The following is a 144,179-nucleotide window of genomic DNA, read 5'->3' as shown; positions in this document are numbered from 1 at the left end:
TTGAAAATGTGTGTTCTTGAGTATTGGACCCCTTTTTGGACCAGAGAAACTGATTTCAGATCTTTATATAGATTGTTCTTATTCCTAGTATTGATACTATGTATTGAGGTATTGGTTGGAAATAGATATATATTACTTGCAACAAATTTCATTAAGGAATAAATATACTGAGAAGCAGTGGTTAGAATACAAAGATCCTTGGACAGATTTCTATATAATGTTCTTGAATTTACACCACAAATTATTCTTATTATACGCTTTTGCACGCTAAAAACTTTTGCTCGATTTGATGAGTTACCCCAGAATACTATCCTGTATGACATAACAAAAAGCCGGCCGGTGTGGCCGTGCGGTTTTAGGCGCTACAGTCTGGAACCGCGTGACCGCTACGGTTGCAGGTTCGAATCCTGCCTCGGGCATGGATGTGTGTGATGTCCTTAGGTTAGTTAGGTTTAAGTAGTTCTAAGTTCTAGGGGACTGATGACCACAGATGTTAAGTCCCATAGTGCTCAGAGCCATTTGAACCATTTTTGAACACAACAAAATGAAAGTAAGCAAAGTATGCAAGATTTTTATATTTATGTCTCCTACATCTGACATCATTCTCACTGCAAATACAGACCTGTTTAGGTGCTTAAGCAATTCTGTGGTATGCCCTTTCCAACTAAATTTATTATCGACTTGTAATCCCAGAAATTTATCATTGTCAACCTCTTCGAACTGCATGTCTTCATATGTTACACACGTGCTGGAAGGAAATCTCTTACAGGGTCTGAACTGCATATAGTGGGTCTTTTCAAAGTTTAATGACTGTAAATTAGCTTTAAACCATTTGTTAATGTCAGTGAAATTTAATTAGCAGCTATTTCTAAATCTGTACTTGACTTGCTACTTATTGCAGTGTTTCTATCATCTGCAAACAAAAGAAACGTAACATCTGACAATGCAACAGATGAGAGGTCATTAACGTTCACAATAAAAAGCAATGGACCCAAGATGGAACCTTGAGGAACACCACATGTAATTAATTCCCAGTCAGTTGAAGACTGACTGCTTACTGCACGGGTATTTCGCAACGACACCCTTTGTTTGCTGTTAGTTATGTAAGACTCGAACCATTTTGCAGCACTGCCGGTGATGCCAAGGACGCCCGCTATGCTGTGTAATTCGATATGTGGTCAGAAAGTAGTGGGAAACTTTTTTCTTAAAGAATTGTTATTTATTCATCAACATTAACTTTGTCCTCTTCAAAGTAGTCCCCTTCAGATATAGTACACTTGTGACAGCGGTTTATCGAGTCTTGGAAGCACTCCTGGAACTCACTTTCCGTTATAGTGTCCAGCTTCTTTAGAAATTCTGTTTTTATGTCATCAATAGCGGCAAAACGACGTCCTTCCATGATCCTCTTCAGCCTCAAGAATAAAAAGAAGTCGCAGGGGGCCGTGTCTAGCGAATAAGGTGTCTGAGGCAACATAACGGTTTCGTTTTTTGCTAAACAATCACGGACAGTCATTGAGGTGTGAGCGGGAGCATTATCGTGATGCAATTTCCACGAGCGGTTTTGGCACAGTTCTGGTCGTTTTTTCGGGTGCATAACTTCCAGGATCACAAGGCAGGAACTCATGAGGCACTATCTCATTGCAATCAGAGAAAACATTGAGAAGAACCTTCACACGTGATTGAACTAGTCAACTGTTTTCGCTCCTGACTCTTCACGGAGTTTCTGGTGGGACGATTGGGCCTTGGTTTCCACGTCGTACCCGTACACCCAAGTTGTTATAACCTTTAGAAATTCTGCATCGGTGTCGATTTCATTCAGAAACTCCTAACGACGTCGTTCTTGGCTGAAATTCAACAATGTTGGAACAAGCTTTGCTGCTACACGTTCCATACCCAAAACATCCGAAAAAATTGCTTAGCATTAGTCAAATGATATGCCGACATCGTCAGCAACCTCTCTGATGGTGATTCGGCGATTTCCCAGGACCATTTTCTTCAGTTCTTCTACATACATATCGATGTTCCAGGGCGTCCAGGGCGATCTTAGTTTCCAGCGTCTTCTCGATCCTCTTTTGAAACGTTTAGGCCTATACCACTCGTAAGCACTAGTCTGACCCATATTATATTTGTCAAAAGTCACGGTCAACATTTCGAATGCGATGCTGCACTTTACTCCATTTTTCAAGCAAAATATAATGTAAATTCTTTGGTCCATCTTTTTCGGAAGTAAAAATTCGTCGACCACTCGCAAACACTTATAATCTTATGGGCTATCAACAACAAGCTAAATATTCAAAGCTGCTGAAAATGCAAACATACATCAGGAAAATTTAAACGAACAAGACAAAAAATTGTAAATCTGATGAATGAACCCCGAGAACTTAAAAAATTCCCGTTACTTTTTAATCACACCTCATATTGCAGCTAGTTGGAAGACACTGTTAATTCCTCGGCGGACAGAATTTTATGCCGCTTAAAATTCTGTATATTTTTAAAACAAGTCATACAACGTATGTACGATAAAGCCACTTCGTCGGTCGTGCACTGTCTTGTACCACGAAATGAAAGAAGGTCTTACGCCAGGGAATGTGTGGCACTTGGAAATTGGGTGAATTTCTTTAATGTCGTAATAGTTTTAACTGTCTCGAAAATGGAAATCTGTGTTAGTTTCCGCCGGCCGCGGTGGTCTAGCGGTTCTAGGCGCGCAGTCCGGAACCGCGCAACTGCTACGGTCGCAGGTTCGAATCCTGCCTCGGACATGGATGTGTGTGATGTCCTTAGGTTAGTTAGGTTTAAGTAGTTCTAAGTTCTAGGGGACTGTTGACCACAGATGTTAAGTCCCATAATGCTCAGGGCCATTTGAACCATTTGTGTTAGTTTCCAGTAGCTTCTATTTCAAAATGTACTGAACTTGTAACTGTAACTGGATTTCGATAATACTTCTACTTAATTTAACGGGTGGTTATAATTAAACTTTCCCTATTTAACACGTTGCAACACGGAAACTAATTACCGGACGAGTATCAAACTTGGTAGTAGTAATGTCCAGAGTATGGGGTGCATGATTTCGATGCGTAACAGCACCACCGTCCAGTTCCAATCATGGTCACCAGGCGCCGTGATCAATCATAGTGATTCATAGAGTTACACACGTGACCAGTCTCTGGGCACTTGTCGACGTGTCAACATGAGCTTGGACAAAAGGAGCAGGGCATTATTGGTGAAGCTCTGTTATCAAAACAACAGTGGAGCTGCAGCTGCACTTCTAGAATACCGCCGGCTGAAAGGATTACGGAAGGGTCCTCTTTCTCCACCTGCTGTGCGGAGCATGATGAAGAAATTCGAATAAACTGGGGAATTGGGCGTCGTTCCGGGAAGAGGCCGACAACCGGCGCACCACAGGTGGTTGATGAAATCGCTGTTGCAGTGGCAGACAATGCTGCGCGCAGTTCCCGATCGTCAGGCAGTGCGCGTGCTGTGTCACGACAGTTGAACATCGCGTGGTCCACTGTACGGAAGGTGCTTCGTACCGTTCTCAAATGGTATCCTTTCAAGATCCATATCGTACAGCCGCTTGCACCACAGGTCGCACAACGACGTGTTGACTTCGCTCTCCACTTTCTCGCAAGGACTGAAGTTGACGAGGGCTCGCCCTGGACCATCCCATGGAGAGACGAAGGTCATTCTTCTTTCATCGGTGAGGTGAACACACACAATTGTCGAGTGTGGGGATCTTCACCTCCAGTCACTCTATGGTGTGGCTTCACAGCTACGTTCATCATTGGCACATTCTTTATTGAACAGGTTGGGGCTCGAGGACCAAAGACGTTCAGTGTGACTGGCCAGCGTTACTGCGATATGTTTCGCCAGCATGTCATACAGGAGAGAGACGCATTGTACTCAACAGTTTTCATGCAAGATGGGGCCCCACCGCACATCGCTCGTGAAGTTCACCAGCTCCGCAACACATTTGGAAACAATCGAATTGTCAGGCGATCGCATCCAAATACTTGGCCGGCACGATCACCTGTGATTTCTGGTTGTGGCTACCTGAAGGACAGGGTTTACCAGGAAGCATTTACACATGTGCTGATCTGAGCTTATCAGGAGAGGTAGCCAGCATACCTACGGACATGCTTCGTTCTTTTGTGCAGAATGCAATCCTGCGCTTTCAGACTGTTCTGGACTCTGATGGACGCTATTTTGAGCCCCTTTTCTAGCAGTAATGGTACCGGTAACTAATGGTATGACGTACCATAGTAGCACATTAAAAGTGTTTCAACCGAATTGATTCTGCATTATTTCTCTTCCTCAAGTCTTTGACATTAATGCTACCAAGTTTGGTACTCGTACGGTAATTAGTTTCCGCCTTATAACGTGTTAAATAGGGAAAGTTTAGTTATAACCAAGAAGACTGCATCATACAAAAAGTGAATGCAACTATTTAAAACTGGTATAAGAAAATATATTAAAATTCAACTACAGGGCTTTCCGAAGGCGAAAGTCTTCCAAGGACTAACACTCTCCTCTGTACTATCTTCGCCGGCCGCGGTGGCCGTGCGGTTCTGGCGCTGCAGTCCGGAACCGCGGGACTGCTACGGTCGCAGGTTCGAATCCTGCCTCGGGCATGGGTGTGTGTGATGTCCTTAGGTTAGTTAGGTTTAAGTAGTTCTAAGTTCTAGGGGACTTATGACCTAAGATGTTGAGTCCCATAGTGCTCAGAGTCATTTTTTGTACTATCTTCTTAAGTTAAACAATTTAAGAAGAGGGAGTTCAATATTTTGCGTTGTTCGTTTGTAAATCTGGAGAAAGACGTTAACTATAGGCTAGATTCTCTCTATTTTTAATGTTTCAGTTCCAAAGGAAATGTCCTGATCCACTTGCATTCTGCTACAAAGTCATGCAGAGAAAACGAGAATAATAAAATTTCATTTGTAACAGGAGGTGTCCACACTTGATCACTTATTGCTACTAATTCGGCAAACTGTAATCAAATTATTGTTAACTAGGCATGGCTCACCTCCCCACGGTGATAACAGTTTTGCTTTTGTTCTTGTCAAAATCTCACAACAAATACGAACAGCCTCGAAACAGTGGTTAGAAACGGAGAGGGAATTTTCATTTTGTGGGTTACTTTACAGTGCTCGCCCCTCTTGCGAACCGACCAGGCAAAAACTGGGTGAGCGTTTGCCTATTTATAGCCGAATTGTGGTCAGGGCCACCCATCGTCTTCAGCGCCGCTTAGTACACATCTACACGTTCCTTGCACGGACGTCCGCAAAGGCGAGGGGGAGGAGCGAGAGGGGCACCTGTCCCCCGTGGAATCTGGAGTACAGAGCTTTTATTTATTAGGCTACGGAATTCTCATACATTTCTAGGTACGATTTCCCGTGATATCGCAAAACCTCTCGTTTAGCCAACTGTAGCATTATGTGGCTGATCACACTGAGATATAGCGATAGCAATTGGCATCTTCTCTTTGGAATGTGTATCATCAGCCGTAGAGCGTGGGCTACATTCATTGATGAGTCATCCCAAACGACCGCAGAGGAAAAGACCGCTCTCTCGTGTCGTGGCGACTTCCTTTGTTGCTATGAGGCGTATCCCAACGGTGCGGAATCATGTTTCCCGTCGTAGTCTTCATAACATAAAAAACAATAGCTAAATGCAGCGCTTCCTGGAGGATTGTTGGGTTTCACAAAACGCCATTTGCGGCACCTTGTCCACTGCGCTATTTCTTAAACTATCGATTTCACTGCAGTCTTGTTGTCTTCATTAAGAGCTCGTTATTTCTGTGCCGAAGACATCCCAGAGCACGCTACGCCATTTCATTGTGCTGGAAGGAATTGTAACCTGCGTGTGGAAGCTAGGTGAGCTAGTTTAGTCTACTAAGTTCATTTAACAATAATTGAACGCTTCTGACAGGACTGGACTGTCTGACTCGAAATGAGGCTAATCCTGTGGACTTCTGTCAGCTAAAACCGGAAACAACCATCATTCATATTTTTCAAGTCTGGCATGGAACGGTGGAATCAAAGACTGATGTATGAAATAGTAAACAATTCGTCGCAAGCCGTCAGCAGACCCCATTTCTAAGGCTGCGGTGGATTAGGCCGACGACCGACATCGGCCGGAGACGAGATGGCCGATGTGTCCAAATCAGTACGCCACTACATGCGCAGTCGCACTATAGCCGATCTTATCTCCCGAACGTACAGACTTCGGACGAAAATCGGTGAAACTCAAACCAATTTGTTTTCTTCGGTCAAATCGACCGACGTTCTCGCACACGAAATATGGAGCATGAGAAACTGGTAAGTTTAGTCTAAGAAACATTTGGTTTGTGGCATCCTGAGGATGAAAAATCACAATTGGGATGTTGTTGTTGTGATGTCCAGTCCAGAGACTGGTTTGATGCAGCTCTCCATTCTACTCCATGCTACTCTATCCTGTGCAACCTACGTCCTTCTGAATCTGTTTAGTGTATTCATCTCTTGGTCTCTCTCTACGATTTTTACCCTCCACGCTGCCCTTCAATACTAAATTGGTGATCCCTTGATGCCTCAGAATATGCCCTACCAACCGATCCCTTCTTCGAGTCAAGTTGTGCCACAACTTTCTACTCTCTCCAATTCTATTCAGTACCTCCTCATTAGTTGTGTGATCTACCCATCTAATCTTCAGCTTTCTTCTGTAGCACCACATTTCGAAAGCTTCATTCTCTTCTTGTCTAAACTATTTACCGTGAACGTTTCACTTCCATACATGGCTACACTCCATACAAATACTTTCAGAAACAACTTCCAGACACTTAAATCTATACTCGATGTTAACAAATTTCTCTTCTCCAGAAACGTTTCCTTGCAATTGCCAGTCTACATGGTATATCCTCTCTACTTCGACTATCATCAGTTATTTTGCAGCCGGCCGGGGTGGCCGAGCGGTTCTAGGCGCTACAGTCTGAAACCGCGTGACCGCTACGGTCGCAGGTTTGAATCCTGCCTCGGGCATGGATGTGTGTGATGTCCTTAGGTTAGTTAGGTTTAAGTAGTTCTAAGTTCTAGGCAGGGGACTGATGACCTCAGAAGTTAAGTCCCATAGTGCTCAGAGCCATTTGAGTTATTTTGTTCCCCAAATAGCAAAACTCATTTACTATTTTAAGCGGCTCATTTCCTAATCTAATTCGCGCAGCATTACCCGATTTAATACGACTACATTCCATTATCCTCATTTTGCTTTTGTTGATGTCCATCTTACATCCTCCTTTCAAGACACTATCCATTCCGTTCAGCTTCTCTTCCAGGTCCTTTGCTGTCTCTGACAGAATTACAATGTCATCGGCGAACCTCAAAGTTCATAATCTATGGACTGAAATCGCAGGTTTATTCGAATCCTTAAATAGGTAAAATCTTTAATGGAAATTTTATGCATAGATTACAACCTCAAAAAATAATTTGTTTAAGTGAAAACGGTGGCGTACCTTATATGCTTATAACTACTGTACTGGTTCTTTTTGTGGTAGGTTGTCATAAGTTGTCTACAAATTATTATTACTGCTTGCTGGCGTTTTATGGCAGTAGGGTAGTCATTCTGTTAATATGAAGTGGTTCGCAGATGTGGACGGTGTGTATTTCCACTTGTAAGTGCTGTAGGTTAGCAGAGTATCTCATGCTACACTTTATGCTTGTCTTTCACAAGTGTGCTAAATGACAGTCATTGAAGGTTAATTGACGTACGCCTACACAGCTTTAAACAAACACAGCGGAAGTATTTATAACCTGCTTTTCAAGTGTTCTGACGTAACCACAAACGCCAGAACGAAGAGGCGGCACGCAAGAGCAAAGAAGGCTGTGAAGAAACAGCGGCCAATGGTGCTCGGAATAGGACCGCGCTGTACCAGGCACACCCCCTGCATCAAGTGAATGTATACACAGCTCCTGCTAGCCTTGGCCGCTTAGGTCGGCCCGAGTCTGCAACGTGTTTAGTGCTTCGCTATCAGACTGCATTGCAAAATGGCTCTGAGCACTATGCGACTTAACTTCTGAGGTCATGAGTCGCCTAGAACTTAGAACTAATTAAACCTAACTAACCTAAGGACATCACACACATCCATGCCCGAGGCAGGATTCGAACCTGCGACCGTAGCGGTCACGCGGTTCCAGACTGAAGCGCCTTTAACCGCACGGCCACACCGGCCGGCTCAGACTGTATTGTTTTCATGTCGCCTCTCGCTAGCAACATTTGCTATAGTCAAGTTTTGTCACTTTGCTTTCTGGAAATAAAACCACTAATATTATTTGATTGAATTGTTGTATAGCATTCCGAGAACACTTCATCCCGTAGGCACCCTATTAGCAACGAGTGGGGCAAGAAACTACAACTGGCGACGAGTCTTATCACGGGTTCAGCCGGCACGGTAGCTCAGCGTGTTCTGTCAGAGGGTTAGCAGCCCTCTGTAATAAAAAAAACTGAGCTAATCGATCACCAACGAACTTTAAACGGATGTCTTACGACGTCCGCCCCGAGCAGACGCAACGAAAAAAAGCGAACAAAATGAGATTAAAAAAAAATGGTCAGCGTGACGGACTGTCAATCCTCTGGGCCCGGGTTTGGTTCTCGGCTGGCTCGCGGAATTTTCTCCACTCAGGGACTGGGTATTGTGCTGTCCTCCTCATCATCCTCTGATCCTCATCGACTGCAGGTCGCCGAAGTGGCGTCAAATTGAAAGACCGGCACCGGGCGAACGGTCTGCCCGACGGGGGAGCCCTAGCCATACGATTAAATAAAATTTTTACCTTGTATATTTTTTGCATTTGTGTTTTCCAATGTGGCCACCCCACCTGTCCCGCCCCTTGCTCAGGCGCCGAGAGCGCAAGCGTTGAATGCCACTCAGCTAATGCAGCTTCAGACAAACCAGATTTCGACTCTTTTTCAAGAGGGTGCAGCACCTACTCGCCAACGATGCGCGCCCAGCACCGCCGAGTACAGTTGCTATACCACCTTTTCGAAAGTTTAGTGAACACAGTGAAGAATGGCTCGAGTGGTTGTCCTAGTTTGAGACACATTTACTCTCCCACAATGTTCCAGGTACTGTGACACTTCCCTATCTACACACATCAAAAAAGGTTTGCATCACCCCAGTTCCCAGAACTCCTGAAGATAGGCATTGACTGTGGGTATTGTATCACAGACACAGTCTCTTTGACTGTTCGGAGATGTCACTAAACCCTCCCAAAGATGTAAATAAACATGCATGAACAGCGTCTATTAGACGGAAGGGGGCAAGACAACACATCAAGGTCACCACGAATTATCTCGAGCATGTAACGAAACTTTTCCCCTGTCATCTCATATATTCGTAAAACTTGTCTGGTTATTCCGATAACTGAGAACAAAATGTATAGTACTCCCTTTGTTCTTTACGAGACAGGGAAGCTCGTCCACATTAATTCGGCGTGTCTTTAACAGCAGAAGCCACTATGCAGCACTCGTATCCAAGCACAGAGCCGTTGTGGTATCCACCCCATCCTAAAAGGTTAAAATCTGTCCTACTCCATATGCAGAATAGATTCTAACCTAACCTATCATGATCTCCTTTGCCCTTGCCAAAAACTGACGAAGGAGATCGGACGCACTATGACCACGCTATCGGCCGATGCTATCGGGCGACCTCTGGCGATGGTGTCTGACGACCGCTGTCGGTGCCACTGTGAACGTGGCCTAAGTAACTCGGACTTCGAGAGAGAAGGACGTGAGGCAACGCAGTCATATTTACATTCTCTGGGAGGTTCTACAATAACTCTTTCTGTCTTATAAAAACATCCGCTTCCGACGCACATTTTCTGATATTATCGGTCTGGTTTTGGGAGACGAAAGCTGTGTAAATGGCTACCAAGATTGTAAGTTATGTTTTACGGATCACTCTGGAATTTTCTACACATACCAGTTTTAAACATCAATATAGCACTAGGAACAAGAACAATTTCGTGCTTCCCACTCATACATTAAAGTTATCAGCAGAAATCATAGGTTACATGGGCGTGAAAATTTACAACATTCTAAAGCTAGAACTGAAACAAACGCAACGAAAGCTGTTAGTGTAGAAATGCTCTATTCCTTAGAAGCGTCTCTGAGTGATAATGTGAAAATCTGAACAAGAAAGCAAATGGTTGACACATTTTGTTAATTAAGCTTAGCAGTTTCAGGTCAAATAAACGACTGAAAAATTTATAAACGATTTATTGCAGCAAAATAGCCATTATTAGAAGTTTGTGGCACAACTTGACCAGAAGAAGGGATCGGTTGGTAGGGCATGTTCTGAGGCATCAGGGGATCACCAATTTAGTATTGGAGAGCAGCGTGGAGGATAAAAATCGTAGGGGGAGACCAAGAGATGAATACACTAAGCAGATTCAGAAGGATGTAGGTTGCAGTAGGTACTGGGAGATGAAGAAACTTGCACAGGATAGAGTAGCATGGAGAGCTGCATCAAACCAGTCTCAGGACTGAAGACTACAACAACAACAGTTATACATTAGATTACAATTATTTGAGAGTGAATTACAAGGATGTATTGAGTGTCTGCATAATTCTTAGCAGATTACATTGAGTGCAGGTATTATAACAGATTATCATTTGAACCACTTATTGCATAGTCTCTAATTGATCTGGTCCTCTTGTTGCATATTTCTATATGGTATCTCTCACAAGACTGTCCACATAGTGTACACTTGCAAAGGTTTGACGGTTCGTGGTATGTTGTATTTGCACAAATTTCATGGTGGAATCCGTGTACTGCGAGTCTTGTAAGTACGTGTCTCATGTCAAAATTTGTTGCTGTCCAAGTGCGCTCGATCATGACCCCGGATCCATAGAATTCCGTTGGTACTTCCTCTCTTTTCTTGAGTAGTGATCTTAGTAGGTTCTCCAATGCTGATGTGTTGGGAAGTAAGAACATTGTCCTTAGATCGTCGATGAGGAAAGATTCTCGGGCGAGAAGGTAGACTAATCTTGATCTTGTGGTTTCTGCTACCCCTAACGCTCTTTTGATGTAGGTTTCTATTACTCTTTCCAATGTTTCTAAGTTCTTTTCATTTAGGTGTATCCATATGATTTCTATCCTACAAGCCAGTATCGGTATTATTTTTGATTTGAAGAGTGCCATAGCTGTATCTAGATTTAGTGTTCTGATGGAACTTATTTCGTTTATCACTCTGATGGCCTGTGTGGCTTTCTCTGTTGTGTGTTCAGTGAAGCACTTTGCGGACGGCTGGAGTGTTATCCCTAGATATTTGTAACCTTTTGTGATAGATATTTGCTTTCCTTGTAGTGCAATTCTTGTCGTTTTTGGGATTTGCACGCCTGGTCTGAATACCATCATTTCCGTCTTGTCGGTGTTGATTACAAACTTGTGTTTTGTGCACCATTTTTCCACGTCTTCTATAGTCTCCTGTAGTTTGTTTAAGACTGAAAAATTTACGTTTTTATATTAATGCTATTGTTATGTATTGTTTCTGTAATTCAAACGGACTGTAATTTCAGTTTTGACAAGTCCCCTGTACATTAAATCTTTGATTTAACTTTTTATTTCATGGGTCAATAAAAGTTCTGATTCTGATTCGGAATTTGCATTGATTAGCCTATCGAAACTGCTCATAAGAAATTTAGTGTTCTGTGACATGTAGGCTACTTAGCTTTGTTGAGCTAAGTATTCCCTGAGCCAAAGCGGCTCAAAAACACTGTAATACTGATGACATCTTATCTTAAACAACCCTGTGGGATGATTTTTCGTCAACAAGAGCACAAATACCTATATATATATATATATCCATCACTTATATTATTGATAAACATACAGAGCTTTTCCCCTGTTATAAAAGGGCTCTATTAATCGCTCCTGCTTTGTCTGCAACTACACAATTGAATGATGCTTCAGCACTCTACGATGAGTAAAAATGTGGCTTCATTCTAGAATAAGTGAAAACCTGGAAATATTTCTGCGGACGTCCATAGCTCCATGTGGTAAATACCTAATAAACTGTGCATATGTAATAGGCCTATACAATTTCTGTTAAGAGTTGACAATCTGCCTCAAACAGAACACATTGTTAACAACCTACTACTCAACGGGGTATTATAAGATTGTGCAGAGTTAAAACCTTTTATCTTCTACCACTTTGGAACAAACACATCTTTTTCAATACTACATTTCTGTAAAGTAAGAGGATACATTTGCATTAAAAATGACAATAATGCTATCAAAATTTTATATGTCTATTGCAACTGGAGAAATAGACACCTCATGCTGTGCATGAAATTAAGATAAAGCGTAATAAAACGAAACAAAACAAAAATAATTAAAACACACGAATTTCCAATTAACTCAGAATGTTTTACTCTGGAGCTTAACGACCGAACATTGACCTTCAACTGTAACAGTTTGACATGAAATAATTCGACATGCTTGAGTGGTATATGTTGGATGTGTAACATGAACATGTGCAGTACATCGTATGCTTTGGACGCGACCTACAGTTACATATGCCTGTTATTGACAATGTGCAACAGTCGTATTGCACGTTATAGTTGCGACGTCTGAAGTCAACATACAGCTGCGATCACACAGCTTGTTCTTAAGTGAGGAACAAGGAAGGAGGTTACGGTTTTGCGCCCTGTTCATGACGAAGCCATTAAGGATGGAGTACAAGTTCAGATGTGGAAGGAAATCAGTTGTGCCTCTTTCAAAGGAACCATTACATTATTTGCCTTAAGCAATTTAGGGAAACCTCGGAAAACCCCTAAATCTGAACATTCGTCCTCCTGAACGCGAGTCCAGTACCTTACCACTGCGTCTCCTTGCTCAGTCACTAAAATGGGATACCACATTCCGCACTGGCGTCATCAACCTGTAATATCTAATGTACTGCTTTATTTTGCGTTACATGAAGACATCTGTAGCTGTGAGCTTAATCTGTGAACGAGTGGTGTGGTTCTTCATAATAAACAACACTCAGTGAAGCAGTTAGCTACTTTTCATGTTTTGATATCGTACTCTGTAACCATTAAGACCGACATAAATAAGCTTAACGTTCCTTAAAGAAAGCATAGATGGCCAAAGTCGTTTTTAAACCACCAGTCAATCAAAACGTCTCCAAAACCCTGTCAAAACAGTCATTGTCGACAAATACGTCAAACAAAGCAGCACATTGCCAAATAATTCGACAAACACGCGAAGTTTGACAAATTGTTTGATCGTCTATGGGTGCCACTAGACGTCTAGGTCATTATAGTCGAATTATGGCTTTGGACAGGGGAAGAATGGGAATAAAATCAGCTGTGTGCTTTGGAAAGGAATTGTCCCAATATTTACCTTGAATGATTCACGTAAACCAAGGCAAACATTTGCAGTAGCTAGTGTTCAGTAGTGTGTGTGGATATTTACTGATCTTCATCGGGCATAAGAAATTTTTCTTTTACAGTATCTGTGTGGATATAAAAATGACGTTTCATCCCACTCTACATAACTTCTAAACTATGAACTATGTATTCAGTCCTGTCGTTCGTCTTGTCACTGAAATTATGTAGAAACTGTTACTGAAAATTTTCTTGCGCCAGACGGAAATCAGTGACAATCAAAATTGGCAGCAGCGATAACATATTTCGTAACTGCTAATGGTGGTAGAGCTCACACAGAATAAGGTGGTGTCCGTGCAGAAATGCATTTTCATCGTGAGCGCTGGATGAGTGCATTCTGTTGTTCCGAAGGGGGAGCCACCACAGTAGACTGTTGCCTGCCAACCTGTGCACTTGAGCATTTTTGTTCAAATGGTTCAAATGGCTCTGAGCCATATGGGACTTAAATTCTGAGGTCATCAGTCCGCTAGAACTTAGAACTACTTAAACCTAACTAACCTACGGACATCACACACATCCATTCCCGAGGCAGGATTCGAACCTGCGATCGTAGCGGTTGCGTGGTTCCAGACTGTAGCGCCTAGAACCGCTCGGCCACTCCGGCCGACAGCATTTTTGTTACCACGTCTTTGTTACACAGTATGGTACCACAGTCTCAACGCATCATTGGTAAAGCGAAAGTTCTTTGTAAGCAAAAATGTGTGATTATATGCAATGATATTAATTATATATCAGAAGATACAACTAAGAAAGAAAAATCTTTGTGACACTGTGATTGAGAGGGATAGAGGAATTGCTAGCTATTCCAGTTGCACAATAGCCGGCCAGAGTGGCCGAGCGGTTATAGGCGTTTCAGTCTGGCGGCGCGCGACCGCTACGGCCGCAGGCTCGAATCCTGCCTGGGACATGGATGTGTGTGATGTCCTTAGGTTAGTTAGGTTTAAGTAGTTCTAAGTTCTAGTGAACTGATGACCTCAGAATTTAAGTCCCATAGTGCTCAGAGCCATTTGAACCATTTTGAACCAGTTGCACAATAAAGAAAGAAAGGAGTGGAAAAACATAGCTGCATGTTGGGTGCCTCCCAAGGGTTCATTGCTTCCGAAAGATATGGAAGAAGGAGAAGAAAATTTTGTTTTAGGTAGTATTACCCAACAGGTTGTCAGGGGACTGATCTACAGTTTCCGCATGACATATGGTTTTTATTTTACGTTTTCAGTACAGTAGTAAACAACATTGTCTCCAATGCTACATTTTTTACGGTGCCCCTTATTTATGAGACTTCCTTCTGGCAGTGAATGCCCGGACTTGTTTTGTTTTTGTTGATCTTTTGTTGAAGTAACTATTTCTTTTCGGTACTCCAGTGAGAAGCCAAGGACTTTGAATGCCTATTTTCCGTCGAATTATTAACTGTACTAACATAGTCTGTTAACACTGTCGTTTTCAGACTCACTAGCTGTAGCTTATAAATTACGCGAGATAAACGGGCGGTGTATGAATTACCATGCCTAATACAGTGTGGGAAATGGGAAACATGTTGGCTTTCAAAACAGCTACCAGTTGTGGATAAATATGGCTCTTGCACGGTTTTCAAGGGAATCTTATACCATTCTTCCTGGAAAACAACGTCAAGTCCAGGTAATTATGGATGAGGTGGATACCGATCACACACACTTCTCTTCAAAGTAGACCACAAAGGCTCAATAATATTGAGATAAGGTGACTGTGGTAGCCATGGGAAGTGCGAAAGTTCATCCTCATGCCCACAAAACCAGTCCAGGATGATGCGAGCTGTGTGAAAAAATGCCCTGTCGTCTTAGGACACGGGATCACCATTGGGGAACAAACATTGTACCATGGGATGACCCTGATCTGCCAAAATGGTCACATAATCCTTAACAGTAATGCGATCTTGCAGGGTAATCATGGGGCCCATGGAATATCATGATATGGTTACATAGATCATCACTGAACACCTGCCATGTTTCGGGGACGTAAACTCAGTTGGAAGTTGAATGAAGGGCAACAGGCTGATTCCATATTCCTAGATGTCCGGAAAGCATTTGACACGGTGCCCCATTGCAGGTTGAAACTTCTTGGCAGATTAAAACTGTGTACCGGATCGAGACGAACTCGGGACCTTTGCCCTTTGCGGGCAAGTGCTCTACCACTAAGCTACACAAGCACGACTCACTACCCGTTGTAACGATACATATTAAAGGCTTTACTTTAATGAAGTATGCGATCCCTTCCAAATTCAACCAGTTTAATGAGTATTTATAATTATAGAAAAATTATTGTGTATGTTAACAATGATTGCACAACATGTCTCCATAAACAGTCAACCCATTAAATTATACTGAATAACTGACCCACACAAAAGTTAATATCACTTGATCACTGATACAGCAAATGTCATCATGTAAAAACACTAAGTTCATCTTAAATAATTAATATGAAGTACGAGAAATAGTGGCCAACTTACGTATTTTGGATCTCCTTAAATAAAAATCGCCCAGTGAAACCTATTTGTTCACTAGGAGCGTTTTCACTCAGTATTCACGTAATCAATCCTATTTTAGACGAAAACCTATGTAATTCTTCATAATTCATGTTACTTACTTATTTATGCAAATTAGAGAAGTCAATTGACAAACTTCTAAAAAACGACCTTTTTGTAACAAAGAATTATTCTGTCAAGTCAACAAATCTGTCTGTCATTTTAATAACATGTTAAATTATGTCACTCGATGCAAATTAATAACTTTTCTGCACAAATTATGATAACAGATGTACATGTGACTCATAAACTGTATCTCTTTTTAGTAGTTCTTTGACAATGTTATAAATACAAGCAGCTAGAAGGGTCGAAAGAACAGTCGGAGGCAGTCAGGGCAGTCGGAATGTCACTTTGGTGAAGTGTGTTTCTGTGTTATTGTTTGGCAAAACAAGTCAAAGAACATGTAAAGGAAGTACTATTTTGTGTTGTGTTATGGTCTTTGGTGGACAGTGGAATTAATATGGCCACTAAAGGAATAAATGTTTGATGTTTACATATGTGTTGGTTTTGCTCGTTCTTTATCATCAAAAGCACATGAAAAACACGGAACCTCATGTGTTTACCCTAGACAACACAAATTTAGAGCCAGCATCAGCAACGAGACACCGCAGCGATCCAGCAAGCAGCAGCGATTACTACAATACAATATTTTGTAATGGCGCCAACCTAACATCAAGTGCTAACAAGCTCCGTAAATTGGAGTGAAATAGTGCGATTACAGCAATTAGCAAAATATCCAACTACGACGATTTGGCGGTCCATTTACAAAAGTGGGGGCTCGTCCGGGATCTTTAAGTGCATCGATGATAATAGTGTAGCAATAAATTTCGTAAGTGCTTAGCATTCCAAAAAAAAAAAAAAAAAAAAAAAAAAAAAAAAAAAAAGTTTATTTGTGCAGTGTGGCAACAGTGAAAATATGTCAAAAATAAATAAATAAAGTGTGTTTGTGCGACTACGAAGAACTATCATCACACCGCTCAGAAGATTAACGTCTGGATTATGTCAATGGATTTCATCAATCAAGACTACAGCTTCGATAAAACTGAATAGAAGTGAAGAAAGCCAACAAGAACACCGATCACGACATCATAGCATAAAGCAAGGTATTTTGTTGTTGTCATTTAAAATAATTATTAGTGAAAATGTCTCTATCTGAGAGGGATGAGAGCGTAGGAAATGTAAAAATTGAACCAGGGGATGGTGAACAATTAAACTTAACAGAGTGGCTAGCAGGGTTTGCAACTCAAATAAGCTCGCAACTTAAACAATCAAGTGAAAAAGTAAGTTTGGATTTTCAACAATTAAGTGAACAAGTAAGTTTGAAACTTGAAGAAAACACAGATAGACTGAATAAGTTAAGTTTGGATTCTAAACAATTAAGTGAACAAGTAAGTTTGAAACATGAAGAAAACACAGATAGACTGGATAAGTTAAGCTTGGATTTTGATCTCTTAAGTACTCATCTCAATGAGAAGTGTGAGGAAATTAAAACTACCCTCAGCAAGAACACTAGCGAACAGTTGATACACTTCAGAAAAGAATTTCAAGTTAAAGTTGAAAGTTTAAATGAAAACATACAAGCGAACACAGACAGCATTGCTGTCATCTACAACAGAGTAGATACTGAAACTAAAAGATTAGATCAGAGAATAGACAAAACATCAGAAAACCTTAAACAGGAATACAACCTGTACACCACTAATGTAGATACAAAAGTAGAAAATATGCACACTAAATATTCACAATTGGAAGATGCAGTGATGTCCAAACAAACGTTTTACAATCAAAATACAATGTATGGGCACATCCAAGTGAAATGCTTTCCTGGTGAAAATCTCCACCCTATTGACTTTATTCACCAATGTAAGGATATGTTTGTTGTAGGAATGTCTGATAACATAAAAATTAAATTAGTAAAACGGTTTCTAGAAGGGGAGGCCCTATCCTGGGCAAATGAGAATAATGATTCTTGGAATACGTTTGAAGAGTTTGAAGCCAAATTTATTTGTAAATTTTGGTCACAGTCCATACAAGCCAGATTAAAGTCAGAATTTCTAAATGGACCAGTGTATAGAGGGAAAGTAGGGGGAATGCAAAAATTTTGCAGAGATCAATTGAAAAAACTTGCTCACTTAAATAACTCTTTTGATATTATGACACAAATTGATGTTTTAAAAAGAAGATTACCAGAGAGACTGCAGTGGGAATTGGTCCATGAACCAGACGATTCAATGGAAGAGTTCCTGAAATTTGTAGATAGATTAGATAGGGCCTTGGAAAGAGAAAATAACCAAAGTTTTGGCTCTGGCAACAACCAGTATGGGGGGTGGAACAGGAATGTAAATAGAGATTATTATGGGAGGAGAGACTTTGAAAATTCTGGAAATAATGCTCCAAATAGGGGAGATAGGAGATATGAAAATAATTTCAGAAACAATACACAGGAGGGAGGATGGAGGAGAGATAACAGGAATGATAGAAATAGGTATTGGGGAAGAGAACAAGATAGAAGGGGGTTTGTTGAAACTAGTGAACAAAACGACAGCTACAAACGGACAGACCGAGGAAACCAGCCGGGAAACGGTGGACAGTCCCACTAGATGTCCGTAGTTTTGGGGCTAGACAATATTATGACAGGACAACACATAACCGAAACTGGAAAAGGAGAGGATACAATGTAAAGAGTAAATACCATGAAAATACTGAAGTTGTTAGAATGAATAAATTAGAATTTAATAAAAGGTTTTGGGATACTATGAGTAAAAGTGATACAGTTAATAAAAACTGTGTTCAAGCACAGGTAGTTAGTGAAAGTGCAGAAGTTGAAGGTATTGCAGAGTTCCATAGTTGGGCTGAAAAAGATACTGGTGTGAATAACAAGTCAGACACACCACAAGTAGAATCTATTTTGGGGGGTTTATTTGATATGAAGGGGGATGACGAAGTGTTTAATGGAGCCAAAGACTCAGTTGCTGAGATTCAGATACATAGGGGGGAAACTGAAGATGAGGTTGTTGTGGAGGAGGAGGAAGAAGTAATAGAGGGACATTTAAATAATGATCCTAAATCAAGTGATGTTATTGATGAGAGTGTGGAAGAAGAAATAAAAGTATTTGTAGAATTGAAAAGTGATGTGGTAAAGGTAAGTGATGTGACAAACATGGGTAATAATGAGGTTAATTTAAGTGAAATGCAGACTAGGGAATGTGTATCTGAGGACAAGCTATTGCCTATTGGGAACTATGAAACGCTAATCTATGAGAATGGTAATAATAATAATATTAAAGAAAATATAAAGGGATGGAATGTAAATGTGTGTTTTCAAGAAAAAGGGGAAAAGTTTTTAGAAGTTTTGTGGAACAACTATGGAAACTGTATAAACAAAGATGCCTTTTGGAAAGAATTAGCAAAGGTAAGTGCAACCTTGTATCCTATATGGTGGATAAAAATCCGTAGTGGACTTTATAAAAAAGGGGGTGAAAACAGTAGGTTGTTAAGTGACAACACAGTGTTAAAAGGAACAGATGAAAACAAAGGTTTATGTTTAAATGTCAATGCTTTGCAAACAGAGAGGGATGTGTCTAAGTGTAGGAAAGAGACATTAGACTTAGGAACTAAAGAAATTGAAAATGATGTATTATATGTTAAAGTAAACATTGACATTTGTCCATTTGAAATAAAAGAAAGCCCACATCCTAATGCGTATAGACTTATCTTCCCCAGATCAAGAAGGTTATTTGGATTAAGAAACATCACTGAATTGAAACCATATAAACATGATTAAGCACATTTCCCTGTTTGAATACAGTTACTTACCCATTTTCCGTAAAGTGTTTTACCAGCAAAGATTTTTACTGGGTGTGTCAAATAGCAACTACCACTACAGACCCTGGAGAAGTTCCAGATATCTGAGACAATGTTTTTATATTTTCATTGTCACTATTGAATATTAAATATTGTGATATCTTCTTTACTTGCAATGGGCAAGAAGGTGACAAACATTTATTACTTTCGTTTTGTATTGTTGAATATGGGACATGATTGCACCAAATAAAAGACAATGTAAAAATTGTGGTGCAAGACCCATCATTGTGTTACTATTGTTTTCTTAGACATAAGATTTGTGGACAATTTTCTACAGCCAATCAGATGTTTACCAAATTTGATGTTTGTTATGTTGTGACCAATTTAAGTGTCCAATTTTAGTATTCATATGTTCTTGTACTATCTTGACTATGTGTCTCAATGGGAGACAAGTTTTTTTTTTATATTTCATTTTCTTTTTTTTTAAATGCATATTATATTCATACATGTGACTTCTCTAGTGTTTATGTTTATATATCATGTCCATACTTATAATTATGTTCTTGGTTTTCATTTCTTTTATGTGGCTCAAAAGAAACAGACAGTGGCAAAATTTTGCTATGGACATCTGACCTGTCCATCTATGTAATATATTTATGTTCCTTCTATTATCTTGACTAATCTGTGACTCAATGAGAGCTGACTTTGAAATAATTTACATATTTATTTTTTATATATCTTAAAATCGCATGTGATATATTTGTGTCTGTTTTTGATCATTTTCCATGTGGCTCACTGGGAGCAAAGCAACAATTTTTTTACTTTCATATATTACTAAATAATTTTATTATGCTGTCATACTGATTGACATAACACAAAGTGCATTTCAAACAACACAACTAAAATATTTGCAGGAAAAAGTCATTTTGAAACGGTGTAACGGTTGTTGTATACATACTCATTATGCACAGTAATTGACACATTTGTCCTAGTCGGCTAATATCATTAACATTCTGTAAATGATATTACCCGAGGGGGGTATTGTAACGATACATATTAAAGGCTTTACTTTAATGAAGTATGCGATCCCTTCCAAATTCAACCAGTTTAATGAGTATTTATAATTATAGAAAAATTATTGTGTATGTTAACAATGATTGCACAACATGTCTCCATAAACAGTCAACCCATTAAATTATACTGAATAACTGACCCACACAAAAGTTAATATCACTTGATCACTGATACAGCAAATGTCATCATGTAAAAACACTAAGTTCATCTTAAATAATTAATATGAAGTACGAGAAATAGTGGCCAACTTACGTATTTTGGATCTCCTTAAATAAAAATCGCCCAGTGAAACCTATTTGTTCACTAGGAGCGTTTTCACTCAGTATTCACGTAATCAATCCTATTTTAGACGAAAACCTATGTAATTCTTCATAATTCATGTTACTTACTTATTTATGCAAATTAGAGAAGTCAATTGACAAACTTCTAAAAAACGACCTTTTTGTAACAAAGAATTATTCTGTCAAGTCAACAAATCTGTCTGTCATTTTAATAACATGTTAAATTATGTCACTCGATGCAAATTAATAACTTTTCTGCACAAATTATGATAACAGATGTACATGTGACTCATAAACTGTATCTCTTTTTAGTAGTTCTTTGACAATGTTATAAATACAAGCAGCTAGAAGGGTCGAAAGAACAGTCGGAGGCAGTCAGGGCAGTCGGAATGTCACTTTGGTGAAGTGTGTTTCTGTGTTATTGTTTGGCAAAACAAGTCAAAGAACATGTAAAGGAAGTACTATTTTGTGTTGTGTTATGGTCTTTGGTGGACAGTGGAATTAATATGGCCACTAAAGGAATAAATGTTTGATGTTTACATATGTGTTGGTTTTGCTCGTTCTTTATCATCAAAAGCACATGAAAAACACGGAACCTCATGTGTTTACCCTAGACAACACAAATTTAGAGCCAGCATCAGCAACGAGACACCGCAGCGATCCAGCAAGCAGCAGCGATTACTACAATACAATATTTTGTAATGGCGCCAACCTAACATCAAGTGCTAACAAGCTCCGTAAATTGGAGTGAAATAGTGCGATTACAGCAATTAGCAAAATATCCAACTACGACGATTTGGCGGTCCATTTACACCGTCCTCACAGCTTCAATTCTGCCAGTACCGTCTCCTACCTTCCAAACTTCCAGGAGCACTAGTTCAGCAAGTTTCGCAGATGAGCTTCTGTGAAGTTTGGAAGATAGGAGACGAGGTATTGGTAGAACTGAAACTGTAAGGACGGGTCGTGAATCGTGCTTGGGTAGCTCAGTCGCTTAGAGCACTTGCCTGTTAAAGGCAAAGGTCCCGAGTTCGAATCTTGGTCAGGCACACAGTTTTAATCTGCCAGGAAGTTTCATATCAGTGCACACTTCGCTGCAGAGTGAAGATCTCACTCTGGGAGCTGGATTGTCTCACTGCTTCTGTGAAGTTTGGAATGTAGGAGACGGGGTACTGGCGGAAGTAAGGCTGTGAGGAGAGTTTGAGAGTCGTGGTTGGGTAGTTCAGTCGGTAGAGCACTTGCTCATGAAAGGCAAAGGTCCCGAGTTCAAGTAACGGTCTGGCACATAGTTTTAATCTGCCAGGAAGTTTCAAATTGTTTACTGATTTGCGTGTGTTTTATAAACCGCATTAAAAGGAAGTGGATGTGGCAACTGCAGTGACTATAGTAAATGCACAAATTTACGTGGACTTGGGCTCCTCTTTCCTCATACAGTTTTCACGGAAGTTAGTTAGCTACAATAAACAGAAGATTCCAATCATGTGTCAGTTCTCTGGTCCTGTCTCTTACAAATTGTTGTTCGCCCTCTCACCTTCTCAGTTAGGGATCATTAGGTGCATTTAACCCTTTTGGTTTCTCCATTGCCGGTGGGGTAAATTTAGTGTCAGATCAAGTTCCGTATCAGCATCTGGATTCCTTCTGCTTTGAGTTCTCGTCTGTGTTTTCTCCTGGGCTCTGTTGTGCTACCGGTTCTCAGGCCCACATTACCATGAAAAAGTTTTTTTTTTTTGTATGCGGCAGGAGCCTGTCACATTGCATGACTCTATCAAGTCCGAATTAGACCATTTGATGTCGCTCCATGTCATTCATCTTATTTCTTCTAGCGAATGGGCTACACCACTGATCAACGGGTAAGCTTCGCCTCTGTGGCGACTCAGTGTCACGATTAATGCACGGTCTATGATAGATACATACCCTTTGCCCTGTCCTGATGAGTTGATCACAATTATCAGGCTGCCACTAGTTTCCCAAATTGATTTTTCGGAAGTGTACCTCCACTGCTCTTAGATGAGGCCACTAGGTGGCCTCTCGTTGTCAACACACCTTTCACCCAATACCAGTATCAAAGCTTACCTTTTGGCGTTGCTAGTATGCCCAAAATTTTTCAGCATTTTCTAGAGCAGCTGAGAACGTCTGTGCCCGGCTACATGAATTACCTCAATGATATTGTTGTTTCGGGTTCTTACACCCTAGACCAACTTAGCAAGCTCCGATCATTGTTTTGCAACTTGTCAGTCTCAAGGGCAATCTTGCCAAATCTCAGTTTTTTCAGCCGTCAATCAGGTATCTAGATTTTGAGGTTCTTTGCACAGGGGTCAAGCTATTGTGTCACTTTGCCGCGGCCGACCTCCAAAGCTGCATACTACCATAAGATTTGCTGGATACATCCACTGTTGCTCAGCCCCTGCACGTGCTTTGAGTAAAAATGTACCTTTTTTCTGGTTCCCAGTTTTGCGACCCAGCATTCGTTTCGCTTAAGTCTAAGTTTCGTTCTGCTTCATGTCTGGCCGCTTTTCAGCCAGGCCAGCATCTCTTGTTGGCTACAGATGCCTCTCAGCATGGTCTTGGAGATTTGTTGGCGCACAAATACGTACACAGACGCGTCTGAACAATCCATTGCTTGTGCTTCTAAAGCTCAACTCCTACTCACAAGCGGTATTCTCGGATTGAAAATGAAGCTTTAGCGATTGCGTTCAACCTCAGCAAATTTCATGTCTTCTTGTATGATTCCCAAGTTCCATTTAATCACGGATTTGGGTGTATTTTCTAACCCTTCGGCTTCCATGCTGGACAAGGCACCACATCGTTTGCTGTGAGGGGCCCTCTTCCTCTCTCGTTATCATCTTCAGATTCATTACCACCAATGATCCAACATGCCAGTGCCAATGCCTTATCTCTCCTTCCAATCGGGTTGGGCTCAGCATTCTATCAGGAGGAGTTGCCTTGTATTTATTTAGATACTAATAACAAGAACGCGGTTGACTGTTTTCCTATCACTAGTGCCATGACAGCATTGGCTGTCGCCATGGATCCTGTACTTAGCCAGGTTATCTTTTTTGTGCGGTACATTTGGTCAGAAAAACCCCTGGGCTGTGCCTAAGATCCCTTGCATAATTGCTTCTCCCTCCAGCACAGCCTTTCTGTGTTTGCAAGAACTCTTTTGTTAGCTATGGAGGGCACTGGTCTGTGGGTTGTCATTTCCGCTTCCTTACACCGTTATGTACTATGGCTTCTGCATGTTGATTATTGGGGCACCTCTCATACCAAAGCTTTCGACCGCCAGCTTGTGTATTGGCTGGGCATAGATGGGGACATTACGTAGCTTATCACTTGCACCCACTGTGTTCAGCAACAGGCAGCCCGTGGGCATCTTTTTCCTCCTGACCAACGCTGCAGCGTCGATGGGAGTATCTACATGTCAATTTTGCTGGACCCTTCCTGAATCAGTATTGGCTCATCATAGTGGGCACCTATTCCAAGTTTCCCTAAGTGGTATGTTGTCCATCAACGTCTGCAGTGGCCATTATTCCAGCCCTCTAAGATTTTTGCAATTGAGGGACACTCATATATCGTGGTTACCAATAATGGCCCCCCAGTTTGTTTCTCGACATTTTGCATCTTTTTCTCAGGCTAGTGGTGATCATCATCTCAAAGTTCCCCCATTTCATCCTCGATGTGATGGCAAGGCTGAATGCATGGTTCAGATGTTTAAAACTCAGATGCGGAAGTATGTATCTGGCAGATCCCATGAAGCTGCTTTTTTGAGTTCATACTGTTTCCTTCTGATGGGGGACAAGATCCCAGTGGAACTGATACTTGGATGCCAACAATGAACCCACTGTCACCTGTTGCATTTGATGCTACACTTGCCAGCATTGTCGGCTCTGCAATGGTTCCAGTCGGGTGTGTCAGTCTGGGCTCGTGGTTTCAGCTGCTAGCCAAAGTGGGTTCCTGCCATCATTGAGCATTGTCAGGGCCGAAAAATGTGCGCCATCCACACTACTGATGGGTGGACATCCCATTACTTTGACCAGCTGCGGCCGCACACTGAGAGATCTGTTCCAAATGGCCCACATCTCTCCTGCCCCCACCACCACTGATGCCTGTTCCTGTATTGTGGACAGTCTGGTTCATCCCACAACTGGAGTTGCTGACTGGCAGATTGCTGTTTGGGGTTCCTGCCTCAGCCCCACTCATCCACTGTCATTGCTGGCTTCTTACGATGGGTGGGACAACATGGCAAACTGCCCCCTCATCACTTCCACCCCTACTTGTTGGTGCCTGCCTGGCACTTGCTGCAGTAGCCACCGTTGTTGGGCAATGAAACTGATGTCATTGCTGTCACTAGTGATTTCCATGACATTTCCTTGGTACTAGTGCATTTTTGGTACCAGAGCTTTTTTTGGTACCAGTGCTTTTTTGGTGCCAGTGCTTTTTTCCTGACCATGTATTTTTCTGTGACTAGTGTTTTTATGTATGTATGCAACTTTTCCACCTCATAGAAGGGAGGAATGACGTACCTTCACTCATGAAGTACACGATTTCAGAGACTGCACATCCATACACTCCACAGGCCCGCTTACAGAGGTCATGGAAGTGCCCCCTGCACACTCTGGTGAGCAGGCAAAAAAACAGTATTATTTAAGTGATTGCAAACGAGTGCTTGGCCTATTCTGTAACTATATTTGTGTTGTCCAGTCAATGTGTTCAGTGCTACACACAACTTGTACTTCATTGTATCTTACATGTTGCTCTGTAGAGTACTACATCCATAAACCATGTTTGTTCTTGCTACAGCATGGACCATCTGAGTTTTAACCAGATGGAGATTTGAGCTGCTGTTCTGCTGAATAGGAGTTCAGTGTTTTAACTGCTGCTCCATCTCGAAGAACAAGCAAGGACAATTACGTTTGATGTGCTGTCGACAACATTGAACTGAGTTTATGTGACACTTTGCACTCACATTTGGAAGGAAGGGGTTTAAACCTCCAGCCATTCAGTTAAGTCTAGGATTCCCCAAAACCATTTAACTTGAGTGCCAAGATGATTGTTCTGAACAGAGCTCAACAATATTCTTCCATCTCTTTATCCAGTTTAAGATTGTGCATCATCTCTAACAATCTTGTCATAGACAGACATTAAATTCCAGTTTTCCCTCCTTCCTCTGTCTGACAACAAGACAACCATTTAAACCAGTACTTCATTTTGCCTATGGCATTCCATTACCGACAAGTGAGAGATTTGGAGAGTGATTTGTGTATTGCCAGCGGCATTATCCATGTAATGGAGTGCAGACTACATCCACTGGAGCAGCGGAGCCATTGAGCAACTGTAGCTGTAGGTTCTTTCAAATTTTTAATAGTGTTTATTGCCACGAGCAAGTCACTGATACCTTATCAGGTAAAAAACTATGCACATAGATAACTGCAAAACCTGGTGAAACTTTTGTAGAACCAAACACAGCTGAGGCAAATGCATTCACCAGTCTATAAAACCCTGGTAACTAAAATCATTACAGTAGTACCTTAGTGTTCAGCCTGTTGGTAGTTGTTTCATATCCTGGTGATGTAAGAAATTTTAATGACATCAATATGTGGCTAGTAGATGAGAACTGTTGTGGGTTGGCAGAAGAGCCAACACCGTGTTATTAGAGGAAGCCGAAAGGCACGCGTTTTAGCTCACGCAGGCTGGCGTGAGGTCTGGAACAGGTCAAGGAAACTAGAATTTAGAAAAACGGACGTAGCTGGTGGAATACTTAACTTTAATCCATAAATGGTGAATGTCGCTCTTGACTGTACATTAGTCACAATATCAATAGTAACTGAACATGGCGCCTTGCTAGGTCGTAGCAAATGACGTAGCTGAAGGCTATGCTAACTATCGTCTTGGCAAATGAGAGCGTATTTTGTCAGTGAACCATCACTAGCAAAGTTGGTTGTACAACTGGGGCGAGTGCTAGGAAGTCTCTCTAGACCTGCCGTGTGGCGGCACTCGGTCTGCAATCACTAATAGTGGCGACACGCAGGTCCGACGTATACTAACGGACCATGGCCGATTTAAAGGCTACCACCTCACAAGTGTGGTGTCTGGCGGTAACACCACAAGAACAATATACCCCACGGCCCCTTTGATGCTCTCCAAGAGAAACAGAAATCAAAACTTCTTGATGGACTGAAATCTTCAGATGTAATTGCAAGGGAATGTTGTAGGTCTGGTGCTGTTCACAATTCATGTAAATGATCTAGTCATCTAGTGGATAATGATAGATGGTTTGTGAAGCTTTCTGTGGATAATGAGAATATAAAGGAAAGGTGCAACACCAGAAAATTGCAGTAGCGAAATGTGGGAAGACCTGAAGAGGAAGCACAAGCGGCAGGAGTTGCCAGTTGACCTTCAACACAAATAAATGTAGCTTTTTGTACAAAAATACACTCCTGGAAATTGAAATAAGAACACCGTGAATTCATTGTCCCAGGAAGGGGAAACTTTATTGACACATTCCTGGGGTCAGATACATCACATGATCACACTGACAGAACCACAGGCACATAGACACAGGCAACAGAGCATGCACAATGTCGGCACTAGTACAGTGTATATCCACCTTTCGCAGCAATGCAGGCTGCTATTCTCCCATGGAGATGATCGTAGAGATGCTGGATGTAGTCCTGTGGAACGGCTTGCCATGCCATTTCCACCTGGCGCCTCAGTTGGACCAGCGTTCGTGCTGGACGTGCAGACCGCGTGAGACGACGCTTCATCCAGTCCCAAACATGCTCAATGGGGGACAGATCCGGAGATCTTGCAGGCCAGGGTAGTTGACTTACACCTTCTAGAGCACGTTGGGTGGCACGGGATACATGCGGACGTGCATTGTCCTGTTGGAACAGCAAGTTCCCTTGTCGGTCTAGGAATGGTAGAACGATGGGTTCGATGACGGTTTGGATGTACCATGCACTATTCAGTGTCCCCTCGATGATCACCAGTGGTGTACGGCCAGTGTAGGAGATCGCTCCCCACACCATAATGCCGGGTGTTGGCCCTGTGTGCCTCGGTCGTATGCAGTCCTGATTGTGGCGCTCACCTGCACGGCGCCAAACACGCATACGACCATCATTGGCACCAAGGCAGAAGCGACTCTCATCGCTGAAGACGACACGTCTCCATTCGTCCCTCCATTCACGCCTGTCGCGACACCACTGGAGGCGGGCTGCACGATGTTGGGGCGTGAGCGGAAGACGGCCTAACGGTGTGCGGGACCGTAGCCCAGCTTCATGGAGATGGTTGCGAATGGTCCTCGCCGATACCCCAGGAGCAACAGTGTCCCTAATTTGCTGGGAAGTGGCGGTGCGGTCCCCTACGACACTGCGTAGGATCCTACGGTCTTGGCGTGCATCCGTGCGTCGCTGCGGTCCGGTCCCAGGTCGACGGGCACGTGCACCTTCCGCCGACCACTGGCGACAACATCGATGTACTGTGGAGACCTCACGCCCCACGTGTTGAGCAATTCGGCGGTACGTCCACCCGGCCTCCCGCATGCCCACTATACGCCCTCGCTCAAAGTCCGTCAACTGCACATACGGTTCACGTCCACGCTGTCGCGGCATGCTACCAGTGTTAAAGACTGCGATGGAGCTCCGTATGCCACGGCAAACTGGCTGACACTGACGGCGGCGGTGCACAAATGCTGCGCAGCTAGCGCCATTCGACGGCCAACACCGCGGTTCCTGGTGTGTCCGCTGTGCCGTGCGTGTGATCATTGCTTGTACAGCCCTCTCGCAGTGTCCGGAGCAAGTATGGTGGGTCTGACACACCAGTGTCAATGTGTTCTTTTTTCCATTTCCAGGAGTGTAGATGAAATACCTATTGTTATATGATTACACGGCACTTATCAAACTCCGTTGGCAAACATTACAAGAAAGACACTGTTCATCACAGAAAGATTTACTCTCACAAAAGTGTGTCTCAAGGAGAGTCAGGCAACATATTACTTCCTCCCATAAATATCTCAAGAAATGGCCGTGATGAGAAAATCAGGTAAATGCAGTGATTTGTCAACAATAGTTCTTCCTGTGCTCAAACACAAATGGAAGAGGACAGGGGGAACCATAGTAGCTTTCATGTACCCTCTGCCCCACACTGTAATGTGCAGTGAAACTGCCGGCAATTTCATGCGTGTGTGATCAAATTGATCTTATCTGCAAACCATTATCATGTGCATTGTTGATTAAGGTGGGGGTCTAACACAGACTCAGTGTACATTTTGCATAAGCCTTTAACTGACATTGAAACACAAATGGTATCAGTGCTTTGGTTTGTTCCATAAGACACCTTTGCTGATAGTTTGAAATCTATAAATGTTGCTAAATGTGTAGGTGGCCAGAGGAGACTAATTTGAAGTTGAATAAATATGTTTTGTTTATAATATGTATTACTGTTTTATATTATTTCATTTGTCAAATTTTGCAAATGTACTTGGTATTACTGGAATGAAGTACAGATCACACTTGTCTGCAAGAATGGTAGCAGAAGTGTTCTGTAAAACTAGCATCCAATAGCAATGACAGCTAACTGTTGTAGAATGTTAGCCATTTTCTGAACTCAAACATAATGAGCTATCTTGAATAGAATAACCTCTCCCATGTTAACCAGTCTGGATTTCTAAAGTACCACACCAGCATTTATTAATGAAAGTACAGTCATAAGTACAAAACAAAATTTATGCCTTGATTACCATTTTCATGGTAGGTTGGGCACAGAATGTTATCTTGTATGAAGAATCACTGATCAATTAAAAGTGGCCACAGCCAAGCCCAAGAAATGTGTTTTAGGGTCATTGCTATTAATTTTGTATATTAATGACCTGCCAGACACTTCTTGCAGGTGATAGAGTAATCTATAATGAAGTACTATCTGGGAAAAGCTGCACAAATAGCAAGTCAGTTCTACACAAGACTTAAAAGTGGCAGACATATTGAATTGCTATGAATGTTCATAAGTGTAAAATTGTGCACTTCACTAAATGTGAAAACGTAGTATCCTGTAACTACAATATCAAAGTGACACAACTTGACTCAGTCAACCCATATAAATACATGGGTATAAAAATTTGTTGGGGTATGACATGAAATGATCACATAGGCTCAGTATAGGTAAGCTTCAGATCATTGGTAGGATACTGGGAAAATGCAGTCATTCTACAAAGGAGGTTGTTTACAAACAAGTGACCAATTCTAGAATACTGATCAAATATTTGGGACTCATACTAGGTAATATTGGACATATACACAGAGAGGCAGCATGAATGGTAACAAGCTTGTTTGACTCATGGAATAGCATCATGGAAATGCTAAAGAACCTGAAATGGTAGATGTGTGAAGATACGTGTTAACTACCCCATAAAAGCCAATTTACAAAGTTTCAAGAACTGGTATTAAGTGAGGAATCAGAAAATACAGGGCTATTCAAAATGATGGACCCATTTTCAAAACTTCAGAAAACTTCATATTTATTCAAGTAAAAATCCAAAATGAACAAGCTTTATACCCATGAAAAGAGGAAGTTTGAAAGTTTTTTTCATAATGATTGATATAAATTTAATACTTTGTAATTAAGTAGTTTTAAATAATTATTTAATAATTAGAAATGTAATAAATGTTATAAATGTCCAATGTGGCCACCGTTGGTTGCATGGCAAACATCGATGTGGTAATCAGACGTGTCCCACACACATGAAAGCATATCTTCTGTTACTGAGAGCACAGTAGCAGTGATCTGGTTCCGCAGATCACTCTGAGTGGTTGGTACCGGCTCCTTCACATAACCCCATAAGAAATAGTTGCAGGATGTGAGACCAGGAGATCTAAGTGGCCAGAAGTGCAGAGCCAGGTCCTCAAGTCCCCTGTGACTGATCCACTGCTGAGGAAGGAAGTCATTCAAAAAGCCTCCTGCATCATGGTGCCAATGGGTGCAGCTCCATTCTGTTGGAAAATGAAGTGATGGGAATCTTCCCTAACTTGCGGGTATGCCATCGTTCCATCATTTCCAGGTATGTGTTTCCCAATATAGTTCTTTTCGCAAAGAAAAATGGTCCACAAACTTTGTACAGGATACGGCACAGAACACATTGATCTTTGATGAGTCTCTTTCATGTTGCAGTGGTGAATATGGATTTTCCAAACCCCATTTGCAAACATTGTGTCTGTTGACTTTTCCACTAAGGTGTAACATTGCTTCATCGCTAAAAATTACATGCTGTAGAAATGCATCATCCTCCATTTTTGCGAGCACACAACCACAAAATGTGAGACGCTTCTCTTAGCCATTGGGATTGAGAGCCTGTACAAGTTGTAGGGCTTGTACAGCAAATGCTGTCTCACAACTTTCCATACAGTTGGTTGGAGCATTCCAAGCTCTATTGGTAGACTTACTGGGATTGCACACAAAATGTTCTTGAATCCACTGGACATCATCCTCTGACAAACATGGTCAACCTGTGCTTTTTCCTCTGCACACACTCCCAGTCAGTTTAAACTGCTTAAACAAATGGCCAATGCTTTTGCAAGTTGGTGGTTGAATACTGAATTTGGTACGAAATGCTTGCTGCACTGCAATTTGCGACTCACTTTTCACAAACTCAAGAATGCAGAAAACCCTGTGAAACAGAATGACGAACTCTATTGACCACTTCTGAACCATCACTGCCCACCCACTGCTGCCTGCCCAAAACTTTGAACTTCCTCTTTTCACTGGTATAAAGCTTGTTCATTTTGTATTTGTACTTGAATACATACGAATTTTTGAAAATGGGTCCACCATTTAGAATAACACTATATTCTAGAACCTCTATGTATAATTCTCATAGGTACCAAGAAGATATGTCTAGACTAATTACAGAATTCCCAAAGGTATTTAATGTCATTATTCCCATATTCCAATTCCAAATGGAACAGCAAGAATCCAAATGGACGGTAGAATGAGAAGAACTCTCTGCCATACACTTCATAGTGATTTTCAGAGTAGGGATGTAGACTAGACATAGATCCTCATACAGACAGGATGGATTTGCAACTGAATACTGCGTGTGTCAGTTAGCTTATGTCCATAGCTCCTATCTGTTATTTCTAGACATGACACCCTTTCAGTTTTTACTGCGAATTGTTGGGCTTTTGAGGGAATTCTTCATAAGGGACAGAGTGAACACAATTGCATTGATATTGCGTATGATTTCTGCCACATGGTGACATTACATAGGTATATTTTTAATTATTATTCATTAAATCTCTGGTTGTGGTAGTTCAAGCTTACATAAAACCAGAACACACTTATATTTCACAATTTTCACTTCCTTTCTCTACAAAAATTTTCATTCTGGCTATATCATATATTTACTTAATATGATGAAAGATTTAACTGTTGCATCTGTTGATGATAGTGGGGAATTCAAAGTAGCTGGAAAGCTGTGTGCCAGATAGAATATTTATAAAGAACACATTTACTGATACACGTTATTGAGTGGCCTTATGATTTCAACTCTTTGTCCTAACAAGTGTATTCCAGTTTACCAAATATGTGGAGATATCAGTATCCACTTGAAATGTTATGAGTTTAGAGTATGTAGCCTACCCATTTTTACCTGCACAGCCTTCATAGCAGTGCTTTTGTTGAAACTGGCTGACAAGTAATTTACTACCAATAATGTAGTCCACACCAATATTCACAGTTCCCACATTTTAACTACAAATGACTGCTGAATAAACTATTTTTTTGGCCTGTTTGAGCCTCATCAATTTTAATTACGGTACGGATTAAGGAGAAGTGACATCCGGGACTTCATAGATGTCCTGCATCCTGCACTTCATAGATGCCCTACAATATTATTCAAGTACAGTAATCTAAGACTGACATGATTATTCAAAAAGTCCACATATGGCAAACATATAATTAACACAGCACTGTATGAAATGGTAAAAGCACTGTCCTTCCATTCCAATGGTCGTACCAAAACAAAAATGATGCACACGTTAAGCATTGCTGATTATAAACTGATCCTATTGTCACAGCTTGCACTAGCCATTATTGAACCTTAAACACAGATGATGAAATTAATTATAAGTTTATACTCCAACTAATTATTATAAACAGTCACTGAATTATTGTATAAATTCCTGGATATGAAATTTATATAAAATATGGTAAATAACCAACTTATAATCTGTATTGAATTGTGAGTGGTACATTTTCCCCATATTTTTGGACACAGATCTTACTCATTTCATAACTCTCCAAAGACTGAACTAGAACTCAACTAACATGGCTTCCGACATGTCTCTTTTACAAGTTTACAATAATTAAAACTAATTTGTCTATTGTTGTTTATCAGATTTTAACTAATTACATTTAAAGATTTACATTTCTGAGTATTTCAATAGTGAAGGGAGATTTATTTAAATGCAAACTTTCACATACAGTAATAATTTCTATTTTGTCTAAATGAACTATTTTATTTCAGTAAGAATGTTTTAACCAAAAATCTTAATTATTACAAAATTAAATGAACATTTGTATTACTAACAGAGTTTTGTCATTGATTATCTGAGTATTTCATTTACTTCTACAGTGTTTCTGTCTATTTTATCAGGAAGTCGGTAATCTTGTATATGTTTACATATAAACAATGATACCAAGATTTGAAATTACCGATAGTTTGTAATTAGTATGGTTTCCAGCAAAACAGATTGTACTAACAGTTTCAGCATAACCAAACGAAGGTAATAGATACTGAAGTTAATTTATATCAGTACAGACTCTGAGTCAATAGCTGATATTTTTAAATAATGTGAAAAAGAACACACTTTGGGGAACAAAAACTTAACAGCTGGGAAGACTCCCCTGCTTTGTTACAAATGCAGTAGAAGATCAAACACAGGCTTATGAGGTATGTCTATACAAGGTTCCCAGTAGTTTTAATAGAGTGCAACTGAGCCATGAGTCTATTCCTTGTTGTCTTCTAGCACACAGAACATGGCTATGAAAGTAGGCATTCTACTCTCTTAAAGGAACAGCACCGACCTAAATGGAATGGAGTCAGTTAAGGCAGAAGAGAAACTTATAGTGAAGCTGGGTGCAGCATTCTTGTTCAGAGGATGAAGCTGATGTAATGGAAGAGCATCTGTTCGATGATGATCGATTTGTTTGCAAAATTTGTGGAACTGCCATAACGTGAATTCCCAATGCTACAGGGGTGGTTATTTGTGTTAACTTGTAGTGGCAACTGCAGAACTACCTGTTACTCCAACCTTGAAAACACTGCATGCTTTTTCTCAAAATGAGCAGATATCAAGTCAAAGATCTGTGTAGAAGATAACCTTCTCAGATCAGCAAATGGCTTTTGTTTATGCAACAGCCACATCACTGCCAGGGACTACCATGTCAAATATGAAGAGCATTGCTGTTCAGGTGGTCTTTCATCAAAAGTTGCAAAAGCGAGTGGAATAATCAGCTGGTGCAAGCAGAAGACATTAATGATTTTGTACGGCCACAACCTCCTGCTGCTCTTCCTCAATTACTTGCACTTGTTGCTGATAATTTTACTTCTGTTCTTGTAGCTGCAGCTACAGTTGTTGGAAATGAGTTAGAAATTCATCCATAGGCATGATGCAAGTCTGAAAACTGTCATTTCTGAATATCATTGGCGTTTTAATGCCAAGATATGAAGTACTATATAGGTCCAACTGCATAATAAACAACATTCAATGTTCAGCGATAGAGGAATTCTTATTACTTAGTACTGTGTAAGGAAACTGGAAAGTTCTGATTCAATATTGAAGAGTAATTGCGTGTCATTTTATTTTATGATATTCTGTTAGCAGGGGCAACAAAAGCACATTTTATTTATTCTGTTGTTCCTTAACACTCCGTTGTGTGACTTGAGCTTAACCATCAAGAATTTTGATAACATTATAGCAAATATACTAAAGTTTTGCAGTGGGATACATTAATATTTGGAAAGAAAATTTCTTTCTGAAGATAATTCTTTGATCAAGATGTAGAGATACAGCAACATATCATCACCAAAAAGTCATGAGAAATTTTTCATGTCTAAAAGAAATCTTTTCCATGGTTAATAATTGAGGTTTATTTATGTAATCCTTCAAAATAGTTTTACTGATAAGCACTCACATAAATGCAAAGTGATATTCTCATTGACTGTGTCAAGGTACATAGGGATTACATATTTTTCATTATGTAGCTCTCAGAGATACACTCACATAAATTTAGAAAACAGGGAATAATTTTTTTATTCGTGATTTCTCTTAGTTCTTTGAATAGTGCTAGTCTTTACCCAAACCATTATTTTCTTCCACTTAAAATAATTAATATTACAAACAGCGTATGTTCTCTCAGAGTTACTGAGTTAAGTGGCATCGAACATAGTTCGTGCAAGAACAGTCTCTTGATAATGATTTCATTATAAAATTTTTATTTGCAGAATATTTAGAAGTTATAAAGAAACACTTTCTCTGTCTATCTCTTTTAGGTAACAGTCAATGATCTATCTCTAAATTTAGATTGTGTACTTTTTGTTTGAAATTGTATTAAGACAATTGTAAATTCATTGGTTTCGTGAGAACATGTTAGACAAAATTAGACCAGTCAAATACATTCTAGATCACTGTGCCTTTATTAATGTAATTTCATGAAGGATGTTCTCATGTAGTATATCACATGAATGCCAGAAATGGACAATCAATACCAAGCTCTGTCCTCTCATAATGCCCATCAAGTACATTTACCCTTGTCAGATTTTCTGACTGGCAGGCAGATATATCCAGTGAAGCACTTTCCTAATGAACAGTATGATGTCCAGGCAGTCCACTAGTATGGATGTCTCTTTACTAAATCTTCTTGCTAAGATTTTCCACAAAAAAATGATATCATATGTTATTTTCTTTCTGTGCTGTGAAAATGGTAACATTATGTTTTGACATTTTCAGTCATCACTCTCTTATCTTATCAGTAAAATTATTAATATATGATTATTATTGTTTTAGAAAACTGTAATACAATTCTATACACGAAGAAACTTTCTGAGTATGGTGTATTTTCATCATTACTTAACTGTGAAATTGAGAAAAATTTGTGGGTTACTGATTTGCACAGATATGGAAATAATTCAAAACATGGAGTCATTATTGATCTTACTTGTGAAAAAGGTGAAACATTCCTGAAATCAGTGAGTATGTGTTACAACTGTGTTAAATTCAAATATTTTTTGTGAAGCTAAATAGCATGATTGAAAGTAAGAATAATAGTCATAGATTCCTATTTATTCAAAATCATTCCCATTTTAGTTAACACAAAAACCATCAGAAAAGAAGGATTAATGTAAGTTAAATTTGCTGCTGCTGTGGTCTTCAGTCCTGAGACTGGTTTGATGCTGCTCTCCATGCTACTCTATCCTGTGCAAGCTTCTTCATCTCCAAGTACCTAATGCAACCTACATCCTTCTGAATCTGCTTAGTGTATTCATCTCTTGGTCTCCCTCTACGATTTTTACCCTCCACGCTGCCCTCCAATGCTAAATTTTTGATCCCTTGATGCCTCAAAACATGTCCTACCAACCGATCCCTTCTTCTAGTCAAGTTAAATTTATAATTTCATAATTTTTCATTCTACTACACAACGAATATGAATAAAACATTTAATCTATACTTTAATATAGCTTTGCAAGTGCTGTGCTTCTTTCTTTCTTGAAAGGTGATGCTAGAAACTTCTTATAAAGCAATTATGCAATACATAGTTCATTGTGGATGTGGCATACTGTAATAATGATGTTAGTAAATACATATTCTAATGACAGCCTATTGACTGTTTTTGTTGTTCTAATAATTTTTAACATCCTGTATCATGCCAAGAACTTAAAAGTGTATCCTAGAACTTGGCATTTAAAAAACCTTAACAGTTACATCATTTAGCCACTCAAACAAAGGGTATGATAAAATAAATGTCAAGAGCATAAATTCAATAGATCAGTCAGACAAATATTTTCCAAGGTACTCCAGGATGCAGGTTCTAAGTTGAAATTAAACTTTCTTGTGTTCCTTTCCAGAAACATGTCTGTATGTAGCCCCCATCTGAGGTCAATAAGCCCAGTATAAATTGTTTGTAATTAACACAAGTGAGAAAATTATGTTATGCCTAGAAACCATAAGCAGATTCATTGAGTGAGCAGATAAAATACTGTTACCAATTTAATTAATTATAAAAGAAAAGTAAATAAGTAAACTGAGTTGCCTGTTAACATTTTTTGATAGAAAAATATGTGGTATTGCCATTGATTTTCACCCTTTTTCACATTTTATTTCTACAATTTTTATTCTCTTCCATAACAACAAATACAGTGGAAAATTTTATTTCTCTGTCTCTTTCTCTCTCTTACGTGTGTGTGTTTTGGATGTAGTTTAGCTTCCCTGCATATCCACAAGCTGTAGCTAAGTAGTTGCTGTACTTAATGTTTACATACAATACAACAGCTGCAGCTGGAAAGTAATACATTCTGTGTATCATGACTGAATGAAGTCAGTTCATTGTCAAAGTAAAAGGGAATGATGATGTAGAAATGTTTCTGTTGCTTTGTTTACAGTTGCAAATGATATTGAATCTCTTTGTTGACAGGTTTTGAAAAATGATTCATTTGGCTATTGCGGGGCCCACTGGCTTTGCATGGTAAAAGAACAGTCTAATATAAGTTTCTTCTCCAAAAAAGGCTTCCTCACATCGGCTACTGCTTTAAACATATCTGAAGTCAACTTCCCATGCACTGCAAATATATCACACAGAGAACATAGGTTCACAACAGAAGTAAGAGAAACTGCCTTGTCACACAAGGATGCCTGCAGTTTTCTGGATATGAGACTAAATAAATCACTTGTTGGAAATCTAAGTTACGAAATTCATGTATATGATATTCGAGGGGATAGTAATTACAAATATTCTGCGAGAGGCACAGAGGTCAGAACAGATAGTAATGTAAGTCTACTAAATATGAGTTTACTATATATGAATGTAAAACAATGGAATATTTGAAACTGGCATGCAGCATAACATTACTAGAATTACAAATCATGAGCTACATCTGAAATATTATTTTGGTCAATGGGAACTGTAGTATAACATTTCCAAGGACCTCACAGTATTTTCTTCAAATCTTTAGCTATGAATAAATGAATGAAATGATGTTTGCAAGACTGATTTATCTTTTTTATATTGACATTACTAAACAAGGATGATGACCTGCGTTTCTTTAGGTTATAGTGAAAGTGCTATTTATATTGTGTCACTAGAATTCTGTTTTATTGCATAAATATAAACAGTTGTCTTTTACATGCATTACAGTTTCAAATGGACATGAGTGGGAACCGTGAACTTTTTGACAGATCTATTCTTCATCTGCTGCAGGATATTTTGGAGTTTAGGTAATGGGAAAGACCTTTACACATAACTGTATTTTAAGGATGTGCCTGTTACTATGTGTTGAACTGTAAAGGCAGCAGAAACACTTTTCAGACAGCTTACAGGAATGCAGCTGATGACACCATTCACACCCTGCATCTTTCAAGACTCAAATGCAACAAGAACACCTCCACACAACCAAAGATGACCAACATCAGAATATTGATAGTGAATATTAATAGCCATCATGTGAGTTAACATTAAGTTTGTCTCTCTGCATTTGGACAGGGAAGCAGCAGGATTCCATGGAAAATGTAAGTAAAAACCTCCATCTTTATTTGAAAGGTCACTTGCTAATTTAATCTCAACTGCTTCCTTAATAGCACTATGTGAATAGCTGGCAGTGCATGTCAGAATCTCCATGATGGTATATACAACAGGATGATCGATGCCAAAGTAATGTTCTGCAACAACAGATTTGCCCTGCTGTTGTAAGCATGTGTGATGCTTATATTCAATACAATGGTTCTCCTTGGTCCTGAAGGACTTACCGATATTGACACACCACATTTCAAGGAATTTGACAGACACCCACTTCACACAAGCCTTCACAGATCCTACAAGGACCCTAATCTTTGATTGTAGTCAAAAAACACATTCCACACAATTTTTTCACAGAATTTGATAAATACTTTGGTAAATTCTTCCAGTGTAAAGTAAAAGGCAGTACACTTAGGTGCCACCACATAATTGTCATCACACTCCTGACTTGGGGGTGGTCAATAGCATACCACATATCCGACAAACTTCCTGGGTCTGAGATGATGGGGTAATGTGAACCAAGGTACAGTTCTGTTGGATAAGGAGGGTTACATTAAAAAATTGCATTATTTACTATCTAATTCAGCATATCATAGGGTAAGTGTTGACCTAACAAAAAGTTTTGAACGAAGGACTAACAATCTCCTAAACAAATGTTCTTTGTCACAGAAAACTATCAAGAGTCTTAGTTCTTCTGCTACTCTCCACTGATTATATGGCTTTCTGAAGATCTACAAGAAAGCAATTCCTCTTAGGCCTATTGTCAGTAACATTGGTCTTCTGGCAAACTGTGAAGCAAAACAACTACTCTGTTGAGCCCACTAGTAGGTCAGAGTGTGCTTCACATTATTACATTAAAATCTCAATGTATTTCTTATGTCAATTAAAGGGATTTCATTCGTATGACTCTGATATTTTAGTAAGTTTTGGTGTGGTCCTCTGTTTGATTCATTGCAGTTAACTGATGCTGGGTTTGGTGTTAAATTAAAGAATCTACTTCAACTTGTGTTTATTTCAACTTACTTTTTATTCAGTGACCAGTATTTTGAACAGACTGATGGAACTGTAATGGGGAGCCCGTTGACAACTAGTATTGCATTATTGCCAGTTTCTTTGTGCAAGATTTTGAGGAACGTGCCTTACAGTTGGCAGCATTGAAACCTGCATGTTTTTTCAGGTGCGTGTATGATACTTTTGTTGTTTGGCCTCATGGAATGATAATTTAACTGACTTTTTAGAACATTTGAAGCTGGTCCACCGCAATATTTACTTCATGATGGAGGCAGAAAGGAATGACTGCCTTCTCTTCCTTGATGCATTTGTCAGGAGAATGGTTGGTGGTATGCTGCATCATGCCATTTATAGGAAAACAACTTGCTCTGATTTGTATCTAAAGGCTGATGGTTGTCATCATACAGCTTAGTGTGAAGGAACCAACCTTGATTCATAGGACATCATGTCACACCCAGATAGTTTGTCATCTGAGTTAGTTCATCTCGACATCATCTTTAAGCAGAATGGTTAGTGCAGAAGCCACCAGAAAGATCACGGGAGGCGCACATCGGCATGACGCGTCACGGACGGTAGTTGCAGCAAATAGAGTCCCGTCCATCAGAGGGCACGGGAGAATTCGGCCGTGACCTCTGCCAGCAGAACAACAACAACAACTCAGGCAGCACGGGCTGTGCCGTCAGTTCACATCGGGCATGCCTATGAGACAGTTCTCGGTCCACTCTGAAGTGCGACGGAAAACGTGAACCATGTTACTACACAATTGGCAACGAGTAGAGTCGTTCTTTCGCGTGTTGCGTCGTTGTTCTGGTTTCGCAGCTTATCCGCGGCATGGAGGATTTAGTGCAGGTTTTGGTTGAGCAGCAGACAGAGCTCATGGCCACCATGAAACAAGTGCTTCCGGCATTGCTCTCCATGCCATCTACTCCAGTGCCATTCCCTCCTCCCTTTCCCCCGTATGACGAGACGGCGGAGGGTTGGGACACGTATGAACATCGCCTTCGGCAGCATTTCCAGGCGTTTCATGTTGCCGATGCGGAGGTATGTCGTAGTCTTTTCTTGTCTTGGATATCTCCCTCACTGTATCAAGTTTTGCGGCAGCTAGCGCCGTTGCAGGAACCCTCGTCCTTGTCTTTTGACGTATTGTGTTCTTTGCTGTCTTCATATTATCGCCGCCGCAAGCATGTTGTGGTGGCTAGGGTCGAGTTCTATCAATGCAAGAAACAGCCCCATCAGTTTTACCGGGCGTGGGCCGCTACCCTGCACGGTCTTAGTCACAAGTGTCATTTTGTCATGGTGCAGTCGCGAGAGTCGTATGCCCACGTTATGGTACGCGACGTCATTGTACATTTGGCCCCTGATAGGGAGGTCTGGCAACGGGCCCCGCAGTTAGAAGACCCTTCTCTCGAGGAAGTCCTGTCCATTGCTCAATCGTATGAGGTCTCTCACGCTGCCGGTCAACAGTTGGAAGCGTGGTGCGACGTCGCGGCGGTTCAGGGCAGCGTGGCCGCGTCCACTGTGTCCGGGGTGGACAACGTGTGAGCGGTACAATCCAGCCGTTACGGCTGCTCCTGCACGGCGTGTAAACAGAGTGAGTGCTGGCTGCCGGCCCCTGTTACCATCCTGTGCGTCGTGCTATGTACATCATGATCGGTCGGAGTGCTCCCAGCGTTGGGCCGTTTGTCGCAAATGTAATAAACAAGGACACATTGCTAAAGTTTGCCGCTCAGCCTCGAAAGAATCGAAGGAAGCAGTTACAGAGGACATGGACGTTGACATTCAGGAAGTTTCATCGGGCCAGGCTCCCGACGCATCGGCCCACAAACTCTTTATCAAGGTGTCGGTTCGGTCACGCCGATTACAACTGCAAGTAGATACGGGCGCGGCAGTTTCTTTGTTGAATGCACAAACTTACTCCGACCTTGGGTCGCCCCCATTGGCGCCAGTTTACTAGCGTCTACGCGGTTATGGCAAACAGTTCATTCCCCTACTGGGTCAATTCACTACCGACGTGACTTACAAATCAGTCACTCGGACTATTACTTTTATTTTTGTCAGTGATGCGAGCTCTGCTAACCTTTTTGGCTTGGATGCCTTTCAAGCTTTTGGGTTTTCTACACGTGAGGCAGATCCCCTTGGCTCTCTACCCTCAGGTAAAAGAAGAGCTCGACCGGCTGACAGCCCTAGGGGTCATTCTTCCCATTTCTTCTAGTGAGTGGGCTTCGCCCCTCGTTATTGTCAGGAAACCTTCGGGAAAATTACATCTTTGTGGCGATTTCAAGGCCACCATCAATTCCCAATTGGTGGTGGACACCTATCCTTTGCCTCGTGCTGATGAATTGTTCTCCGCCGTAGCGGGAGGCCAATATTTTTAGAAAATCGATCTTTCGGAGGCTTGTCATCAGATACCTCTTGATGAGGACTCCAAACGGCTGGCGGTTGTCAACACCCCGTTTGGCCTTTACCAATACCAGCGGTTGGCCTTCGGAATATCCAGTGCCCCGACAATATTCCAGCGTTATCTTGAGCACGTCACGTCGACAATCCCTCGTTGTATTAATTACCTAGACGACATAATTGTCACGGGCCGCAGCACGAAGGAACACTTGCACAACCTTTGCACCCTCTTTCTCAAATTCAGGTCTGTGGGCTTGCGTTGCAACCTGCGTGTCAGCCTTCTTCCAACCGTCCATCCAGTATGTGGGCTACACAATCTCTCGGCACGGCGTCCAGCCGCTAGGAAGTTTGGTCCAAGGTATCGTCGACCTTCCGCGGCCTGCTTCACTGAAGGAGTTACAAGCTGTTTTAGGCAAGATTGCCTATTACCACCGATTCATTCCCAGGGCTTCCACAATCGCCCACCCCCTGTACTGCCTTCTGCGCAAGGGTGTTCCTTTTGATTGGTCGCCTGCATGCGAGGAAGCGTTCACCTCGTTGAAAGGCCTCCTCACGTCAGTGCCATGTTTGGCTACTTTTGACCCCCATAAGCCGTTGGTCCTGGCTACAGATGCTTCGCAGTATGGGGTGGGGGCGGTCCTGGCCCATCGCAATGCAGACGGTTCCGAGCAGCCACTGGCGTTTGTGTCTAAAACTCTTAGTCCCGCACAGGCCCATTACTCCCAGGTGGGAAAAAGAGGCTTTGGCCATTGTCTATGCTGTTACCAAGTTTCACCCTTTCTTGTATGGCACAAAGTTTCAGTTACTCACTGACCATAAGCCGTTAATATCGTTATTTTGCCCCGCCTCTGATTCCGGATAGGGCGGCCCACAGACTACAGCGCTGGGCCTTATTCCGCTCTAAGTACCGTTATGACATTCATTTTCGCCCTACCAGACAGCATGCCAATGTAGTCACTCTTTCCCGTCTTCCAGTGGGCCCGGATCCTACGTTCGATCGAGAGGAGCTTATGTGTTTTCATTTGGATGTGGCATCCCGCCAAGCGGTTGATGGCTTCCCGATCACTAGTTCTAGAGTCGCCAGGGAAATGGCAGCTGACCCAGTTCTCTGGCAAGTAGTTCACCTCATTCAGCAGGGGTGGTCATCCCGACCCTCAGGCCGGGCCTCGGAACCTTCTTCGTAATTATTTTGTTCTACGAGACTGCCTCTCCGTCTTGGAAGGAGTTCTCCTTCTGGCTACCGATGATACAGCTACTCGTGTGGTTGTTCCTGCAAGTTTGCGAAGGGAAGTCCTCACGTTATTACATGAGGGGCACTGGGGTGTTTCCCGTACTAAAACCTTGGCTCGCAGAGATGTGTACTGGCCCAGTATTGACAGAGAAATTGAGCACTTGGTGGCCGCCTATTCCCAGTACGTGAGCCCACAGGCATCTCCCAGGTCAGCGTTCTCTTCATGGCCACCTGCAACCCAGGCATGGGAACGTGTTCACATCGATTTTGCAGGCCCATTTCTCAATGGTTTTTGGCTCATTGTCATTGATGCTTATTCCCGATTTCCATATGTGGTTCGCTGCTCCTCAACCGCTTCAGAGGTTGTAATCCAGGCACTAGCAAAAATCTTTTCTGTGGAAGGTCTGCCAGTCACCCTGGTCTCGGACAATGGACCTCAGTTTGTGTCGCAGACCTTCCAGGATTTTTGTGGGCGCTTCGGTATTTGGCACGTTTGCTCTCCCCCCTTTCATCCACAATCGAATGGGGAAGCCGAGCGCATGGTGTGCACATTTAAGACACAGATGAAAAAGTATGTGCACGAGGTTCCTGCGGAGGAGGCGTTGACGTTTTTCCTGACGGCATACCGTACCACACCTATAGGAGAGCGCAGCCCCGCAGAGCTCTTCCACAGTCGCCAACCTAGGACTCTGCTGCACCTCCTTCGGCCCGGTCCTCACCAGTCTTCGCAAAACGGAGTACCCGGCTTTTCACAGGGTATGTCGGTCTGGGCGTGTGGGTTTGGTCACAATCCACGTTGGATACCGGCGGTGGTCCTGCACCGAAATGGCTGCCGGCTCTATACCTTGCAGACGGGGGACCGGGAGGTACGTCGTCACCAAAATCAGCTACGTCCACGTTTGGGCACCCACCCTCCGACCCCTCGGGCACCAGCTTCCCCATTGCCGGCATCTGTGTTGGTTTCTCAGGGAACGCTACCACCCATCCCCCCTGTGATTTCGCCGCACTGCTATGGCTCTCAGCCTTGGCAGACTCCAGTAGCTCCAGCACCGGCATCGCCATCGTTCGCGATGCTCCAGCGAGAGCCGGCACCCCTCACAGGCCCGGTTTTTCAGCAGGCTGGTTCACCTGTGGTCATCCCTTCCCCTTCGTCCCTGCCACTGGGTCTTGTCCCTCCTGGGGTGGACCAGGATCCAGAGTTCGACGGCCTGTCTCCCGTTCTGTCCCGGGTTCCGGTGGTGGGACGACGGGGGCCTCTTCGTGTGGGTCACTTCCAGCCGTATTCGAAGGTTCCGGCTCGAGGGTTGGCAGATCCCCTCGACTCCATCCTCCCAATGGACGTGGAGGTCATCACTCCTGCACGACACTCCACCTTCCGACGCAGTGGATCACAGTGGCTTCGCCCCCTGAAGGAGGAGGAGTGCAGTAGCCACCAGAAAGATCGCGGGAGGCGCACATCGGCACGGCGCGTCACGGACGGTAGTTGCCACAAATAGTCCCGTCCACCAGAGGGCACACGAGAATTCGGCCGCGACCTCTGGCAGCGGAACAACAACAACAACTCAGGCAGCACAGGCTGTGCCCAGTCAGTTCATATCGGGCATGCCTATGAGACAGTTCCCGGTCTACTCTGAAGTACGACGGAGACATGAACCGTGTTACTACAGTTAGAGCTTAAGGCAGATTAGTTTCAACCAACTGTCATTTGGGTGAGTGATGATAATAATGAGGTGGCACCTAGGTTACCGCAATTTTACCTTGTGCTGGAAGAATTACCAACAGTATTGGTCATATTCTATGGAAAAAAAAGTGTGGAATGTGATTTTCTGAATGTCATATTAGATTAGGTCCTTTCAGGATCTGTATAGGATAATCTTAGTTTGTGTAAGATGGGTATCTATTGTATTCCTTGCAGTTGTGGCATAGGTGAGACCATCAGAATCATGGAGGTCATACCATCATACATGCACTTACAACAGGTAAGCAAATATGTTACTTTAGAATTGTCTTATGGAATACAGCATGGAGATCCTAGCATGCATTTCAGCTGCTGCCACGGTTTTATTAGCAAATCAGTTGTGATTAAATTAGGAAATGACCTTATAAATAGAGATGGAGGTTTTTTGTTTAGTTCTGCATGGAGTTCTATTCTGTCTGGTCAAACTGGTCACCTTTGGCAGTGTAATGCTACTAGTGTTTATGGTGTATTTGTTGTCTTTTGGCATATAACCCAGATACTGAGGTTTTAAATTTCTTTTATCAGTCCTTTCTCATTGCATTTGTGTGTTCAGATGACAGGGTCAGCACCTGTCAAAATATCAGTGGGTGTTGAAGACTTCACCTGGCTGCATTCCTCTAAGTTATTTTAAAATTTTATACTTTGGCAGTTTCAAAAAAACACTGCACAGTCAACTAGAAAAATTAACATTTTAAGTTTGTGAAATGTCTTGACTAATAAATACAAATTGCAGTGACTGACTAGAAATCTTTTCAGTTTAGTCCTCTGGCAGTAATTCGAAATTAGAAATGATTGTATTAGATTACAGCATATGCTGTATCACTAATTTATTTTTTCTCAGTATGGTCATGTTTGCAGGTTAAAAGTTTCAAACCACAATGGAAAGAAATATTCACGAGATCTTTCAATTTTGAGGCAACTAGCAACCAATAAAATTGATGTAGGATCAACCACTATTCTACTAACTTATGATCGAATTGGAATGGCAGATTATAGCATTGGTGTGGACACATTTAAGTAAGTGTGTTATTTCATAAAAGTGTCCAAAACAGAGAACCTGGCAATGTAATACATAATCACAATTTAATATTTTTTATAAATGCAGGCAATAATATTAGCAACAGTTTAGGTCGCTGCTCTTTTCAGAAGGGTGGGAATTCATATTTAGGTGTCTTAGAACCATGCTTCCACCTTTAGAAACAAAGAGGTACTGAATATGAGAAATGGGGAAAATAATCTAGAGCCAAATAATGAAAAATCACCCAGATACAAAAATCCATCACTACTGGCATTTGTTTCATGAACATGGATTTATAGTATTAGAAACATGAATCAGTAAAGAATGACAGCTGTTAGATGTACAATCTATAACTCACCTCCAAAGAGAAAGCATTTTACACTATTTGTTCCAGAGGACAAAGATGTATTTCAGAGCCAATAATTAAAGTCAGTAAAATTATTAAATATTTACCGTCATTATTATTATCCACACATGGGCCCAATAGGACCATGCAAAGTATAATCAATCAATGTCACTCTTGATGGTTGGCCTTCCTTTGTGTCCAAATTTGTTTCATCCTTGCAGACGGAGGCCTCTTTCTTTCATGACCATGATGTTACAGCCTGCTTTCTAATTTCCCTCTGACCAGTTTTCCAATCACATATTTTTTGTCTGAATGTTTTTTATCTGTAATGTCTGTCTCAGTTATATCACCTACTTTAAGATCCTCCTTAATTGCAGTGATCCATTTAATTGGCTCAGTTTTGGCCTTACTTCCATTTTTGTAGAATTCTCTATTTGTCTTGTCAACCTAGTGGGTGCCATTGTTTTAATGTGCCCATGAAATTTAAGTCTTCATTCTCTGATGTCACCATGTATGTCTGTGTATTCTTCTATTTCCTTATTACTTCTCAGCCTACAGATTTCTCCATCAGTAATTTTGGAGCCTAATACTTCCCTAATAAGCTTTCTTTCTTTCTTCTGAATTTCTTCAAAGTTCCTCTTTCTATTCTGCTCCATAAAGGCATTCGAGTTTGATTATAGTGCTGTAATGCCTAAGTTTACTAAATTTAGAAACTGATTTTTTATTATAAATATTTTGTGTTGCTGTGAATGCATTTGCCATTTTTTGATTGTGAACTTTGTTTGCAGTTTTTTCCAGACAGTTTTCTTGTATGATTTCCCCCATCTATTTATATTGAGAATTTTTTTTCTGTATTTCGTGCTCAGAAACTTTGGTTCTAGTTTGTTGCATGTCTTATATTCCATTTCTTCGAATAATATTTGTAGTCGTGCTTTGTCCACAACTTCTTTAAGAATTTCAATTTGTTTTTGAACTGTGGTGCCTCGCCAAGTTTTTTGTTTAGAAGGGTTCTTTTTAAAATGTGTTGACATGATTTTAAGGTTAAAATTTTTCTTCACTTCAATAAGTCTTCGGACATTTTAGTTTGTCCATTTCTGCATAGGAAATTCACCCATCATTTTCTTTATATTTTTTTCTCTTTACCTAATTGAGCATTAAAGTCAGCCATTAAAATTTTATCATGGTTCAAGATGATGCTTTCTAACATTTTCCAAGTTTCATTTAACTTCTTCCAGTTTTATGGTTATCCTCATTGACTGGCACATGGACATTAATTAAAGTGTATGTTTTGTTTGCACATTTAAGAGAAATTGTCATTAGTCAATTATTGATGGGTTTTACCTCCATTATTGAATTTAAAATATCTTTGGATACTGCAAAAGCAGCTCCCAGATGTGGTGTATTATTAAGTATTCTTTTATCATTGTACTTTTGAAAAGATAACTGCCAAAATCCATGGTGTTATCGTCCATCATTCATGTTTCTTGAAGTGCCAAAATTTGAATCTTCTGTTCTGTTAATGTATATCCCAAGTTATGAAGTTTACTTGGTTGCAAAAGTGTTTGAATATTAAGTGTTGCAAAATATGTAGTTGTTGAGTCACATTGCATTTTAAACTGGCTGCCCCAGAATCCAAAAGACCAATTGCTCCAGTAATACTGGTGGTGGTTTTACCATCTGGGGTAATATTGTGATTATCAAAATGGTCTATGATGATTGTACCTGGAATCAGGTGGGGTTGAGTAGACTCATTGAGCGAACTCAGAGTGTTAAGATTGGAAGAGTTAGTTCCAGAATATAAATTCCAGCTGCACCACTGGTGAACAGATACTAACCATTCTGCTCTTTGCTACAAGACAGACACAAAGTGGATTTGATTGTGTTTTGCCTTGGTCTGGGACTGCTTAATCTGTATTCACAGCTGTCCACCATATCTGATGGAACATTCACTATCCACGATCTGTGACTTGTCCCATACCCTAGGCAAGGTCAGCTTCTTAGACTATTACTTACAAAGTCTTGAAGCCTGGATAAATGTTTATATTTTAAAAAATTGCTGATTTAAACAGCCAAAATTATGCTAATTATGACAATTTTCAGTAACAGGAAATTGTTGGCATTTGTGAATGGTAGTACAGAAAATCAGATTAGTAGAGATGTGATATTACTTAAGGATGCCAAAAATTAAATGGACTGATAAGATAAGAAATGATGAAATTTTCTGCAGAAGCAGCAAGGAAAGTATGTGTAGCACACACTAACTGCATAAGTGGATTTGAAAAAAAAGAACATTCCTTCATTGCTTTTGAAGACAGTCAGCAATACCACAGCTGCTGTAGGAGGCCTGAGAAATTCACTTGTGAACTAGGCTGCTGGAGTATGAATGAATGAGTGGCTAGTGACTGCAGGCACATGTATCTTAGTTGTGTCAACATCTATATTGTCATTCCTGTGATTCTTATAGCCCCAAGGAACAATGGTGTCAGAAAACTTAAAATGAATCTCTCACGGACATATACATAAAGATGTTGCTTGTGTTAAGTTTTAATTTGTATCAATTAGTTCTAAAACCTCTCATATTTGAGTGTAGGATTATCTCACATGGGATCCAGGTTATCTTAACAAGATCTTTATTCTGTGAAACATAGTATGTTCAACTGCTGTGCATTGCAGTGAACAGAAACAACCCAGAACTTACAGCAACAGAACTCGTCACACTTAACTGCACCCAATTCAGGATAACAAGTTTTGGCAATCTCAACTTACTTAGAGCAAAATGATATATGCTCTCTCTCTCTCTCTCTCTTTCTTCCCCTCTCCCTCACCATCTCTTTTTTTCTCTCTCTCCTTTTGGATCTATAATTTCCTGGAACTATAAGCTGTTTGGCTTATTCTCAGTGTAGTTATACAGTTTCAGCCTCAAGCCATTTCCAGATAAGCTTGTTAATTTTTTTAACAATAAATACATTAGTTTGCCAGATGTCAGTTATTGATCAGAAATAATTTATTACCCTTACCATTTATTATTTATTGCCACAGCTATGATGCTCGCCAGTCAAGAGTAGATAGATTGTGTAGTGCAAGCATTATAATACAAGAACAAAGTAGCATAAGTTTGCATAATACTATTAGAACAAATTTGCATAAATATAGCATAAAACTAAATGAGATGTAAGGTGAAAACTTTTTGAGTACATGTTCATTTGGTTTCACACAGTAGTGCATTGTTTAGATGGTCCAATTTGTTGTTTCACTGTCAAAGAACTCATTTAAATTGTACAGTGGTTTTTAGCATAGATTTTGTGACATCGTTCCTGAAACTTTCACCAATTCCAAGGACTGCATTTTAATATTTAGGTGGTTAAACATTTTAATAGCTATTGTTGGAAAACTATCTGATGTCATGGAGAGTCAACAGCTTAGGATGTCTATGTTTTGCTTATTGTACTTGTTGTAATTGTGGATGTCACTCCTGTTCATGGTTGGCAGTGATCCAATTTTCTACTTACTGTTACAATCCTCACCTATTTTTATTAAAAATTTTTTTTTTTTTATAGTAGTAGTAGTAGTAGCAGTAGTAGCAGTATTTTCTTGCAACCTGGCTGATGTAGCTGTGGAACAGTGAAAAATATACCATCAGCAGATACTGATCAATTATAACATGCTTCAGTTTCCTCAGGAGGTATGCAACTTATGACAGTTTGTCACACACATGTGCAGTTTGTTCTTGACAAGTGAGTTTACTATCTGCCATAAACCCCAGAAGATTCACAGTTCCTGCACAATTTAGGTATCCTTTGTCATTGAGCTTCGTCATTGAGCTTCCCCCATGAACCATGGACCTTGCCGTTGGTGGGGAGGCTTGCGTGCCTCAGCGATACAGATGGCCGTACTGTAGGTGCAACCACAACGGAGGGGTATCTGTTGAGAGGCCAGACAAACATGTGGTTCCTGCAGAGGGGCAGCAGCCTTTTCAGTAGTTGCAGGGGCAACAGTCTGGATGATTGACTGATCTGGCCTTGTAACATTAACCAAAACGGCCTTGCTGTGCTGGTACTGCGAACGGCTGAAAGCAAGGGGAAACTACAGCCGTAATTTTTCCCGAGGACATGCAGCTTTACTGTATGATTAAATGATGATGGTGTCCTCTTGGGTAAAATATTCTGGAGGTAAAATAGTCCCCCATTCGGATCTCCGGGCGGGGACTACTCAAGAGGACGTCGTTATCAGGAGACAGAAAACTGGCATTCTACGGATCGGAGCGTGGAATGTCAGATCCCTTAATCGGGCAGGTAGGTTAGAAAATTTAAAAAGGGAAATGGATAGGTTAAAGTTAGATATAGTGGGAATTAGTGAAGTTCGGTGGCAGGAGGAACAAGACTTTTGGTCAGGTGATTACAGGGTTATAAATACAAAATCAAACAGGGGTAATGCAGGAGTAGGTTTAATAATGAATAAAAAAATAGGAGTGCGGGTTAGCTACTACAAACAGCATAGTGAACGCATTATTGTGGCCAAGATAGACACAAAGCCCATGCCTACTACAGTAGTACAAGTTTATATGCCAACTAGCTCTGCAGATGATGAATAAATTGATGAAATGTATGACGAGATAAAAGAAATTATTCAGGTAGTGAAGGGAGACGAAAATTTAATAGTCATGGGTGACTGGAATTCGTCAGTAGGAAAAGGGAGAGAAGGAAACATAGTAGGTGAATATGGATTGGGGGGAAGAAATGAAAGAGGAAGCCGCCTTGTAGAATTTTGCACAGAGCATAACTTAATCATAGCTAACACTTGGTTCAAGAATCATAAAAGAAGGTTGTATACCTGGAAGAATCCTGGAGATACTAATAGGTATCAGATAGATTATATAATGGTAAGACAGAGATTTAGGAACCAGGTTTTAAATTGTAAGACATTCCCAGGGGCAGATGTGGATTCTGACCACAATCTATTGGTTATGAACTGCAGATTGAAACTGAAGAAACTGCAAAAAGGTGGGAATTTAAGGAGATGGGACCTGGATAAACTGAAAGAACCAGAGGTTGTAGAGAGTTTCAGGAGAGCATAAGGGAACAATTGACAGGAATGGGGGAAAGAAATACAGTAGAAGAAGAATGGGTAGCTCTGAGGGATGAAGTAGTGAAGGCAGCAGAGGATCAAGTAGGTAAAAAGACGAGGGCTAATAGAAATCCTTGGGTAACAGAAGAAATATTGAATTTAATTGATGAAAGGAGAAAATATAAAAATGCAGTGAATGAAGCAGGCAAAAAGGAATACAAACGTCTGAAAAATGAGATCGACAGGAAGTGCAAAATGGCTAAGCAGGGATGGCTAGAGGACAAATGTAAGGATGTAGAGGCTTGTCTCACTAGGGGTAAGATAGATACTGCCTACAGGAAAATTAAAGAGACCTTTGGAGAGAAGAGAACCACTTGTATGAATATCAAGAACTCAGATGGCAACCCAGTTCTAAGCAAAGAAGGGAAGGCAGAAAGGTGGAAGGAGTATATAGAGGGTTTATACAAGGGCGATGTACTTGAGGACAGTATTATGGAAATGGAAGAGGATGTAGATGAAGATGAAATGGGAGATAAGATACTCCGTGAAGAGTTTGACAGAGCACTGAAAGACCTGAGTCGAAACAAGGCCCCGGGAGTAGACAACATTCCATTAGAACTACTGATGGCCTTGGGAGAGCCAGTCATGACAAAACTCTACCATCTGGTGAGCAAGATGTATGAGACAGGCGAAATACCCACAGACTTCAAGAAGAATATAATAATTCCAATACCAAAGAAAGCAGGTGTTGACAGATGTGAAAATTACCGAACTATCAGTTTAATAAGTCACAGCTGCAAAATACTAACGCGAATTCTTTACAGACGAATGGAAAAACTGGTAGAAGCGGACCTCGGGGAAGATCAGTTTGGATTCCGTAGAAATGTTGGAACACGTGAGGCAATACTAACCTTACGACTTATCTTAGAAGAAAGATTAAGAAAAGGCAAACCTACGTTTCTAGCATTTGTAGACTTAGAGAATGCTTTTGACAACGTTAACTGGAATACTCTCTTTCAAATTCTGAAGGTGGAAGGGGTAAAATACAGGGAGCAACAGGCTATTTACAATTTGTACAGAAACCAGATGGCAGTTATAAGAGTCGAGGGGCATGAAAGGGAAGCAGTGGTTGGGAAAGGAGTGAGACAGGGTTGTAGCCTCTCCCCGATGTTATTCAATCTGTATATTGAGCAAGCAGTAAAGGAAACAAAAGAAAAATTCGGAGTAGGTATTAAAATTCATGGAGAAGAAGTAAAAACTTTGAGGTTCGCCGATGACATTGTAATTCTGTCAGAGACAGCAAAGGACTTGGAAAAGCAGTTGAACGGAATGGACAGTGTCTTGAAAGGAGGATATAAGATGAACATCAACAAAAGCAAAATGAGGATAATGGAATGTAGTCAAATTAAATCGGGTGATGCTGAGGGGATTAGATTAGGAAATGAGACACTTAAAATAGTAAAGGAGTTTTGCTATTTAGGGAGTAAAATAACTGACGATGGTCGAAGTAGAGAGGATATAAAATGTAGACTGGCAATGGCAAGGAAATCGTTTCTGAAGAAGAGAAATTTGTTAACATCGAGTATAGATTTAAGTGTCAGGAAGTCGTTTCTGAAAGTATTTGTATGGAGTGTAGCCATGTATGGAAGTGAAACATGGACGATAACCAGTTTGGACAAGAAGAGAATAGAAGCTTTCGAAATGTGGTGCTACAGAAGAATGCTGAAGATAAGGTGGGTAGATCACGTAACTAATGAGGAGGTATTGAATAGGATTGGGGAGAAGAGAAGTTTGTGGCACAACTTGACTAGAAGAAGGGATCGGTTGGTAGGACATGTTTTGAGGCATCAAGGGATCACAAATTTAGCATTTGAGGGCAGCGTGGAGGGTAAAAATCGTAGAGGGAGACCAAGAGATCAATACACTAAGCAGATTCAGAAGGATGTAGGTTGCAGTAGGTACTGGGAGATGAAGAAGCTTGCACAGGATAGAGTAGCATGGAGAGCTGCATCAAACCAGTCTCAGGACTGAAGACCACAGCAACAACAACTTGTCATTGAGGCTACATACCAAGTTTTGCATTTTTCCTTCATTTATTTTAATTTTGTTTGTAAGAAACCATTCTTCTACAGCTCTGAAAGAAACATTTACTTCTTCTTGGGCCTTGCTGGTGTCAATGCCTTTTGAGTATAGACTTGTGCCATCCATGAATTGCAGGTACTGGTTTTGAGACCTTAAACCATTTACAAAAACAAGGTATGGTAGGAGACTCACTACTGATTCTTGTGGCACTCCAAATTCACTTCACATAATAGTACTCCTTGGATTGATACTGCAGTAGCCACCAGAAAGATTGTGGGAGGTGCACATCGGCACGGCGTGTCACAGACGGTAGTTGCTGCAAGTAGAGTCCCGTCCACAAGAGGGCACGTGAGAATTCGGACGCGACCTCTGGCGGTGTAACAACAACAACAACAACAACAACAACAACTCAGACAGCATGGGCCGTGCCCAGTCAGTTAACATCGGGCATGCCTAGGACACAGTCCCGGTCTATGCTAAGTGAAGTGCTACGTAAACGTGAACAGTGTTACTACACAATTGGCGACGAGTAGGGTCGTTCTTTCGCGTGTTGCATCGTTGTTCCTGTTTCACAGCTTCTCCATGGCATGGAGGATTTAGTACGGGTTTTGGTTGAGCAGCAGACGGAGCTCATGGCCACCATGAAACAAGTGCTTCCGGCATTGCTCTCCGCGCAGTCTGCTCCAGCGCCGTTCCCTCCTCCCTTTCCCCCATGTGACGAGACGGCGGAGGATTGGGATGCATATGAACATCGCCTTCGGCAGCATTTCCAGGCGTTTCATGTTGCTGATGCATCCTTGTCTTTTGATGCATTGTGTTCATTGCTGTCTTCATATTATCGCCGCCGCACGCATGTTGTGGCGGCTAGGGTCGAGTTCTATCAATGCAAGAAACAGCCCCACCAGTCTTACCGGGCATGGGCCGCTACCCTGCACGGTCTTAGTCACAAGTGTCATTTTGTCATGGAGCAGTCGTGAGAGTCGTATGCCCACGTTATGGTACGCGATGTCATTGTTCATTTGGCCCCTGATAGGGAGGTCCGGCAACGGGCCCCGCAGTTAGAAGACCCTTCTCTCGAGGAAGTCCTGTCCATTGCTCAATCGTATGAGGTCTCTCACGCCGCAGGTCAACAGCTGGAAGCGTGGTGCGACATCGCGGTGGTTCAGGGTGGCGCGTCCATGTCCACTGTGTCCGGGGTGGAGTCTGTGCGATATGTACAATCCGGCCATTATGGCCGCTCCTGCATGGCGCGTAAACAGAATTCTGGCCGCCGGCCCCTGTTGCCGTCCTGTGCATCGTGCTATATACATCATGATAGGTCAGAGTGCCCCCAGCGTTGGGCCGTTTGTCGCAAATGTAATAAAAAAGGTCACATTGCTAAAGATTGCCGCTCAGCCTCAAAAGCATTGAAGGAAGCGGGTACAGAGGACATGGACATTGACATTCAGGAAGTTTCATCGGGCCAGGCTCCCGACGCATCGGCCCACAAACTCTTTATCGAAGTGTTGGTTCGGTCGCGCTGGTTACAACTGTAAGTAGATATGGGTGTGGCAGTTTCGTTGCTGAATGCACAAACTTATTCCAACCTTGGATTGCCCCCGTTGGCGCCCGTTTACCAGCGTCTACGCGGTTATGGTAAACAGTTCATTTCCCTACTGGGTCAATTCACTACCGACGTGACTTACAAATCAGTCACTCGGCCTATTACTTTTATTGTTGTCAGTGATGTGAGCTCCGCTAACCTTTTTGGCCTGGATGCATTTCAAGCTTTCGGTTTTTCTATCACTGACACCATACAGTTGGTCTCCGAAGACGTTCCCTATCAATCATTGGAATCTTTGATCTCACTCTTTCCAGATATCTTTGAGGAGGGCCTGGGGCGTGTTTCAGATTTTGAAGCTCACTTAACATTGTAGGCGTTGGCTTGCCCATGTTTTCTACGTGCGAGACAGATCCCCTTGGCTCTCTGCCCTCAGGTAAAGGAAGAGATAGACCGGCTGACAGCCGTAGGGGTCGTTCTTCCCATTTCTTCTAGTGAGTGGGCGTCGACCCTCGTTATTGTAAGGAAGCCCTCGGGAAAATTACGTCTTTGTGGCGATTTCAAGGACATCATTAATTCCCAATTGGTGGTGGACACCTATCCTTTGCCTCGTGCTGATGAATTGTTCTCCGTCGTGGCGGGAGGCCAATATTTTTCGGAAATCGATCTTTCGGAGGCTTATCATCAGATACCACTTGATGAGGACTCCAAACGGCTGGCGGTCATCAACACCCCGTTTGACCTTTACCAATACCAGCCGTTGGCCTTCGCAATATCCAGTGCCCCAGCGATATTCCAGCGTTATCTTGAGAACGTCAAGTTGACAATCCCTCTTTGTATTAATTACCTGGATGACATAATTGTCACAGGCCGCAGCACGAAGGAACACTTGCACAACCTTCGCACCCTCTTTCTCAAATTCAGGTCTGTGGGTTTGCGTTGCAACCTGCATAAGTCAAACTTCTTCCAACCGTCCATTGAGTATGTGGGCTACACCATCTCTCGGCACGGCATCCAGCCACTAGGAAGTATGGTCCAAGGTATCGTCGACCTTCCTCAGCCCTCTTCGCTGAAAGAGTTACAAGCTTTTTTAGGCAATATAGACTATTACCACCGGTTCACTCCCAGGGCTTCCACCATAGCCCGCCCCCTGTATTGCCTTCTGCGCAAGGGTGTTCGTTTTGATTGGTCGCCTGCATGTGAGCGAGCGTTCACCTCTTTGAAGGGCCTCCTCACGTGAGCGCCTTGTTTGGCTACTTTTGACCCCCATAAGCCGTTGGTCCTGGCTACAGATGCTTCGCAGTATGGGGTGGGGGCGGTCCTGGCCCATCGCAACGCAGATGGTTCCGAGCAACCACTGGCGTTTGTGTCTAAAACTCTTAGTCCCGCGCAGGCCATTACTCCCAGGTGGAGAAAGAGACTTTGGCCATTGTCTATGCTGTTACCAAGTTTCACCCTTTCTTGTATGGCATGAAGTTTCAGTAAATCACTGACGATAAGCCGTTAATATCATTATTTGGCCCCGCCTCTCAGATTCAGGGTAGGACGGCTCACAGTCTACAGCTTGGGCCTTGTTCCTTTCTAAGTACCATTATGACATTCATTTTCGCCCTACCAGACAGCATGCCAATGCCGACGCTCTTTCCCGTCTTCCGGTGGGCCCGGATCCTACGTTTGATCGAGAGGAGATTATGTGTTTTCATTTGGATGTGGCGTCCTGCCAAGTTGTTGATGGCTTCCCGATCACTAGTTCTCGAGTCGCCAGGGAAACGGCAGCTGACCCGGTTCCCCGGCAAGTAGTTTGCGTCATTCAGCAGGGGTGGTCATCCCGCCCTCCAGGCTGGGCCTCGGACCCTCTTCATAATTATTTTATTCTACGAGACTGCCTCTCCGTCTTGGAAGGAGTTCTCCTTCTGGCTACCGATGATACAGCTCCTCGCGTGGTTGTTCCTGCGAGTTTACGAAGGGAGGTCCTCACGTTATTACATGCGGGGCACTGGGGTGTTTCCTGTACTAAAACCTTGGCTCGCAGACATGTGTACAGGCCCGGTTTCTCAGGAGGCTGGTTCACCTGTGGTCATCCCATCCCCATCGTCCCCGCCACTGGGTCTTGCCCCTCCCGAGGTGGATCAGGATCCGGAGTTCGACAGCTTGTCGCCCGTTCTGTCCCGGGCTCCGGTGGTGGGACGACAGTGGCCTCTTCATGTGGGTCACTTCCAGCCATGTTCGAAGGTTCCGGCTCGAGGTTTGGCAGATCCCCTCGACTCCGGCCTTCCAGTGGATGTGGAGGTCGTAGCTCCTGCCTGATGCTCCACCTTCCGACGCAGTGGATCGCAGTGGCTTCACCTCCCAAAGGAGGAGGAGTGCAGTAGCCACCAGAAAGATCGCGGGAGGCAGACATCGGCACAGCGCGTCATGGACGGTAGTTGCTGCAAGTAGAGTCCCGTCCACCAGAGGGCACGCGAGAATTCGGACGCGACCTCTGCCGGCGCAACAACAACAACTCAGGCAGCACGGGCCGTGCCCAGTCAGTTAACATCGGGCATGCCTAGGACACAGTCCCGGTCTATGCTAAGTGAAGTGCTACGTAAATGTGAACAGTGTTACTACAGATACAATCTGCTGTCTGTTTTCCAAACAAGATCTGAGTGTTGCCAGAACAGTGCCAGCAAATCAATACTTACTGAGGTTGTTTAAGAGTACCTTAACCAGGAATGCAGTTAAAAGCCTTACTAAGCTCACAAAGTGTCAGTTTTACAGATTTTTTGTTATCAAAACAGCGCTTTGCCCCAATAACCAGATAGAGTGTTGTTGTTGTTGTAGATCTGCCTTTCCAGAAACCATACTGTGGATCTGTGAAGAGTTCATTAATTTCAAAGTAATTTGATATTTGCTCTTTCATTGCAGTCTCAATGACATTAGTGAAGATTGGATTTATTGAGATTGGTCTGCAGCTTGGTACTGTGGCTGGGTCACCCTTTTTATAAACTGGCACTGTCCATGGAGGTTTCAGAAAGTCTGAAAATCCACCAGCAATGAAACACTTATTAATTACCATAGTTATTGGTTCAGCAGTTATGTAGATAATTTTCTTGACAATGTTAGTGGACATCCTGTACATATTATCACTATCAGAAGGTTTATAAGATTTTACAATATTTATTATTTCATTTTTTTCTTTCTGTCTTCACTGATCTGGTCCCAGGCTGCCTTACATGGGTTGTGAGTTCATGAAATGAGTCTATCATTGCTTTTCTTTTGGGCTTCTTCTACATCCTTTCTGTAATGTCTTTTTGCTTGTAAATATCTGTTGTACAACACTTCCTTTCCACTGGGATCTGTTGTTGTTTTGTAGTGATCATGTAACAACAGTACTATGCATCTTAATTTTTTCAGTTCATCAGTAAAACTTAGTTTTTCTTTAACACTGTGATTGTGTTGTGACATGCTTGCAGAACATTTTTTTGGCCTTCTCTGGAGGGGAGAGAAAGGAAAGGGGAGGAATGATTAATATCAGCTGCATCATGACTTTGTACAGAATCAGTGGTGATGAGTGAAAATATGTGCCTGACTGGGATTTGAGCCTGGGATCCCCTGCTTATTAGGCATTTGCATTAACCACTGCACCATCTGGACACAGGTCATATCACAATTGCCTGGACTATCTCAGCATGCCTCCTGTCTGACTGACATTCTCACCTGGTGCCACATATCTGCAGTTGCCATCCACGACCTCCATGCTCTCTACTTTGAGATTCCCACAGGAGGTTGAACATGGTTGTGCAACCATGCTTAAGGTTGTAGATTCATTGGCTTTCAAGGTGAATCAATTATATAATTGATTTTCTTCAATGGGCAATGAATCCACCACCTTCAGTGCAAATGCTTAGTCATGTTCAACCTTCAGCAGGAATCTCAAAGTAGAGAGCATGGAGGATGTTGATGGCAACTGCGTATAGGTAAGAATGTTGGTCAGCCAGGAGGCATGTCAAGACAGTCCGCACAGATGTGATGAACACTGTGTCTGGATGGCACAATGGTTAACATAACTGCCTAGTAAGCAGGAAACCCTGGGTTTGAATCCCGGTCCAGCAAACATTTTCACTTGTCGCTGACGATGGTTCACGTTATCTGTCAGGCAGCAACAAGCAGTTAACTGTCTGTGGTGATTTCAATGTAGATTTTCTAAAGGATTCTTATAGAAAAAATGATCTGGAAGGCTTATTTAGATCTTAAAATTTGATTTCAGCAGTTAACTTTCCAACACAGATGGGCAAAGACAGAAGTACCATAATCGAAATGTTTTCTCCGATGAAGCTCAAAGAAAGAAAATAATTGTATACCCAGTGACAAACGCTCGCTATGATAATGTTCCACAGTTAATTAGGATAAGTAACATAATGCCTTACAGTACTGATACTCATAAGTGGAATCAGAATAATTAATTACTCCAGAACAAATGCTTTTGCGAATAGTTTACAGAAGATGACCTGGGATGAACTTTGTAATGAATGAGATGCTGCCATTTAATTTAATTTGCTGCATGATAAATTACTATCAGTATTTGGAAACACCTGTGTGTACATGCTAATCAGAAGAACATAGAACAGCCATGTAAAAAAAAACAAGGATGAGTAGAGTGATTAGAGTATCTTGTGAAAGGGAAATGGAAACGTATATTTAGCGATCCTGAGAAAAGTAATTAAAAATCAAGAAATATGCACATTATGTCAGTAATTTTGATAACAAACTTAAGGCTACATGTAATGTAGTGAAACAAGAGATAGGACAACCAGCCTAAGAACAGGATAAGATACCTACTGAATTAAATGGAATGATTATAAATGATGAGTCACAGGTAGAAAATGCATTTAATAATCATTTCTTAAGTATAGTACAAAATATCAGGACAAGCAGTTAAAGAGAAAAATCACAGCTGTATGTTGAAAAAGTAACTCCCATAAAATTCAGTCTTCAGAATGTGTCACTAGCTTCTCCCTCTGAAATTAAGAAATAATATTTCTCAAAATTAAAAGCTCATATGGATTTGAAGATGTTCACAACATGGAACTAAGGATTTTTTTCCGGTATAATAAGCCCTATCTTCTGTAAAATATGTAATACATTACCTGCTCAAGGCATTTTTCCAGAGAGATTGAAATATGCCACTATTAATACCCTCTATAAGAAATGTTATACAAGAGATGAAAATAAGTTCAGACCCATTTCACTATTGACATCATTTTCCAAAATTTTTGAGAAGGCCGTGTATGCATGTATGTCATGATAGTATCCCACCTGAGCAACATTAATATACTGAGGAAATTACAGTTGAGATTTCAGAAATGTTGCTCTACTGTGAGTGCCTTTTGCTCATTTGCTAACCAATTTTTACAACTATTAAATCACAAAATAACACCAATTAGTATTTTCTGTGACCTATCTAAGGCATTTGACTGTGTGAATTACCCTGTCCTCTTAGATAAACTGTAGTTTTATGGAACTGGTGGTATAGCCAACCAATGAATAATGTCAATAAAGTCATAGTTAACCAAAAGAATGCAGAAAGTTGTACTTACTCATTCAAGCAAACTAGTGAGGGGAGATTCTTTTGACTGGGGAGAAATCATATATGTGGTTCCCCAAGGCTCAATCTTAGATCTGCCAATGTTACTCATGTATGTATGTAAACAAAATTAGTTATTTTGTGGTTGATATTAGTACTGCAAGCAATCCAATCATACACATACTGTGGTGTCACCGCCAGACACCACACTTGCTAGGTGGTAGCCTTTAAATCGGCCGCGGTCCATTAGTATACGTCGGACCCGCGTGTCGCCACTATCTGTGATTGCAGACCGAGTGCCACCACACGGCAGGTCTAGAGAGACTTCCTAGCACTCACCCCAGTTGTACAACCGACTTTGCTAGCGATGGTTCACTGACAAAATACGCTCTCATTTGCCGAGACGATAGTTAGCATAGCCTTCAGCTACGTCATTTGCTACGACCTAGCAAGGCGCCATGTTCAGTTACTATTGATATTGTGAATAATGTACAGTCAAGAGCGACGTTCACCATTTATGGATTAAAGTTAAGTATTCCACCAGCTACGTCCGTTTTTCTAAATTCTAATTTTCTTGAACTGTTCCAGACCTCACGCCAGCCTGCGTGAGCTAAAACGCGTGCCTTTTGGCTTCCTCTAATAACACGGTGTTGGCTGTCCTGCCAACCCACAACACATACCAACAGAAGATATGCTAAACAATTTTCTTAACAGTGTAATTAGCTGGGGGGCCTGCATTTGGTCTCACTCTCAATTTCAGAAAGACACAACACATTCAGTTCTGTACATCTAGGGGCACTACTCAAACTATAAGTGTAACAAATGGTAAGGAATTAATAAATAGAATGGAAAGTTCAAAATTTTAAGGAGACCATATTGATAAGAATTTAACTGGAGAAACACTTTTTGGAGCTCCTAAAACAACATAGTTCAGTCACATTTGCACTTAGAATCATTGCAATCTTGCGGAGAGAAAAATCATGAAGTTGACATATTTTGCTTATTTTCAGCTAATAACATCATATTTAATCATGTTCTGGGGTAACTCATCTTTAAGAAAGAAAGTCTTCATTGCTAAAAAAATGTGCTGTATGAATAATATATGATGTTCTCCTATGATCATCTAGTAGATGTGTTTAAGGAGCTGGACATTTTGGCTACTACTTCACAGTGTATTTATTCCCTCATTACATTTGCTGTAAGTGATCCATTTGCAGTTCAGAAGGAACAATGATGTACATTATTACAGTACCAGAAGAAAAATGACATTCATTACTCCACATTAAGGCTGTCTTTAGTACAGAAAGGGGTGCACAATGCTGCAACTAAAATATCTGACCACTATCCACTGATACAAAATGTCTCATGGACATTCATTCCACATAATTAAGGTTTATTATGAAAATGATGCATGGAACATGAAACTAAGTAATTAACTACGCTGAGACTGTTACTGTAGAGTTTCAGGTGGTTATGGAGTCATCTCAAAACTTTTTAGGATCTGTGGACCTGCTTTCAAAGAAAACTGTTTGTTGGGATGTATCTGGACAGCTCAGGCAGTCAGGCAGCATATAGCTAACTACACCCACTCGAAGTAGAGATCTGGGTTAGATGCCACTCTAGGAAACAGCTACATGCTGTTATAAAGACTCAAACTCATATTTGTGAAACTTCAGTTTAGATGTGTAGATGTAAAACTGTTGAGTGTTGTATGGGATGTCCCAAACCTTTAGTGTTAGAATTGATTGCCGAGGATCCTAAACTGAGGATTTTGAAATAAGGAGACAAATGGTCACGTGGTATGAAATCTTGAATAAGCACTATGGTTGTGAGAGACATGTTTGAAATTGTGTTTCATAACAAGAAACTGACTGCATCAACCTTGATGATGCTACAATGAAAAACAACTGACAATTGTTTGTGAAGTGTCCACAGTGTGGTTTATCACTGTTTTCAGTTCCTTACCATTGTTGAAGACAATATATTATTCATTATACTAACTTGTAAATATGTATTTAATATACTGATATAAAAAAGCAACACCACAAAGGTTGGTAGGTGTGTTTCTGCACCTGAAAGATGACATCTAATCAATTTCGTGCCACTCATGTAGGAGTGGCGATTGTAGCACCACTCTGGGAATGCGAATTAGGTTTGCTTCAGATGTAAACTCCATTACTTACCTTTGACATTGGATGTACTGAGTTGATGTTTGTCAAGAACACCTTTAAAATGACAAAGACACCATTACCAACACCTCACCGAGTTTTAACTAGATCATGTCATAGGGCTATGAGAAGCTGGATGTTCCTTCTGTGATGTTGCAGAAATACCTGGCAGCAAAGTAGCCACTGTACATGACTGCTGGTAAAGGTGATAACGAGAATGTACAGCCTACAGTTGCAAGATGACTGGGCTCTGGAAGGCCATATGGCAATGCTGAGAGGGAAGATGATCATGTTTGGCATATGGCTCAGGCACATCATACTGCACCTGCAACAGCAACCTGAGCAGCAGTTGACACCACAGTTACTAATTGGTTACTCCAAGGACAGCTCCAAGCCAGACCCCTGCAGCATGCATTTTGTTGACTGCAAACCTCCACAGTTTGCTCATTGGAGGGCAGAGTGGAGGTCTGTTGTGTTTCCTGATGAAAGCTGGTTCTGCCTCAGTGCCAGTGATAGCCATGTGTTGGTTAGGAGGGGCCAGTTGAGGACCACTGTTGTAACCCAACATGCTCTCCTGAGTGTCAGCTTGTTACCTTGGCCTGCTCAATCACCAGATCTATCTCCAATCAAGCACCCGTGTGACATCATCAGATGACAAATCCATTGCCACCCACAAGCAACATTAACCGTTCCTGTATTGACCAAGTGCAGCAGGCATGGAACTCCATTCCAAAATATGACATCCAGCACCTGTACGACACAATACACGCACATTTGCATGCTTGCATTCAACATTCTGGTGGTTGCATGGGTTATTAATGTACCAGCATTTCATATATGCATTGGCTTTTCTCATGGTTACACAAACCTGTGATCTTGTAGCATTAATCATTTAAATATGTTACCTAGACAAAAGTTTCATGGTGTTGAGATTTTTTCCCATCATTGTATACAATACAGCAGGGAATGCAGTACCTGGAAAGTCAACTGAGTGAAGAGAGGAAAGTTTTACAACAGGCAGAAGAAACTTACCACAGCAGACAGAAACTCATGAGAAACTGGCTTCTTCAAGTAACAGACAGCCATCCAGGATAATTTTAAATTGTTGCTATAAGTTTAAGTTTGGTGCTATAAAGTTTAACTCCTTTATATCAACAAATATTTCTTCTGTTCATTAGTTGATTACATCAAAGTCCATCATCTGCATAATTTTGACCCCAAACCTTTGGACCCTTTGTACATAATGGTGCAAATAAAAAGAGAAAAAACACAGGAATATGAAATAGACATGAAATCTGAATACCACTAAAGGCATTACACAGAAAAAAACACATTTAAGTGGGGTAGTATAGCAATATATCAAAGCACAATACTGTAGATAGAGAAGGAAGTACACAGTGAGCATGAAAATGCTGGTCTCATGTAAAATGTATTTACTTGGTGAAGGAATGGTCTGTTGTTTCAGGCTTCAAACTGAATTAGTAATCACTGCAGATATGCAAAGATGCCATTGACACCCAATTTTGTACATGAGATTTCAAATGTGTTTCAACACTGGCATCAATGTTGAACAGGGTGATCACACTCATCATCCTTTTTACAGAAGGCAATGGTATGAAGATTCAGCCTGGTATTTGAGGAGCAGCCATTATTTATTTCACATTGATACAGCATAAATCACCAACATTGTTGCACACAGAATGTCAGGTATGGCGATCTTTGGATCTAGACAATGAATGAGGATACTACTCACCAGACTCCCTCTCACACTTCATAACCATCTAGCTCAATAGTGAAGTGAAAAACACAATCAGGGGCTGAATGGCTCAAATATGTGTTTAGTGATAAAAGCATTATCTGTCTTGGCATCAGTAATGGTGATTTGTGAGACAGCAACATACACAACTAACTCCAGGGATTGTGTTGTGATGACCCACTGCATATGATGAGCATGAGCTTGTGATGTTTGCTGAGGAAATAATGAACAGTGTAGGTTATGCCCAGAACATCATCCAACCCATTCTGTTCCAATCCTTCAGCATTAGTGTAGCATACACTTTCAGCAGGGCTATGTCCTTCCATACACTACTTGCATCACAAATCACGATCTCAAAAAAGTTTGCCAACTCTCGTGGCTGCCCCATTAATCAGACCCATGCACTAATGAGCATCTTTTAGACATGATGCAATCCTATCTGGGCTGTCCTGTGCTGCTCATACAAACTACAAAAACAGGCAGAAGTAGCCTGAAGCATTGATATCAATATGACCTGAAATTCATCATCTCTATGCACAATTTGAGGGCTGCAGTGCCATTTGAAAAGGCATATAAGATGTTGACATTTTATTAAAGACAGTCTGACAATAACTGTGATCATCCACAGTATATTATCTGTATATCATGTGACAGTTTTGTTTCTTTAGTATCATTGCTTCAGGGTGCTCATTTTCCATTTTTTCATGAGCAAGGTTAGTACTAGTGATCTAAAATTTACTCCAAAAGGTCCACTAAATTTCTAGATAGCAAATATATTATTATTAGAGCTAATTATAATCTTATATCCCCTACAGTTAAGAATACCATCACTCAGATGCTGGTAATTTTGTTTAAATTAAATTAAATTATCTAGACATTGGATGATGAATTACAGAAGATGGAATGTCGTTTTAATGTTTCTTGTTTTTCAGACCACAACTTTTCTATAAGGTCCAGTCACTTCGAGCTGCTCGTAACATTTACTCTTTACCATTTTCTCTGGATGTGTGGGTCTCTCTGTTCTCACTACTTGTGGGTATCACATTTCTCCTTACTTTCATATTGGGTAGTGAAACAAGGCTACCTATTGCACAGGTATAATCAACATGGACCAATTGAAGTTCTTAAGTCCTGTTGCAGAAAAACTTTTTCTGAGACCTAAGAATAAATACATATTTTTCAGAAAAATTCTACAGGTGAGAATTTTCCATTCACTGGGATCAATGCATCAAGAAAGCAGTTTAGCCTTAATATGTTGGAGCAACCATCATGGGACTTGAGTGAAGTAATGCTTGTTACAATTGGTGCTCTAAGTCAGCAAGGTATGTGTCAAAATTTCCTGAGTTTACAGAGACAAAAATATCTATATTCAATGTATGTCAAAGAAAAAGTTTTAAAAAATTTCCATATGTTAAGTTGTGGTAAAATAAAGGATGTATACATAACTTTGCAAACCACTGATTTACATAATATCTGAAATATTTGATGTAAAGAGGAAATAAAACTTTGTATTGGTAGGTGGAAAAATCATGAGATGTTTAATAGAGGGAGATGCAGGTAGTTATACTGTATCTTTTAACTTTGAGTCCTTTGTGATTTTCCTGTCTAGTTCTTTTTCTAACTGCTAGCTTCCTTTTTTTTTTTTTTTTTTTTGGTGAATATACGTCCAAAACCTATTGATTTTGCCAGTTTCTTCTTTTGTGTGTGCTTTTTCAGCTGCTATTTGGTATGTTGATGTTTTTTATACACTCCTGGAAATGGAAAAAAGAACACATTGACACCGGTGTGTCAGACCCACCATACTTGCTCCGGAAACTGCGAGAGGGCTGTACAAGCAATGATCACACGCACGGCACAGCGGACACACCAGGAACCGCGGTGTTGGCCGTCGAATGGCGCTAGCTGCGCAGCATTTGTGCACCGCCGCCGTCAGTGTCAGCCAGTTTGCCGTGGCATACGGAGCTCCATCGCAGTCTTTAACACTGGTAGCATGCCGCGACAGCGTGGACGTGAACCGTATGTGCAGTTGACGGACTTTGAGCGAGGGCGTATAGTGGGCATGCGGGAGGCCGGGTGGACGTACCGCCGAATTGCTCAACACGTGGGGCGTGAGGTCTCCACAGTACATCGATGTTGTCGCCAGTGGTCGGCGGAAGGTGCACGTGCCCGTCGACCTGGGACCGGACCACAGCGACGCACGGATGCACGCCAAGACCGTAGGATCCTACACAGTGCCGTAGGGGACCGCACCGCCACTTCCCAGCAAATTAGGGACACTGTTGCTCCTGGGGTATCGGCGAGGACCATTCGCAACCGTCTCCATGAAGCTGGGCTACGGTCCCACACACCGTTAGGCCGTCTTCTGCTCACGCCCCAACATCATGCAGCCCGCCTCCAGTGGTGTCGCGACAGGTGTGAATGGAGGGACGAATGGAGACATGTCGTCTTCAGTGATGAGAGTCGCTTCTGCCTTGGTGCCAATGATGGTCGTATGCGTGTTTGGCGCCGTGCAGGTGAGCGCCACAATCAGGACTGCATACGACCGAGGCACACAGGGCCAGCACCCGGCATCATGGTGTGGGGAGCGATCTCCTACACTGGCCGTACACCACTGGTGATCGTCGAGGGGACACTGAATAGTGCACGGTACATCCAAACCGTCATCGAACCCATCATTCTACCATTCCTAGACCGGCAAGGGAACTTGCTGTTCCAACAGGACAATGCACGTCCGCATGTATCCCGTGCCACCCAACGTGCTCTAGAAGGTGTAAGTCAACTACCCTGGCCAGCAAGATCTCCGCATCTGTCCCCCATTGAGCATGTTTGGGACTGGATGAAGCGTCGTCTCACGCGGTCTGCATGTCCAGCATGAACGCTGGCCCAACTGAGGCGCCAGGTGGAAATGGCATGGCAAGCCGTTCCACAGGACTACATCCAGGATCTCTACAATCGTCTCCATGGGAGAATAGCAGCCTGCATTGCTGCGAAAGGTGGATATACACTGTACTAGTGCCGACATTGTGCATGCTCTGTTGCCTGTGTCTATGTGCCTGTGGTTCTGTCAGTGTGATCATGTGATGTATCTGACCCCAGGAATGTGTCAATAAAGTTTCCCCTTCCTGGGACAATGAATTCACGGTGTTCTTATTTCAATTTCCAGGAGTGTATTTATGAGGACTGTGAACAATTGGATAGTGGCTGATTGATGCATAGTGTTATGGGTAGCCAGTCACATATCAGTATGGTACAATAGGCACTGACAACATAAAATGACAGGATGATAACTCTGGAAGGTGAGCAGGACAATGGGTGAGAAGCACCAGTTCTACAGCAGTTGTGGAACCAGAAATACAGCAATATAAACATCACAGTTTGTTTTGCAAGAACTTGTACAGAGACCACTGATGGCTTATTAATAATGTGCATTGACTCTGGGTGGCAGAGCCTGCATAAGCATAACAGAAGACAGTGTGCTGGCTCCACATATCATCAACACATTGCAAGGCGGCTATGATGAGTCAATATGTGAATGGCCTTATGAGTGCAGTGCTAAGTGAGGCATTCTGCCAACTGCAATGGAATGAAGTGCCAGGCAGGCAGCATCAACAGCAAAGGGGCAGATGTGGGATGCACCCAAGCAAAGGTTGCAAACCTGGTACCCCTTCGAGACGTTCAGGAGTTGGTTGATGACAACTGGGAGGACACCCCAGCCCAACAGTGCCATTCAAACGCCAGCAGTATCAGGCCCAGAAGTGGTCTATAGACCAACAGCTGGAAAAGTGTTGGCTAGTTGTAGAAGAGTTTAGCTGACCCACATCAGGTCAATGACTGGTGTGGAGTAGTTCATGGCATATGCAGCAGTCAGCAACAGAAATTGCTAAGGTGGAGCTCGCTCAGCCCAAATTATATTGACATGGTACCACTTCTGAGCATGTAGAGGGGCTGAGACAGAGTAGCATGACTAACTGTTTTTACCACTGCTCTGACTGGTTGTTTTGTACCATGCCATCTCAGCAATTTTCCAACTCTGGCAGTGGAATTTTGCAGGCAGCATGCTGACCCATTTGACCACAGACTATGATGTCTGGTATGGTAGGTGTCGGTGCAACACTCTTCCCACTTTAAAAGATTTCATCCATTGAATCTCAGGCTGCTGCTGAATGTGTAAATTACTTAAACATTACATAGTACATTATATATTCTTCTCTTGTACAAATATTTATGCTTTCCACTCTCATTGCCCTTCTACTAGTCCAGTCCAATTCACAGTGCTCAATGATTGGTGTTCTTGTGATTATTCACATTGTTGGGGTGACTCAGCTGATCAGTATAGGGTCGATGGGAAATTCAGGAGGTTGGCAGGTTCTCCACCATAGATAGACATAAGTTCACAAGTGAGAACCAGAATCAATATAGTACTGTACATTAGATTCCCACCACCACGACTGTGTGATTGTATCTACTGTGATACTGTTGAATGTGCTTGGCTCTAATGCACCTATTCTGCACTAATATGAGTTTATCCAATGAACCGAGTAAGGTGGAATCTGAGGCATTGTTCAGGTGGTTTATATTCCTAGCTGGTAATATTTCCAAAGGTTTTTCAGACGAGTACAACAGCAGACATATTAGGTGCAGATCTGTAGCCCTGTTATGGGTGTTGGAAGCCAAAAAGTCAGTCACAAAATGTCACACATCATACTGTTTATTAATATTTTGTTACCTCACAGCCCCAGGTGCTCTGTACTCTTAGATCATGCTTGTTTGTAGCAATTAGCAGTGACTAACGTTGGATCATATACTGAGTATATCCAGTGGGGAGCTGCCCTCTGAAAGTAAAGTTTTGGTCCCAGGCTGTCACATTGCCAACCTTCTGCTCCTGTCTTCTCTAAAAACAATTCCATTTCACTGATCCCTCTGGCAGTCTGGATCATCTGGGACAGTCTTTACAACAACAAAAAACTGTTCACTGTACGTTACTTCATCTCCCAGTGCCTCAAGCGGAGGACTGCAAGTTACAGTACATCCTTCCTAAATCTATACACAATTAATTATAACAAACTTTCCCTCTATTTAATTTATTTCTTCATAAACTTTGTAAGGAATTCTCCTTCGCCCCACCCCTCCTCCCACAAACACTCCCATTTGCTGCTTCTAAAAATATAAATGCTGCTGTCACAGCTGCGACCAGTCATACAACCAAAAAATATACATCAGTATACTTTCCGCATGCTATATACATGCAACAAGATAGCAAACTTTATCCCTGCCATGCTACATTCATTAGGGGGGGCAGGGGTGCAGAGGGAACACCCAAAATTGTTAACTTACTCATCCACATATAATTAACATGATACTTACTAAACCAATCTTTAATATCCATCTATAACCACACTGTTGTATCACCATCCTCACACTGCAAGACTCCTGTATACTCTTGATCAAAATACGTAGAAATACATAAAGACAAAAGCCCTCATAAAAGAATGCATTTAAGTAACTCAGAAACCCTTCATCATTTGTACAACAACCACTTCACATTCTTATTACCATAGTACATAACATTAGATATACAAAAATATACCTAACAACTCTAACAATGCAAACTCCAAGTAGGAACATCAACAATGTAAGAAAAGATAAGATTGCTAGTTACTGTAAAGATAATACACTAATTTGCAGACAGCACAATTAAAAGATACTTACACATAAGCTTTCAGGCACAGCCTTTATTGGAAAAAGAGAAACACACACCATTCATCGCACAAGTAAGCATATCTCATGCACACATGACCACCAACTCTACGAGCTTGGGCCAGATTCTGCCCCAAGCTGCCGGTATTTGTGGTCATGTGTGTGTGAGTAATGCTTGCTTCTATGAATGAACTTTTTCTGATGAAGGCTGTGGCTGGAATCTTATGTGTAAGTGCCTTTTAATTGTGCCTGTCTCGCAACTTAACATGTTATCTTTACAGTAAGTAGCAGTCTATCTTTACCTACACCTAATAAATCTGAAATTCTAATGCACTATCACTTCCATGTCCTTATAGCATTTGGTGATTTGCATGTAGTAGCTTGTGTGGATGCAATCAGTCCTTTCTTCCTCTCACTATTCCCATCCCCACCACCTCCTTTCCCCTTTTCCAATGGCGGCACTGGTAACGGCAGTAACATATCTAGCACACCTATAAAGGACAGATACATCTGACTTGTATGTCCACTGTATGCATTGGCAGCTGTAGCTTAACATTCACTGGTGACATCATGCAAATACTTGATAAGGATCTTGATAGAGGGTGGCAAATTTCTTTGTTTTACCCTTTGGGGTATACAGGCTTGTTAACATCTTGCACTGTCCTACACAGTACTTAGGTAGCTTCACATTGTGCTGCCTCATCATTCCTGACATTCATAGGCTTTGTATTGTCCTTCATTACCTGTTTCCACACTTTCCTGAAATGTCCTAGCATAAAGTTGCACTGGATTTCATATCCTAGATTTGATAATTCCAAATGGTGATGACATTTTTTGACCATGCACCACTTCTTATAGTGATAAGACTATACTTTCATGGATATTAGAATTGTACTTGGTGAAAATGTATAGCAACACAGTATCTCGATGATTGTGATGGCTATTTAGAAAGTGGCATATCATTTTCCCTATTTTCCTATCCACACTCTCTGTTCTTCTATTCACTGTGGTGAAAATGTATAGCAACACAGTATCTTGAACATTGTGATGGTTGTTTAGAAAGTGGCATAGCATTTTCCCTGTTTTCCAGTCCACACTCTCTGTTCTTCTATTCACTGCAGATGTAAGACACTTGTCCTTAACTTATGTATGCATAATAGATGACACAGCTGCTTCATTAACACTTACATAAAATTGGTGCTCTAATCTGTAATTAATGTTTCTGGAATATCAAACATTAATAACCAACTATTAACCATTACCTGTGCTACTGTAACAGCTTACTGATTTGGGATAGCTATCCTTCTCACATACTGGAAAAAATGATCTGTTATGGCAAGAATATAGCAGTTCCCCCACCAGTGTTTGTAGATAAGGGCCCAAGATAGCCATTCCAATCATTTTAAAAGGGTCACTAGCTTCCAGCAACTTTTGCAGAAGAATATGGCGATGCCTCAATTTCAGTCAATTGCGTGCATGCTACACAATGTTTCACATGTTTTTCCACATCTTGTCTACATGTACACCACCAGTAATTCTCAGCTACATGCTGTTCTGTAGTCATATGACCCCACTGGCCAGATAACATAGATTATGTGACTGTTTTAACACTTTGTCTTGCAATGTGACTGGAACTACAACACACAGTCCAAGGTTCGCTATCTTGCTTAACATGCTATTGTCAGCACATGCAGTCCTTGTCAGTAGCTTGGGCTTTTTGCCATTCCACTCTCAGTAATACAATGACTTTTCTACTAAGGCTATTTGCATTTCAATATGTACCAGGTTTATGGATCACTTTGAAATTAAAGTCTCTTAGTTTAAGTGCCCACTGAACTGATATGCTGGATGGATCCTTGAACCCCAACAACTATTTCTACACTGTATGATCCATTACTGCCTTAAACTTCTTACAAAATAGATAGCAACAGAAGTATGTCACACCATAAACGAGCCTCAACCTTTCCTAACCTGTTGGGGAATAATCTGTCTCTGTCTTATTTAATAGAAACTGCCTCCATTTCTTCTACAGCCATTGCTGTGCCTATGGTTTTATGTAAATCTCTCAACACACTGGATAGCAATCACAGTAAAAATGCATCTAAAGCCCTTTGATCTGCTTTCTGCAGAAGCACGCCATTTCTGTCATCACTCTACTTTAACTGATAAGTATTAACATTGGGTTTTCTTATTGTGCCCATGAAACTGTCTTTGCAACACGCCATTTAACTGTTCCCAATAATACCGAAAACTGTTTTACCTTCTGTACTGTTGCACTCATTACTTAAAATGTTGGACCATTTCTCAGGTCCTCATGGTATGACATATGTTTTAGCATCTCTTATTAAATCTAATTTGGTCATATGTAACAACTGTATATCTGCCCAACAACACAGATTTTCAACTTTCAACAAACTGTCCACAAACACTAACATATTGTTCCCTGACTTAGCTGAGAAATAAGAAATCAAGATAGTGGTATTAGTATCTAGGATGGGCACCAGTAATCTGAGTCAAGATCTGTATGTCTGACTGTCTATGCAGTTCTGTGTTGTCTATTCTTGTTTGTGGTGCTGGATCTAATAAACACTAAACAGATCTGGTTTGGTAATCATCTGTTCCTCTAACGTACCAATTGTGAAGCCTCTAGGTAATGACAGAGCAAAATATAATAGGGCAAACACAAGGAGACACTTAATCTTAGCAAGACTGTAACATTTAAAAAATATATATATTTGATCTTCACATGTGAGCACAAACTAAGTGCAGTCATTGAATTATCTGATATGATTCCCAGGTCTACTACATTTAAAACCAACTATAGGTATCTACTGCACAGAGGGGGCACTATGCTCCAGCAAATTACTTTGCATAAATCTGACTGAGTGCATACCTGCATAAGTCTCTCTGGTGTTCCTTTTGAACTCACTCAAATCTCAGCCAGAATCATTTTTCACAAAGCACACTTTGAATCCTATTTGTCAGTTTAACTGGTATGGCATCTTGACTGATTCAAACGACAAACAGCCAAAACAGTTTGTTGTCACTCACCCCACTGTGATGGCAATGGCATACGTTGACCCAGAATGCTGCCCGATGTCCCTGACTTTTCTGACAGCAGTTGTTACGTACAACCACACTTCTAGTAGCAATTGTTGTGAGTTGGTACCTTTGCAAGAATCTGGATGGTTTAATAGTCACTGACACTGTAAAATGTCAGGATGATGAGTCTGGGTGGTGAACAGGGTGACAGATATGAAGCACCAGTTCTCTGATGGATACAAAATCTGAAATGCAGCAATATAAGGCTCACACTTTATTTAACAAGAACTCGTACAGTAGTGACTGGTACTGTCTCAGTGATGTGTGTCACTCTTAGGCAGCAGAGTCCATGTCAGTATAACACAAGGTGGTGTGCTGGAACTGTATGGACACCAGCAGGTAACAGTATGGCCATGAAGAGTCACTGCAACAGTGGTCTCATGAGTGTGGTGCTCCATTAGGTATTCTGCCAACAGAAAGTTGAGGAAGTGCTCATCAGGAGGCAGCCACAACAGTAGGTCAGGTGTGGGGTGCACCTGGGGGCAGGGTACACCTGGGAGCCCTCAGAGACATCCAGGAGTTGATTGATGACAGTTAGGGAGAGACCCCCAGCCAGCTGGCACTTATTCAGACACTCTCTGTATCAGGCCTAGGAGAGGTCCATAGACCAACAGCTGGCAGAGGCATCAGGTAGTTGTAGTTGAGGCAAGGTGACCCAAATCAGGTCAACAGCTGGTGTCGAGTAACTCTTGATCAAGGCAGCAGCTGACAACAATCTCTGCAGACTGAAGTGACCAGTATTTAAGCTTACTTGCCCTGCTTTTATTGTAAAAAGGCACCACTTCTGGGATCATAGAGGGGTGGAGACAGTGCAGTATGAAATAACTCCATTCATCACTGCCCTGGCCAGGCATCTTGCACCATGTCGCCTCAGCATTATTCCGGCCTTGGCAGTGGGATTTCTCAGGTAGCATGCTGGCCCACCTGGTGACAGGATGTAACATCTACTAGGGAAGTTGTTGGCACAAATAACAGAACTATATAATAACACAGTGGCATCATGGCCATAGACGTATGTACACTCCTGGAAATGGAAAAAAGAACACATTGACACCGGTGTGTCAGACCCACCATACTTGTTCCGGACACTGCGAGAGGGCTATACAAGCAATGATCACATGCACGGTACAGCGGACACACCAGGAACCGCGGTGTTGGCCGTCGAATGGCGCTAGCTGCGCAGCATTTGTGCACCGCCGCCGTCACTGTCAGCCAGTTTGCCGTGGCATACGGAGCTCCATCGCAGTCTTTAACACTGGTAGCATGCCGCGACAGCGTGGACGTGAACCGTATGTGCAGTTGACGGACTTTGAGCGAGGGCGTATAGTGGGCATGTGGGAGGCCGGGTGGACGTACCACCGAATTGCTCAACACGTGGGGCGTGAGGTCTCCACAGTACATCGATGTTGTCGCCAGTGGTCGGCGGAAGGTGCACGTGCCCGTCGACCTGGGACCGGACCGCAGCGACGCACGGATGCACGCCAAGACCGTAGGATCCTACGCAGTGCCGTAGGGGACCGCACCGCCACTTCCCAGCAAATTAGGGACACTGTTGCTCCTGGGGTATCGGCGAGGACCATTCGCAACCGTCTCCATGAAGCTGGGCTACGGTCCCGCACACCATTAGGCCGTCTTCCGCTCACGCCCCAACATCGTGCAGCCCGCCTCCAGTGGTGTCGCGACAGGCGTGAATGGAGGGACGAATGGAGACGTGTCGTCTTCAGCGATGAGAGTCGCTTCTGCCTTGGTGCCAATGATGGTCGTATGCGTGTTTGGCGCCGTGCAGGTGAGCGCCGCAATCAGGACTGCATACGACCGAGGCACACAGGGCCACCACCCGGCTTCATGGTGTGGGGAGCGATCTCCTACACTGGCCGTACACCACTGGTGATCGTCGAGGGGACACTGAATAGTGCACGGTACATCCAAACCGTCATCGAACCCATCGTTCTACCATTCCTAGACCGGCAAGGGAACTTGCTGTTCCAACAGGGCAATGCACGTCCGCATGTATCCCGTGCCACCCAACGTGCTCTAGAAGGTGTAAGTCAACTACCCTGGCCTGCAAGATCTCCGGATCTGTCCCCCATTGAGCATGTTTGGGACTGGATGAAGCGTCGTCTCACGCGGTCTGCACGTCCAGCACGAACGCTGGTCCAACTGAGGCGCCAGGTGGAAATGGCATGGCAAGCCGTTCCACAGGACTACATCCAGCATCTCTACGATCGTCTCCATGGGAGAATAGCAGCCTGCATTGCTGCGAAAGGTGGATATACACTGTACTAGTGCCGACATTGTGCATGCTCTGTTGCCTGTGTCTATGTGCCTGTGGTTCTGTCAGTGTGATCATGTGATGTATCTGACCCCAGGAATGTGTCAATAAAGTTTCCCCTTCCTGGGACAATGAATTCACGGTGTTCTTATTTCAATTTCCAGGAGTGTATTTGTGAATGTGTGTGTGCCTAAATTGGGAAAGAGTGAGAGATGTACGGTTGTTCAACATTTATCAGTTTTAGGTAAATGGTTGCCATACACACATTTGTTTACTGTTTTCATTCAGGAATTTCCATTATCAAACAACATTACAACATGTAAGGAAATTTTAAAATGTTAAACTCAATAGCATCACTTAATCATGTGGCATGTTCATAAACTCTCTGAATGTATGTTAAGGAGAATGAGATTCATACTCCCATCCAGTTATTCTGATTTAGGCTTTTTGTGGTTGTCTTTAACCACTTCTGGTGATTGTTGAGGCAGTTCCTTAAACACTGTGGTTTCTTTTTCTTATCATACTTCCACTAGCAAATTACTTTGTCTCTAATGAGTCAATCATGATGAGACACTAGAATTGTCTCATTGAGCATTTGTCATGTTCTGTAAATCCCATCACGAAGGAGTACATTTACAGATGTGGAAAGAGTCAATGAATACATTGACAGAGTGACAGAACTGTTAGAATAGTATCAATAAAGAACCAGTGCTAAACTCCTATAGTCTATATTTACTTATCCAAGCCAAATTTAAAATAATAAAATTTACACAAATGCTGCTAGTTTGATAAAATTTGCTGCTTAAATGGCTTACTCAAGACCATCTGAAAATCTTCAACTTGAAAACTAGTAGTATCTCTGCTATGTTGTCTGATTCAATAGCATTGTCATTAAATATTAAAATCCCTCTCCCACTTTAAATGGCATACTGAGCTAATAGTGGCCAGGATTATGGTGGGGTGGCTCACTCCAGGGTCTGGTGGCATTTCTCTTTGGTGGAGTTAGTGCTAGGAGGTGTCTGGGTGCCAGAAGAGCTCTGCCTCCATCAGCATCAATCTCTGCTCTGTACAGGAGTTGAAAAACAACTATAGTTGATGGTGTGGTCTTAAATTATAATGCCACTATGGCTAGCATTGAGATAAGGGTGGGCCTGGGAGCAGGGTTGATTCCTGCCAGCTGGGATGATTTTTTTTTGTCTGGCACATGACATAATAATGTCTCAAACTTACTAAGAACATATGTATATTTCCCAGTGGTGATTAGATAGTGAAGGAATTCTTGTGGATGTGAAACATTCCAGGAAGCAATAGAAGATAAATTCTAGGTAGGAATAATAAAAACAGATAGCATTATTCAATTTATGATGCCTAGAAGTCAGATATTATGTAGCATTCACATTATGTCATGTTGTTAGTAATACATACATTAGCTGGTTCTGCTAAGAAATTTGTCAATGGACAAGGAATTGGGCACCAATAAATGCTGTTGTCTCCTCTGAAACTGTACGTCATTGCCAGCTAAACTTTTCGTGGTTGTTAGCAAGTTATTGAAAATGCATATTCTTGGATAATGGACACCTTTATGCACCAGAATAAATGACTTTTAAGTCATTGTATTGTTTCTGTTAACTGATCTGTTGCTTTGAACAAGACTTTTAGGACGAAGTAAATCAAGAAGCAGTAGTTAGTGTACTAGAGTCTTACCTGGATTCTGTAAAAGCTGTTCTTCTATTAACACCACAAATAATTTGTATCACATATTTTTGGCTACTGAAAACTTTTCTTGGTTTAGTAAGTTCCCCCAGAATACAATTACCATATGACTGTCTGAAATGAAAGTAAGTAAAGTTTGCTTGTTTTTATTATTTTTACAGCACATATGCCCAACAATCTTTGTATTGCAAATACAAACATATTTAGTTTTGCTCCTTCCAGCAGAATTTTTATTTTCGTGGCACAAGATATTTCTATCTCACCCATGAACCACCCATTGTCTCTGTTATTGTTCAAATATTTCTTCGTCTGTTTTAAGGCAAAACCTGACTCACAGTTTTGGAGGAATACAGTTAAGAAAATATTAGGTTAGGATGAAGTTGTGCACTATATTTCTGTGACCTCAACTTCACTATTTGCCATCTTTTATTTTGATCTGCAAATAGCTATTTCAGCTGTTACCATAATACTCTATGGATCTGTCTTACAGAAAAAATTGCCTTAAAAAGTGAAAATATAGGATATCGTTGGGATAAGAAGTATACTGCTTTTTTTTCAGACAGATTGCTGCTGATAATTAGTTTCTTACCAAAAGCATTCAAATGCAGACCACACTGTGAGATGTAGCCAAACAATGAAGATACATACACCCATGTGTGAATACCTCTCACAGGTTGTCCCACTTCCTTCATTGGGAAGTGAAAAAGAGACCAATGTAATGTATCCCCCTGGACATTCACCTGAATTTTTAGCCCTCCAAACTGAAATGTTAATTTATTTGAAGAGAGAAGGGTTGAACAAACAAAAGTAAATAAGTAAAGCTTCTGAGACCAGAGGAAAATTTATTAATATCCTTTGAAGACATTAAGTTTATAGTTGGTCACAAATGAAACCTCAGTTGCAAATTTGTACACAGATGCTTTACAGAAAACAACCCCTGCTCCCAACTGCTTTCCTCATGGCTCATATCCCTGCAATAGACCTAGATGCAAGACTTGTCCCATACACCCTCACACAATCACCCTAGTTGCAAGATTTGTCCCACCCATCCTCACACCACCACCTACTCCATTTTAGTCACAGGCATCTCCCATCCTATCAAAGGCAGGGCCACCTGGGAAAGCAGTCATGTGGTCTAAAAACTAAGCTGCAATAATTGTGCTGCTTTCTATGTGGGCATGACAACTAACAAGCTGTCTGTCCACATGAATGGCCACTGACAAACAGCAGGACCATGGACTTGCTGAATGTGTTGCCCAGACAATGTGCTTCACTTCAATGAATATTTCACATCCTAACACCATCTAGATCCTTCTTACCAAAGCCAGCTTTTCTGGACTGCACAGGTGGGAACTCTCCCTGCATTATATCCTACTTTCCCAGAACTCCCATGGCCTCATCCTTCACTAGTCCCTGTCCTTCACCTACCTGTCTCCTTGACTGCTTCTGTTCCAGCACTATATAGCCATCTGTTCCACCAGCACTACCCTGTACCCATCAAGACCCTTCTTTCTGCCACAAGTAGCACTACCCCCCCCCCCCCCCCTGCTATCCCTACCTCTCCCCATCCAAGAATCCTCCTTACCCTCACCACCCACAGATTGCTTCTCCCACTGGGCACAGTTGCTGACCGTAGACACAGTCTGGCATCAGCAGCCAGAGACAGTGATGATGTTTATATGAGTAGTGCTTGTGTGAATGTGTGTGTGTTTTGTACTTAAAAAGAAAGCCTTTTGGCTGAAAGCTCGAATCTGTAGCAGTCTTTTTGTTGTGCCTGCCTGCGAGTCAGCAACTCCTCCATACGATGAGTAGCAATCTATCCTTTTCGTAATATTATCTTAATACAAGAAAAGAATATACCAGACATTTCCCTGACCAGTTTATGTTTCATATGAACTCAAAGGCTTCCACAGCCATTGTCTTCTTCAATAAATGTTTCCAGGTATGTGACTGCATCATCACGTTTCCACTTGAAATAGTAGCCAAACTATTGGTTTTTGAAAAACTGCATGATGGTATGATTACAAAAATGGAAATATTTTATGGAAGATGCATATCTTCAATTAGAATGAAACGAGAAGAATCATTTTAATGGATACATCTGTCAGCCCACAATTCTTAATTATTTTTCTGTTTCTCTCTACTGATATTATCTGAATGTGTTTCTATTACTATTACTTCTATTGATATTATCAGTCTGGTTAATAATTTATGGCTCTATTTTATATTTATTGCTAGCAAAAATAGTATTAATGTTCATGTACATTGATATGTATGCATAAACACAAACCTCAGTAAGCTAGAAAAACTATAGTGCTTCAACTGTGAAATCTAATAAAAAAAGACTAAAATGATAAGAATATTCCCTGGCATACATACAAATTAGGTGGTATTTGTGCCTACAGCTATGTATAATGTGCAAGAAATAACATTATAAACAGCAAATTTACCTGCTTGTATATGTCAGTAGCGTAAAAATATGCACTATCACTTATTCTACTATTTTAAACAGTCACGTAAACTGTTTTTGGCATAAAGCAGGCTTTAATACTGCATGCAAGTAATTTTTCTTGTTAAATAAACAAATGTCTGTGCAATTTGATGTATAAATGTTCATGTACTACTGTAATTGTATCAACTGACTTGTCCTATATTACTTGTACACTGGTTGTATAATATGTAATCATCAGGAACAAATAAATAAATAAATAAATCAAAGACAGTAACTATTTGTATATCATTTATCATTATAAAACTAAGTCTCAACCTGTAGGTCAGTTCTAATACTAGTTTTTTACTACACATGGTTCTTGCTTTCCTCCAACTCTTGAAATGCCTTTCTCAACCGTTATTAAATTCTGGATGTATGAGTTTGGGCACCAGTGCATGTGCAAAATCTCAAAAGCTTTCTTATCTTTGAAGTATACATATGTTCCCCCTGTCCATCAGCTCCAAGAATGTGGCTACCTTTCATGATTTTTTGTTTTTAATTTCCATCATGAAATTGTCATTATCAAAATATTAAGCTACAAGAATACATTTGTGTTTATGCATGCTATAACGAAAACAATGAAGGAAAATGTTATTTGGATGAAAGTGTCCGGTTGTGTAGTTATCTGAGCTAATTATTAATTATTGTATTTTTATTGTTTAGTAGGTTAATAATCATAAAAATGAAATATATTACATGCTTTCAAAATACTGTTCTGTTTACAGTGAGCACTGTTATTTGAAAATTTGTTTTTGGATAGGCTCCTGCTTGAGCAAACACAATTTTTTCCTCTTTTTAGCCAGATATGTTTCACTGAAGTTACACCATCATCATTGTTTTTTATTTTTTATTTTATTTGTGGAACTGCTTAGGATGCCATTGAAATATTCATCTTGAAGCTGAAGCTCACTCTTGTGCCCATGTTTGCTTACAAATAACTTTATCTGTAAGCAAACATGGTCGGCAAGAGTGAGCTTCAGCCTCAAGATGAGAACTGTTATTTGTAATGGTGCTAAAAAATGGTTCAGCCCTGAATACAGAGGATCAGGTAAACTGTATAGAGAGCCTAAAATGTACATTTCTCTTACCTGTTGACAAAAAAAAAAAAAAGGTCAAAATAGACTTCATGCTCTCTTCTGATTTTGGTGACATTCTTAGGCACTGTGTTTTGTGGAATAAGATTATACACCAATGTGTATTCTGTGTGTATGTACATATGTTTATCTGCACTTAAAAGATATCACACCTTTTTACATCTTCTGATGAACTGTGAATTTGTAGCTGTATTTTAATATACCATTGTAACCTTAGTTCCCATGTTTTCAGGTGCAGATAGGCATCCTAATACGATGGCAGCTCGGATTTTATTCCTTGTATTGTTTCTGCTGGCTGTCCTGATGTATACAGCATATTCAGCAAGTGTAATCTCAATCATGTCATCCACAAAACCTGTTTCAAATTCACTGCAGGGTATCCTTGAGAGCAGTTCCAAAATGTCTGTTGCTCTTCATGACATCCATTATTATCACACACAATTCCAGGTGAGATATTGTCTCCTTTTGTTGAAGTGCTCCTCCCATTTTATTCTTAAATGTATCAGAATAAATGCTTTTGAAATGATGTCAAGATAGCACCTGTAATGGTGCTGTTACAACCGTTCTGTCATAGCAATACTTCAGTCTGTCAGAATCACAAAACTGTTCTCACATTTGTGCATTAGGGGTTTGATTGGTGGGCTGAGGGAGACAGGAGTCTGTCAAAAGTGAGGGTGACCACAGCAAGATACAGTTTGCAGTAACACAGCTCTACAGGTGTGCACCCTCATCTGGTGGGCACAGCCAGGTGTCAATTCGTGGTTGCTTCATACGTGGTACAATGCGGTTGGATGTGCCTAAAGGCCAAGCAAGCTGCTGATGCAAAGTACTGGAAAAATGCAGTAGCAGTGGCCAGCTGAAGACAATGCAGTGTTGTTGCAGGGTGGAGCAAATGCAGTTGTCTATTAACTGGTGACAGAATGGCACATTCTCAGGATTCCATAGGCAGGCCAGTGGCATCAAACCATGGATCCCAAGGAGTGTGACAAATTGGCTTCATGACCCAATACATGGATCCTTTTGAACTCTGTTGCTGAACTCTTCTACTGCTGATAGACCATCAAGCCTGCCTATTTTTAGCATTCCTGTACCAGGTTATTTTGCTACCTGGTAGCAATGGCACACACAGATAGTTGATGCAATGCTTTGTCAGCATATAGAAATCTTGTCACATGTTGGCGTAGCATCAAAGATGGGCAGCAGGTCAAGTATCTCTTTAGCCATGTGCCATCAGGTTGGTAAGTGGATCGTGTGTTTCGAAATTCCTCTGTGTCACTATATTCCATCTGCACTGCAGCACACCTTCCCTCTTCATAGAAATTCAGACTTCAAATTTGTATGGTGCTGCTCTGATGAAAGTAAGCTGTGGAGGTGCTGGAACAGACACTGTAACACATTTAGTAATGACAGGAAAATGTATAATTTATAGAGATCTAGTCACTGGCTTGTTTCAAAAATTATATACATGTGCTATGGACAGATGTGGGTGAGTTGACACATTTATACATTTGGACTCACTGGCACTTGTGAGTATGCGTTCTGGATGTTCACAAATTTTTAGATTCAGATAAATTTGAGAGTGGGGAATTAATAGTATCTGATTTACAACAGTTAAGCATATCAAAAAGTTTATACAACTGCAGCCATGGCCAAAAATAATAGAGTAATAATAATAGTAATAGTAATAATAATAATAGTAATAGTAAAATGCATAACTTATCAGACAAATGAAGGAATTGCTTTGTGGAATTTTGTTGTTTTGTACACAGTTATGTACATTTAGGGCAATAACAAAATTATGTATAAGCTTTCAAACTCTCCATTTTGCATTTTTGTGCAAGTGAGGGTTTTTGTGCTTTTGCATTTTTTGGGGCAAACATACAAAATCCCAAACAGATGTTTGTACAAGATCCCTAATAGGTGTATTAGTTTACAAACTTACTTCTGGTCTGAAAATCCAATATTCTTATGCTGCACTCACACAACAGCTTGTGGTGACTGTACACTTCCTTGTTAAATATTTGCTTGCACTCACACTTATTTGATTTCGTCACTCTCTCAATCAAAGCATCTGTTCTCAGAGGCCCTGGTACCTTTGTGGCTAAACTTTTCCTGGTAACTTACTTTTCTGTTCTTATAATGAGATTTTCACTCTCTAGCAGAATGTGTGCTGATATGAAACTTGGCAGATTAAAGCTGCGTGCTGGACTGAGACTCAAACTTAGGATCTTTGCCTTTTGCAGGCAAGTGCTCCACTGACTAGGCTACCCAAGCATGACTCATGACCCATCCTCACAGCTTTACTTTTCTGTTAGTATTTAAAATAGATTCTTCATAGCTCATGTTAAGACTGCACATGAAAGCTGATTTCATCAAAGTAAACAACCAACTTCAAACACAAAGTGCCTTTTCTGGAAATGCTTAATCTCAAGTAATGATGTCTAGCAACATGGTCACTTGACTGGAATACAAATGAGGTGCTGATATCCATAAGGACCAAAATCACAATGCTGTCCAGATTCATCAGAACCAAGTGCAACATCAAGGAACAGGTAAGGGGGTTGTCACAACTAGTTCTGTTGAAGGTGTTACCACGGGCCATGGTGGATGGTGTGATGCACAGCTGAAGTGTCATTGCACACTGTTCAGTACCACACATGAACATCAGACTTCTGATTGAGATTCTGAATGCCACTGTTGGAGGAACAGCACACAAAGTGAGTGTCACACACAGATTACTACTGTGTTATACACAACACTGTTACAAAGATATCTTGTGGAGCACACATTACTGTCAAACATAAGTACTGTTTCACAAATTTTGAAGCTCAGTTGACATATATGTGCAAGGACAACTAAATTGTTTGAAACAGTTAGGACAAACAGAAGAATAAGACTGATTACATGTTACAAGAAATTCTGCACATCTTAAGAAAGATGACTTTAAAAAATCCATATATAATGCCTGAAATAATTAATTCATAATCATTGTTATCTCATCATCATCATCATCTTCTTCTTCTTCTTCTTCTTCTTCTTCTTCTTCTTCTTCCTCTTTTTCTACAGTTTCCAGCTCATGGCTGATTCTGTTGAGAATATAAGCCTCCCCACTTTTTCCTGCCCTCCCAACATGTCTCTCTCCAGTCTGCCCCAGTCTCCCACTCTCTTCATCACACATTCCTTCACTCCAATGATTCACATGCCTCTCAGTCTTCCTCTAGGTCACTTGCCTCCCATTGTCATTTCATGGGCCTGTCTCAGTATCCTGGCAACTCCCATTCCTCTAAAATGTCTATATGACCTTAATCTTGTCTTTTCTATGGTCTCTTGATATGGCTCCTCTTTCAGTATTTCTCACTGTATCATTCCTTCCTCTATCCATTCTAGTAAGCCTTATTCTGCTTCTTTCACATTTCATTTCACAAACATATATCCTGCTCACCTGCCTTTTCTATGTTACCCAGATTTCTGATGCATATTTGAGTATTGGAGCATAATATGTTTGGTATTACTCTTGATTTCATTTTGGCAGTATATCCTTGCTCTAGTACATACTTCTTCCACCCTGCAGGAAATAATGGCTTGTTATCTCCTTGTCTTTCCTATCACAGTCTTCTATCATACTCTCCAGGTACTTGAAATTTTCCACTTTCTTTAGAACTTGTCCTGTAATATTTATACGCATTGCTGCCTTCACCTTATTCCTCATTGTCATCATCACTTCACCTTTCCTTGTATTTAATTTCAATATATACTGTCCCACCACTTCCACTCATACAGTTAGTATTTGTTGTACCTCTCCAAAAACCTTTGCCTTCATATTTTCATCTCCTATCCATGCTGCCGCCCCTCATCTATAACAGTGATGAATCTTCAAACAATGGAAAATCCAGGATGGAATGTAATATTATGAAAAGCAAAGTTGTCACTCACCATGCAGAGAAGCTGAGTTGCAGATAGGCACAACAAAAAGACTGTCACAAATAACGCTTTTGAGCAGTAAAGCATTAGTCAAAAATAGACGACACACACACACACACACACACACACACACACACACACACACACACATGCAAATGCAACTCACGCACACACATGACTGCAGTCTCAGGCAATTGAAGCACTGTGTGGCTCAATATCTTGGCAGCACAACACATCAGAGACTTTCCCCTACAGCTTTTTCACATAGTCTATCTTCTCTACTCCTACTGTTAGACAATTCACACTTCCTTGATATATTTCCTTTATTCTTCTCACAGTCAGCCTTTGAATTTCCCTTTTCTGAAGGGTTTCTCATATCTTGCTTCTTTTCACACTTATCATATGCCTTCTGAATGTCCAGAAACATTGTTACTAAGTTCCTCCCATATTCATAGTTTCTTTCTTGAAGTTGCCTGGTCTGAACCTCTCTCAGACCTCCTCCTTCTATCTCCCATGCCCTCTTTTCTGGAATCTTCTCAAATACCTTGGCAGCATAATACGTCAGAGTCACTCCTCTATAAGTTTTTCACATAGTTTCCCTTAAAATCTTCTTAAAAATTTGCACTATGATTCCTTTTTTCCAGTCTACAGGCATCCTTTATTTCTATACTGTTCACATGGTCTGATTGAGCCATTGAAACTCTGCAACTACTCTTGCCATCTCCAGACTTACCTCATCCAGTATAAGTGTTTCTCCTCCTTTCTTGGTGTTTATCACTTCCTCTTTCTGAAATAAATAATTCAGATAATTAAATTAAATTTGTGGGCAATAGTTAAGAAAGAAACTAAGAAATCAGTTAAGGAATGTGAGGAGTTTGTTACTAAGGAAAGCAGCTAAGTAACAAATGTAGCAGACATGTTGCCAAAATATTTAATAAACACTTCCTTGAAGTAGTTCAAAAGATTGGCATGGACCGTTCAAGAGATAAAGCAATAAAATCTGTGTCTCATACATGCAGGTAAATTACAATAACTCCATGATCTGAAAAATCAGTTAAGAATGTATTTAACACTTTAAAAACCAAAACCTTTCACAAAGTTGAAGAAAAGTACTGAAATCCTGTTCTTCACATGCATGCAAAGAATTCAGCAACACATACAACATATCACTCTCACAGAGGATATTTCAAGACAGCCTATAATATTATACAATTATCAGATCCCTTTACAAGAAAGGTAGTAAGACAGATATTAGAAATTATCAACCACTCTCACTACTTACATTCTTCTCAAAGGTGCTGAAAAAATTTGTGTACAAGGGCAATCTCAATTTGAAATTCAGAAAGGTCTCTCCAGAAAAGAAGTTATTTTTCAATTCACAAATCAGACTATACCAAATTTAAACAACAAAATGTTACCAACTGGTATTTTCTCTGACTTGCCAAAAGCATTTGGTTATGTAGTCCACAGTATTCTCCTAGAGAAACTCAAAATATTATGGCATCAGAGATCTTGTGGGTAGCTGATTTCCCATTCTAATGGACTAAAAATATGAAGACTATTGCATTGAGAAAGTTGAGGATTGTACAAAATGAAACAGCATCATCAGAATAGGGAATAATCACTACAGGTGTCCCACAGGAAAAAGTCCACTTTTGATATTCTATGATACATCCAAAAAGCAAAAATAGTTCTCTTAGTTGATCACACAAGTATTAAGAAACTTGGGGACTGTACACAATGAAACAGCATCATCAGAACAGGGAATAATCATTACAGGTGTCCCACAGGAAAAAGTCCACTATTGATCTTCTATAATACATCCAAGAAGCAAAAATAGTTCTCTTAGTTGATCATACAAGTATTATAATCAGGTCTGATGGAGTAACTTCAACATATGAAATGTAAGTAATATTTTCTTTAAAATGGGTAACTGGTTTTTTGCAAATCGACTGTCTCTGAATGTAGATAAAACACAATACAAGCAGTTCAGTGCCATACAAGACCTGACCACTCGATTAGAAATTCTGTATGAGGAAAAATCAATAAAGAAACAGAGTATTCTAAAATCTTAGGTGTTCATACTGATGAGAACCTGATCTGGAAGTTACATGTTACCAATCTTAAATGTCTAAGCTCTGCAACTTTTGTGTTACAGATAATATCAAATTTTGGAGATAAAAAGATACAAAAGTTGAGTTACTTTCCCTGACTTCATTCATTAATGTCTTATGGCATCATATTCTATGGTAGCTCGTCCCTAAGGAAAAAGGGATTCTTGAAAAGAAGTGTGTAATGAAGTATAGTAAGTGGTGTCCACTCTCAATTACCATTAGAAAATAATAGTAACATTCATATATTATATAGTACTGTCAAACAGGGTGATTTCAGATGGTTCTGTCATTATTTTGATTGTAACTTTCGTACATATTGTTAGATTAAGTTGAATGTTATAAAAATGGTAGGGAATACATGTAACAAATAAAATATCCCAGAACCAGAAAGTGTATGTGTGGGTATATCTATCTGAGGCAGTTAAACAAAGTGTCCAAAGTCATCCCATGGATTGGGGTGATTTCAGACACATGTTTTTTTAAATCTCTGTCCAAAGTTACAGTATATAGAGGGTGAATTTGAACAGTTAGTAACTTTTTTAAAAATTATACGTGCCTTTTATTTGATTTTGGTGACATTTTACACATTTTAAGGTAGCCCTTTGTTACGAATAAGTGATATGGAATGATATAATGAATTTTATATATTGTAGATAAGTTTTTATTTTGCAAGAATTTAAATAAAATGTATTTTTTTACAGTTCTTAACTGAAATATTAGAAACAGGCAGAAACAAACAAAGCAATTTAACTAAAAGGTCAGCCGGCCGGTGTGGCCATGTGGTTCTAGGTGCTTCAGTTTGGAACCGCGTGACCACTACGGTCGCAGGTTCGAATCCTGCCTCGGGCATGGACGTGTGTGATGTCCTTAGGCTAGTTAGGTTTAAGAAGTTCTAAGTTCTAGGGGACTGATGACCTCAGATGTTGAGTCCCATAGTGCTCGGAGCCATTTGAACTAACAGGTCAAAATAATTTTTCTCACTCATCATTCTAAATTAAGTTCCAAACACTCTAAGTAAACAATTGTCTTTGAGTCTAAAGCACATCTTCTTGAAAAATGAACATTCCTCTCCTCTCAGTTGGTGTGGGAAGTATTCTTGAAATTTGCAATTTTTAAATTGTGTCTTCATCGGGGACATTACGAAACACAAATATGTTTTTACTGTTCTCGTGTGGGTGCGAGAATTTCACACTTACTTCTGTAACACCAACATTTGTACCCACTCCAGCATACTGCCTTGTTTGCTCCTTGTTTCCATGTTTATATATGTACTCTGCAACAAGAAAAGCCTCTTCTTTCAGCAGTAAAACTTCATTGGATGATGTGCCGTTTTCACTTTCACTACTGCTAGAAGCACTGTCACTTGTTTCAGCACTGTTTTCGTTTCCTTGAAAATCTCGGACAGTGTTTGATTTTCCAGGTTGAACATCTAGATTGCAGCGGCGGCGGGAGCTACCAAGCTTATTTGGAGGATAAAGAATTTCTTTGAGCATTTCTTCAAAAGCGGAAGACCATGCATCTGCGTTGCTTTGCTAGCTCTCCTCATTATCAGACAATTTTCATAAGACATGATCTGGATCAAAAGGGATTAGGCCCATGGCATGAAATCCACCCTTTATGTTTTCCTTGGAGTTTGCTGAAATGTTAGTCAGTGTCTGCTTCAGAAGAGATGGGAAGACATCCTTGGAAATGGTCCCACGAGTGTGTTTCTTCCAATCAGTTAATACAGCTCGCCATGCTGCTTTCATTGGCCTGAAGAAGCTTACATCAATCGGTTGGAGGAGGTGCGTGCTATTGGGGGAAAGGAGAATGAATGAAATATTGTTCCTCTCACACTCTTCAATAACACGTAAAGACATGTGACTGGATAAGTTGTCTCCAATCATGGCTTGGGCCCATTTTGCCTCTTCAAATAGGGCAAAGCTATTGTAAAGAACCAGTCTTCAAATACTGGCAGGTCAAACAATCCACTTTTGCTCCTATTGAAACGGGTTCCTTGTGGTCCACCTTCTTGCCGCATGTCCCACAAATGCCCTGATTTGTAAAGGACCTAAGGAGGAAGCAGTTTACCATCAGCACTAGCTGCCATCATTATTGAGACCCTAGATTTTGATGAGTCCATCACTTTTTCAGCATGCTTACTCCCTCGTTTCGTAATTAACTGCTGCTTGCCTGGATCATCTGACATGTTGGTTTCATCATAGTTGATCATGTCGTTAGGTGAGAGATTTTCCTGCTTTGCCTTGATATTGGAGCAAAACATCTTAACAGTCTCTTTGTTCACTTCTGGATGAGCTCGTTAAATATTTTCGCTTAAGCGAGCGGAAAGATCTTCTGACTGTCGTTTGAGGAATAAATGCACCCATTCTTCTCCTGGCAGATTATTATGAAATTTCTTCTCTTTTTGGCCAGATTTATCAAGGTAGCCTTTAACTGAGTATCTAATATCCAATTTAGTGCAACCCTCAAGATATCTTGCTTCAACATTTCTTCTTCTTCTTCTTCTTTATTTAGCACTGGCCGTCCTCCCATTTTTTTCAGATGTGCTTCCTGCACTTTATTTTGTAGGGTTGATTTAGGTATACCATATAAATCACACGCTTTTCTGTACTATAATTTACCACTCTAAATATCACGAACAGCTTTATCTAAAAGTTCCGGGTCATAATTACACCATACTGTAGCACCTCTCCTGCTCCTATACGTTCTTGGCATTGTCTGAAATCACTCCACACAGTACACAGTTTTACAAAACCTGTCATTATTTTATAACCTTGCACAAGAAACTCGACAAACCTGTTCAGAAATTGTCTCAATGCCTTTAGCTATTGAGCACGTCAACAATTATGGTTACAACAACTTCCCACATGGCGCAACAATAGAAAGTTTCCACTTTATGATAATGCATTGATTTTTAACACTCAGACTGTTCATCAGTTATTCACCTAGGAGAACAATTGACGCAAAATAAAAGTTGTGGAAAGCGATAAATACAATCTTGCGCTTAAAATAACTGGCGCATGGATGTTAAAATAAGTAACTCTTTGTTTCTATGCAGTGGCAAAGAGCAAATAAGCAATACTGTTCGAATTTGCCATGGTGCCCAAAATCACTGTGTTTGACGGTATTCAAAGGAAAAGTGATTTATGCTATCCATCACCCAATCCTAATGTGGCACAGAAAGGAGGAAAGTATTCAACCCTAAAATCCTTTGAGCCCCTGTCCAGTGATGTAAAGAACTTAATAGTTGATAAAATTAACTTCGAATTTTAACTGAATTCACATCTGCTTGACAACTTCTTCTACTCCATAGGATAATTTCTGAAGATGTATTAGTATTATGTGTATGCAACAGACAAAGAGAGTGAGAGACTAGCACAATTGAGTGTGTGTGTGTGTGTGTGTGTGTGTGTGTAATTAATTATGGGCATAAGAACAGTTAATCCCTGGACAGTCTCAGATTCTCCAACAATTTTCTCGCATAATAGCTGAAGGAACACTTTTTCCAATAACTTGCCATCATCTGTTGTTTGTGCCTACATCTGCTGTTGCCTAGACAGTAGAAAGTTTTTGTCTGACTAATTTATTAATCTAAAAGATAAAGTGAAGCTGTTAGTGAACTTGGATCTTTATGACAGGCAATGTTTTTTCTTAGTGACAGTATTTGAAGTTACGTACACCACATTATTGACAGCAGTGCATAAGGACTACTGCCCACAAAGTTGGTTTCAAATCCTATTAAAAAAAGTTAATTATCACTTATTGTTTTTGAAATAATTTACTGGTGCTTTTATCAAGTTGATTTTCTTAATGTTTGCTATTATAGTGTATGCCATAATATGCTGCTGCTATAAAGTCTCCTTGTGATTCCAACCAGTTCAATTTTTTGGCTGTCCAAAGATTTCAGGAAGAATCTCCTTTCTTTGTCTGGGGAAGGGAAGATAGCATTCCTTTAACTTTGTCAGACGCCATGTAAATTCATGTGTTGGGAAAAGAACAAATAGGTTAGAGTTTAACAGTGAGGGCAATTGAGATGAAACTGACTGGGGCTCCTTCACACAAACCATCCCACTGTTTGGATCAAGTGAGTTAACAGAACTAGAAAAATCTAAATCTTGATGGATATTTGAGTGCTTGCACCTCCTACGTGTGATCGGAAGCACAATAAGCTTCTACAGCACCACAGAAAGTTACCAGTTCTTTTAACATATTTTATTTATCTAATTACAGATTGAAAGAAATCCACTATCCCAAAATTTACACAAACTAGAATTGGTACCAGAATTTCTCTCATTAGAAGAGGGCTTAGAAGGAGCTTTAGAGGTAAGTAATGATGTGAGTTTTATCTAACTTTAACATTCATTCACACTCTGTTTTGTAGATGCCACCCTGAGGGAGATCACTCAAATACAAGTGAAACTATGGATTACTGCAGAACTGCTCCCTATTTTCATATAAGACACAAAAAACTGTCATTACATTGTTTTGCTAAACGCTATTTACACTTAAAAAGAATCTGTATTTGTGTTACTGCACAGTTACTCTTCATCTACTATGACATTTTTAACAATAATACATTCTGGGTAAAAGGTTTTTGGTTAACTTGCCACATTAAATTCATAGAAAGTTTTTATCAGATTTTTGACACAGCAAATTAACCAAGAAGATTTCATCCAAGAAATGTCTTGAAAGACTTTGTAGCTAATCATCTTTACCAATTAATATCGAAGAATACTGGTAACAGTTATTATGTACAATGTAAAGAAGAATTACTCACACTAATGATTGTTTCTTTAGGTGCTAACATGAATGTTTGGAACCAGAATCAAACTCTTCCTCTTAAGAGTTCTCCCAAGGTTTGTTTTAGTTGATGGTTTGGCATTTATTTATTTATGGATTCCCTTCCTGTTTCCACAGTTGTCAGCTAACCTAAGGGAGAAAATCTGTGTATGCAACCTGTCTGAATTATGTAAACTTTGTTGTTATTTGTTATGATATTTTAGCTGTTTGTGGTGTATGTTTTATCAGGTGGAGATTGGTAACCAGCTTGTCATTTGTCTAAGCATGTGTGGAAGACTGCCTAAAAACTGCAGCTATGGTGTATTGTGTGCAAGTCAAGGGACCATCAATTAATTGTGTGGATTTGAGCAATGTCTGGCTCACATTCCTGTTATGCTGCATGTTATCCCATATGAGCAGGTCACGCAGAATTCCATGATGTTATTTGGACAACTGTTACCTGTTTCACATCAAACTTTTGTCCTTTTCTACCTGTGTGCACTGTATCTGCAGTGTGAATAGAACGTTACCTTAATAATCTGGTAATCTTGTTGTGATCTTCAGACAGACAACAGTTTGTCCAGCTAGTTTATAAACTGTAATAACTCACCATTTCTATCCATAATTCTAACAGACTCACCACACCTATAAACCAGCCAAGACCTCCTTGTAACTTCTGTGCTGATGGTAAATAATGACCAGTACTATTAACTGCAAACTATACATATGCCATACTGTGCAACTATTTTATTACTGTTTCATGTACTTATTGTTAATTATCTGTTTGATTACTTATTTGTCATTCACTGAACTATGTAGTTTATTTATCTTGTAATTGATCTATTAGTAAACTTCTTGTTGTTATTTACATTTACACAAATACGTATTGCATCCATCCTGGATTATTATATTGTAGTTAATAAAATTTGTAATGTCGAAATTTATATTATTATTATTATTATGTAAACACTGACGACACCAATTGCATGTAAATATGCTCAACAGTGGAATAAAACATTTGTATTTGTAAAAACTCAACCATAACTTTTGCTAGGGCTTCTATTACATCTCATTGTGCATTGAGATGGAGGATCTCCCATGCACACTCTTACCTTTATTCTTCATCTTCTGTGATATTCCACCATTAACTCAACCCACACAATATCTCAGTCTGTCACTATGGCAATCATATACACAATTCTGCATCCTGAGTTCAGGATCTGTTCCATCCAAACAGCCTCTATTATTGCTTGGTATTTTTCATTTCATAACAAGTGAAAGAAAACTCATCATATACTGCATATAATTATTGCGCAGTGTTCTGTGTGGGTATGACAATTAACCAGCTGCCCACCCAAAAAAATGGACAGTACACAAAACTACAAATTTAATTACATTAAATGTATTCAGAACTGTGAATAGGGACAACCATTGGCTGTAAAATGGAATGACAACAATGAAAATTTGAGGCGGACTAGGACTCGAACCTGGATTTCCCACTTATCATGAGCAGTTGCCTTACCATTTGGCTAGCCATGCACAGCTCATGGCTGGACCTAAACTTTCATATGTCATCAACCATGCACCTAAAAATTGTGCTCATACATCCATTATGTGTATTTCCGTATAGGTGAGACATTTTACTTGAAAGTCGCTTGCTCAGTGTTGATGGATAAATAAATTTGATTTATTTCATAACAGTTGTAGTTGCCACAGTGCTTTTACATCGTAACTCAGAATAATACAGGCACTAAAATATTGTACAAACGTAATTGTCCAGTTGCCGGACAGATTGCTCACCACAATACTGATGTCTTAAATAGCTCCATTAATATGCTCCCAATTTTGACTCGCCCTCTCTCCTGCCCCAACAGCAGCTCCTCTGAATAGTGTATTAAATGTTGGCTAGTCTTCATCTTTGACTACATCCTTCTCTCACTCTTACTAGCTTCCTACAGCTTTGCCTGGAGCTTATGGGCACTCAGTGCTGAGGTTATCAGAATACAGCTTTGCCCTCACCTTTTGATCTCTCTTCACAAACTTCTAGCCCATTCTTCTCCTACACTGAGATTTAATTCCCCTTTCTGTGCCTTTTCTCTCTCACACACATCCTGTCTCATGAAATGTATTTTTAGTTGTCAATACGGACTACCATCAGCTGTATAATGGAATAATGACAATGAAAATTTGTGCCAGGCTGGGATTTGAATCCAGATTTTCTGCTTATCATCAGCTATCTGAACATGGCACTGCAATATCAAATACATAACGTCTCCTAAGTTTTGTAATTATTATCAGTTTTAGAAGACATTTGCCACTGCCACTAAGAGCCATTTGTTCCCCACCTATTCTGAAATTAAATACTCCTCCAACCTTCCACGCTATGCACATTTTTCTACCTTCTTCCTGTTCTAATCCAGTCCTCTAGCCTCACATCTGTCTGCCCAGACAGACATTAATAACCAGTGTTTGTTTGTGTGTGTGTGTGTGTGGGGGTGGGGGGGGGGGGTGGGGGGTGTAAGGCAGGATAAGAGTAAACACATGAAAGTTAATGTGATTTTCTAATCATAAATGCAGCTGCACTTCATCTGAAGGGAAGTACTTGTTTCTCCTTATTTCTTGTTTGTTATTTAACAGGTGATCACTTTTTAGTCAAAATACATTGTTATATGTAATTTTTATGGTCAGTTAGTTATAAAGAAGCGAAAAACAAATTTTAATAAAAATATTCACTATGAGTGACAGGAAAAAAAAAATTTACTTGTGATTATGAATTTCAGGGGACTATTGCTTTTTCATGTGGTCAAGTTGATGCCCATACATACCTACAAAACAGCCAACACTCAGAAGAAAGTCTGTGTGGTTTAGGCGAAATTCCTGTTGTCAATGGTGTTGGATATCAAAGAAGTTTTGCACTGAGACACAATTCACCATTAAGAAAAGCATTTGATAAAGGGTAAGCAATGAGCAGAATGCTACATTCCTACTGCATCTCCACCTGGAATTCACTCATCATTTAACAGTTCTAACCTACCTCAGCACCAAACATGCCACCAATGTTTGGGCAAACCTGAGACTACACTGATGTTCTAAAATGTGGCAACATGCAGTTGCTGTTTGGTATTAATCACAGATGGCTTATTTCATTTGAATAAGACTTTATATCACAATATTTATCTTGTGTTTTAACTTCATAGATGAATGAAATCCACGAAGTTTCTGTATATATACACCCTGTGTAAAAGGACTACAGTTCATGTTATGTACCTGCAAGTATGATAATATATATCTAAAAACAAAGATGATGTGACTTACCAAATGAAAGTGCTGGCAGGTCGACAGACACACAAACAAACACAAACATACACACAAAATTCAAGCTTTCGCAACAAACTGTTGCCTCATCAGGAAAGAGGGAAGGAGAGGGAAAGACGAAAGGATGTGGGTTTTAAGGGAGAGGGTAAGGAGTCATTCCAATCCCGGGAGCGGAAAGACTTACCTTAGGGGGAAAAAAGGATGGGTATACACTCGCACACACACACATATTCATCCACACATATGCAGACACAAGCAGACATATTTAAAGACAAAGAGTTTGGGCAGAGATGTCAGTCGAGGCAGAAGTGCAGAGGCAAAGATGTTGTTGAATGACAGGTGAGGTATGAGTGGCGGCAACTTGAAATTAGCGGAGATTGAGGCCTGGTGGATAACGGGAAGAGAGGATATATTGAAGAGCAAGTTCCCATCTCCGGAGTTCGGATAGGTTGGTGTTAGTGGGAAGTATCCAGATAACCCGGACGGTGTAACACTGTGCCAAGATGTGCTGGCCGTGCACCGAGGCATGTTTAGCCACAGGGTGATCCTCATTACCAACAAACACTGTCTGCCTGTGTCCATTCATGCGAATGGACAGTTTGTTGCTGGTCATTCCCACATAGAATGCGTCACAGTGTAGGCAGGTCAGTTGGTAGATCACGTGGGTGCTTTCACACGTGGCTCTGCCTTTGATCGTGTACACCTTCCGGGTTACAGGACTGGAGTAGGTGGTGGTGGGAGGGTGCATGGGACAGGTTTTACACCGGGGGCGGTTACAAGGGTAGGAGCCAGAGGGTAGGGAAGGTGGTTTGGGGATTTCATAGGGATGAACTAAGAGGTTACGAAGGTTAGGTGGACGGCGGAAAGACACTCTTGGTGGAGTGGGGAGGATTTCATGAAGGATGGATCTCATTTCATGGCAGGATTTGAGGAAGTCGTATCCCTGCTGGAGAGCCACATTCAGAATCTGATCCAGTCCCGGAAAGTATCCTGTCACAAGTGGGGCACTTTTGTGGTTCTTCTGTGGGAGGTTCTGGGTTTGAGAGGATGAGGAAGTGGCTCTGGTTATTTGCTTCTGTACCAGGTCGGGAGGGTAGTTGCGGGATGCGAAAGCTGTTGTCAGATTGCTGGTGTAATGCTTCAGGGATTCCGGACTGGAGCAGATTCGTTTGCCACGAAGACCTAGGTTGTAGGGAAGGGACCGTTTGATGTGGAATGGGTGGCAGCTGTCGTAATGGAGGTACTGTTGCTTGTTGGTGGGTTTGATGTGGATGGACGTGTGAAGCTGGCCATTGGACAGGTGGAGGTCAACATCAAGGAAAGTGGCATGGGATTTGGAGTAGGACCAGGTGAATCTGATGGAACCAAAGGAGTTGAGGTTGGAGAGGAAATTCTGGAGTTCTTCTTCACTGTGAGTCCAGATCATGAAGATGTCATCAATAAATCTGTACCAAACTTTGGGTTGGCAGGCCTGGGTAACCAAGAAGGCTTCCTCTAAGCGACCCATGAATAGGTTGGCATACGAAGGGGCCATCCTGGTACCCATGGCTGTTCCCTTTAATTGTTGGTATGTCTGGCCTTCAAAAGTGAAAAAGTTATGGGTCAGGATGAAGCTGGCTAAGGTAATGAGGAAAGAGGTTTTAGGTAGGGTGGCAGGTGATCGGCATGAAAGGAAGTGCTCCATCGCAGCGTGGCCCTGGACGTGCGGGATATTTGTGTATAAGGAAGTGGCATCTATGGTTACAAGGATGGTTTCTGGGGGTAACGGATTGGGTAAGGATTCCAGGCGTTTGAGAAAGTGGTTGGTGTCTTTGATGAAGGATGGGAGACTGCACATAATGGGTTGAAGGTGTTGATCTACGATAACTTTTTCACTTTTGAAGGCCAGACATACCAACAATTAAAGGGAACAGCCATGGGTACCAGGATGGCCCCTACGCACGCCAACCTATTCATGGGTCGCTTAGAGGAAGCCTTCTTGGTTACCCAGGCCTGCCAACCCAAAGTTTGGTACAGATTTATTGATGACATCTTCATGATCTGGACTCACAGTGAAGAAGAACTCCAGAATTTCCTCTCCAACCTCAACTCCTTTGGTTCCATCAGATTCACCTGGTCCTACTCCAAATCCCATGCCACTTTCCTTGATGTTGACCTCCACCTGTCCAATGGCCAGCTTCACACGTCCATCCACATCAAACCCACCAACAAGCAACAGTACCTCCATTACGACAGCTGCCACCCATTCCACATCAAACGGTCCCTTCCCTACAGCCTAGGTCTTCGTGGCAAACGAATCTGCTCCAGTCCGGAATCCCTGAAGCATTACACCAACAATCTGACAACAGCTTTCGCATCCCGCAACTACCCTCCCGACCTGGTACAGAAGCAAATAACCAGAGCCACTTCCTCATCCTCTCAAACCCAGAACCTCCCACAGAAGAACCACAAAAGTGCCCCACTTGTGACAGGATACTTTCCGGGACTGGATCAGATTCTGAATGTGGCTCTCCAGCAGGGATACGACTTCCTCAAATCCTGCCCTGAAATGAGATCCATCCTTCATGAAATCCTCCCCACTCCACCAAGAGTGTCTTTCCACCGTCCACCTAACCTTCGTAACCTCTTAGTTCATCCCTATGAAATCCCCAAACCACCTTCCCTACCCTCTGGCTCCTACCCTTGTAACCGCCCCCGGTGTAAAACCTGTCCCATGCACCCTCCCACCACCACCTACTCCAGTCCTGTAACCCGGAAGGTGTACACGATCAAAGGCAGAGCCACGTGTGAAAGCACCCACGTGATCTACCAACTGACCTGCCTACACTGTGACGCATTCTATGTGGGAATGACCAGCAACAAACTGTCCATTCGCATGAATGGACACAGGCAGACAGTGTTTGTTGGTAATGAGGATCACCCTGTGGCTAAACATGCCTCGGTGCACGGCCAGCACATCTTGGCACAGTGTTACACCGTCCGGGTTATCTGGATACTTCCCACTAACACCAACCTATCCGAACTCCGGAGATGGGAACTTGCTCTTCAATATATCCTCTCTTCCCGTTATCCACCAGGCCTCAATCTCCGCTAATTTCAAGTTGCCGCCACTCATACCTCACCTGTCATTCAACAACATCTTTGCCTCTGCACTTCTGCCTCGACTGACATCTCTGCCCAAACTCTTTGTCTTTAAATATGTCTGCTTGTGTCTGCATATGTGTGGATGAATATGTGTGTGTGTGCGAGTGTATACCCATCCTTTTTTCCCCCTAAGGTAAGTCTTTCCGCTCCCGGGATTGGAATGACTCCTTACCCTCTCCCTTAAAACCCACATCCTTTCGTCTTTCCCTCTCCTTCCCTCTTTCCTGATGAGGCAACAGTTTGTTGCGAAAGCTTGAATTTTGTGTGTATGTTTGTGTTTGTTTGTGTGTCTGTCGACCTGCCAGCACTTTCATTTGGTAAGTCACATCATCTTTGTTTTTAGATATATATTTCCTACGTGGAATGTTTCCCTCTATTATAACCAAGTATGATAATACATATTCATACAGTCCCTCACATAATTTTAGATGGCTACTTAATCCCACAGTGTTCTCTTTTTTTATTGGCAGCACACTATCTTTATTATTAGGAAATGTTTCAGTGCAGGTGAAAGAATGTCGTCATACTTTTTTTTTTTAACTTGGAAATATATATGAACAGATAATATTTAGCGAATTGTTTTCTGTGGAAAAACTGAGGATGTCTGAAACAATCTATTGTTGTCATTTTATAATAGTTTTTATGTGTCTATGTAATACATGCTACAAATTGCAAACAATGCATATCCATTGAATTTTGTATTTAATTTACACCTTTATACTGAATAACACTTATATCAGAGAAAAATGAAAAAAATAACACACACACACACACACACACACACACACAGACACACACACACACACACACACACACACACACACACACACAGTGATTGTGGGCAGTAGGGCAGTACAGGATTCAAGACAATGCTTCAAAGGTGCATAAAATGGATCATGCAGCAACACTATGTTGTGCATGAAAATGCTGAGGCAATGACAGTTGTGTCTGACTTGCAGTCATTTCTGACATTGGACTTGTGAATAAAAATTGTAGACAATCCAGAGTAGTGTTACCTAAACACATTCATGCAAGTAACTAAATTAATTCATGTTCATTTAGTGGACCTGCAAGAAAATGGATTCTTCTTCTTCAAAGCTGGCCAACTTAGTGGGTGTAAGTTGTCAGCCAGGTGTTAACGTTGGGTAATTATCCAAAGAAAATTTACATTTTCATTGACCTGGTTCTCAATGGTAGCGGCATATAGTTTAATGACTGGATAGCCACATCAAATTACCATCTAGTACTGCTCATACAATAAATTAGAACAAATTATGCAGCCAGGACATCATCAAACACTGCCAGCTATTAGTTGCTGGAAACTGAATTACAAGTAAATCTACATCTACAGCTACATCTACCTCTGCATTTAGATACATACTCTGCAAGCCACCATACAGTGCATGGTAAAGGGTATCCTATATCATTACTGGTCATTTCCTTTTCTGTTCAACTTGCAGAGAAAATGACAGTCTATATGCCTCCATATGACCCACAATTTCTCGTATCTTGTCTTTGTGGTCCTTTTGCGAAATGTATTTTGGTGGCAGTAGAATCATTCTATTATCAGCTTCAAATGCCAGTTCTCTAAATTTTCTCAGTAGTGTTTCTTGAAAAGAATATTGACTTCTCTCCAGCCGTTCCCATTTGAATACCTGAAGCATCTCCATAATACTGGCGTGTTGTTCAGGCCAATGAGTACAAATCTAGTAGCCAGCCTCTGAATTGCTTCAATGTCTTCCTTTAATCTGATCTGGTGTGGATCCCAAAAACTCAAGCAGTATTCTAGAGCAGTTTCCTTTATAAATGAACCATGCTTTCCCAAAATTCTCCGAATAAACTGAGGTCAGCCATTCATCTTCTCTACCAGAGTCTTCAAATGCTTGTTTAATTTCATATTGCTTTGCAGTATTACGTCTGGATATTTAAACGGTGTGACTGTGTCAAGCAGGACACTACCAGCACTGTATTTAAACATTAGAAGTTTGTTTTTCCTACTCATCTGCATTAACTTACAGTTTCTAAATTTAGAGCTATCTGCCATTGTCACATCAACTATAAATTTTGTCTAAGTCATCTCGTATCCTTCTACTGTCACTCAACAATGACACCTTCCCATACATCACAGTATCATCACCAAACAGCCACATATTGTTGCCCCACCTGTCCACCAGATCATTTATGTACATAGAAAATAACAGCAGAGTATCACTCTTTCTTGGGACACTCTTGGTGATATCCTGGTCTCTGATGAACACTCACCATCGAAGGAAATGTGCTGAGTTCTATAACTTGAGCCACTCACATATTTGGGAAACTATTCCACATGCTTGTACCTTTGTTGACAGTTTGCAGTGGGGCACTGTGTCAAATGCTTTTCAGAAATCTAGAAATATGGAATGGAATGCCTGTTGCTGTTCATCCTTAGTTTGCAGTATACCACATGAGAAGAAAGTAAGTTGAGTTTTGCATGAGCGATGCTTTCTAAAACCATGCTGATTCGTGGACAGAAGCTCTTTGTTCTGAAGGAAATTTGTTATATTCAAACTCAGAATATGTTCAAGACTTCAGCAGCAAGCCAATGTTAAGGATATTGGTCTTTAATTTTGTGAGTCCTTTCTTTTACTCTTCTTATATACAGGAGCCACCTGCCCTTTCTTCCAGTCTGTAAGACTTGGTGCTTGGCGAGAGATTAATGATAAATGCAAGCTAAGTAAGGGGCCAATATCATAGATATGTGGGCCACCTATCTTACAAAGCTTTTATATACAAAATTAGGCCTACTGACATTAGTAAAAGATACTGTGCAATTATTATTATTATTATTATTATTATTATTTATTTTATTTTATTTTATTACAAGAAAATTTTGTTGTATGCCCTCATCTGTCACAACTATATGAACCTCAAAATCAAGTGATCAGTGTCAAAAACAATTCAGTGGGACTTTTGACATTGTTTGTCCCCCACAAGAGAATCAAGATCTGGATTAAAATTGTTAATTTTAGCCTCAAATTACTCTCTACATTCAGTCTATTTCTGTACCTATTTTTTGAGAAAAGTAAGGTTGAAAAGGCTCGTTCACACAGATAGGTCCTCTAAAAGCCCATCAAATACTTGCCAAACACTTATCCGAGATGAGACTGGTGGTGGTGTGTGTGTGTGTGTGTGTGTGTGTTTTTTCCCAAAAAATGAGTTTAGAGACTGGTTACATGATATTTCAATTAACATTAATGAGTCTTCTTCAGCTGATGACATTTCTTCAAATGGATTTCTGATCCATTGAATTTCACCCTCTTTTTTAGGAAGTAATTCCTAAAAGAAACATGAAAATGCTTAGATATTGCTGTAGTAAGTCTAGTTGGTTGATTTCTCATTCATATGAGTGAAGAACAAAATGTATAATTACAGTTTCAGATAAGTAACTAAAATCAGTTATTATTAGTTTTGAAAACTGCATGTTCAAAAAATTAACAGTTTTAAATAAAGGTACTGTTTAAAGGAAATTAGTGCTCTGTTATGATTGTAGCTGATATTTTATCAATTTTGATTTTGTTGGTTTCCAGAAAATCATGTTAGAGTGAAAATATGCCAAAGGAATCTTGTTACATTTTGACCCCATGGTTGAAGTTTCATTAATGTTGCTTCTGCTTTATCTTGCAGAGTTATTAAGAATGTTAAAGGCACCAAATATATTTGCCAGTATGCCAGCCATGTGAACCACTCTTCACTGGTTACATACTCTAAGTAGCAACTTGCAAGTTTTCCATCACAATTCCCACCTATAAGTAAAATCCTGACAGAATTTGTGCCTTGACAACCACCAAACTTCACAGTGAAATGGAAGCTGTGTGTGTCCATCACTCATTTCATCATGCAAAATACCAAGCAGTCACAAGCTTTTAGACCTTGCTTTAATGAACATGACAATTTCTATTGCATCATCAAGAGCTTTTTGGTACATACAGGTGACCACTGAACCAAGGAAGCAACTAACCTAACTTGGCAACTAAGCTACAGTATGAATACCAGGCACAGCTCATCCAATCAGTTCACAAACCTAGACACATTGAACATTTTATTTCATTTCCTTTCACAAATTTATCAATAGATCTGAAAGTCTCTTCACAGGTGTTTTCATTGGAAAAGACTGAAAAAATGACAGTCATTCTTCAATACTGATATTCAACTCATAACAGCCAAAAGCTAATAAATTAGCATGGCCAGCAATGTCTGTACTCTTATCAAGCTGCAGCAAAAAAAAATTCAGTTTGTATCAGAGCAGTAATGACAACTTCTTTCACATTTTTGGTGATTCATCAGTTCTCTTCACGGTTGTTTTTGATAACAGAATTTCATTTATTTTTGCGTACATTTCTCATCAAACAAAGCATACTTATCATCGTTCTTTTCCCAAGATGTGAGCTGATCCCTTCTTTGCAATTAAAAATGATAGCCCGTAAGAATCTCTGGTACTTAGCATATTTCGTTTTGAAGACTTTTCCTTGGTGGATTTAATCATAGAACAACTTCTTTTCTTGACTTGAAAGAATACAAGAGATTTACCTACATATTCATGATGCTTAGTTGATATATGTCTTTCAAGTTTTGATAGTCTGATTCACTTGATAGCATTTTTAAACAAGTCACACACTGTGGCATAGACTCTTCCTTGGCACCAGAATATGTAAAACCTTGTTTTAAAAAGTCAGAGTCACATTTATGAAAATACGTTTCAGTCTTTTTGGTATTTTGCTGCTACTTGTGCTCAATCATTGACAACCTCAGTACTTACAAAATCTGATGTGGCAATTCCTTCATCACTTCACTGGTTCATCTTACGGCAAGACCCCATCCGAAAAAAGGATCCATAGTGATGTATCTACAGGGTGTTTCAAAAATGACCGGTATATTTGAAACGGCAATAAAAACTAAACGAGCAGCGATAGAAATACACCGTTTGTTGCAATATGCTTGGGACAACAGTACATTTTCAGGCGGACAAACTTTCGAAATTACAGTAGTTACAATTTTCAACAACAGATGGCGCTGCAAGTGATGTGAAAGATATAGAAGACAACGCAGTCTGTGGGTGCGCCATTCTGTACGTCGTCTTTCTGCTGTAAGCGTGTGCTGTTCACAACGTGCAAGTGTGCTGTAGACAACATGGTTTATTCCTTAGAACAGAGGATTTTTCTGGTGTTGGAATTCCACCGCCTAGAACACAGTGTTGTTGCAACAAGACGAAGTTTTCAATGGAGGTTTAATGTAACCAAAGGACCGAAAGGCGATACAATAAAGGATCTGTTTGAAAAATTTTAACGGACTGGGAACGTGACGGATGAACGTGCTGGAAAGGTAGGGCGACCGCGTATGGCAACCACAGAGGGCAACGCGCAGCTAGTGCAGCAGGTGATCCAACAGCGGCCTCGGGTTTCCATTTGCTGTGTTGCAGCTGCGGTCCAAATGACGCCAACGTCCACGTATCGTCTCATGCGCCAGAGTTTACACCTCTATCCATACAAAATTCAAACGCGGCAACCCCTCAGTGCCGCTACCATTGCTGCACGAGAGACATTCGCTAACGATATAGTGCACAGGATTGATGACGGCGATATGCATGTGAGCAGCAGTTGGTTTACTGACGAAGCTTACTTTTACCTGGATGGCTTCGTCAATAAACAGAACTGGCGCATATGGGGAACCGAAAAGCCCCATGTTGCAGTCTCATCGTCCCTGCATCCTCAAAAAGTACTGGTCTGGGCCGCCATTTCTTCCAAAGGAATCATTGGCCCATTTTTCAGATCCGAAACGATTACTGCATCACGCTATCTGGACATTCTTCGTGAATTTGTGGCGGTACAAACAGCCTTAGATGACACTGCGAACACCTCGTGGTTTATGCAAGATGGTGCCCGGCCACATCGCACGGCCGACGTCTTTAATTTCCTGAATGAATATTTCGATGATCGTGTGATTGCTTTGGGCTATCCGAAACATACAGGAGGCGGCATGGATTGGCCTCCTTATTCGCCAGACATGAACCCCTGTGACTTCTTTCTGTGGGGACACTTGAAAGACCAGGTGTACCGCCAGAATCCAGAAACAATTGAACAGCTGAAGCAGTACATCTCATCTGCATGTGAAGCCATTCTGCCAGACACGTTGTCAAAGGTTTCGGGTAATTTCATTCAGAGACTACGCCATATTATTGCTACGCATGGTGGATATGTGGAAAATATCGTACTATAGAGTTTCCCAGACCGCAGCGCCATCTGTTGTTGAAAATTGTAACTACTGTAATTTCGAAAGTTTGTCTGCCTGAAAATGTACTGTTGTCCCAAGCATATTGCAACAAACGGTGTATTTCTATCGCTGCTCGTTTAGTTTTTATTGCCGTTTCAAATATACCGGTCATTTTTGAAACACCCTGTATATTGATGTAAAGTAGCACTAGCTAATAACAGTCACATCCCTACAACACAATGCAGTCACTGTCTACAGGTGGGTTTGCACATACAAGAGACGGAGCAGTGCTGTAACCGGGCCATGATTCCACTGATGTAGCTAGAAGTATTGTTGTAGGAATTTACATGGCAGTGTTCACACTCATCCTTGGCATGACCATGACAGTGCAAACTATGCTCGCTGTCACTGTGTCTATGTGTCACTCATTGTCTTCAGTTTCATATTAACATATCCCTTCTTTAATGAGTTTCCTTATGTTGTCACAAAAATTCTGAAACACTGTTAGATGTATTTTGACCCACTGGGAAATTGCTCATATAATATTAAATTCTAGTTGTAAAAGTGTACCTCAGTTGTTAGAGATTTTTTATGCCTCCATTGTTAATGATTACCCATCAGAGCTAGAAATTTTTAAGAAAATATACAGAGATAATAGTATTTCGAAGTCGCTACGACCTTAGTCATTGCAGTCATCCATACAGTTTGAAATGTATCTCTTTGCCTTCAAACCTCATTATCTCCGCATGTGCAAACAGAATATGCTTGCATTAATGTTTCTTCTGTTGCAGTTTTGTAAAAAACTGTTGAAGACAGTGAACAATACACACATGTCAGATGCCAGCTATAACAGTGCATAAATTATATGCAGACTGACTTTTCAGTGTATTCTGAAATTTTTTCTATGAAAATTAAAGGCAATATTCAGCAACAGTTTTCTCTTTTTCTCTCTCTCTTTCTTTATTTTGCAATGACTTAGCTATAAAAATTATTGTACATGCCACAATTCAGTATCTGAATATCAGTGCTACAAACTTGCACAAATACGGATTCTATTAACAGCCAAATATAAGAAAAAGTCCGTGAATACTATATCAGCATCATCTCCACAGGAACTGAGTGAGATGATATAGTAGCTGACACCCTGAATTTGCATTCAAGACAACTGGGTTCAGTTCTTGGGTTGGCCTTTCAGACATCAGTTTTCTGCAGTCACCCAAGCAAGTGCCAGTATGGTACCTTAAAAGGGCCATGCCCACCTCCTTCCCTGAAGTAGTATGAAATTCAAGCAAAGCTCCATCTCTAGACATCTTAGCTGTGTAGCAGTGGATGGGAGGTAGCATAACAATCTTCCTTCCTCCTGTCTTGTTGTGGCTGGATATTGAATGAGCAATTCAAGCAAGTCATCCTTGTGAACAATTGCATCTGACAAACTACTAACACAACAAATTACAATCAGATTGTGGCATGTTATGTGCTAAAGCCATGAGCAAACAGCTAAGGCTGCACATTAGACATGTAGTGCAGTCTGTAGGTGTGCAGATTTTATTTTATTTTATTTATTTTTTTTAAAGGAGGGGCAGGGTAGATTTTGTATGATAAAATGGATCATTACCTGGTGAATGGTATTGGATAGCTATAGTGCATTTTCACTCTTATTTAATTCTGTACTTACTGACCCTGGCAACTGATGAGTCAAACCCCTGAAGCTTCCAATAATTTTTATATTGTCTTTTGAATGTTGACCAGTGTTCACGGCCCAGTGCCACACTGCCCATGGCCCTTAAGTGGACTGTGGCCCATGGTTTGGGAATTGCTTTTGTAAAACCAAATTGGAATTCCATTTAGACTTGTTCACTTATTTGGTTTCTACTCTTTCAACTGTTTCTTTATTCCAGGGATGCCTATTACTATGTCATCCATACAGGATTCTTTGTGATAGTCACATGATGGTATGTTTGTATGATTCTCCTGTGTGAAGAATGTTATATGCAAAATTTAAAGCTTTGGCTTTCCTTTTGCTGTCACACCAGACTACTCAATGAGTGACTGGATAGAAATCTCAGAGCCCCTTAGCAATTTCATGTAGGACCAGAATTCTCACAGATTCTCAGTCAGATCTTTTGCTAAGGTATGACGGCATTAGTTGTTGCATGTTTCAGGCATAGATCTTTTTATAGAACATGAATCTCTACTAACTTTTGACAGTCATCATTTGCATGTTGTTTTTTGAACAAAGAGTGCAACAGCCATTGCTTCCTCAGCATTTTCCGAATTTCATCGTTAAACCACGACAGGTCTTTTCCATCCCTAATCCACTTACTTGCCACATACTTCTCCAGAGCATGATTTACAATCTGTTTAAACTTTGCCCATAATTCTTGTACATCCATCATACCAGAACTTAATGATGTCAGTTCATTGTCTAAGTGAGATGCTAACAACTCCTTATCTGCTCTTCCAAGTAGAGACACTCTCCTAGCTTTCTTGACTGATTTATTAACTTTAGTTACCATAGTTACTATGTGCCCCTTGGCACATTTCTCTCACATCTAATTACTATGAAGGCTGTGTGAACTGAAGTAATAAAAGACTCAAATGAAAGGTTAATGGCTCTCAGCTATGTTTAATAATGAGAGCAGACCTTTACCTGGTGGCAGTGATTTTCATTTGCAAGTCCAGCTTCAACCACCATAATGGCAGCTGGAAGAATGTATCAGGCAACAATACAGGAACAACTCCAGGCATGATGTTGTTATGAGCCATGGTACTGTATGACTGAATTCATCTGATTTTTGTTGAGAGAACACTAATCACAAAAGTACATCCAAGTCATCTCCAGCTTAATCCGTTGTCATCCTTATACAGTGACTGCAACTGAGCGAGGTGGCACAATGGTCAGCACATTGGATTCGCATTTTGGAGGATGATGGTTCAAATCCCCATCTCACTAACCACATTTAGGTTTTCTGTGATTTCCCTAAATTGCTAGAGTCAAATGTCAGGACAGTTCCTTGAAAGGGGCATCGCTGATATCCTACCCCATCCTTTCCTATTCTGAGCTTGCAATTTGTTTTTTATGACCACAATGTTGATGGGGCATTAAAATCTAATCTTCCCTTCTTCCTTATAGTGTTTTGGAGATGTGCTCTACCAACTGAGCTACCCAAGCATGATTCATGCCCCATCCTCACAGCTTTATTCTGCCAGTACCTCGTCTCCTACCTTCCAAACTTTACAGAAGCTCTCCTGCGAACCTTGCAGAACTAGCACTCCAAAAAGAAAAGATATTGCGGAGACATGGCTTAGCCACAGCCTGGGGGATGTTTCCAGAATGAGATTTTCACTCTGCAGTGGAGTGTGCACTGATACGAAACTTCCTGGAAGATTAAAACTGTATGTTGGACTGAGACTCGAACTCAGGACCTTTGCCTTTGGCGGGCAAGTGCTCTACCAACTGAGCTACCCAAGCACTCCTCATGCCCCATCCTCACAGCTTTATTCTGCCGGTACCTCATCTCCTACCTTCCAAACTTTACAGAAGCTCTCCTGCGAACCTTGCAGAACTAGCACTCCTGAAAGAAAGGATATTGCGGAGATATGGCTTAGCCACAGCCTGGGGGATGTTTCCAGAATGAGATTTTCACTCTGCAGTGGAGTGTGCACTGGTATGAAACTTCCTGGCAGATTAAAACTGTGTGCTGGACCAAGACTCGAACTCGGGACCTATGCCTTTCGCGGGCAAGTGCTCTACCAGCTTACCTACCCAAGCACTCCTCACGCCCCATCCTCACTGCTTTATTCTGCCAGTACCTCGTCTCCTACCTTCCAAACTTTACATAAGCTCTCCTACGAACCTTACAGAGCTAGCACTCCTGAAAGAAAGGATATTGTGGAGACATGGCTAAGCTACAGCCTGGGGGAAGTTTCCAGAATGAGATTTTCACTCTGCAGTGGAGTGTGCGCTGATATGAAACTTCCTGGCAGATTAAAACTGTGTGCCAGACCGAGACTCGAACTCAGGACCTATGCCTATCGCGGGCAAGTGCTCTACCAACTGAACTACCCAAGCACGACTCACTTTGATTATGAAATTGGAAATTTTTAGAAAAATAAAATACTAATGGAAAATAGAAAAATTGTTGTTGTTGTGGTCTTCAGTCCTGAGACTGGTTTGATGTAGCTCTCCATGCTACTCTATCCCGTGCAAACTTCTTCATCTCCCAGTACCTACTGCAGCCTACATCCTTCAGAATCTGCTTAGTGTATTCATCTCTAAGTCTTCCTCTACAATTTTTACCCTCCACGCTGCCCTCCAATACTAAATTGGTGATCCCTTGATGTCTCAGAACATGTCCTACCAACCGATCCCTTCTTCTAGTCAAGTTGTGCCACAAACTCCTCTTCTCCATAATTCTATTCAATACCTCCTCATTAGTTATGTGATCTACCCATCTAATCTTCAGCATTCTTCTGTAGCACCACATTTCGAATGCTTATATTTCACTTCTTGTCCAAACCATTAATCGTCCATGTTTCACTTCCACACATGGCTACACTCCTTACAAATACTTTCAGAAATGACTTCCTGACACTTAAATCTATACTCGATGTTAACAAATTTTTCTTCTTCAGAAACACTTTTCTTGCCATTGCCAGTCTACATTTTATATCCTCTCTACTTCAACCATCATCAGTTATTTTGCTCCCCAAATAGCAAAACTCCTTTACTACTTTAAGTGTCTCATTTCCCAATCTAATTCCCTCAGAATCACCCGACTTAATTTGACTACATTCCATTATCCTTGTTTTGCTTTTGTTGATGTTCATCTTATACCCTCCTTTCAAGACCCTGTCCATTCCGTTCAACTGCTCTTCCAAGTCCTTTGCTGTCTCTGACCGAATTACAATGTCATCGGCGAACCTCAAAGTTTTTATTTCTTTTCCATGGATTTTAATACCTCCTCCGAACTTTTCTTTTGTTTCTTTTACTGCTTGCTCAATATACAGATTGAATAACATTGGGGAGAGGCTACAACCCTGTCTCACTCCTTTCCCAACCACTGCTTCCCTTTCATGCCCCTCGACTCTTATAACTGCCATCTGCTTTCTGTACAAATTGTAAATAGCCTTTTGCGCCCTGTATTTTACCCCTGCCACCTTCAGAATTTGAAAGAGAGTATTCCAGTCAACATTGTCAAAAGCTTTCTCTAAGTCTACAAATGCTAGAAACATAGGTTTGCCTCTCCTTAATCTTTGTTCTAAGATACGTCGTAGAGTCAGTATTGCCTCACGTGTTCCAATATTTCTACGGAATCCAAACTGATCTTCCCCGAGGTCAGCTTCTACCACCTTTTCCATTCACCTGTAAAGAATTCACATCAGTATTTTGCAGCTGTGACTTATTAAGCTGATAGTTCGGTAATTTTCACATCTGTCAACACCTGCTTTCTTTGGGATAGGAATTATTATGTTCTTCTTGAAGTCTGAGGGAATTTCGCCTGTCTTATTCATCTTGCTTATCAGATGGTAGAGTTTTGTCAGGACTGGCTCTCCCAAGGCTGTCAGTAGTTCTAATAGAATGTTGTCTACTCCCTGGGCCTTGTTTCGACTCAGGTCTTTCAGTGCTCTGTCAGACTCTTCACGCAGTATCATATCTCCCATTTCATCTTCATCTACATCCGCTTCCATTTCCATAATATTGTCCTCAAGTACATCACCCTTGTATAGACCCTCTATATACTCCTTCCACCTTTCTGCTTTCCCTTCTTTACTTAGAACTGGGTTTCCATCTGAGCTCTTGATATTCATACAAGTGGTTCTCTTTTCTCCAAAGGTCTCTTTAATTTTCCTGCAGGCAGTATCTATCTTACCCCTAGTGAGATAAGCCTCTACATCCTTACATTTGTCCTCTAGCCATCCCTGCTTAGCCATTTTGCACTTCCTGTCGATCTCATTTTTGAGATGTTTGTATTCCTTTTTACCTGATTCATTTACTCCATTATTGTATTTTCTCGTTTCATCAATTAAATTCATTATCTCTTCTATTACCAAAGGTTTTCTACTAGCCCTCGTCTTTTTACCTACTTGATCCTCTGCTGCCTTCACTATTTCATCCCTCAAAGCTACCCATTCTTCTTCTACTGTATTTCTTTCCCCCATTCCTGTCAATTGTTCCCTTATCCTCTCCCTGAAACTCTGTACAACCTCTGGTTCTTTCAGTTTATCCAAGTCCCATCTCCTTAAATTCCCACCTTTTTGCAGTTTCTTCAGTTTTAATCTACAGTTCATAACCAATAGATTGTGGTCAGAGTCCACATCTGTCCCTGGAAATGGTTTACAATTTAAAACCTGGTTCCTAAATCTTTGTCTTACCATTATATAATCTATCTGAAACCTTCTAGTATCTCCAGGGTTCTTCCATGTATACAGTCTTCTTTCATGTATCTTGAACCAAGTGTTAGCTATGATTAAGTTATGCTCCGTGCAAAATTCTACCAGGCGGCTTCCTCTTTCATTTCTTAGCCCCAATCCATATTCACCTGCTACATTTCCTTCTCTTTCTTTTCCTACTTTCGATAAAAGAATAACGGCTCTGAAATTATATGTATCAATTTAGCAAAATTAATGTATAAGCTTGCTGTAAATTTCTCTTACATGCGTTCATGATGAATCCTAAATTATGACTATTTCTTTATGAAAATTGTTTCCAAGTAAACTAATTATATTATTGTTGTGAGAAATCAGGAAATTACTCAATGAATAATAAAAGTTTTATGAATTCCTGCTTTGTTAAAAAAAATTAGATGTTTTAGAGAACTGTAGCATATGTATTACATATATAATGGGAAAAAAGAAAAATTTAAGATGTAGATGTGCTTAACTATGTCTCAAATGTTGTAACTAACATCTTTTTTGAAAGTGAGTTAGAGTCAGAATAGCATTATATCTGACCTCCTTTACCTGCTTCTTAAGTTTTTTGTGCCTTGTACTTTTTCATACCACTAGTGAACAACAAAATTCCTTGTTGTGACCACTATTGTTGTAAGTGAAGGCATCATGGGTGACACACTGAAAATTGAGGTTATGAATGGAGCACAGAAGTTATTTAATAAAGGGAACTGTCATGATGTTAATATTTGTGGGTGGTAGAACAATAAACAAAAGGGACTGAGGAGTAGTGGATGTGCTTATATATGTCAAGAAGACGTGATTCTGTTTCTGAAAAACTGCCACCTGAGAGGGTGAGTACAACTATGTTGTAGCTGCTACTCATAATGAAAAATAGTTGCTCACATATTGTGCAGCCAAAATGTTGTATTTCAGTACCAACTGCAGATTTCTAACACTTAGCCCAAAATGGAATATCTGTTTAATATATCTGCTGTAGGCCCACTCCTCTTGGCAGAGCCTAGTTTCCTACAACATAATATTTTGCCCTTACATAGAGAAACAAAACGGCCTTTCACACAGATAACTGGATTTATTTCCGATACCAAAGACAACAGTTTCTTTGTCTGTTAGATGGAACCAGGATCAAGAGGATTTCGGGGATCCCAGTGCACTAAACCAAGGTTTGTACATAGGCTTGTTCACAATAAAATTATGTCTGGCTACAAATTTCATGATGAACTACTACACTGAGGAGAAAAGTCATAACATCCTGTAGATGTGGGTTTGACCAATTTTAGTAAAGAAGCTGAGAGACACTGGGAGAAGAAACCTGCCTATAGCTAACATTTGCTTTCCCTGTCTGGTATCATAAACTTTTGCCAATCAAAAACACACAAAATGATGATTTTCTTCCCAAGCTGAAGAAAGGGATATTTATCAGCAGCTACAAAGTAAATAGTGGATTTACACATTGATCTGCAAAACTCTTTGATGGCTGAGGATGTAAAGTTCAATGTACATATTTAGTGGAATAGCAAACAAAATTGTATTAAGTTTTTCAGTGAGTCTATGTTCTGCTGCAGCTTCTTCATATTTGTATTGCAATAAACATTATCAATTTTGGCCTGTTTTGTTGTATGTTCTTGAAATAAGATTCTGTTTCTGTAATGGGTAACACTGAAAAACCAGTGTTTCAGCAGTATAACATTGTAGTTGTGCAGATAGAATATTGTTCATCCAGGAAAATTAAAGTAGTTCTATTTTTTTCAAAGATAGCACACACAATTGTGTAATAACTCTCACAAAATTATGCATAAATGCATTCTGCCTCATATACACCATCTGCATGATGAACATTCAAATAAATAACCATAGAACAGTCTTTTTCTGTAATATTTACTTTATTTTAGTTACAATGTTCTTTGGGTGACTGATTCTGCTGCAAAAAGCAAGGAACACTACCTTGCAAGACAATATTTGGCATCTGTGTCACACATTATTACAGAACTCGATTGTAACTAGAGGAATTCTTTTCAATGAGGTTTGATGATTAGTCTCTGAAAAGAGATTTGCCATATCTAGACACTTCTGAAGTTTTAAGGACTAGAATTACCTAATATAGAATATTCTTTTGTTGGCATCATAACTTTCTTTTCATTAGATCTGTGATATCCATTTTGTGTCACTGTTTACTCACATAATAAAATAAGTAAAGAAAGATGTGTTTAACTTAAAAACCTATGGTATCTCGTACATTAAATACATGTATAGTAATGTGTCTTTTATTTATGCTGAAAACTTACATGCTGCCGAGGTGATCAATATATACTATGTTCTGTTGTATGACAGGTTGTTAAGATTGATGGAGCATGGGTTAGTCAAGAGAGAATGGCATCGCTATTTTGGCAAACGGCCAGCCAGTGAGCTGCACTGTGAAGAAGCTAGTTCCAGTACTGGATTTGTGAGAATCACACTAGATGACGTATGGCCTGCAGTGAAAATGTTTGGTGTGGGTCTGACAATTGCAATACTGCTGCTACCCACTGAGCTACTAGTGAGGCAATGGTTGGTACTATTAGCAAGCAATGATTTGTTGCCTCAGAAAATGTTTTGACAAGCAAATTGTTAACATATAATGGGCTTTTAAAAAGAAATGAGCCAGAGTCTGGAATGTGCAAACCGGTGACAAGAGGGTAATATCGTGGCATGTGTAACGAGGTATGGTTCCAACCAGAGTGTGGAAGTTCACAGCCCGTCACTAAAGGGCATGCATGCACATCACATTACTATACAGAGCTAGCAGCAGCATGCGTCAATTGGCCAACTCGGCCAGTCACATTGCAAACAGTGACATGGAGGCATCAACAGAAGAGCAAAGAGGTGCTGTTTGTTTTCTAACAGTAGAAGGAGTAGAAGGAACAAACATTCATTGACAAATGTCACAAGTGTACAGCGAACACTGCATGCCCCTTGCAAGGGTCAAGGCATAGAATAAGTACTTCAGGGGAGGATGGGTGTCGTTAGATGCTGATGCACACTTTGGAGCACCACACTTCATTACCAATGGCATTGTCCAGCTGGTGGATGCACTCATTACCCGGAACCACCGAGTGACAGTAAAAGCCATAGCCACTGTGGTCGTATTGAACATCGAATGTGTTCACACCATCGTGAAGGAATGAGTGCACATGCCCAAAGTGTGTACCCACTGGGTGCCCCACAGTCTTTGACCACACCAGGAGACATGTTGAATGGCCCTTTGTCTTGCTCATCTGCAGCACTATGCTCGGGAAGGGAATGTGTTCCTGGCACGAGTGATGGCTGGAGATCAGTCATGGTGTCATCACTTCAAACCAGAATCAAAATGACAGTCTCCAGTGGAAGCGTCCAGGGTCACTACCACCAAAAAACCCAAGGCCATCCACACAAGTGCAGGGAAGGTCATGCTGATGTTCTTCTTTGGCCCCCTTCTGATTCAATTCCTGCAGCACAGGACAGCAGTGAATGCCTAGCGTTACTTGCAAACCTTGACCACCCTTAGCCAAGTTATCAAATCAAAACGCCCAGGCAATCTCACCTCTGGGGTCATTCTGCTCCATGACAATGCAAAGCCTCATACAGCCACCACAGTCGTGGCGCTCCTGCAGAAATTCAAATGGGAGGTTCTCGGCTATCCTCCATACAGTCTAGACCTCTCTTCCTGTTATTATGCTATTTTTGGTCCCCTTAAAAAGGCTCTGTTATTATGCCTCTGGCTCGTTTCTTTTTGAACACCCCTAATACATAATTTAAGAACTTCATGGCAATCAATGCTTCCATTTTTATATTAGCATAGTTTATGTGGTGCTCATTAGAGTATGAATATGAAGCATAATCCATGAAAAGGAAGCTCTAACAAAGATTGAGAGACAAAATGGTGAACTGGGTGAAAGTAAAGTATAAAGTTTATCACAGAAGTAAGTAATATGTGAGACAATGTCACATGACTGTAACAGCAATACTAGCCATTTAATACTGTATTCCACATTTTTCTTGTTACTCAGCTGTACAACTGAGGCATAAGAGCACATGCAGCTGTTGCAAGTTGTGTCCATGTAAAGCTGAAACTCACTGATGTCACCATTACACAACAGAGAGAAAAGTGTTCTTGGACAAGTCTGTAATGTGGTCTCTATTATAAGTCAATAGAGTCTGTAGAATACAGATACACATTAGCAGTAGAAGATGCTTGTTTAAATGAATTTCATTATTAGTCAAGTGAACATCTGTGTCAGTGACACACTATCACAGAATCACTAGCACACAAAACTTGCTGAAAGAAAAGAAATTATGGAATAACAACATTTCGGATTTAAAAATATAGTCATAGTAATACTAACGAAATGCACATTATAACAATTAATTGTACAAGTGTCAATAGTACCTGAGGAAAGGGGAAGACATTGGTAATGTCAGTATTTACCTAAGAGCCCCATTGAGCAACATGAACTCCATAAATGAACACCACATATGGCTTGGAAGACACACTTTATTATTATTATTATCATTATTATTACTATTTTGTAAGGCACACAAAAACTTAAAATATGGATGGTCACCAGATAAACAGGCCTGTAGTCTCTAGAGAATAACAGGTGCTGCATTTACTTGTCCACCTTGGTGACTTATAATTACTATAACACAATCAAATAAATGTTAAATAATAATATGTGAGCAATATTGCCTACCAGTTCATTAATTTCATGAATTAAATTCCCATAACACACTTAGGTGAATGTAAAGTATTCCTGTAGTAGATGAAAGGAGCTTGACAGAAAATAGTGCCCAACTTGCATATTAAAAACCAGAGTGTCACAATGAAAGCTTTCAACTCTTGTGTCCAGAACTGTGCTGAACTGATCCAGTGCCCTTAGCAGAATTATCAAAAGTTGCATCATACTCACCCCCCCCCCCCTCCCAGTCTCCTGTAAGACTATCTTTCTACAATTTTTTAAAAATAGATTAGCTGATCATATAATTTTAAACATAGCTTTAATAAAAAGTAAGTGTGATTGAGTAATATTACTTAAATGAACTGTATCAATGAAACATATCACATACAAAAAATTACACGTGTCATCATTACAAATAAATCATAGCTTGAATAAACTTTCAAAAACATTAAAAGTAAAAGAAAATCTAAATCTTACTGTTGAAGACAGCTATTGTACACTGTTTTTAGCAAGATGTCATATAAACAGCATATCTTATTTGCTCCTCACAGATAATTAATAGTGCATAAATTAATAATGAGAAAGTTAGTCAGTTATGTGTTCCATTGATCAATAGCATGGAAAACCGCTATGATGTGGAACGTGTCAAATTCATAAGAAATGCACACAGGAAACATGGTGTTTTTTTATCATTATAGTGTTATACCTAAATATTTCTATTATCTATCCCATTCCCTTAAATGGCACAAAATGCATAAATTATATCTCCAGATTTATTTACTCATATTCAAGAATTCATCTATGGTATAGAAGGAGTTGTCAAGGTGGTATGATTTCAATTTGTTTTGGAAATTATTACTGCTGTCTGTCAGACATTTCATTTGATCTGGTAATTTATCAAAACATTTTATAGCACTTTACCCCTTTCTGTGCCAAAGATAGGTTAAGTAAAGAATAGTGTAGGTCTTTCTTTTTTTTATGGTGTTGTAATCATGAATGTTGCTGTTGATTTTAAACTGGTCCATGTTGTTGAGAAAAAATTTCATTACTGAGTAAATGTACTGTGAAGCAGTTGTAAGAATTCCTAACCTTTTAAACAGATGCCTACAAGATGTGTGACTATGAACCCCGCACATTATTCTAACCACTTTCTTTTGAGCAGTGAATACCTTTTGCTAAGTGTTGAGTTGCCCCAGAATATTATTTCATATGACATCAGAGAGTGGAAGTATGCAAAGTATGTTAGTTTACTAATTTCTACATCCTCAAAATTGGCAATTATTCTGATTGCAAAAGCTGCTGAACCTAGTCGCTTTAGGAGATCCAAAATATGAATTTTCCAATTAAGATTCCCATCTATATGTACACCCAAAAACTTAGTATGCTCTACCCTGGATACTGACTTCTTTTGATGTGTTATGTTTATTGAAGGAAGTACACTTTCTGCAGCAGAAAATTGGATGTACTAAATAAAGAAAGAGGATGATCGAGTACAACTTCCTATAGGTACAAAACTCCCATAATACCATCAATCGGCCACATAAGTCTCAGTCTTTAATTCCCTTTTATTTACACAATAGATCTTACCAACTGAGTACCAAAAGTAACCACTGGAGAGGCATTTGAATCAAATATGTCCTCCATCTTTTTTTGTGTGCTTCTACCACATCACATCTTGCTCCAGACCTCAGTCAGCATAAATTAGAGTAAATTGGAAGCCTTAAATAAAATATTACATTTCCTTCAGTACCTGCTCACTGACCATACAGTTGCAGCAACAAGAACTGCATTGTCGAACATGAGTGAGCTGTGTAATGACAAGTGTGTGAATTAAGTGCACTGCTCCCACATAAAGCGTTTTAGGAATTTACATCTGTTGGGTAGGAGTCATTTCTTTATCGTGCTGCTTGGATGGAATGACACAGTAGAGGCAGCAGTCACAGGCCAAGGGAAAAGTTAAGACAAGAACACAACGGGTAGGAGAAGTCACATTCCTGTGCCTGTAGCCTTGACAGCACCTATATCACCACTTCCTCAGTATGATCTGACTTGTGTCAGCCTATTACCTATTAAATATGTACATGATGCATTGATTTTTGAACAATAGTTAATGGTGTGTTCATAACCTAAAGACCATTCATCAGTGAGTGAATGCTGCTGTTCCCTGTAAATAAGTTCATAATGTTAACCACAAATCTCATGAGCTTCTTAAATAGAGACCTAAATGAGCTCCATAAATGAACGCTACATATGGCATGGAAGGCAGACATTAAGGCTGCAGTCAGTCAGGATGATGAACTCTCATGGAAATTGATTTTATCCAAATAAGTTGGCAATATCAGCGATTTCTATGACACTTTGGTAATTTTGAAAGACTCAGGGATTTCAACTGGTTGATGAAAGACACAAATGTCTGCCTGTTGAGACATTTACCACAAAACACTGTGTGAGACTTTACTTAGGACACCAATCAGTTCTGGAGTCACTAGTTGTGAGACAGAAGTTTAAGGCACTGAGTTTTAATGTTTCTTGTTCAATCGCAACCCCATTCAATGTACACACTGATCTTGAGAGTCTTTGTTATTGCCCAGGAATTTTCATGCTGCTACATTCATCTTCTGTTGTCTGATTGCGGGTGCAACATGCATGTCAGAATATGTAACATAGCTATGCTTTCTTAGATCACTCAAAAACATAAGTGTATTTTAATTTTTGTCCCAATAAATACAGATATATTTGAACATGCATGTACTATTGATAAACACTGAAATATTACTGCTTTGTTTTCTTTTTTTTAATAATTCAGTACAACTGTAGTGACATGTACCTAAAGTGGTAGCCACAAGATGTGCCCCTTGTATAGAGAGAAAAAAAAATTTTGTCTAAGTAGTAGCACATATTACCAAATTTCATCACTACAATCAAAATGTCTATTTCTTATAGATTTTTTGTGCCATGTCAATCATTTCATCAGTCAGAATGATAAAAACAAAAGCCTTACAACAGTTTCAGGCACAATCACCACACTATATCGTGAAACATCTCTTATGAACTTTTATTTGCCATTGTTGTTGCACGTTTGCATGTATAGTTTTATCATGGTATGCCTATTCCATTATTTCAACATAGAATGTTTTTAAATTAATGATACTGCTTGTGATGTTTTATTTGCCATCATCAGTATGTATCTTCTTTCCAAAAAAGAGTAGGGTAAGTCTGCTGTTGGCACAGCATTGATTTACAGTAGTTTTTTATTGCAGTAGCATGAGTAGATGAAGTTTTCCCTAGATTTGCTATAGGTGGCCTTACTTTCATTTGATATGGTGTTGTTACAGAAAGCAAACTTATATCATATTTAAAACATCTTAACTACCTATATAAACCAAATTGATATTTTATGAATAGAATGTACATGACATTCTGTAAAATTATAGAATGTAGTAATGAACCAGATTGGTTTGTTGGTTGGCGTGGGGGAGGGGACCAAACAGCAAGGTCATCGGTCCCATTGGATTATGGAGGGATGGGAAAGGAAGTTGACTGTGCCCTTTCAAAGGTTCCATCTGGCATTTGCCTGAAGCGATTTAGGGAAATCGCAGAAAACCTAAATCAGGATGGCCGGACGCAGGTTTGAATTGTCATCCTCTTGAATGCTAGCCCAGTGTGCTAACCACTGCACCACCTCCATTGGTGAAGAGTGAACCTGAAAATGCTTCACAACTGCTAAATATATACAGGAACTAGATACATATCATCATATGGGGTATCCCTGGGAACTGACTTTAGCCACCTTGAGAACATGGAACTCGAAAGTATAATAAATCATGTAAAATATGAATGAAACAAAGGATTGTTTTCGTTTTTAGTTTTTTGTACACAGTACAATTACAAAAGTTTAGAATATACAACATTTTTTTGTTTTTTGGATACTGTGTGGTAAAGTGTAAGAACTGGTTTCCTGAAATACCTGTTCATGATAGTACAGCATACAACTGACCATCTGAAATATTTGGCTAGTTGTTTAAATACCCTGCTATCATAGTTAAAACTTGACTGTGAAGAAGAAAACAAAATAACACTTTATCACACCACATCTAGACTATTACATAAATATTGTTTCGTATAAAGTGTTGTTTAAAAATATACAGTATATGTACTAATGGTATTGAGCATAGGTTTAGTTTTTGAGATACTGTGTGGTGAGAGTTAGTGAAAGGGAGAAACAATTTGTCTAATGGTTTAATGTCCTATTATTGCAATTAACATTGACTGTGAGGGAAAAAGTGAACCTGTACAATTTCACAGAAATTTCTTTCTCATATTTGGTTGTAACAGGAAACCTATACATTGTTGTTTAAAAACAAAGTACATAGCATATATTTGCCTGAATCTCTATTAGAATATCATGTAAAAATTTGAAATAATTTGGTCTACGACTTTGATATTTTTGGAAACATTATTCCCTCTTTATAAATTAGAATTGATTATTTGCAAAAGTCAGTCATCCCATTTTACATAAAGAAGGTTTTTTAACTGAAATAATTTTATCTCCTGATATCATTTTATTTTGTCTATTGAAACAGTATTACCACAAATTACTTAATTCTATGAGTTTCATGAAGAAAAATTTCAAATTACTCGAGAATGTGGAAGTGACAAATTGATACAAACACATGACATTTGTAAAGATTTTTTTTAGGTGTTGAACGAAATTAACAAGTTGAACATACCATTGCAATAACAATCTGATACAGAAAAAAATCACACAATTATTTGAAAGAATCTTCTTATCTACTGATTTATAATTAGTATTCTTCTAATGAAATACAACTATAGAATTAAATGACGTAGTGAAATCTCTTTAAGATTCATTATTTCACCGTCTTTTAAATGTTCAGCACTGTAGGAAGAGATGGATTGCTACTTACCATAAACAAGACATGTTAAGCTGCAGAGAGGAAAATTAAAAGACACTTACACAAAGCTTTCAGCCATAGCCTTCATCAGCAAAAGAGAAACAGAGAAATGCATAGCATTCATACACACAAGCAAGCACATCTCACACACACATGACTGCCAACTCCACCAGCTCAGGCCAGAATGCAACTATCACATGGGATAGCAGCAGCAACCTAGAGGGGTAGGGAAGGGATAGCAGTGTATAGGTGTGGGTGATAGATGAACACTGTCTGGCAGAGTGTGCAGGGACTGGAATGCCAACAGGTGTAGTGTCAGGAGGTTGTGAGGCAGGGAGGTGGGGAAAAAGGAGCGAAAAGGAGAGGAGCAGTGAAAGGGGGGCAGGTGTGTTGGCAAAGGGCGGCAAACAAAGAGGCTGGGAGACGGGAATGGGGAGGAGATGATGTTACACAGGGAGTGAAAACTGTTGGGTGGTGGGCACGAGGACAAAATGTTACTGCAGCCGGGATAATCACAGGAGCGGAGAATGTGTTGTAAGAATAACTCCCATCTGCACAGTTTAGAAAAGCTGGTCATGGAGTGGAGGATCCAGATGGCTCATGTTGTGAAGCAGTCAGTGAAATCAAGCATGTTATGTTCAGCTGCACTCCAAAGCCCAACCCCTTGCCACAGTGATCATATGTCTGTGGAAGATCCAGTGCAAGATCTGTGCAATTCAACCACCCAGCAAATCCTATCCCAGTCCTGTCACAGGCTTATCCTAACCCATCAGAGGCTAGGCCACCTGTGAAACCAGCCAGTCATATACCAGCTCCACTGTAATCACTGCATAGCTCATTATATTGGTATGACTACCAACCAGCTGTCCACCTGGACGAATGGCCAGTACCAAAATGTGGTCAAGAGCATGGTCTACCATGTGGCACAACATAGAGTTGAACAACATGCTTGATTTGAAAGGCTGCATCACAACCCCTGCAAATGGAAGTTATCCTTACAAACACATTCTCCACTCTCAACATTATCCCAACCTACTGCCCCACAACCTCCACCCAACCAGTTTCTACCCCCTCTGTCCTGTCACCTCCTCCCTATTCGGGACCCCTCACCATCAATGTGTGCCACCTTCTGCCAATGGATCTGCCCTGTCTTTCCCTTTCCCTGTTCCTCTCTTTTTCAGTCCCCCTCCCCCCTCCCACCACCCTGCTCAACAGCCTCCCAACACTCTACCTGGCAGTCTTGTCATGCCTCCATCTAGTCCCTGCACACTCAGCGAGACAATACTCTTCTCTCCCCCAACCCATACCCTGCTTACCTCTCCTTTCCCCGTCCCACTCCAGTTTGCTGCCTTTGTTCAACATGACGCATTCTTGTCTGAGCTGCCGATAATGGCAGTTGTGTGTGTAAGGTGTGCATACTTGTGTGTATGTGTGTGTTGTTTTCCTTTCTGAAAAAACCTTTTGCCAAAAGCTAAATGTGTAACAGTCTTTTCATTGTTCCTGTCTGGATCTCAGTATGTCATCTTTATGATGAGTAGCGATCTGTCCTTTCCCTAAATTATTAGAACAGCGATGTCAATTTTTCAATAGCTTAGCCAACTCATAAGAAAAATTTTGGCTCTTTTTCAAAGCACATTTGACAAACATTGCAAATTCTTTCTTGTTTTCAAAAACAAGGTAAAACTCTTAAGAATAAATTATCTTTAATTATAAGACATGACATATTTGTGTATTTCTTCAAAATTATGATTTTTCAGGAAAAACAGTGAAATCTTTATTGTTGCACTTGCATTTTGCAACCCCCCTAGCCTTGTTAACCTCTTAATCAGATATTTTAGCATATTTCTCATTGCAGAGAGAATCAATTAACCACCACTTAAAGAAATTCTAGAATGTGAAAATCATATTTGATTAATAATATTCTGAAACATAATTTTTTTCATGTAACACACAGCAGTTTTTTCACATAATACTTCACTAATAAAGTATCATAATTTTTCCAAGTCAGCTCCTACAGAGTCACACAGACTTCTTTGAGTCTTGACAAAAATTACCAGATACATCATCAAATTTTACTTTTATGTGAAAATATTGTTCCATTGTGATGAGAGGATATTAATTCAGTTTGCATGATAGCATAAACTATCTAAACATCATGCATATAATTCTCCATGATAGTACAAAAATATTAAATTTTATTCCACCCTTAAAGTATTTTTCATGTTTAAGACAAATGGATATATGTTTTCTTTTCAAAACCATGGAGAAAATGTCTTATTATTCATACAAAAGCATAAAAATACTTATTATTACTAAAGGAAGAAAAAGTTTAACCATTCCCCCATAGCAGTTCAAAGTCCCACGTCAAAATGTGTATCTGAAGAATAATGTTTTACGAAAAATTATAACCTTTTCATACACATTAAAAACTGTAAAAATTTTCAGTAGCTGTATTAGATATCACTACCTCCCATCCCTATTCTATTTCAAAACAGAATTTCACTGAACCTGCAACAAGCCTACATGTGATTTCCTGATTGCTCTCAGTAGTGAATTGTAAAATGTCCATCATCTAGCTGTACTCTAATTTTATGATGCATTCTTAAATAATACACACACCACAGTATTCAGTTAATTCTTCTGGTTTTCATATTTTTTATCGCTCACAATTTGTCTTTAAGATGTTACATATAACTCTAATCATAAGTGCACACTACCAATTAACTATGAAACATTCATACAGTGTACTTTCACATGCAAGTACTGATGGATGATTATCACTAAGTTAGTTTCGATTGCACAGTCACTGTACACAGTAGTTTTTCTGATTACTGATAGCAATATGCAAATTTTCATATTGTTGACACACAAAAATCAATAAAATAATTAAAGCAGACATTAACATTGGTGGACAATTTATAACTAGGCACAGACACATGGTGTTTCCCAAGTGTGGACTCTTAATGAGAAAGAAACTAAATGCTGTTAATGAGATGACTGACACGGAGATATACTTGACTGAGCTCTACAATCGGACTTCACCACTAAGAAGTCAATTGGTTGGTACCTGGTGTGGATTCCTTATATGTAAGAGCAGACACTGTCAAAGAGATATTAACAGACTGAAATATAGACATCAACTGAGGATTCATTGTCTCGAGGGGATATATAAAGACAGGCATATGTTATGAGGTGTGATCAAAAAGGAATGGGAATTTTTTATTTTTATGGTCTTTATACATCCAATTTTTAATTTTTGTTTTGTTTTGTTGGGATATATGTTCCTGATTTAGGATTGCATTTTCAGCTGTTTTGAATATTTCGTTTATTGTTGACACTCAAAAAGGTTTACATGTTTTGAGCACACGGTGAATTATTACTTTCCGAAAAGATGGCTCAAAGAATCTGCATTAAATTGGATTTATGACTGCCTATTGGAGAGGTCACAGTTCATGGTAATTGATGGAAAGTCGTCAAGTAAAACAAAAGTGATTTCTGGTGTTACCCAAGGTAGTGTTATAGGACCTTAACTGTTCCTTATGTATTGCAATGATTTGGGAGACAAGCTGAGCAGCTGTTTTAGATTGCTTGCAGATGACTAATAAAGTCATTAGAAGATCAAAACAACTTGCAAAATGATTTAGAAAAGGTGTCTGAATGGTGCAAAAATTGGCAGTTGATACTAAATAACGAAAAGAGTGAGGTCATCCACATGATTTCTAAAAGGAATCCATCAAACTTCAGTTACACAATAAATTAGACAAATCTAAAGGCCATAAATGCAACTAAATACCTAGGAATTACAATTAGGAACAACTTAAATTGGAGAAAACACATAGAAAATGTTGTGGGGAGGGTCAACTAAAGACTGAGTTTTGTTGGCAGGACTCTTAGAAAATGTAACAGATCTACTAAGGAAACTGCCCACACTACACTTGTCTGTCCTCTTTTAGAATACTGTTGCATGGTGTGGGATCCTTACCAGATGGGACTGACAGAGTACATCAAAAAAGTTCAAAGAAAAGCAGCACATTTTGTATTATCGCGAAATATGGGAGAGAGTGTCACAGAAATGATACAGGATTTGGGCTAGACATAATTAAAACAAAGGTGTTTTTTGTTGTGATGGAATCTTCTCACAAAATTCCAGTCACCAATTTTCTCCCCCAAATGCGAAAATAATTTGTTGACACCAACCTACATAGGGAGAAACAATCACTACGATAAAATAAGGGAAATCGGAGCTCATACTGAAAGATATAGGTGTTCGTCCTTTCCATGCGCTATACGAGGTTGGAATAATAGAGAATTGTGAAGGTTGTTTGATGAACCCTCTGTCTGGAACTTATATGTGATTTGTGGAGTGTCCATGCACATGTAGATGTAGAATTTTGCTGGAAAAATGGAATCAAGTGCAGCACTGCATTCAAAATGTTGAGTTTGGCTTTTGGCTAATCTGTGAGTAAGACATGAGTTTATGAGTGGTATTAACATTTTGAAGAATATCAAGAATTTGTTGAAGATGATGATCAATCTGGATGCCCTAGCACATCAATTACTGTCAACAATGTGAAAGAAGTAAAGAAAATCATTCTGGAAAATCACTGAATCACCATCAGAGAGGTTTCTGATGATGTCCTTTGGCTCATGGCGAGCATTTTTTTTCAGATGTTTTGGGCAAGATACATGTAGCAGCAAAGTTTGTTTCTACATTGTTGAATTTCAAGCAAAAATGACATCATATAGATATTGCTCAGGGATTGCCGAATGAAGTTGACAATAATCCAGAACTCCTAAAGAAGGTTATAACAGGTGACAAAATATGGGCATATGGGCATGACATTGAAACCAAGACCCAGTAACCCAATGGAAACCACCTGAAGAGCCACAATAAAAAATAAAATAAAAAAATAAAAATAAAAATCCATACGTTCAATCACATATGAAGGTTATTTTCACTGTTTCCTTTGATCACAATGGGGTAGTGTATCATGAGTTCTTATCTTATAATCATATGGTCAATAAGGAATCCTACTTGGAAGTTATGTGGCATTTTTGTGAAGCAATCTAAAGAAAACAATGAGAACTGTGACAGAATTGTGGTGCAAATTGCATCACTATAATGTTCCTGCTCACACCTCAATGGTCCTTCATGATTTTTCACCAAAAGCAAAACTGTTATTTTGCCTCAGCCACCGTATTTGCTGGACATGGTCCTTTGCGTCTTCCCAAGGCTGAAGAGAACCATGGAAAGACATCATTTTGCCACTATTAATGAGATAAAACATAACTGCTGAAGGGGATGAATATCATAACAAAAAGTAAGTTTCATAAGTGTTTCTGAAATTGGAAAAAGTGCTGGTGCAAGAGTATTACATCTGAGGGAGATTACTTTCAAGGAGACAAAGCTGGTGTTGATGAATAAATAAAGGTTTTTTAAGAAACACAAAAATTTCTGTTACTCTTTGATCACACCTTCTTTTTGTGTAATTGGTGACTGTTATTATAGCTTATAATAATATAAGGATCAAAATCAGTAGGAATGTTGGTCTATTAGATGATGTTGTAATTTTGTTTAACTATATTCCAGGAATTTTTTGAAATATTTAAGTTCATTGTACTATGTGGTTGATACAATATAGCACCTACAACTACCAATTTTAATGTAAATATCTCAGGTTAATAATTTCTCTAATTTTTCAAATTCTTAAAAAACAAATACATTACCTGATTCATAAAAATTAGGGTAAAAAAAGTCAAATGTGGGAAAAATAAGCTTAGAGACTCAAATAACTTAAATATTTTTGGGTGTAGCAAAACTTTAAATGTGGATAATTCCTTAGGTAATGAGTTTTTGAAAAAAATTAAAATCATTACAAAAAGCATAAAAATAGTGCTATCCACTGAGTAACGCATATTTGTGAATAAACTATTATTAGCTCACACCATTCCACGATTATCTGCTAACGGAAAAACTTCAATCATCATTTCTCTTAATTAACAATTTTTAATCAAAACCAAATATACCAATAGAATCACTTGACTGGAAACTGTAATGTGGCTAATAAGATTATGTAAAGTACTGCATGAATAATAATTTGGTAATTTTGTGCACATGTGGTATAACACGCATTCATGAATAAGTGGGAGATCAATTGACAGACCAGATACAAAGATTTGTTTAGTTAAGGGAGTGGATGGTGGTAAATGGAATAATTCCATTTTGCTCCATTTCAGCACCCTCCCCCCCCCCCCCTTTCCCAAAATTCCCTCTGGCATAAAGTCCTTATGAATAGCCTAGATTTTTTTTCAACAACAGGATACATACACTCTGGAACAGCCGAGGAATCTGGGAAAAGCACAGGAATTTTTTATCCAGTGCAAAACCAGGGAAAACTGAGGAATTTTTTAGAATTCTGGGAATATTCATTGTTTTAGTTTTCAGTTAAATTTTTGTAATTTTGACTGATGAGAACTGAAACTCTAACAAAGAAGGTTTTAGCCCAACACTGCGGCAATAAAACATTACCAAGAGAAAAACAACAAAATGAGACTTAAATTTCAAAGAAAATGTGGTATTTATACAAAATACAGTGCATTCACAAGCGTCTCCTGACAGCAGAATATGACAAAGGCTTTGGGGCAAAAACTATGCAATACTTTGTAACAACAAACTGGTTTCAGTGAGCATGACACCACAACTGTTTCCATTGGTTCTGTTTGATCAGCTGCCAGCAGGCTCTCGTGCATGCACAGAGCTGAAGTTATGTATGAGCAGCTCTCCCACTTTTGCTACTTGAAGTGTAGCTGTTGGATGTGCAAGCAGCCAAATTCAGCCAGAAAAAAATGTCTGGTGCCCCCAAGTAGCCAGATTTACGCATACATAGAGGCAATATGAGTTGTAGTGGGGGAGGGGTGGGGGGTGGGGGGTGGGGTGGGGGGAGTGCTTAGCCTTGATGTGATCCATATTTATATTTTGCAATAATGCTGCTTTCTCTACATTTATAGCTCTCACATAAAATGAAAACAAAAAGGATTTCTGTGACTTGGAGCTATCAAGTGAATTAAAATACATTCACATAATTACGGAAGACTAAAACATGTTATTAATGTCTGTTCTCTGATTTGATCTTATTCCCACATGATTGGGAATCAAGCATTAACTGTCTTGCAGAAAAACGAAGTTACTTTTGTTGGTTTGGTAAAGAAACTGGGTTTTATTAATCCCTTCTGTGGAGGCAGCCAATTTATTTGAAGCAAAGGATTTCATTCCACACTATTGGCTAGTTCTGACTTTTAGCTGAATTTCAAAGGTGCATTTTCATCTTCTGGTATGTATACCATAATTAAGAACCAAACATGAGATAATACAGTAATAGCACTGTACTCCAAGAAAATAAGCATCCCAAAAACCACACTGAAAAGCTTAATAGCAGATAGGAACCTACTTCAGGGTAAATCTGGACATACGAATGTGAATTTTAAGCCAAATTATACATTTTAGTATGGTTACAAAATTCTGATGATCTTGGAGTATTGTAATGTCCTGTTTCCCTTACGACATAATGTAAGCTCTGTTAATGTTATATGTGTATGAACAAATGTAAATCTTCAGTTGAAGATGAATAAGAGGGCAAATTTGGTCAGTAGTAAAGAATAAAATGTTTTGTTTATAAAACATTGACAGATTTAGCAGAATTTTACTAATCTGCCTTCTGTGAAAAACAATGTTTTTTGATCATAAGACGTGTTTCAACAATTGTCTGGTACCTCCTCTTTGCTTGATGTTATTTTGTAATTGGTGTTGTTTACATCTTACATTTACAGAACCCCATTGTTGGGTAGATTATAGACTGGCACCACACCATGGTTTATCATTGTTAACTCCCCACAAGGCTTTATGTTTATTCCTGGAGTACAATATAAACTGCCAGTTATATAGTTTTTGGCTCCACAGATAACCAAGTAATTTCATATACCATTTGAAGAAGTCTGAAAAATTTATTGTCTCTAGTTATCATGTATACAAACAACTGGTTTTTTTTTTATTTTTGCAGAAAATTTGTATTTCTTCTAACTAGCTTTTTTGTGGTATTGTGTTTATGTAAACCTGATTTGAAATGCTAGATAGGTGCTGTAGAGTATGAATAAAAAAATCTATGTTTAAGTTACCACATAGCACATCAGCAACATATCAGCGTACTTTTGAGAATTGTAGAGTCTAATTTTTAATGAATATTATGCCAAGGACTGCTTTCTTATTTTGCATTCCTTATCTGGATAGGATATAACAGCTGTCCTCAGTACAATAACTCCGTTTGTCCTCTCCGAACAACATACTACAGTGCTGCCCACCGTCACATGATGCCCCACGGGGTATGAAATTCCAAACAGAAATGAAACAAAAGGCACATGAGCAAACACCAAGCACAGACTTCTTGGGCCATAGTAGCTGCACGTGCACAGTAATACCTGTTTTCTCTTCTGGCAACTGTTCAGACGAACCTATTTTTAACAGGTCCCGGGAAAAAAATTGGGAATGTTGGTTTGAGAAGCATTACTTTCAAAGTATATTTCCTTTCACTCAGGGTGAATTGTGTTATGTGTGAGAATGTCCAATAAATTTTTCAAATCAGAGAGCAAATGACTGTCATTCAAAACATGACATTCTGAGGACCAGCCATTTAGAAACATTTCAAGCCTGCAAGACCAGCCATTTATGTCATTATTTAAATTTTAATGGCACATTTGTGTTTGGTAAACCTTAAAGGATAACACATGCAATGAAGGTCCAGTATTACATCCGAAAGCTTAGCTTTGCTTGTAGCTATACATTATGGATATTAATTTAAATCATTAACTTTTCCTATTTGTGTCTTCATGCTAGTGGCTGGTGAGGTCACGTGACATGAACTATGACTGGCTGACAAAGGCTCATAGCAATATCAATTTCAAATGTTTGGAAACCAATATGCTGTATTTGGTGGAATTCATGTTTATACTTTTGTAATAACAAAATACGCAGTGTACATGTCATTGCATTTGTTTTCTAAACTGCTGGGAACTTCTATGCTGATGTATAAAACCTTTACCATTCAAAGGATTGATAAATTTTATAGCTCTGAGGGAAAGAGTACTGTCACTTAACATGAAAAAGTGTGCTTTCATGAAGGAAAAAGTGTATTTTTAACTGGGAAATCTGGGAAGAATCCGAAATGTTTTTTCTTGGCTGTGTACACACTCTGAACAAACACTCTGATGGTAGTTCAACACAGCTGTTTTTCACTATTATCCATGTGGTTATCATGGGAGATCGGTTGAGAGATAACTCAGTCTGATATGAAATATACATTTATTGAACACTTGTGCATATGACAGTTATGGCTGTTACACATATCATGAGCAAGACGTTCATGCCAGACTCGCTAGTCCAAAGAAAAAAGGTCCCCAAGATAGATAGGGCACTAGGGCACTCTGTGCCAGAGATGACTTAGAGCCCCCCCCCCACACACACACACACTCCCGGTAGTGCAGAGCACTGCGGAGAGAAGGCTCACGAGAAGAAGTCGTAATCTTGGTGCCAATGTGGTGGGTGTAGGTGGCGGCCAACGTGGGAAGTGGGAGCGGTGATGTCGGTGGTGCTGCAGCCTGGTGGGTCCAATGGCTGCATGTGAAAGTTGACGGCGGGTAGAGATGAGTCAACCAAAGACAGGGCCAGTTAAGTCTATTAACTGAGACTGTCTGGGGACATCTGTGGAGATGGATGACAAACGTGTTTGTACTGCGGCGTAGTACACAGTGAGGGCCCAAATAGAGCAGCTGATGGGCTGCTCGCACAGTGTCATTCTGCTGCATAACATAGTTGCATGTAGCTAGGTCCTTGTGGGCAAACACAGGGGGAGGGGGGGGGGGGGGTCGGGGGGCAGGGCAAGGGGGCGCGGAGGTGCGTGACGTGCGTGCGGACTTGCTCAACCAGGGCAGAGAGATACTTGGATGTGACCGGAGGTGACTCCTTGATGAACTCAGCGGGAAGAAGGAGTAGCTTGCCCTACAGAACCTCAGCGAGTGTGGCATTAAGATCTTCATTATGAACCAAGTGAATACCCAGCAGGACACATGGGAGGTCCTCCGGCCATAGACCTCCATGGCACATTAGGGTGGCCTTGAGTGTGCAGTGCCACTGCTTGATGAGGCTGTTCGCCTGCGGGTGGTAAGCTGCCATATGAAACTTGGCAATGCTGCAGAGTTCGTAAAGTAGTGCAAAGAGTGCAGACTCAAATTGGCGTCTGTCCCTGATCGGTGGTGAGACATAGGGCACAGCCAAAGTGAGCAACCCAAGCTGAGACGAAGGAACGGGAAATGGTCTCAGCCATGATGTCAGTAAGGGGGACCGCCTCAATCCAGCGGATCACATGGTCGATGACTAACTAGATATATCTGTAGCCCTCAGGTGGAGGAAGGGAACCAATGACATTGATATGGATGTGTCAGAAGCACCCCTTAGGGATGTCAAACTTGCCCAGATTAAGCTTGGCATGCCTGCTGACCTTGCTGTGCTGTCATGGAATACACCCACAGCTCCAAGCATGACAGTCTTGCTTGACACTGGCCAGACAAAGTGCTCCATAACCATCCACGTTGTGGCTCATGTCCCAGGGTGAGCTAAGCCATGCAAGGTGGTAAAGACCCTATGGCAGCGTGGACCAGGGACTGAAGTATGCACGTGGAGGTGTCACAAAGGACAAGGATTGCCAAACCGGTAGTACATGGGGCTGGACAGAGAGCGATGAACCGTTGACTGATCTTAGCTGCTGTGTATTGTCATCTTTGGCTCGTAGTCGGGCAAGCTCCTCCAGATTCAGCGGTGCGGTTAGCAGGCAGACGTGGGAAAGGTAGCTTGAGGAATATGGTGGCTGTAAAAATTTGCCATACCCACAAAACGATGGAGCTGAGCATAATCCTCGGGGAGAGGAAGTTTAAGTATGATTTCGACACGAGAACTTATCAGCAGAGACTGAATGGCCGAGGAAGATAACTGATGTTGGCAGCGAGGGCTGAAGGACTGAAGTGAGGTGAACTTGAAGCTTCTCAGCAGAGGAAGAAAAGATAAGGATATTGTCTAAGTAAGCGTAAGAAAAAGGCAGAGGAAGCAAAATAGAATCAATGAACTGCTGCCATGTCTGCACAGCATTTTTCAATCCATAAGGCATGTAACAGCATTCAAATAGGCTGAAGGGTGTGATGATGGCCATCTTCAGAATATCCAGTGGATGTATAGGAATCTGGTGATACGTTTTGGAACAATCTAATATGGAGGAAAAGGTAGGACCATGAAGCAACTGCATGAAATCTTGGATATGCGGTATGGGGTAGTTATTGATAATGGTGTGGGCATTAAGGGACCTATAGTGCCTGCACATGCGTAAGGTGCCATCCTTTTTGGGAACAAGGTGAATAGGGGAAGACCAGTTGCTATCAGAGGGGTGGAGGATGCCCGAAGCCAACAGATCCTGAAGGATCTCCTTGGAGCGCAGAAGTTTGGAAGCGTTAAGATGCATGGCCTTATAACAAACAGGTGGGCCATCAGTGGTGCGAATCTTATGGCAAGTGCCATTACCATGGCCAATAATAGTGTAGGGGAGTCGGCATGAGGGCTCAAGAAGGTATCCATAAGCAACGTCGGTTCACTGAGCATGATGAACAAGGGTGATGTAGGCAAGGTGTCGGCTGTAGTCGGCGATGGAAGGTGCAATGCATGAGTGAAGTGGCATGAAGAATCTGGAGAGGCACATGCAGGTGCATCTTGGAGATTCATCCACGGTGATGCAAAAAAAACAGCAGGTGGGGGAATTCTCAACACAGGAGCAGGTTGGCGAGAAGACTCTGTAGAGGTGTGTGCTGGGCCACCTTGCTGCGTGGCTGCAGATAGTCGATGTATGGTATGCCATGCATGTGATGATTCGGTGCTCATTAAGATGCTCCTCATGTATAATGTGATGGATAGCCTCCACCAGAGGGCAGGAAAGACACTCAATGAGCAGTAATTTAGCCATAGAACATTTGTGTGAGGTGGGCAGTGAGAGGAGCAAGTCACTGATGAGGTCCGTACGTGCGTGGAAATAGCTTACCAGGCAGACAAAATGGGTGCTGTTGTTGGAAATGCTGTGGATGTCCAGGTAGTGGTCCACTAAGGTGAACCAAGTTCTTGAGTTGTCTTTTTGCAATGCAGGTAGCTTAGGGAACCTGCCTGGCAACACATGTTGAGTCTGTACTGGGAGCTGGGATCCGTGCAGGTGGAGCAGGATGCCTCCAATGCTGAAAGTGCGGTAGTGGTGAATGGTGTGTCACCTGAGGTGTGAGTGGGGCGGTGGCTGCATGCAGTATGTGATATGGAGGGAGCAGAGGAGGTGGTGGGCGTATAAGCTGTCAAGGTGTGTCCAGCCAGCAAACCTGACGAACAAAGAGGCGTGGGTGTAACGGCCAGTGCTGTTGCAAAAGTGGGCGGGAGGTGGTCGTGGTAGTGCCATGGGGTGGTGGACCTGGGATCCAGTGCAGATGGAATGGCCAGTGCCATTACGAAAGCAAGCGGAAAGTGGTCTTGGTGCAACCATGGTGTGATGGTCGCGGAAACCAGCGCAGTCGAGGCGACCGGCATTGCTGAAACGGCTGGTGGAGGGTGGGGGTGGGAGGGATGATGCGACACTATGTAAATGAGAATGTGATATCCAGTGCATTGTAATGTTCGATTCACAGTCCTGGAAGTTTGCTGGCACGCCAAGCCATCCCAAAGGTAAAGATATACATGAAGGATAGACCGCAATGTCTAACTAACTCACTTCGGTGTGAAATATACATTTATTGAACACTTGTCCATAAAACAGTTATGGCTGTTACATATATCATGAGCAGAAAATTCATGCCAGACTCTCTAGTCCAAAGAAAAAAGGTCCCCAAAGATAGGGCACACTGTGCCAGAGACACCACGGCCATTTTACTATTTTCATTATCCCAAAATATATTCCACCATATATGCAATTGCAGTCTTTCTCAGTGTATTCCAATGATGAATTCTTCTTGAGTTATCAGCCAAGTGGTGGTGTCGTCTTGTCACAATGTTTCGATGAGTTTCGCACATTGTGACAAAACAACACCACCACTCAGCTGATAACCTGAGAAGAATTCATCATATTCCATCATAAAAACAAAATATTTCACCTAGATGTTTGTCTACACCCATCAGTTTCCCCAAAAATGTTGACATCATCAATAGTAATAATAATAATAATAATAAATAAAATAGCCTCAGGCTGGAGTTATGATTTTATAAGTTTTATTCCATGATCGATTTGAAGACTTTCAAGTCTCATATCCAGATGTAATAATATTTTTTTTTTCAAGATTACATGCATCAATGTACTTGTACTTCATAACATTATCTCCTGTAAAGTATGCACCATAAACTAACCAGTGTACATGTTGTAAGGTTAGGTTAGAGATCTTGTGGTAAAATCATAATATACAAAAATTATAATTATTCATAATAAATACCAATACTGGATTAATAATATATTTTGTCTTTAAATATTGATGTAATATAGTTTCATTTTAAATGTACAAAGTAATGCAATTTCTGTTTTTCAAATTAAGTATTCATTGAAAATGAAAAGCTCAAAGTTTTAAATTTGTTTACTTTGAAGTATATTTCTTTATATGGATTATTTTCATTGAAATTTACCAGATAACTGCAATCAGCATAGTGAATACAAGATAATGAGCAATAAATTATTATTTTTAATCCTTCACATAAAACTTTCATTGTTCTAAGAAGTTTGAATTTTTCAGTCCATATTTTATGAAAACGTATCAAAGAAAAACCACTACCAATTAACACAGTTATGACCTATTTATTCCAAAAGTGAAAGAATAGTATGATGGAATTACCATGAAATATTATATTTGCAAACGTCAGAAGCAATAAAACTGAAGAAATTAAAGGTAGTAAAAACATGAAATGATAGTATGGCATTATTGGCCAGGACATCCTGTCTGTGGCTGTTCCACCATCTGGTACAGGTCTTTCTATTTGACACCACTTCAGCAACTTAAATGTCACTGAAGATGTAATGAAATGATTAGGACAACACAAACACCCAGTCCTAGAATGTAGAAAATTCTCATCCTGGACAGGAATCAAACCCGGTACCCTACAGTCTAAACACAGTGATACTAATCACTAGACCTCAAGCTTTGGGCATTAAAGATATTTTGATGACAGTAATGGTCCTGATGTAGCAAGTGATGCATCAGTAAAATATATTGCCAGCTCTAAATTTGAAACTTTATAAATTACTAACATGTTGAATATTGTATTGGTATCATATTTCCAATAAGGGCTATTTCCTTGTACCTTATAACATCATGCCCAAAATAGATCTGTATTGCAACATTTCAGCACTGAATGCACCCTGTAAAAATTTGGAAATTTGTGGAAACTTCCTATGGTACCAAACTGCTAAGGTTATCAGTCCCTGGGCTCACTTGAACTAACTTAGGGTAAGGACAACACACACACACACACACACACACACACACACACACACACCCATGGCTGGGGGAGGACTTGAACCTCCAACGAGGGTAGCCTCGCGAACTGTGGAAAGGCCCTTCGACCACACAGCTACCCTGTGCAGCAATGCACCCTGTTCCTTGTTCATAATAATAGTTTCACTAGGATGCCATATTTATTTTTGACATTTCATTAAGTCTAGGAGGAGAACCACTACATGTCAGTCAAAAAAGCATTTGTAGGGTGCATTGTTGTGGAAGACTGCAGAATCTTCATCAGTTTGTGCCTGCACTGAAGTATCATGTCAGGTTTCATCCTCAATTAAAAATTCCTTTCCATTGAACCAATGCTCTGAACTGAACTGCACTGACATTGTTGTTTCTCTACCACTATCTAAGAGATGTGTATCGTGTTTGACAACAGTAAAGTGTTTCTCACACTGACCTGAAGTCTGCCCAATGGAGAATGCAGCTGCTGTAGCTATCACTAATGCATTGTCTCATGAATGGAGGCAGTTTCACCCTTCCCAGTTAATATCCACAGTGCTTGTGTGTCATAAGAATGCATTTGATGTCAACAGAAATGGATCTCCTCCAAAAATCTCTGTAGACAGAGACACACTTTTGCCATCATAGAGACTCTCACCAATGAAGAAAGTAAGAATGACCATAAGATGCTACATGCCCAAATTATGGAAAACATTGGTTACATGTAGCTAATGCAGCCAAAAAGGCCTCTCAGCAGTTCAAATGGTTCAAATGGTTCTGAGCACTACGGAACTCAACATCTGAGGTTATCAGTCCCCTAGAACTTAGAACTACTTAAACCTAACTCACCTGAGGACATCACACACATTCATGCCCAAGGCAGGACTCGAACCTGCGACCGTAGCAGCAGCAGCAGCGCGGTTCCAGACTGAAGTGCCTAAAACCACTCGGCCACAGCAGCTGGCCCTCTCAGCAGTACCCCACTCATCATGCATGGTGGATATTGGTTGCATTTTAATCCTGTGTGTCAATGACTTGTCACAGGAAGTTTGAATAATGAGGCTCCTCCTACTGTATAGCATCTGTGATTATGGCTCTGATTTTTCTGACGATACTACCTCTCAGTCACTCTTTCCAGTTTCCCTTTTCATGGTGGATTTTGATTTGCATGTATTAAAGTTTATCTAATCTACAACAGGTATGTCTGATATTTTACTTACAGTTTCTAAACTTTACATTCTGAAGATTCTGCTCAAGGAACCCAATAATGAAGGTGTAGTGGAACATGGAAAATGATTTCATCTGATTAGAGATCTGTCATCCATGCTAACATGGATTCAACAAACTCTAATCATAGAAACACAATCCTTTGATTACAATGGTTGGAGAAAGTAAAATTTCAATAGCTGTCCATTTGACTCATTTGTTACATGCTCTGTTGAATCTTACAACAACTGGCCTTCACACTGCAATTGCCACAAAGGCATCAGCCATTTCACACAAGATATGGATGTGACTGTTTGAGCCTGTTTTGTGACATATATCCTTGTATTCTTATCTACAATAACAATATGATTTCTGCCAAATATCATACCTGTATCCTACCTGAAACTTGAGCTTGTCCTGGAATGAAATGACATACTACAATCTTGCTTGTGCATTTGTTTTTTAATTCACACATTTAGAAGAAGGAGGCATACACCCCACTACATTATTAGTATTTCTGTGTGCACAAAGAGAGAGGATCTAGTGCAACAATTACAGCAATAGATCAAATATACACAACACAGCCACAGCCACAAAACATACAGAGTCCATTAGCAATCATAACAGTATGATAAATAGTGATATTGGAAAATTAGAGAATTTATATTTAAGTTTTGGTCTTTAACAATAATGGTTCATAAAATCAATATAATCTTTAAAAAAAAGGTAACAATTGTCCTATGTATTACAATAAGAGGATCCACTTGGTGTCTACTGTTAAAAATGTCATCACAACTGAACTGAAACATATTCTAGAATTGTAACATAATAAAACAGCCAAGCATATGCAATGAAAATGAAAAGGGCAGTGCATAGTAATAAAATTAGACCCCTAAAATGTAATAGTGGTGATACAAAAACCTTTACATTGAAATAAATAAGTTCCCTAAAATGATGAGTAGGTGAAATAGGAATGAATAAAGAAAGTATAGCAGTTGAAACATTGCTGATCACTATAGAAATGAATGGCTTGCAACAGTGATCATAGCTATCCACCAATGAAATATTCTACACTTTATGCTTTCTTTCACTGCATTATGCATGACACTGTTATCAGAAAATTGGAAAATCGTTTAATTTAAGAACTGAAATTGTGTTACCTTTATTTCTAGAAAAATCATTATAGTCAGTTATTTCTCCAACACAGACTAACGTTATCTGTATCCTTTTGTTACAGTACCAGATATATGCAAAGGAAATCTGCTGAACAGTATATAGAAGAGGTCACTTCCAACGACTGGTCGTTTAGAAATAATGGAAGACGGTCCTCACACCAAGTGAAAACATTCTGGAACAAGCTTAATACTTTAATGCCCACTACAAAAACTGAGTTGCCCTTTATCCATTGACAATCCTGAATAGATAAGAATAATAATAGTTTATTCAAGGCTGTAATTTTCAGAAACTGTAATATTATTTTTTTGGATAAATTTCAGTCATCACTTGCAAATAGATTTTGTTATGCTTTAATGGTTTCAACAAATTAATTTGCCATCTTCAGAAGGCTACAAGATTATGAAGCTTATTGTTGTGACTCGCCGATCTTTCAAAGTGCTGCCGTGCAGTTACGCATGTCCTCTACATGCGGCGCTGTCTGCCAGCCATGCAGCAGCAGCAGTGCCACCTAAGCAGCCAGCCAGCCAGCGGCCGCTAGACTCGGACTCAGTTCTGATTTGACTGTTAAAGTGTGCACACGTCTTACTTTGTTTACTTGATCTGTGACTTACATGTACTGTGTCGTCCTTGAAATATATTTGTTCAACTTGAAGTTATAACAATTGGTGACGAGGTAGTGAAATTTTCTTTTTCATCGTTGACCCACAGGTTTCCATGGATACTTTAGAGCAACTATTGCAAGGTCTCATAGAACAGCAAACACTTCTCACCAATGCGATTCATGATTTCGTTGCGGCATCCAATGTGGGGCGTCTCTCGTCGTTGTCTCTACCTACTTTTCCTTCTTACGACGAGACGGCGGAAGACTGATCTGATTACGAAAAATGTCTTTGAAAGCACTTCTTGGCATTTCATGTTGCAGACAACCAAACATGTAAGTCTCTGTTCCTTTCATGGATTTCACCTCAAATTTATCGGTTGTTGTTGCAATTGGCTCCTTTGAAAGATCCTGAGTCTTTGTCCTTTGCTGAAATGTGTTTACTTCTGTCCGTATATTTACAAAAGCATACGCATGTGGTAGCCTCTCACGTTGCCTTTTATCATTGTCAAAAACAACTGAATCAATCCTATTGTGCTTGGGCTGCAGAACTTCACGGCCTCAGTCAAAAGTGTCAATTTGTTACTGACATTCACAAATAATCGTACGCCGATTCCATGGTACGGGATGCTATTATCTGGTCGGAACCCGACAAAGAAGTTAGGCAACGTGCCCTTCAGTTGGCAAATCCGACTCTAGATGAAGTCCTATCCATTGCTCAGTCTTTTGAAATTTCTCGCACCGCTGGAGCACAAATAGAGGCATGGGGTGTCATTGGGGACGTACAACCTCTGTGCACTGTTGACGAAGCATGCGGTGTGTCCCCGCCGGCCAACGTGGCCGCAGTACACTCCCAAGTGCAACCTTGGCCTAACCGTAAACAAACCTCTAAGAAACTGCAGCAAACCCCACGGCAACTTCCTTCATGTCCGCAGTGTTTTACGAAACTTTCACGAGAGGATTGTCCCCAACGTTGGGCCGTGTGTCACAAATGCAACAAGAAGGGTCATGTGTCATCCGTTTGCAAATCCGACCACATACCTAATGTTCATGAACATGATGCTGATTCTGCTTCTGTGTTGTCTGTCAATTGTACTTCTTCCCTTTAAGGGAAGTTATTCCCCATTGTCCAAATACTTGGTCGGGATGTTCGCATGCAGGTGGATACTGGTTCTGCTGCCACTATGATCAATTCTCAGATGTATCTTCAGATGGGTTCTCCAATCCTGTCACCTGTCACTAGGCAATTACAGACTTACAATAATCAGAAGATTACTCTCTTGGGACAATTTGATGCTGAGGTATCTTACAAATCTGTCCTTCACACTGTTCCTATATTTGTGGTCGATCGTAGTAACGTGGAGAATCTTTTTTGTTTCGATGCCTTTCGCGTTTCTGGGTTCTCCATAGATGACTCTGTCAATACCGTCTCTGATGCTATTCCTTATGCTCAATTGGATTCCTTGTTGATGACATTTTCGTCCCTTTTTTCTCCTGGGTTAGGCCATGCAAACGACTTTGAAGCTCATATCATGCACAAACCCACTGCTCGGCCTAAGTTTTTTCAGGCTCGGCCCATTCCTGTGGCCCTTTGTGATTGGGTCAAACGGGAGCTGGATCATCTCACTGCTTCAGGGGTCTTGCTTCCTGTCACTTACAGTGAGTGGTCCTCTCCTGTCATTGTAGATTGCTAAGCCCAATGGTGATATTCGTCTCTGTGGCGATTTCAAAGCCACTGTAAATGCTCAATGCCTCATCAATACTTACCCTATGCCTCGACCTGAAGAATTGTTCACTAAACTTGCTGGAGGCCAGTATTTTTCTAAACTTGACCTGTCAGAAGCTTATCATCAAGTACCTCTCAACACTGCTTCCCGGCAGTTTCTGGTCCTTAACACACCTTTCGGCATCTATCAATACCGATTGCCATTCGGGGTGTCAGCGCCCCTGCTCTCTTTCAGCGATTCTTGGAACAATTATTGCTCACTGTCCCTGGGTGTATAAATTGCATGGACGACATTGTTGTCACTGGCTCCACCACTGAAGAACATCTTCAGAATCTCCGCACACTTTTTCATGTCTTACAGACTGCTGGTCTTAAGTGTAATCTTCAGAAATAAAAATTTTTTTCAGGCATCTATCACGTACTTGGGGTTTCAACTCTATCGGGATGGTATTCATCCAATTCAGCAAACTGTCGCTGCGATCGATGCCCTTCCTCGCCCTACATCTGTTAAGGAACTGCAGGCCTTCTTGGGGAAAATAGCATACTATCACAGGTTTTTGCCGTCTGCTGCTTCAGTAGCTCAGGCGTTGCATCGCCTGTTGCATAAAAACATGCCTTTTCACTGGTCCAGAAACTGAAGATTATGCTGAAACAGGCCATGTGCCTGGCTACTTATCAACTTGGCCAACATCTTGTTCTTGCCGCGGATGCCTCTCAATACAGGAATGGTGCAGTCCTTGCACATCGTTTTTCTGATGGTTCTGAACAACCCATTGCTTATGCCTCCAAAATGCTCACGGATTCCCAACGAAAGTATTCTCAAATTGAAAAAGAAGCTTTGGCCATTATTTATGCTCTTCATAAGTTTGGTGTTTTTCTCTATGGATCCAAATTTCATCTTGTTATGGATCACAAACCACTTGTTTCCTTGTTTGATCCATCAACATCACTTCCCGATAAGGCTGCACACAGCCTTCACCATTGGGCTCTTTACTTGTCTCATTTCAATTATGAGATTCATTTCCGGCCAACGGCTCAACATGCAAATGCTGATGCCCTGTCTCGCCTTCCCATGGGTCCTGATCTGGTATTGAATAGGGATGAACTTTTTTGTTTCCACCTGGATGTTGCCGAGCACCGGGTTGTGAATGGGTTCCCCATCACCGGGGACCAGCTGGCGGCTGCTACGGGTTCTGGCCCTACCCTCTCCCGGGTTTTACGCTGTATTCAGAAGGGTTGGCCAGATCGTCCGTCCACTAAGACTTATGATCTGTTGCAGAACTACCACGCTTTGCGTTACCGCCTCACGGCTAGGGATGGTGTTATCCTCCTTTCCACCGAAAATGCTTCACTGCGTGTTGTGGTACCTGCGTTTTTGCATGCTTCCTTCACCAAGGGCACTGGGGCGTCTTTTGCACAAAATCTCTGGCGTGCTGTCATGTGTACTGGCCCGGCATCGACTCTGAAATCGCACACATGATTGCTGCCTGTGGCCCTTGTGCATCACAGGCCACCACCCTGAAGTCATCTTTGTCACCGTGGCCTTCGCCTGAGAAGCCCTGGGAGCGTATTCATGCTGCCTTTGTGGGACCTTTTTTAGGTACTTATTGGCTTCTCATTATTGATGCCTACTCTAACTTTCCTTTCATTGTCCGTTGCACGTCGGCAACCACTAATGTTCTAGCTCTCATTTTCTCATTGGAAGGCCTTCCCTCTACTCTTGTTACTGATAATGGTCCGCAATTTGCCTCTTCCGATTTTGCGGATTTTTGTGCCTGTCACAGCATCATGCATGTCACGGCCACTCTGTTCCATCCACAGTCAAACTGTGAGGCTGAACGACTGGTCTGCACATTTAAGGCTCAGATGAGGAAACTCCTGACTTCTTCTGCTGCTGAAGATGCGCTTCTCCAGTTTTTGGCTTCTTATCGTTTCACCCCCATGGGCGACCACAGCCCGGCTGAGCTCTTACATGGCCGAAGCCCCACACGTTACTTCATCTTCTGTGGCCTTCCATCTCACGGCCTCAGGTGCCTTCGCTTGGCCGGTTCACTGCCGGTGACCTTGTATGGGTATGGGGATATGGCAGGCAGCCAAAATGGAGTCCTGACCGCATCTTATGACACTGTGGCCGACGCCTGTATGAAATCCAGATGGACATGGGTGTTGCAGTGCGTCATTCAGACCAGCTTCGGCCTCGTGTGCCGGCAACGCCTGTTGCGGATGCCGCTACACCACCTTCGGCTCTACCTGACACTCGGGATCCTGGAATCTCTCATTACACACTATGCAGTCCTCTCACCATCACATCAGTGCCAGCACAAGAACTGATGCCAACAGGAGACGTGGCCATGCAGGAACCAGATGACCATCATCTGTCGGAGCAACTCTATTCGCCTCCTTCTCCTACGGACGTGGACACATCGCCCATGTCTCCTGTTATAACAACCGGACTTGCCGCAACGGGCAGATTGGTGCACGGGGCCCCAGCAGATTCAACCCCCACATCTCCTGTTATCTCAACCCATTATCATCAGGGACACTTCCGTCTGTACGGGAAGCCTCCTCCTCGAGACTTTACGGCCAGTCAAACAACACCTATGGATGTTAGCAATCTACAGGCCACCTCCGTCAAGACCTGTGCAAAAACTTGAAAGGGGGGAAAAGTGTTGTGACTCGCCAGTCTTTCAAAGTGCTGCTGCGCAGTTACGCGTGTCCTCTACATGTGGTGCTGTCTGCCAGCCATGCAGCAGCAGCGCCACCTAAGCGGCCAACCAGCCAGTGGCCGCTAGACTCGGACTCAGTTCTGATTTGACTGTTAAAGTGTACACACATCTTACTTTGTTTGCTTGATCCATGGCTTACATGTATTGTGTTGTCCTTGAAATATATTTGTTCAACTTGAAGTTATAACACTTATAAATCTTTAGATCCTGGCTGAACATTTACGTGAAGTATAAAAAGTATATTACAGAAACTTACTTACTTTAGCAGGCAGTCAATATCTTCTTCATAGAAGTATATTTCTGTAATATACTTCACCTAAATGTATAATATACTTACATAAATGTAAAACCAAGGTCTAAAGATTTATAATACCCCAATTTTGGAGGCTTCTGAAGATGACAATTTGTCGACATTGATAAAGTATAATAAAATTTATTTGCAACTGATGATTGAAATTTATCCTGAAAATATAATAATAGTAATAATAATAATAATAATAATAATAAATTTATTATCATTAGGCCATTACAGCAATAGGCACTGTCTCACATATTGTGGAATACACTTGGTAATCTAACAGAAGCCACAGGGTAGTTATGAATGTTATAGTATTGTTATAGTATTACAGCTTTTGATAGCATGTGGTATGCAGTATAAATGAATTTACTGCTTCATGTTATAACAATGTATATTTTCTCTCTGTTTTGCTTCTGGCAACTTCTTCTTTGTATAAATATTTGTATGTATAAGTTTATTACAGTCATAATTTTCTGTCCTCAAAACAAATGTTTACAATGTGCCTTATGTGAAAAAATATTAACTACCCTAATAGCTTTCTGCTGCAATATTAAGATGTCATGCACACAGCTAGAGTTTCCTGAGAAAATAATACCATATGATGTTACGTGTTGGTAAAATGAAAACCAGCTATTTCGAGTATGAAATCCTTAAGTCACCGTAATAAACAAATGATTCGTGGCAGTTTACATGGCGTATGAACTACACCAGGGACACATACATGCTGGCATTAGTGATATAGCTCTCTTGCCTGACTGCAGACTTGCCCCTCCACCACACCATGCTTTCTGAGTGTGACAGCTTTGGATCAAGGGAAACAGGTAGATGCAGTATTTCTTGATTTCCAAAAAGCATTTGGCTCTATACTGCACCTATGCTTATTGTCAAAAGTATGATCATATGAAGTATCGCGCGAAATTTGTGACTGGATTGAGGACTTTTTGGTAGGGACACAGCACATTATCATGGATGGAGAGTTATCATCAGATGTAGAAGAAACTTTAGGTGTGCTCCAGAGGAGAGTGTTGGGACCCTTGCTGTTCATATTGCATATTAATGACCTTGCAGACAACATTAATACTAAAATCAGGCTTTTTCCAGATGATGCAGTTATCTGTAATGAAGTACTATCTGAAAGAAGCTGCATAAACGTGTAGTCATATCTTGGT

At 40.6% G+C, this 144,179-nt stretch overlaps 1 protein-coding gene across 1 annotated transcript; it reads left to right on the top strand.

Annotated features, from left to right (window-relative positions):
- The first annotated feature begins 38,535 nt into the window (after nt 1-38,535).
- On the top strand, nt 38,536-137,895 carry LOC126235278 (uncharacterized). The gene is made up of 9 exons (XM_049944036.1): nt 38,536-38,603; nt 46,137-46,295; nt 65,751-65,913; nt 66,059-66,140; nt 81,420-81,634; nt 91,453-91,545; nt 94,782-94,957; nt 113,449-113,664; nt 137,724-137,895. Exons 1-9 carry the CDS (start codon nt 38,536-38,538, stop codon nt 137,893-137,895), a joined length of 1,344 nt encoding a protein of 447 aa, XP_049799993.1.
- Nucleotides 137,896-144,179: the final 6,284 nt, after the last annotated feature.

The sequence above is a fragment of the Schistocerca nitens genome, chromosome 1 (genome assembly GCF_023898315.1).
Source record: "Schistocerca nitens isolate TAMUIC-IGC-003100 chromosome 1, iqSchNite1.1, whole genome shotgun sequence".
NCBI classification, from domain to species: Eukaryota; Metazoa; Arthropoda; class Insecta; order Orthoptera; family Acrididae; genus Schistocerca; species Schistocerca nitens.
Note: the sequence above shows the minus strand (reverse complement) of the source record. Positions and strands in the feature narration are given on the sequence as shown.

Coding starts and splice junctions, on each gene's coding strand:
- LOC126235278 (XM_049944036.1), top strand. CDS start 38,536: ATGAGTGGGAACCGTGAACTTTTTGACAGATCTATTCTTCATCTGCTG. Junction 65,914..66,058: donor CAAGGCTACCTATTGCACAG/GTATAATCAACA, acceptor TCAAGAAAGCAG/TTTAGCCTTAATATGTTGGA. Junction 91,546..94,781: donor GCTTAGAAGGAGCTTTAGAG/GTAAGTAATGAT, acceptor TATGAATTTCAG/GGGACTATTGCTTTTTCATG.